The following is a 119204-nucleotide window of genomic DNA, read 5'->3' on the forward strand; positions in this document are numbered from 1 at the left end:
TCAATCTATGTATCTTAATATTTGGGGGGAAATGTAATGTGTAAATAGGGGGAAAAGAAAGACCAAATAGAATAATCTTTCTCACACAAAGATTCACACAGGAAGGGGAGGGGAAGAAAACTCCTATAAGAAGGAGAGGAAGAGAGTTTTTACTTAAACCTTACTCTCAGGGAAATCAACTCTGAGAGGGAAGAACATCCAGATCCATTGGGATCTTGAATTCTATCTTACCCAACAAGGGTAGGGAGAAGGGAAAACCAAGGGGGGGAGGGAGGGAGGGAACATAAAAAAGGGAGGGAAGAAGAGGGGGTTGGGGGAGGGGAAAAAAGGGAGGGGCTAGAAAGGGAAATATATGAAGGGAGGGGACAAGGGGGACTGACTTAAAGTAAATCACTGGATTAAAAAGTTAGAGCTGAAGAAGAAAGGTTAGAATTAGGGAAGGACATCAAAATGCCAGGGAGTCCACAAGTGACAATCATAACTTTGAACGTGAATGAGATGAACTCACCCATAAAACATAGACGAATAGCAGAATGGATTAGAATCCAAAACCCTACCATATATTGTCTTCAAGAAACTCATATGAGGTGGGTAGATACCCACAAGGTCAGAATTAAAGGATGGAGTAAGACCTTCTGGGCCTCAACTGACAGAAAGAAGGCAGGAGTTGCAATCATGATATCTGATAAAGCCAAAGCAAAAATAGACCTGATTAAAAGGGATAGGGAAGGTAATTACATTCTATTAAAAGGGACTTTAGATAATGAGGAAATATCACTAATCAACATATATGCACCAAATAATATAGCACCCAAATTTCTAATGGAGAAACTAGGAGAATTGAAGGAAGAAATAGACAGTAAAACCATATTAGTGGGAGACTTAAATCAACCATTATCAAATTTAGATAAATCAAATCAAAAAATAAATAAGAAAGAGGTAAAAGAAGTGAATGAAATCTTAGAAAAATTAGAATTAATAGACATATGGAGAAAAATAAATAGGGACAAAAAGGAATACACCTTCTCAGCACCACATGGCACATTCACAAAGATTACACATACATTAAGTCACAGAAACATGGCATACAAATGCAGAAAAGCAGAAATAATAAATGCAGCCTTTTCAGATCACAAGGCAATAAAAACAATGATCAGTAATGGTATGTGGAAAACCAAATCCAAAACTAATTGGAAATTAAACAATATGATACTCCAAAATCATTTAATTAGAGAAGAAATCATAGAAACAATTAATAATTTCATCGAGGAAAATGACAACAGTGAGACATCCTTTCAAACCTTTTGGGATGCAGCCAAAGCAGTAATCAGAGGTAAATTCATATCCCTGAGTGCATATATTAACAAACTAGGGAGAGCAGAGATCAATCAATTGGAAATGCAAATAAAAAAACTCAAAAGTGATCAAATTAAAAACCCCCAGCAGAAAACCAAACTAGAAATCCTAAAAATTAAGGGAGAAATTAATAAAATCGAAAGTGATAGAACTATTGATTTAATAAATAAGACAAGAAGTTGGTACTTTGAAAAAACAAACAAAATAGACAAAGTACTGGTCAATCTAATTAAAAAAGGAAAGAAGAAAAGCAAATTAACAGCATCAAAGATGAAAAAGGGGACATCACCTCCGATGAAGAGGAAATTAAGGCAATCATTAGAAAATACTTTGCCCAATTATATGGCAATAAATACACCAATTTAGGTGATATGGATGAATATATACAAAAATACAAACTGCCTAGACTAACAGAAGAAGAAATAGAATTCTTAAATAATCCCATATCAGAAAATGAAATCCAACAGGCCATCAAAGAACTTCTAAGAAAAAATCTCCAGGGCCCGACGGATTCACAACTGAATTCTATCAAACATTCAGAGAACAGTTAATCCCAATACTATACAAACTATTTGACATAATAAGCAAAGAGGGAGTTCTACCAAACTCCTTTTATGACACAAACATGGTACTGATTCCAAAACCAGGCAGGTCAAAAACAGAGAAAGAAAACTATAGGCCAATCTCCCTAATGAATATAGATGCAAAAATCTTAAATAGGATACTAGCAAAAAGACTCCAGCAAGTGATCAGAAGGGTCATCCAACATGATCAAGTAGGATTTATACCAGGGATGCAGGGCTGGTTCAATATTAGGAAAACCATCCACACAATTGACCACATCAACAAGCAAACCAGCAAGAACCACATGATTATCTCAATAGACACAGAAAAAGCCTTTGATAAAATACAACATCCATTCCTATTAAAAACACTAGAAAGCATAGGAATAGAAGGATCGTTCCTAAAAATAATAAACAGTATATATCTAAAACCGTCAGCTAATATCATCTGCAATGGGGATAAACTAGATGCATTCCCAATAAGATCAGGAGTGAAACAAGGATGCCCATTATCACCTCTACTATTTGACATTGTACTAGAAACACTAGCAGTAGCAATTAGAGAAGAAAAAGAAATTGAAGGCATCAAAATAGGCAAGGAGGAGACCAAGTTATCACTCTTTGCAGATGACATGATGGTCTACTTAAAGAATCCTAGAGATTCAACCAAAAAGCTAATTGAAATAATCAACAACTTTAACTAAGTTGCAGGATACAAATTAACCCGATAAGTTATCAGCATTTCTATATATCTCCAACACATCTCAGCAGCAAAAACTAGAAAGAGAAATCCCATTCAAAATCACCTTAGACAAAATAAAATACCTAGGAATCTATCTCCCGAGACAAACACAGGAACTATATGAACATAACTACAAAACACTCTCCACACAACTAAAACTAGACTTGAGCAATTGGAAAAACATTAACTGCTCATGGATAGGATGAGCCAATATAATAAAAATGACCATCCTACCCAAACTTATTTATCTATTTAGTGCCATACCCATTGAACTCCCAAAAAATTTCTTTACTGATTTAGAAAAAACCATAATAAAGTTCATTTGGAGTAACAAAGGATCAAGGATATCCAGGTAAATAATGAAAAAAAAAACACAAATGAGGGGGGCCTTGCAGTCCCAGACCTCAAACTATATTACAAAGCAGCAGTCATCAAAACAATTTGGTACTGGCTAAGAGACAGAAAGGAGGATCAGTGGAATAGACTGGGGACAAGTGACCTCAGCAAGACAGTATACGATAAACCCAAAGATCCCAGCTTTTGGGACAAAAATCCACTATTCAATAAAAACTGCTGGGAAAATTGGAAGACAGTGTGGGAGAGATTAGGAATTGATCAACACCTCACACCCTACACCAAGATAAATTCAAAATGGGTGAATGACTTAAACATAAAGAAGGAAACCATAAGTAAATTGGGTAAACACAGAATAGTATACATGTCAGATCTTTGGCAGGGGAAAGACTTTAAAACCAAGCAAGACATAGAAAGAATCACAAAATGTAAAATAAATAATTTCGACTACATCAAATTAAAAGTTTTTGTACAAACAAAACCAATGTAACTAAAATCAGAAGGGAAACAACAAATTGGGAAAAAAATCTTCATAGAAACCTCTGACAAAGGTTTAATTACTCAAATTTATAAAGAGCTAAATCAATTGTACAAAACATCAAGCCATTCTCCAATTGATAAATGGGCAAGGGACATGAATAGGCAGTTTTCAGATAAAGAAATCAAAACTATTAATAAGCACATGAAGAAGTGTTCTAAATCTCTTATAATCAGAGAGATGCAAATCAAAACAACTCTGAGGTATCATCTCACACCCAGCAGATTGGCTAACATGACAGCAGAGGAAAGCAGTGAATGCTGGAGGTGATGTGGCAAAGTAGGGACATTAATTCATTGCTGGTGGAGTTGTGAACTGATCCAACCATTCTGGAGGGCAATTTGGAACTATGCCTAAAGGGCAATAAAAGAAAGTCTACCCTTTGATCCAGCCATAGCACTGCTGGGTTTGTACCCCCAAAGAGATAATGGGGAAAAAGACTTGTACAAGAATATTCATAGCTGCACTCTTTGTGGTGGCCAAAAATTGGAAAATGAGGGGATGCCCATCAATTGGGGAATGGCTGAACAAATTATGGTATATGTTGGTGATGTAATACTATTGTGCTCAAAGGAATAATAAAGTGGAGGAATTCCATGGAGAGTGGAATGACCTCCAGGAAGTGATGCAGAGCGAGAGGAGCAGAACCAGGAGAACATTGTACACAGAGACTAATACACTGTGGTATAATTGAACGTAATGGACTTCTCCATTAGTGGTGGTGTAATGTCCCTGAACAATCTGCAGGGATCTAGGAGAAAAACACTATCCATAAGCAGAGGATAAACTGTGGGAGTAAAAACACTGAGGAAACGCAACTGCCTGAGTACAGCGGTTGAGGGGACATGACAGAGGAGAGACTCTAAATGAATACTCTAATGCAAATACTAACAACATGGCAATGGGTTTGAATCAAGAACACATGTGATACCCAGTGGAATCACGTGTTGGCTATGGGGGGTGGGGAGGAGGAAAAGAAAATGATCTTTGTCTTTAATGAATAATGCTTGGAAATGATCAAATAAAATATTATTTTAAAAAAAGAAATTATATTTTCTGACCCTCTCCCTCAAATAATACCAGAAAACTATGGAGATGTACTTTGTGGTTACAAGAGAAGTGGACACAAGAATCAAGAGACAATATAAAGAAACTGTTAGTGGAAAATATTTACAGTAGCACTTTTTGTTTTATAGTAGCAAGAAACTGGAAACAAAACTGGTGCTTATTGACTGGGGAAGAGTTAAAGAAATTGTGGCTCATGAGTGGAATGGAATATTGGTGTGCTGTAAGATATGATAAATATAATTGATACCGAGAAGCATGGTAAGACTTACATGAATTTGATGCAAAGTGAAGTAAGCAGAACCAGAAAAACTATATGCATAATGGCCACAATCAATCAACCAATAAAATTTTTAAGCACCTACCATGTGATAGGTACTGTGCTAGGCATTGGGGATTATTAAAAAAAAAAGTAAAAGATAATCTCCACCCTCAGGAAGCTCAAAATCGAATGGGGGAGAAATATAAACAAATATATACAAATATGCTATGTTCAAGATAAATAGGAAATAATTGAAAGGGAAAACACTAGAAAACAAGCTGGTGGGCAACTAGGTGGCTCAGTGGATAGAGTTAGGTCTGGACCCAGAAGAACTTGGGTTCAAATCTAGCCTCATACATTTCCTAGCTATGTGACCCTGGGCAAGTCAATTCATTCCAATTGCCTAGCCCTTAGTTCTCTTCTGCCTTGGAACTGATACTTAGATTCAATTCTAAGACAGAAGGTAAGACCTTTAAAAAAAAGAGTAATTGGGAAAGGCTTCTTGTAAAAGATGGAATTTAGTTAGGATAACAATACAAATGGAAACAACAAAACCACAGAACAATCAAAACTGAATGTTGTAAAATTAGAAAGAACAATCATAACCCCAAAGATGAGATGAGAAGACATCTCTCTCTATTATTTTATAGGAATTGGGTTTTACAGGGGTAGAACATTGCAGAAGACATCAGTTTTTTATTTGCTGAATAGTTTCACTGAATGGTTTTTCTCTTCTTTTTTCTTCTAAAAAAATCTTTGTAATGAAGGATGACTCTCTGGAAGGAGGAGAGGGACATATAGGAAAATTTAGGTGATGTAAAAACAAAAGATGAATAGATATCTATTTTTTTTAAAAAAGAGAGAGATTGTCTTTGGATCTCTGTGTTTGTTCTGAACAATTCCAAGCAATCAGAGTCCAGGCTCAGTTTGGGGTCAAACTAGAGGTCACTGTCCCCTGGCTAGACTATATCTGGAATATCACACCTAATTCTGGTCTGATCTTGCTGAAGCTTTTTAGGGGTCACATTTTAGGAAAACCGTTGACCATGTTTGTTGTTGTTGTTGTTGCTGTTGCCGCTGCTGTTGTTGTTAGAGTAGATGGGGGTTAACCTTGGAGTTCCAAGCATCTGAACTCAAGACCTGACCTTGACACAGATGAGCTGTGTAACCATAGGCAAGCCCTTTAACTTCTCAATGCCTTATGCAACCTCTTAAATGACAAATTACAAAAGAATTGCCAATATATATATATAGATGACTGAATTTTCACATTAGTAACTGCCCATGGGGATGAGGACAGAGATCCATGTCAAAAGAAAAGTCATCATCCTCATTACTTGTTGCTGGTGTCAACATTTGGATCCTAAAATATGTCCATGATCTCATCAGTGTGGGGTTTCTTGAGTATAGGACCACCAATCATACTTTGCACATCCATTTTACAAGGAGATCCATCCCTTTTCCAGCTAAGTGGTGTATTGTACTGGAAGGAACAGTGAACTTGAAATCAAGAGATTTGGTTTCAAATTTATATGCCTTTTGGGCAAGTTATTCACCTATCTAAACCTCATATTATAATAGTAATAGTAGTAGTCTCTCAGTAATCGAGGATGACGATTATCTTTGTGCGATTTCATCTATGATAGATGAGTGTGCACAAAGACACTTGTGCGTGAAGGAGATTTAAGTGGAAAAGTTGATGCACAGAGACAGTCCCACTCTCTCGGCCTTGGAAGCCTGGGTCCAGTGGCACGAAAAGTCGTTACACCTGGAGACTTCCTCAGCTGCATTGGATGGCCGCGTTGTCTTTTGTGCTCCAAAACGCCCTAAGCACTCCACAGTGCTTTGCTGCGTCGCCATCTCAGCCGTTGAACCTTCTTGTTGGTTTCTTCCACCTGGGGTGTATGGGGTGTTCAGGAAGGGGTAGTATCTCTGGTATGGGGGGCTTGTCGTGCCCTTCTAGGGCAGCTCTCCAGCCTCTGACCCCCACCTGACACCCAGCTCTCACTTGTGGCTCCCAGTAGCTGCTAGCATGTGGTAGCGGCCACCTGGGCAATGGCTCGACAGGCTGGCTAAACCTTGTGAGGGTAGCCATCAGGTCGTCGACCCCTGGTGAACCAGGGCTTTGCTCACCCAGCATGTAAAGACTGCTTCGGCAGAACAGGTGGAAGAAACCAACAAGAAGGTTCATCTTTATAATATTGCTGTTATTACATACAATGATTTCCTGGTTCTGCTCACTTCACTCTGCATCAGTTCATATAAGTCTTCCTGTTTTTTTTCTAACTTTCCCTCTTATGATTTCTTATACTACAATACTGCCTTACCACAATTATATGCCACACCTTGATCATCCATTGCCCCAAATGATGGGCATTTCCAATTCTTTGCCACCACAAAGAGCTACTATAAATTTTTTTATACATATGGGGTCCTTTTCCTTTTTCTTTTATCTCTTTGGGATATAGGCCTAGTAGTGGTATTGCTGGGTCAAAAAGTACCAGTTTTATAGCCCTCTGGGCATTGCTCCAAACTGTTCTCCGGAATGGTTAGATCAGTTAATCAACAATTTCCTAATCTGTAAAATGCCATTTGCACTCTCTCCTGCTCAGGGATATTGGGATGATATTGTGTTAGCCTCCCAGGCTCCCTCTGCTTCAGCTACTTTTAGCTCTTCACCTGCCTAGAATGGAAATAAGGAGATCTTGGTGGGATAAAATAGGTGGAGCCCTCTGTGCTGTCCATGGTTCTGGTGCACTCCTTTCGCAGCTCTCAGAGTCTCCCGGGCTCTCATTCTGACTCAAATCTTGACTCTGTGTTCAGGGCAGATTAAATGGATCCACTGAAAGAAGCAAGATCTCCTGATGGTGTAAATGGGAGAGAGATTCAGAAAAGAAGCACGTGGTGGATGGATTCCTGGGTTAGAAATGCTTGCGAATGCAGCAATACAATCATCCAGGTCAGACTTGTGAGAAAGAATGCTATTCACGTTGGGAGAAAGAACTATGAAGGCCAGAAGGATCCTCCTCTCACTACAACCTCAGACTCAAAGCTCCCCAAGGGCAGGGCCTGTGTCTTCCCCTTCTGACCCAGGGCTCCTTGAGGGCAGAAAGAGGACAAGATTTTGCTGGTGGGGAGGACAATGTTAAGTTATAGGCAAGCCTACAGCTAGATTTTAAGCCCCCCAAAATCCTAGAGGCTTTGAGGAAGGGAGAAAGAGGAAGGAAATAAGGGAGATAGACTGGGAACACCAGTGGGGATGAGCGGAAACCTAAATTGTAAATGAGCTACTTCTAGCTTCTCCATGTGTGTTTAATGCTAACCAGGCAGACAAATGGCATTTGGGCTGTGCTCCTGCAAACATAATCTGAACAAAGAAGCCCAATGGCAAATAATTACGCAATTTCAAATCCATTTGGAGGTGATTTGTTAAACAGGACTGAGTCAGAGTAAACCCTGGGGAGTGGTGCATTTGAGAGGGCCCCCTTCCTTTGCTGCTTCTCTTCCTCTGCCCTGGAAGGAGGAGGGAGGCCAGGAAGGCCTGTACCCCAGGAGGGTAAACCAGATTATTCAATTCAATAGGCCTTTTTCAGCCCATCCAGTTGAATATCATCTCCTGTATACCTAGTCTTGCCTCCCCTGTGAGGGAAACAGGAGATAGAAAAGACAGAATGAAAAATTAGGAAAATTGAGAAGGGAGAGGAGAGTTAGAGGTAGGTTTCTACTTGATTTTATAGGAAAAATTCCATAAAATGGAATAATTGGTGAGTTTCCCATGACTAAAGGTATCCAAGTAGAGATGGATGACTGCTTATTAAGGACAGGGTAGAAGGAGGTTCTGCTTTAAGACAGTTTCAGTTAGGTGACCTTTCATTTCTGAGATTTTATGATTTTACAGGAGTTAATAGACTCGAAGACAAGAATTGTAGAATTCCTGAGCCCTTAAGTCTGAGAATATAAACTTTTCACACAGAGCATGAAATGTTAGAGGTGGAAGAGACTTAAAAACCTCAGCACAGAATAATTCTGAGGATAGAGACTATCAGGGCTTGAACAGACTTGACTACAGGACACAGAATGTTAGAATGAATGGATGAAAATGTGTTTATTAAGCACTTACTATGATTCAGGCACCTGCAAATACAAATAAGCAAGATAATCCCTGTCTTCAAGGAGTTTCCATCTAATAGGGGAAAGCAATATATAAAAGGAATTGAGTTGTGGGGTGGAGTTGGGGAGGAGAGATTAGGTGGTATGGTTTAAAAAATGGCCCAGAGACCTGCTTCTAGAGAAAAAGAATGAAAACTTCGTATCAGGACCCAGTGTCCAAAATCTGGTGAGAGGGCAACTAGTAGAATAACCAGGGTCCAGGTAGCAGGGTTTAAAAATAACTAGGAAGTTACATGGAGGCTCTCAAAACATATAAATCCAAAAGCCAGAAGTAGAAGTTGACTTATAATCTCAATGGCAGAGCTGGAAGAGATCTTGGACCTCCTGAGTCATTTTCACTGTCTTTTTACTTCTCTATGAATGTGTCAGGCTCTCTGTTTGCAGAGCACCTAGCAGGACTCCAAGCTGCTACAAGAAGCTCCCTAAAAATCTCTTGTTAGATTAGTAGACTCTTAAGGGAGGTCAAGGGGTCAAGACCATAATTTCTTATTCTCCTTGGACTTTTTAAACATTCTTGGGATCTTCTGGGTGTTACAGGTGGCTTAGAACTATGACTGAAAGAAATTAAGAAAGGAAGAATTGAGCCAGCTAGGTGACAAAGTGGATACAGTGCTAGGTCTAGAGTTAGGAAGATCTGAGTTCAAACCTAGCCTCAGACATTTTCTAGCTGTGTAACCTTGGGCAAGTCACTTAACTCTGCCTCTGTCTCCTCATCTGTAAAATGAGCTGGAGAAGGAAATAGCAAACCATGCTAGTAATCTTTGTCAAGAAAACCCCAAACAGGGTCATTAAGAATCAGACATGACAACAACAGTAACAAAATGGGGAATAACATTAGCACCTAACTCCCAGGGTAATTATGAGGACCAAATGAAATAATATTTATAAAACATTTTGTAAGCCATAAAACATTATGTAAGTGTTGACTTATTAATTTTTACAGTGGACCACCCAGTTCTTATACTGACTAGTGTAGCTTTTAAGAGGCCAGGATCTTATCCACACCATGATGAAGCAGAGAAGAGAACCTCAGAGGTTGTTCAGTTCAACCTATGCCTGAACAAGAATGGCAAATGGTCGTCCAGCCTTTGTATGAAGACTTCAGGCAAGGAGGAGCCCTCCCTGACTCCCCAGGCAGATCATTTATTTTGAAGAGTTATAATTGTGATTACATTTTTCTTGATCTCAGACCCAGATTTGCAATTTTGAACTTATACCATTATTTTTAGTTCTGCACTCTGGTGATAAACAGAATATAATTTTTCTTCCTTATAAGTGGTCTTCAAATACTTGAAGTCAGCTATCAAGTGCTTCTATGTCGTTTTGTTTCTTTTTCATATTTTTTAAATGCTTACTTTATGTCTTAGTACCAATTCAAAGCCAGATGGGCAAGGGCTAAGCAATTGGAGTTAAGTGCCTTGCCCAGGGTCACACAGCTGGGAAGTGTTTAAGGGTGAATTTGAACCCAGATCGTGTCAACTCTAGGCCTATCAAGTGCTCTTCTAAGTCATTGTCAAAATATTCACAAGTATTCTTTGGGCCTAGCTATTCAATCTCTCCTAACTTTACTATCACCTGGCCTATCACTTTTGTTCACAAGAATAACACGGGAGATTTTGTCAAATGTTTTCCTAAAATCTACGTAAGAAATCTCTATAGCATTCCCTTGATCTATTTGTTTACTAATTTTATTAGTAAACATATATATATATATATGTTTAAACATATATATGTTAGTAAACATATATATGTTATAAACATATATATAGTAAACATATATATATAATTAAATATAATTATAATTATATTACTAATTTACTAATCTTATCAAAATAGAAAATGAGGTTAATCTGATATATCTTATTCAATCAATCAGAAAACATCTATTAAGTGACTATTATATATCAGCCACTGTACTACAGGCTGAAAAAACAAAGATAAAGAAAGGCCTTCTTGAAAGAAGCTTTCGTTCTTAATGAAGGAAGCCTTATTGGCTATTTGTGATGTTGCCTTTTCATTAATCATTTCTTTAATAGGAAGTTCTTGATCATTTTGTCAAGCATCAAAGTCAATGTCCCTGGGAAAACAGCTATAACTAGACATTTGAATTCAAACTAGAGGTCTGAGATATGGTATGAGAAACTTGTGAAGGGAGGAACTACTTCTGTCCTCCACTATCTCATGAAGTCGGTCCCAGCTCATGTTCATTGTTTTCTTGACACTAGCTACCCATCTCATACTTTGCAGCCCCCCTTTCCTTTTGCCTTCAGTCTTTCCCAGCACCAGGGACTTTGCCAGTGAGTTCTATCTTCTCATTATGTGGCCCACGTATTTAAGCTTCAGCTTTAGTATTTGACCTTCCAGTGGATAGTCTGAATTATGTTAGAGGGAAACTACTTATAAATCTTAAAGGGTATAGAAATAGGAGCTATTGATATTATGTCAATTCATGTTATTACTTCAAATTCTCCTGTAATTAGACATCTCTTGCTAAATGCTCCAACCTGTTTGGGTTTGTCAAAGGAATACAGCATCCCCACAGGCTGGGTATGGGTTGGCAGCAAGAGGAATGAAAAGAGAGTCCTAAAGAACCTTCTGGGATTGTGGGTAAAATAATTGAGTTCATAATTGACTTGGAGAGTTCACAGAATCCTTCTGGACCCAAGATCATCTCCTAGAGGACTCATCCCTTTCAGCTTCAGTCACTTATCCTGCTCTCCTTCCCCACCCCTGTGATGATGAGTGAGTGTCACTCACCATGAGATCCTGACAGCTCTAGACATGCCCCCCTTTATAACCCTATTGTTCTTGCTGTTGAGTCATTTCAATCATGTCTGACTTCATGATTCCAGTTGGGGTTTTCTTGGCAAAGATACTGGAATGGTTTGCTATTTCCTGCTCCAGTTAATTTTACAGATGAGGAAACTGAGTCAAATTGGGTGAAATCACTTGTCCAGGGTCATGCAGCTAGTAACTTGCCTGAGGTCACAGAGCTAGTAAGTACCTGAGGTCTTCCTGATTCCAAGCCTGGCATTCTATCCACTGAGCCATCTAGCTGCTTCATTTCCCAACCATCTTCTATCTTCTTACAAGCCATATTGCCACTATTCATTTACCCTGTTCAATACTTCCCTATTTCTCCCAACTCTCCCCAGCCTTTCAAGCTTTGGAACCAAAATTCCATCAATACTGTACTACCATTGCTACTGAAGTAGATGTGTCAGTCTACTCCCCGTGTTTCCACTTAGCTTTTCTGCAATGTAAATAAACCTGGTCACTACTCATATATGTATTGTCTCTCCCTATTAGAATATTAACCCCTTGAGACCATTGGCTGTCTTTGCTTGGATCGCTGAAGAGGCAACACTTAGCACACACACACACACACACAAAATAGAATAAATGGTTTGTTTTTTTTCCCTCCTATTTCTTAATCTACAACTGTAAGACTCCTTAAATATCATTTTAGTTTAGTAGTTCCCAAGGAGTGGTCCAAAGACTCCAAAGCTAACTAATCTGTTTTCATCTCTAATATGGTAAATATTGATTGATAGAACCCATGTAAACAAAAGCTTTTTACAGGAGAGTGGCCCTTAATAATTTTTAAGAATGTAAAAGGATCCTGAGACCAAAAATGTGAGAACCAGTCATCTAATCTCCTAATTTTAGAGATGAGGAAACTGAAGCCAGAGTGTGAAACAGATTGACCCAAGAATATACAAGTGCTAAGTGGCAGAGGAAAATGGGGAAGGGTATAAGTAAGCCCCTCTGAGTAAGGCTTGAAAGTCCTATTTCTTCCCAAAGTCTTCTGGCCATCTCCTTTGAGATCTCAGTCATGGTGTTCTCCTCTCCTACCTCCATCCCCTCCTCCATCGTGCATTAGCACAATTGCTAAGAATGACCCTTGCCTATGTCTGGGCTGGGCCCACCTGCAAAAATTCATTAGCAAGCTCCTTGAGATGCTTGTGCTAACATATTTCTGCCAACAAGCAGCTGGCAACATCATTCTGGCTTCCCATCTCTTTTGTGCTGAATCCTACCCATCCTTCAAAATGCCTGAACAAGTCCCAGATCTTCTGGGAAGCTTTTCTTGACAGTCCCAAGTCCAAAAGAATCTTTCTCCTCTAAGCAACTATACATTGTGTGTACCACAAAACTCTATCATTTGGGCACCTAGAGTACAGAATGTCATACCTGGAAGAAGCCATAGGACAGAGAACATGGAATGTCAGTCCTGGTCAGGATGGAGTTTTGGGGAAACCCTAGAAAAGAGAACATAAGCTGTGAAAGCTGAAGGTGACCTTAGAACATGGAATGTGGACTATCAGAACTGGGGAAAGACTTAGAACGGAGATCAAAGGATATCAGAATTAGAAGGAACCTAAGAACATAGAACACAGAACATTAGAGCTGAGAGAGATCTTAGGAAAGAGGGACATTCATTCATTCATTCATTCATTCATTCATTCATTCATTCATTCATTCATATAATTCATAAGGCTCAGAGTCTGATTTGCATCCACTTTTCTTATCTTCCTAAATAAGGTATTGATGTAGAACAGGAGAGAATGTCAGAGGTCATCTATTCTAACTCCTTTATTTTACAGATCAGCAACAAGAGGACCAGAGAACAGATAATACAGATTGTGAAAGCTGGGACAGACCTTAGAATACAGAACACAGGATCCGAGAGCTGCAAAGCATCTTAGAACAGAGAGCATAGAGGCAAGTAGGTACCCAGTGATAGAGAGAAAGGCCTGGAGATGGAAATTCTGGCCTCAGACACTTCCTAGCGGGGTGACCCTGGGCAAGTCACTTAATACCAATTGCCTCATCCTTATTGCTCTTCTGCCTTGGAACCAATATTTAGTATCAATTCTAAGACAAAAGGCAAAGGTTTAAAAAAGAGAAAAAACCTGAAAGCCAGAGGGTCCTTTAGGAAATAAAATGTCAAATGTTAAGAGGAAGAAAACTCTTAGAGCATGGAACAGAATTCAAGGTGAAAAGAACTTTAGAGATCAGTTGGTTCTAATCTCAGTTTATTTTTTTAACTGAAAATTTTTATTTTATTTAATTAATTAATTTAGAATATTTTCCCATGGTTATATGATTCATGTTCTTGTCTTCCCCTCCTCCCTCAACCCCCCCCCCCAACAATTCCTCTGGGTTTTACATGTGTCATTGATCCAGACCTATTTCCATATTATTGATGTTTGCCCTAGTGTGATCATTTAGAGTCTCTATCCCCAATCATATCCTCATCAAACCATGTGATCAGCCAGTTGTTTTTCTTCTGTGTTTCTACTCCCACAGTTCTTCCTCTGAATGTGGATGGAGTTCTAATTTCATTTTATAAATGAGGAAATTAATGCCTAGAAAGGTTATGCATTGGGGCAGAATAAAGGTCTTCCCACCATGTCAGGGTTGCTTCTTTCCCTTGACCATTTGAAAGAGAGACTTGGGGGTTCTTAAACAAAGTATTGAGATAATCAAAGTCGAATTTTGGGACCATCACTCGAGAGTAGAGCGTTGATCACACACTGGTGACTAGAGGGAAAAGCATGAAGGATTGAATTATAGATTGTGGGAGAAGAGGGCTCCCTTCCTTGAACATTTCCCATGTGTTTTCAAAGGCATGGAAGGATGTAATTCAGGAGGAAGAGGACTGGTTTTAGAGTCAGAGAACTTGAGTTCAAAAATGTGTTCTGCCATTTATTAGTTCCCTTCTTCATCTGTGCTTCATTTGCTCATCTTTCTATTGAAGGAATTGGACTCTATGTCCTCTGACATTCCTTCCAGTTCTAATTCTAGAGCCTTCTGTATGAAGTTACAACAGAGTCTGGCAGGAAGACTGAGGACAGATCACCCCAGAGATCCTTAAGGTCTTAAATATTTGAATGAGGGGATGAATGCCCCAAGTCTTCCTGACCTAGAAGTCCCATCTCGAGCCACTATGCCTGACTCCCTAGAGACCCTTAATTAATACATTTGTGTTAATTGACCTGAAAGGAGTTCCTTGAGGAGTAACAATTTAGGGGCTATCATTGCCCCCCCACACACACTTCTTCGGGTTTTTTTTAATCCTGCCCTTTACGATTTCCATGCTTACATTTCCTCCTCTCAGCAGCCCTGCTGCTCCCTTTTCCAAAGCACTTGACAGTTTTCATATCATAGTGGTTTCCTGAAAACATTCTTGTGGGGGAAGACAGGACACGGATTATTATCCTGATTTTTCAGATAGAAAAACTGAGGGCCAGACTTAGAACTAGAAGGGACATTGGAAATCATCTGGTACAACTCTTCCACTTTGCAGAAGAGAAAATTGAGGCTCAGAGAGGCAAGTGATTGCCATCTAGCTAATAAATGGCAGGGCCAGGCAGAACTGTCTGGGATGCTGTTGGAGAGTGGGAGTGGAGAGGGTGTCTGTTGAGCAGGGATTAGATAGATGCCTATGGCTCCATCCTGCAGTGAAAAGAGCATAGTTTTGAAACCTTCCAGTCAGGGGACCTAGACCTATAGCTCACCTCTGACCCTCAATAGTTGTGTCCTTAAATAAACCATTTCATTTCTCTGGGCCTCAGTTTACTTATTTATAAAATGGGTAAGAATCCTTGGATTGCCTATCTTTACTGGAAGACAAGCACTTACCTTTATTGTGGAAAAAAGGACTTTGTAAACTTTAAAAGCTAGGTGTCCAGCTAACCCTGGAGTCAGATTCTTCTTCCTGAGTTCAAATCTGGCTTCAGACACTTGATAGCTGTGTGACCCTGGGGAAGTCATTTAACCCCAATTGCCTAGCTCCTGCTGCTCTTCTGCTTCAAAACTGATTTTTATTATTGATTCTAAGAAAGAAGGTAAGTATTTAAAAAATAATTTCTTTCAGAGGGTTTAAGGGAATTGCCTAGAGTCACACAGCCTCGTTAGTGGTAGAGCAGGGACTAGGGATTTTAGACTAGAGGGAAAGAACAAACCTGGCAAACTGAAGGGCAGTTAAAAAAAACAAACTCTTGACAAATTGGGGTTGGTGTCCTGACTCTTACGAATTTGCTGTATGATCTGGGCTAAGCCACTTCCCTTCTTAGCTTCAGTTTCCCTACCTATAAAATGGAGATAATGACATATCATTAAGTTATTCTTGTCTCTGAGCCTTAGTTTCCTTATCTGTCAAATGGGAATAATAGTCCCTGTATTATCTGCCTCCCAGGGCTCTTGAGATAATGTTTATAAAGTGTTTTACTGCTCTATAAATGGCAACAAATGTCAAGGTGAGGGTTGCAACCTCGATCCCCTGACATAAACAGAAGCCTCCTAACCACAAAGGGGGAGCCCACAGCTCAGGGAGGGAGGTCCACCTTGAAGGCAAAGTGAGACAAAGAACACTGAAGAGAGCTAGCTGCTTTTTTCTCACACCCACCAGCTCTCTGCAGCCAGCCAGCCAGCTAGCTGAAAGCAGAAGTGAGAGGCTGGGAACTGTGGGCTGCTAAACTTGGGTTACCATAATAATAGCAGCAGCTGACATTTATATGGTGTTTTACTATTTCTTTACATTTATTAACTCAGTAGATCTTTATAACATTATTGTGAAGTGGGTATTGCAAATATTATTACACACACACAAATTTGCGGAGAAGGAAACTGAGGCTCAGAGATATTCAGTGATTTGCCCAAAATCATCCAGGTAATAAGTGCTTTAACTAGGAATTGAACCCAGGCTGCCCTATTCCTAGTATTATTAATTCTCCTTTTAAATGCCACCCAGGTGGTAAAAATGGAATTTAGTGAGATTTTGTGACATGCCCATCTAGTTATCTAGCTATTGCCAGGCAGAAATAAGATTTGAATACAGATCCTTTGTGTCTGAGTAAAACAATAGGAAGGGGAGCGGATGGAGTGCCAGGTCTGGATCCAGGAAGTCTTCTCCTCCTGGGTTCAGGTCTGGCCTCAGACACCAACTGTGGGCAAGTCCCTTAACCCTGTTCATCTTGGTTATTCATCTGTAAAATGAGCTGGAGAAAGAAATGGCAAAGAATTCCAGTATCTTTGCCAAGAAACCCCCAAATGTAGTCGCAAGGAATTGGGCATGACTAAAACAATTGAACAACAAAGATAATGGGAAACAAGTCTATCTTGGGGCTAGCCTCGTGCATTAGAAAAACCAGCCACCACTTGCCAAGTGTGATTTCAGGGGATTGGGGAAGACCTCAACTGCTATCACCTGGCATTTGCCTCTTCCACCTGTTGCAATGTTGAAACCCCAGGATTATAGAGTCAATCCTTTCATTATAGTTTGTACCACTGAAGAAGCAATAAGGTGGCTGAGTAGATAGAGTCCTGGGTTAGGAGTCAGGAAGATCTAAGTTCAAATCTGACCTCTGACACTCATTAACTGTGTGACCCTGGACAAGTCACTTAACTTACGTTTGCCTTTATCACCTGGAGAAGGAAATGACCAACTGCTCCAGTATCTTTGCCAAGAAAAGCACACGCAGACTCATGAATTGTTGGACACAACTGAATAACAACAATTCTTTAAAGTATAAATCCTCCTATGCAAGTGAGGAGTGGGATGGAGGCAATACCCTTATGGGTCATTAATACCTTCAAATGGATTGACCTGTGGTGGTAGCCACAGTGCCAAGTGTGTGAGTCCTGTCTCTAGGTTCAAATACAACCTCTTAACTACCCTTCATCAATTTATGTCCCTGGACACATCATTTAACTATTTTAAGCCTCAGGTAACACCCTAGGATTTATCTCCTAAGTCATAGCCCTACAGGAGTTCCCACACACTAGAGATCATAGATTCATCAACTGTTTATTCACATTTGACAGAGAGGGGAAATGGCCTCATTGTCCATTATTGATTTAGAGTCGGATCCCAGATATTCTGAGGCAGCCTTGGGTAATGATAGAGTTAGTGGCTTTGAGCCATGAAGACCTGGATTTGAATCCTGTCTCATATTTTTACTGTATGACCCTGGACATGTCACTTAACCTTTGACCCTCCTCAGTTCCCTCATCTATAAAATAAAGACAATAGCACCTGCCTCCCAGGATTTTTATAAGGATCAAATGAAATAACATAAGCAAAACACTTTGAAAACCTAAAAGTAGGGGGCAACTGGATGGCTCAGTGGATTGAGTCAGGACTAGGGACGGGAGGTCTTGGGTTCAAAAATAAACTCAGGCACTTGCTGGCTGTGTGACCCCTTACCTAGCCCTTGCCACTCTTCTACCTTGGAACCAATGCATAGAATTGGCTCTAAGATAGAAGGTAAAGGTAAAAAGGAAGGAAGGAAGGAAGGAAGGAAGGAAGGAAGGAAGGAAGGAAGGAAGGAAGGAAGGAAGGAAGGAAGGAAGGAAGGAAGGAAGGAAGGGAGAAAGAAAATTAAAAAATGCCATATAAATATAATTGATGATGATAAAGGTGATGGCACTTACCACTACACCATACTGCTGTTCCAATTTCTCTTGCCTCCCTACTTCTCTAGAGGGAGTAAGTAAATAGGCATATGATGAGCCAGTGAAAAGAGCTCCAGTCTAGCTGTCAGCAGATCTGGGGTTAAGTCTTAGCTGGACCACTGACTTGCTGGATGACCTTAAGGCCAGTCCTGTCCCATCTCTGGGCCTCAGTGTCCTCCTCTGTAAAACACAGGGGTTGGACCTGATGTTCTCTGAAGTCTTTGCCAGCTATTGACAATCTGTTCTCTGTCTCTGTCCAGCTTGCTCTCCTCCCCAGCCAGTCCTTCCTGGCTCCAGGCCCTTACCAATCTATCTTGTAATGTGGACAATAAAATTACAGAGGGGCTCCCCAGGGCTGCAAGGAGTGAAAGGCATTGGATTCAATCTGATCAGAGGGAGCATTAGCCAAAGCCTTGTCAGAATACAATTTTCTAATCAAGGCTCTTTCCTTTTACTGGTGAAGACTCAAGACTTTAGGTTAAAGAGATCCAGTCTTCTGCTATCTTTCATCTCTCCACTCATTGTGCCGCTCCCTCCTGGCTGTTCATAGGGAAAAATAAGTAAGATCTGTGTTGCCTGGTGGGGCTTATATTGTGGTCCTACCAAGGTGAAGGGATGACAGTGACCAGGGCCAGCTAACCAGAAGCTGTGGCCAAAATTCGATCAGGCAGTGAGGAGGAGGAGCCAAGATATCTGGCTGTCTCAGTCAGTCAACTAATATTTATTAAGCATTAAACAATGTGCCAGATACTGTGCTAACCACTGGGAATACAAATACCAGTAGAAACAAGGTGGTCTTTACCCTCAAAAAACTTACATTCTAATGGAATAAGCCAAAGGGCAGGGTAGGAGGTGGGAGAAAGAAAGAATAGCATTTATTTTTTTTTTAAGAATAACATTTATTAAAGCAACTACAATGTGCCACACTCTGTGCTAAGTGATTTACAAATATTTCACTTGAATGGGTGGGAGGGACAGTAAAGGTACTCTGAGGCAGCCAGAAGAGGAATGGGGCAAGACAAGCCTAGGTGGTGCCCTCCTTTAAAGGAGTTTCTATAAGCAGCCTTCCAATCAGAGAGAGAGACACCAGAGACCCAGAGAACAGGTTCCCAGGATAGGAATCGCACCAGAATAAGAAGATTTCAGAGGCAATCTATTCCAACACTTATTTGAGGGGAATCTCTTCAGCAAATCTGAAAAATTGGTTATTCATCATCGTCTTGAAAACTTTCAGTGATGGGGAGATCACTACCTTTCTCATTCAATTTTTGTATATCTCTAATCATTATGTCATTTTTCTCTATTCCATCCTGAAATGTGCCTCTCAGTAATTTCCATCTAAACCTAGTTAGCTTCCTGCTGACAGTTGTGCTGGGTCTTAAAGGATACATTTTATATTCTCCCACAATCCTTGTCCCATGGAGTACAACAGGTTCCTTGTGGTCAGCAGACTGGGGCTCAGCAAGAGGGACCATGGTCAGAAATCAGTAACGGAATCCAGTGTGAGATCATTTGGGGTCCTTAGAATGGGGGAGGGTTCTCAATTCTCACAATGGATTGCATGTTCTGAGATTCCTTCCAGTGTCCAAGATTGGGAATTCTGGATTGGAAAGCAGGGGGAATTCTTGGGAAGGCAACTGGTCTGGCCTAGGGGGATTGAAGGATGGCTCACTTGAGCAAGAGGCACTAAAGAAGCTTTCGCTCTCCATCCTTGTTCCCTTGGCCGCTCCATCTGTCCCTTTCTCCATCCCGGAATCCCAGTCCCTTCCTTCCCGGGGCAGGAGTCCTGCCCACGCAGTACCTGCCAGAAGGAGGCCCCACCCGCTCCCTGGTCATTGGCTGGAGTCCCCAACTTCGATACTCCACTGGTCGTCGGTGCTGTTCGTCAGGCGAGCCCCCCTGTGGGCCCTCTTATCCTGAGAAGCTGGGGCGGGGAGTGAGAGTGGAGAAGCCTTAAAGCTGCCCTCGTCCCCGGCGGTCTCACTTCTGCCTCCCCTGGCCAGAGGCACGGCCCAGGGAGAAGGCGGGGACGCCCGAAGCAACCCTCAGCCATTTGGTTCAACCGTCTACGACTACTCGACTTAGCCTCACTCCGCGGTCAAGTTGGGCAGAGAGGGGCAGGGGCTCCCGGCCCCATGGAGGCTACCCTCAAGTGCCTGTGGGTCTGCGCCCTCTTCGGTACCGGGGTAAGTGAGCGACGCCTGCGGTCCTCGGGATTCCACCTTCCCGCTGTGGGGCTTCCGCAGAGTCCCTACTCTTGGCCGCCTCACCCCTCTCCACGGCTTCCCTCGGGCTCGTTCCCTAGGTCGGTCTCCTCACTCTTTCTTCGTGGGGCTTCCTCTTTGTCCTCCCCATCTGCCGTCGCACCCCAGCTCCCCTCCCAATGTCGACCCCTACTCCTCCCTGTGGGGTTTCCCTTGTGCCCCCCCCCCCCCTGCCATTTATCTGCCGCTCCACCCCGTAGGTCTTCCTTCTGGTCGTTCTCTCCCTCCCCCTTCTCTGAACCTGCTCTCTTCTTCTCCACTGTTTCTGCCCCTCTCCCCGAAGGCTCGCAGATGCCCCCTCATTCACCTGCCATTCCTCTAGTTCCCCCTCACCCTTCCTCTAACCTCCTCACTTCCCCCTTTACCCATTAGGTTTCCTACCTGTGCCTTTCCCCCTTAATCCCTCCCTAAACCTCCTACATAACACATAAACCCCCTCTGTCCCCTTTGAGCACCTCTCACCTGCAAGGTCCCCATCAGTATCCCCCGTGTCTTTCCACAAGTATCTTCAGCCTCTTCACTTCGTGAAGACTTAGATCCTTTCTCCACCACCCCTTCCTCACAGAGACCCACACCCACATTTCCCTATTATTCCCCAAGAACTAACCAATGCCATAGATTGGAGGAGGCGGCTGGATAGTGTTTTCCTCTCATTCCCTAAGGATGTCCTAAGGACTTGACTGAAAGACACTAGCACAATTTAAATGGAGAGTTTATCTGTGTTGGAAATCTGTCTGGGCTGGCGGTCTGGATAGGACAGAAGAGGACAGAGCTGGGCTGTACTAGGTTGAGTAGAGTTCTGCAGGCTGAGGAGGTCTGGATTGAACGTTAGCCTGGAAGAGGCTTTGAAATGTCAGACTGTACCCTGAGTGGTATGTTATTGGGAAGATATTACAGTGACTTTTTCCAAATTTGTGATAAGATAATCAGAAGCCAGTGATCCCAGCTAGGCTCAAGATATGTTCTTCCAATTCCCTTTCATCCCCAAATGCCAGAAGTTGTCTCCCTCACTTCCAGAGGGCTGTGTCTCCCTGTCTCTAGGCTTCCCTGGCTCCCCCCCCCCCCCACCCAGGTAGGCTTTCTCTTTATTCTAATTTGGTCAAGTAAAAGTTCATCTCTTTACAGATTTTCCATGCTCTGTACCCATTCAAATCACAGGTTTAGAATTGAAAGGGGAGGGGGGGCAGCTGAGTGGCAGCTGAGTGGCTCAGTGGATTGAGAGTCAGGCCTAGAGACTGGAGGTCCTAGGTTCAAATCTGGCCTCAGACACTTCCCAGCTGTGTGACCCTGGGCAAGTCACTTGACCCCCATTGCCTAGCCCTTACCACTCTTTTGCCTTGGAACCAATGCACAGTACACAGTATTGACTCCAAGCCAGAAGGTGAGGGTTTAAAAAAAAAAAAGAATTGAAAGGGATCTTTAGAGATGACTTTTCAGAGGTGAAACTAAGATTCAGAGGTTAACTTGCCCAAAGTCAAAGAAAAGATGTGCCAGTATTTAAATCCTTCCCAACCCCCCATCCAAGTGTTTTTTTCCTGGGGCTATATGTCAGTATTTGAGGGGAAGTGGGGAATGTGGAGAGATGAAGCACCAATGAGAGCCTTTATTGGCTCCCACCTTGCTCTCCCAGCTCCCTTCTATCTCAGTATCTCATGGAGTGGGTTGGGGACCAGGCAGGGAGAGCCCTGTAGTTCCTATGGAAGAATAAACCATGTTTGAAAATGCTGACTGTTGCTCTTCCCATCAACCCCGTTCCCAGAAGGTTAGGCTAGCTGATCTACTCTAACTCTAAACTTGGTAAGTTTGTTGTACCGGTGGGGATCAGGTGGGGCAGAGGGAACTGGGGGGCTTAACTTAGACCCTTCTGTCAAGGTAAAGATCCATGCAAGTTTAAGGAAGCTTTGTCATATAGCAAATAAAACATCACTGAGGACTTAGTAAGAAGAAATCAAGGCAACCTGGCCTTTCTGCCTACTTCCATGCGTGCTCCCTCCCCCAGTCCTTGGAAGCGGGTTCATTGAATTTAGAGTTGGTAGACAATGTAGTCCAACTCTTTCACCTCTTGGAAGAAGAAACTGAGGTTTTTAGAAAAGAGAAGTGATTCATCCAAGGTCACTCCAGTAGTAACAGAGTCTCAATTCAAACTTGACTTGGTTCTTATTGCAAGGCACTTACTACTATACTAATAACCAAGCCATTGTCTACCTAAAGTTTCCCTTTTTTTAATTTCTCTCTCTTCAGCATAGACTCTAATCCTCGGAAGTCTGGTGGAGACTAGTAGAAGGAACACACTGTACTTCAGGTTCTTAGATGCAAAGATATGGGTTCAAGACCTAGATTTCATCAGTACCAGCTGGGTGCCCCTGTGTACTGTGCCCCACTTCTGAGGCTCCATTTCCTGATCTATAGAAACCTTGTACTATGTCCTTGTAGGGAGGAAAACATTTTTGTCATTGATAATGAAGATGATAACATTGCTAAGATTCAGAGTAAGGGAGCTTTTGAGTCTCTAAGCTTAGTCAGACTTCAAACAATGGGGCAGTAGACTTTGGGGAAGCTAAGGGGATTAGTGGAATCAGAAAGAAAGGAAGGAAGGTGGAGAGAAAATTTAAAGCATCTGGAGAAATCTTGACCCTCCAGAAAGGTATACTAACATGAAGGCAGATTAGGGAAGAGGGGAAAGCTAAAAAGCATTTCTAAAGAACCTTCTATGTTCCAGATACTGTACTAGGTCCTTTACAAATACATCATTTGGGGGAAGATAGATGGCTCTGTGGATAGAGAGCCAGGTCCTGGGTTCAAATGAGATCTCAGATGCTTCCTAGCTTTGTGCCCCTGGGCAAGTCACTTAACCCCAATTGCCTAGCCTTTACTTTTCTTCTGCCTTGGAACTGATACTTGTATCAATTCTAAAACAACAAGTAAGAATTATAAAAAAAGAAAAAGTAAATTTGAAAAACCCCAAATATATCATTTGATCCATAAAATACCCCTACAAAGTGGGTGCTGTCATAGGAATATGGGACCATCTAAACTTGGGTCTTTTAAAAATGATTGTGTCATGGATTCTCTGGTAAAGTCTATGGACCTCTTCTCAGAATCATTTTTTAAAATTTATGAAATAAATATGATTACAAAGAAAACCAATTATTTTGAAATATAGATTTCAAAATATTTAAAAAACAAGTTGACCCCAAGTTTGTTGCTATTTAATCATTTCAATCTCATACAACAGTTTGTAAATCCTTTTGGGATTTTCTTGGTTAAGAACTGCAGTGGTTTGCTATTTTCCTCTCAAGCTTATTTTACAGATGAGGAAACAGAGGCAAAAGGAGTTTAAGTGACTTGCCCAGCTAGTAAGTATCTATAGCCAGTTTTTGAACATAGATCTTCCCAACTACTGGCCAGTGCTCTGTCCATTGCATCACCCAGCTGTCCCAACCCCAAGTTAAGAATCCCTACCATGTTCCAGTCCCATCGTTTTATAGATGGAGAAATTGAGACCCAGAGAAGAGGACAAGTGACTTGCTCAATGTTATGTAAGTAGTAGATGGCAGAGATGGGATTTGAACCAAGGTTCACTATTTGTAAATCTGAGGTGGGATGTGTGTGTGTGTAGTTTTAGGAAACTTGGGCCAGCAGTTAAGAAAACAAACATTCCTGTTCTCATGGGCCTGTGGCTTTCCCTCTTTAACTGAAACTGGCAACTTGCCAGGTGGAGCCAATGCCTCTTGGAGGGTGATCTCAATTGGCCCTGATCCTGTTGGGTTGGCAATGCATGGGAGGCGGGGTCATGGGGCGTTTGTGTGTGTTCCCCATGATTGAGGGTAGACAGTTTTATAAAGGACGGTGGTTCATGGGCAGGAGTCCTCTGGGCAGCTCTTGATTTTCTTGTGGTGAGTGTTGACAATCCAGGTTGTACCTTGTTTATAGAATGTATGCCCGGAAGAGACTCTAGCATGCATAGAATCTGACCCTGTAACTTTACAGTGAAGATCAGAACAAAAAAAAAATTGCTCTGATTTCCACAGGTAGTAAGTCATAGAACTAGAATACTGGAGTCAGGAAGACTCATGTTTGGCCTCAGACATTTACTTAGCTGGGTGACCCTAGGCAAGTTGTTTAACACTGTTTGCCTTAGTTCCTCATTTGTGAAAATGAGCAGGAAAAGAAAATGGCAAGCCACTTCAACATCTTTGCCAAGAAAATTGAACAACAAAAATGCCAGAATTTGAGTCTTCCAACTTCAAATCTAGTTACCATGACTGCAAAAACTCCTAAACTCAAGACCCTCCCTTCCCCACCATGAATTTTGGGGGCAGATTGATGTTGAAAGAAGGTTGAAATGGGGGCAGCTAGGTGGCTCAGTAGATAGAGAGCCAGGTCTGAAGATTAGAAGTCCTGGCTTCAAATCTGGCTTCAAACACTTATTAGCTGTGTTACCCTGGGCAAGTCACTTAACCCCCATTGTCTGGCCCTTACCAATCTTCTGCCTTAAAACCAATTGGTTTTCTAATTCTAAGACAGAAGGTAAGGGTTTTCAAAAAAGAAAGAAAGGTTGAAATCTAGAGCTCCATTGAGGATTTGGAACAACATGGATTCAATGTCTCCCTAAATTTCTTGAGAGTAGGGATTGTCATTCTTTGTGATTGGTATTTCCAGAGCCTCTTGTTTGATTGAAGTTATATTCCCTTTGTCTCTACCAATTTGCTCTCCACCACCTCCTCTTTCAGGGGCTCCCAAAAAGTCAAGAGCCAGCTATAGCCAATGGCAAAAACATACCATAAAGTGACTGAGTGAAATGGGATGAGATCCACTTCCCTAGGGATCTAGTGGCTCTCCATATTGTTCTCCCTGGTTTCAGACCCCACATCTTTGGACCCCAGGTCAGCCCTCTTTAAGGCATGAGACACACAGGACAAAGACCTATGGCTCCCATTGAGGGGGTTTGGAGATTGGCAAACTTTCTCTAGTTTCACCCAGTTATCCTCTCACTTCCAAGGAAGAGATAAGAAAGGCTCTTCTCCAAGGCTCTAGAAGAGAAGGAACCCATTTGGTTCCTGAAAAGGATTTTCTTTCTCTCCTTTCTAGCACTTTATGCATTAGGGAAGCAGTCCACCAAAAAAAGAAGGCATCCTGGGTCAAAGGGCCCAGATTGAAATCCTGACTCTATTCATTACCCCAGATAACCTTGGATAAGTAACTTTAAACCTATGGACCTCAGTTTCTCCAGCTGTAAAATAAGAGAGTTGAGCTAGAGAGCCTCAGAAATATCTTCCAGCTCAATAGTGTGTCCTCTCCGGTTCTAGCTGGGTCAAGATCCCTTCCTATCTGTATGATTTGGTAAGTGGGGGACAGTAGAGGGAGGTATTGATGGCTTAACTCAAGATTTAGCCCAGCCTCTAAGGTTCTACATTCCTCTTTCCTGGAATGCCTTGCCTCCTGCTTTCTACCGCTCCCATTTTCCCCCACCCCTCAAGTGTCAGCTTTTCCAGAAAATGTTCCCCAATGATCATCCATCCAATCATTTCTTTCTTTATTCGAGGCTCCTAGAACGTCAGAGCTAGGAGGGACCCAGGAGATCATTTAGTCCTTTTATAGATGAGGCTTAAGATTCTCTCAGGAAAGACTTGAAGTGGTTCATCTGAAAATGAGCGAGGCACACCAGTTGACCAGGAGACTTAGATGACCCTTATGTCTCGATGGCCCAGGAAAGTCAGTGGGTGGCAGAAATGGGCATTTCCTTCTCTTACTCCCTCTGTTTCCTCAGCCCAGCCCTTATAAGGCAAAACCCGCCCTCTCCCAGATTCTTTCAGGTGCCAATCAGCAAAGTCATAAAGTGCCAGATGCAAAGTTCGGTCTGGGGGCAAGGGCTGGCCTTGCCCGACTGTTTACAGCCCCATGACCTTAGTAAGAAAGGGGAAGGCTTCAGAGCAGGGAAGGTGGGGCAGGGGGCAGAAAGGGGAAGAAAATAGCCAGCCTGATTCTAGAGGAAGTTTTGCTTAAATGCATGAGGTTGGGCAAGCTCCGATTTTTCCATTAACTGTCTCCACTCTGGATCTTCCCAATACTTTGTCTGCCTACCTGACCCATTTTTACCTAACAAAGGACCCAAGAGTTTTCAGTCAGATCAAGAAGGTTTTTCTACCATATTCATTTGTTTAGGCTATGAGGCTATGAGAAGAATTCAATTCAGCAAACAACAAATTTAATATTTAACAGATTTAACAATTTATTTGCTTAAATTTAATTTGTTTCCATTTCAGTTTTTGTTCAAATTTATTTAATTTTTTTAAAATTCACCTATGAAAATCAACAATATGGAAACATGCTTTATGCTACAATACATGAACAACCCAGACAGAACCACCTACCAGGTCCAGGAATGGGCAGGGAAGAAGGGAGGGAGACAACTCAAATCATAGTACTTCAGGAAACTTATGTGAAAATCAAATGTATTTGTTATCAAAGTAATATAAATAAATACAATTGATTCTTTTTTATTATTAAAATGTTATTTATATTTTGTTTTATTTTTATTTAAATTTAAACTTTTATTTAACAGATTTAAGATCCTTTATCATATAAGGCCCTGGGCTCAGGCCTGAGTAGAATGCAGAATCTATTTTTAAGAAACTTATGCTTTATGATAGCCCGTAAATAACCTATATCATATTGCCTGCCACCTTGGTAGGGGGAAAGGATGGGAAGGAGGGATTCAACATGGTTCACAAAATGTTGGAAAGCTATTCTTTAAAATTGTATCTATGTGTAATCTGGGAGGAAAAAAAGAAACAAGCTGTAATACAGGGTTCAGGATGCAGAGAAGCCATGTACATAAATAGTTGCTACAAGGGAGAGTGAGATACAGTAAGTACAGAAGAAAAATCCAGGCAAGCAGCTCTGAGAAATATAAGAGAGAAATTACTTCTAGCTTGATAGTTATATCTAGGAAGGCTTCTTGGAGGAAGAAGCAACTGAGTTCTGCCTTCAAGGAAGGGAGAGATTTGAATACCTGGAGAAAGGGGATTGGGGAAGGGTTAGGGTTAACCCTACCTCTGATTCTAAGTTCAATAGGGCAAGGGTGGGAAAGAACCCGATTCAAGCACAAGAAAGAATCAACAAAGGGATAGGGATGGGGGAGCACAAGATGAGAGCAAGAATTGGAAAACAGCCCACTTTGGCTGAAACTTAAAAGATTACTGGAAGAATAATAGTTTGAGACAAGACTGACTGATAGGTTGAAGCCAAATTAGTGAGGGCTTTGAATGCCAGGATCAGGAGTTTTAGACTTTATCAACAGGCTTTTGTAGACACAGAAGATCTTTGAGCCAAGGAGTGATGGTCTCAGAGTAGTTTATTAAGAAGATTCCTTGGGTAATTTGTACAGAATGGATGGGAGAAAGGAGGAACTGGAGAGGGGAGGATCAATTGGGACAGTAGTAATTTAGACAAGAAAAAAGATGGTGGTCTAAACCAGGGAATAGCCACAGAGTCCACAGTCTAGCTGGGGACACAAGATGAATGATGGATGAAATGGTTAGATATAATCCACTCCTCTGTATGAACAAGTGCTAGCTTGAGTGGCAAGAGCTCAGGGTTGCAAGAGATCCCTTTAGGCTGGGGCATTCCCAGAAGGCTTCTGAGAAGAGGCAGTATTTTAGATGAAGCCTGAATGAGCCAGATGAGATTTGAACTGGCAAAGTGGAGAGAGAAAGCCTAATGGGGACCTGAGCAGAAGGGGTTGGTAATTAATGCAGGCATGGGAGACTCTTGCTTTATATGGACAGAAATAAATATCAAAGCCTTTTCTCATCTATTCTGTCACTGAATCCTTGGAACATCCCTGTCAAGTGGAGGGGAACATGACCTAGTATTGATACTGTGTACCTCTTAAGTGCAGGGCTCTGTGGGGATACAAAGAGCACTAGGGAAGAGTCCCTTCCCCTGAGAAGTCCTCTGGGTGGGAGGGAGGTGAGTGTCCTCTGATTGGGTATATATGTGTGTGTGTGTGTGTGTGTGTGTGTGTGTGTGTGTGTGTATTTTAGGACTATTCCTGTGATTTCATTGATATTAGGAAACTCCCAGTGAAGAAATTCTTACTAACTAATACACAGTATTGATTCTAAGACCGAAGGCAAGGGTTTTTAAAAAAGTGCTTGAAGTAGTTAAAGGAAAAGCTAGAAAGATCATTTGGGATTCAGACCATAAAAGGTCTTGGATGCCAGACCAAGGAGTTTCTATTTTTTTTTTTTCTGAAGGGCAGCTAGGTGACATAATGAGCAAAAAAAAAAATACTAGGAATCAGGAAAGTTTGCCATTTCCTTCTCCAGCACATTTTACAGTTGAGGAAACTGAGGCAAACAGGATTTAAGTGACTTGCCCAAGTTCACACAGCTAGGAAGTGTCTGAGGCTAGATTTGAACTCATAAAGATAAGTTGTCTGCCTAAAGCCATTGCTCTATCCACCGAGCCACCTAACTATAGTAGCTCGTGTAGGTTGTTACAATCTAGGATAGTGAAATAAAGAAAAAAAGAATTAATAGACATTGCAAAGATGATAAGACTTGGTAACCACCTACATATGGGGCACCAAGAGGAGGGCATGATCAAAAATGATTATAAAGTTTCCACTCTGGCTAACTGGTGGAATGATTGCACCATTAACAAGAGACAGGGAAGTTAGAATGGGGGTAGAGGAACAGAATATAAACTCCATCTAGGCTGGAAAAATTTTTGGAAAGCTGATTGTTAAACATTTACTAGCACACCACTGAGTCTAGAACATGTTGAATTCGAGGTATGAATTCCTCCCTCTAGAGCAGGGCTATGTCTTTCTCCTCACCCTTAATGTGGAGTCTAACAAATTAAGCAAAAAACAACGTGCCCTGTTTTTGAGGGGCAGTGAGGGCAGAAGTGGGGAGGAGGAGAAATGAGGTCTAGGAGAAGGATGGATTTGATTCAGAGCAACCCTGGGCAACCCCAGACTGGTTTGGAGAAAGTATGGTGCTATCAGGTGCCTGGCTCTCAGGGACAGGAGGGACATGATTCATATCCAGGAGCCTGCCCTTCCTCAGAAAGAATTCACTTCTGGGTGGTGCTCCAAATCCTGCTCCCAGCAGTACCTCCTAAACATTGACAAGCTGCCAGCCTATGGTGATGCCAGCTCTACTGGTGGAAGGGAGCCTAAAAGAGGGGTTTCTCCTCGCCCATGAGGTGCGGACAACTGCCTCCTGTCAGCCCCCAGCTCCATTCTCCTTGACTGCCCAGTGGCATGAAGAATAGCTCACATTTCAATGAAACTTGAAGCTTTCCAAAGTCAGCGGTATATTTTACAGTTGAGGAAGCTGAAGCAAGGAGAGAAAATAATAAAAATGGTCAACATTTATTTAGTGCCTCCTATGTCCCAGGCGCTGTGTTAAACACTTTGCAAATATGATCTCATTTGACCTTCACAGCAGCCCTCTGAGGTGGTGCAATCATTATCCCCATTTTACAGATGTGGAAACTGAGGCAAAAGGAAGTTAAGTTGCATGTCCAGAATCCAACAGCTACTAAGTGCTTTGAAGGGAGATGTAAACTCAGATCTTCCTGACTCTGGGCCCAGAATTTGACCCACTGTGCCAACTCAGCTAAGGAGAAAAGGCAGAAAGTGGCAGAAATGGGAGTCGAACTCCAGTCTTCTGACTTCCTATCCAGGGCTTTTGTCACTACAGGATTCTGCCTTCTCCAAAATGAGCAAGAGGAGCTGAGCCTTAACTGAAATAGGAAGGATGAAGTTTAGTGCTATGAGCAGAGATCGGTGAGAGGCTCAACCAGACGGTGTTTTCCATTAGTTATTTGCAGAAAGAAGCCTCCCTCCAGACAGCCAGCAGCGCTGGGGCTGCTTCGGTGTGACTGGCACCAAGAGCTACTATTGCAAGGCAATGAAGCCCGATTATCTGCTTGGCCCCTTGGAGTGGGCATATAAGAGAGTCATCAGTGGCTGCTGGGGGAAACTGATCTACTTTACCAGCAAGTGACCTCAAGAGACTAGGCTGTGGGACCGAGATTGCTGTCATCCCATTCTCCCTCCTCTAAGAAAGTCCCTCCTGTCCCACCCAATACTTAAAAGACCCCTTAGAATAGATACTGAATCCAGATAGATTTTTTCCTCATTCAGACAAGTTGAGGAACGAAGATGGATTCCCTTGTATTTCTCTCGTCTTTCTGAACCCTGCCTGGTCTGGTCCTGCGCTAGACATGGTTCAGAAGGAAGCCTGACTGGGGCAGCCTGTTAGATCCTCCTTCTCCTGCCCTCTCCATCCCCAAACCTGTCAAACTGGTACATAAAAGAGGAGGTTGGACTACTGTATTCTGTATCAAATCCTCGAATCCTCCCTTGAATCTCACAATCCCAGAATAGAAACTTTAAAATAGAATGCAAGCTGGAATATGAAAATTCTAGAAAGGAATCTGAGCTAGAATTTGGGATCCCTGGTGGAGGGCATGTGTCCGTGGAAAGAACACACAACTAGGAATTAGACAACCTCGGCGTTCACCCTACTTGGCTCACTCTCTATATGAACCTGAGCAAGTCATTTGCATCCCTTTGGACATCAGTTTCTTCCTCTGTAAAAATGATGATGGGGCAGAGTGAGATGATCTCTTAGGTCTCTCAGGCTATAAAACCAAGAACTAGACTACGAACAGAATTTTAACAGAACAGACATCTAGGAGGAGATCCCAGAATTGGGTTTGAGACTTGGAACTGCTTCTCTGCCACAAATCCAGGGTTAAGGAAGACATTAAGAGGCATAGGATTTTTAGAAGTGGGATGATCCTAGAGACAATTTAATCCAAACATAGCATTTTACAGATATGAAAACTGATGTCCAGAGTAGTTAAAGTACCTACCCAAGGTCACACAGGTATTAAGAGGCAGTACCAGAATCTTAACCTGGGTCCTCTGATTCCAAATCTAGGGATTTTCCCACTGAATCAAAACGTCTCTCTGCCAAATCAAGTCAGTCTTAGAAGAGACCTTGCAACCCTCTAGTTCAATGATTCTTAACCTGTGAGCTATGAACCCTCAGGCAACTATTAATCTATGTTGCAGAGGCTGCAGTATTTTTTTTTTCATTCAGTGGATAAGTACAACTATTTCTTGGGAGATCACCAAAAATTTTTTTATATTAAAAAAAGTTTTCATATTAAAAAAACCAAATCAACTGAGGACTATCAATCTAGTCAAAATCTCTCATTTTCCAGATAAGAAAACCAAGGTCCAGAGGGGGAAGGGTTCTCCTAGAGACTCATAAGGAATCTATGGTAGGGCTGAGACTGGAACTCAGGTCTCTAGACTCCCTAACCAGAATACTTCTTGCCTCTGGAAGGATAGAAGGGGAAGGGTTCTTATGGGACCTGAAGAGTGTCCAGGGGAGATGTTCAGGATGGAGAGGCAATTGATTGTAGATCAGATCAAATGGGGCTTATTTGAAAAAGAAATTTTGGGGGTGAGGAACAGGCAACGATTGCCTTGCAACATTTTGAAGGACTATTATATGGAAAAAGAGGGATTGGACGTGTTCTTCTTGGCCTCAGAGGCCATTAGACTGTGAGCTCCTTGAGAGCAGGGAGTATTTTTTTTTTGCTTCTTTTTGTATCCCCAGTGCTTAACACAGTGGGTTAAGTATACCCATAGTAGGTGTATATACTGACACATAGTAGGTGCATAACAAATGTTTATTGATTGATTAATTTAAGCTCTGTATAAAGAAACTTAATAATTAAAACTAACCCAAAGTGGAATGGACTACCCAGAGAGGAATTCAGTCTCATTCAAAAAAAGTCTTCACGGATTGTCTGGATCTTGTAGACAGAATATACAGATGTTGAGACATTGTCAGAATAAATGGCTTGAGATCATGGCAAGTTCTGACATCTTTGATTCTAAATCTCTCTCTAGAGCACTCTCTCACCTATCTCATCCCTATACTGCCTTGAGAACTTCTCATTGTTTTTTGACGGCAGAGGAGCAGGGTAGTAGATTCCTGTTTTAGGGAGCTTCTAATCTATGGAGAGAAAAGGGTGCTGAGGGGGATAAGAACAAGACATACAGAGCCATCAAAGAGCAAAGAGACTCTGTGTTATGGGAACTCTGTGATGGTCAAAATGGTCCAGGGCATATCATTTCCATGAAATTGCTTTGGTGATAAATCTTTAATTTCCCCCTATTGCCCCTGAAAACAAAAGACAGACTCTAAACCCCTCCATAATCTAGGTCCCACAAATCTTTGAAAGTTACTTTTTTTTTAATCTTAATTTACTCTATGAATGAACCAATCAAAAGAGTTCTAGCTATTCCTCGAACCTGACATTCTGTGCCTTTGAAAAGCCAGGATGTGCCCCATGCTTGGAATGTGGTTTTTTGTTTGTTTGTTTGTTTGTTTGTTTGTTTGTTTGTTTGTTTTCCTCACCTCACTTCTGCCCTTAGAATCCCCAGCTACTTTCAGGGATCAGCTCAGGTGCTACCCTTCCATAAAACCTTTCCTGATGTCTCTTCCTTGGGTCTCTATAGGGGTCTATCACATAGGAGCAACTTACAAATGTTCATTGGATTAAATTGTTGGTGACTTTCCAGAGATGACAGGTTTTTTCAAGATGGGCTGCAGGGAGAAAGTCCTGACACCTTCCATATGTTGGCTTTATCCAAATTTAGCACTCAATCCAGATCCTGGTTGCTATATTACCTACCAGCCCCCAAGACATTCTCCTTCTTTTCTTAAAAAATTCACTGTTCAGCTCACAGTCTCTCTCTCTCTCCACACCAATTTCTGCCCTTAAACTAGGCAATTTCAACACAGATATGGATGCTCCCTCAAATACTCTAATCTCCCAGTTCCTCAGTCTGCTCAAGTCTCATGATCTACTCTTCCACTTCAGTTACACACAAGGATGGTCATACCCTTTCTCTTGCTATTGCCCACAGAATATGAACAAGAATTCAGAAATTCTTTTTGCAGATCACAATCTCCTATTGGTTCACCTCTCCCTATGCCTTACTCCTTCTGACCCTCTTATTCTCCCTTATAATGACCTCCAGTCCCTCAGATCAGCACCCCTCCTCTGGCTTGACTCTTCTTCCTTCCTCATCACTGACTGTTAGGGTACCAGTTCCCCTGTCGTGTATCTTCTATCCATGAATCCCCTGATCCCTTGTTTAATTATCCTACACAACTTGCCAAACACCTACCTGGGATTACTCTAGCCATCTGCTTCCATCATTCCCTTCTATGTGCTGGAGGAAATATAGTGTCTGATTTCAACTGGGCACTCACTTCAGAGACCATCTATAATGGATTCTTTATGCTACTCAACAGAACAGTTCTGACTTTCTTCTCTCCTTAAGAATCCCACAGCACTTTCTGCCCCCCACACTCACCTGGTCTCATAATTTAACCAGAGAATTGGTGCCATTTACTATGACCTCTCTCTTCGTCCTTTCTCCTCATCTCCCAATCCCTCAACCTCATCTGGTTTGTTCTTGTATCTGATGAAGATTGTCCTTGATCCCCTCTCTTCTCTTCGTGACCAGCAGATTGCTCCAGCTCTCATCTCCTATCTCACTCATCTTCAGTTTCTTTTATTCTCTGCTGCTTATCGCTTCCTTCCCTGATGCCTATAAGCACACCCAAGTCTTCCTCATTCTTAACAAATCTTCACTAGTTCCTACTCTTCCCCACTAGTTCTATTTCTCTTCTCATTCTCAGCCAAACTCCTAGAAAAATTTGTCTGTACTTGGTGCCTCCACTCCCTTCTCACTCTTTTCTAAACCGCCTTCAATTTGCTTCTGATCTCATCTTTTGACAGGAGGCAGAGGATGTGGTTGTCTGGGAAAGAACCCAGTGAGAGAACATTGCATGCAGGGAAGAAGCTGGGGGCAAAGGGACCAGAGAGGAGAAGCAACACTTCATTCCCCACCTGTTAGGGACCTTGAATGGGACAGAGCTCTAATAGCTACCCTAGTTAAGGCTCTGCCTCCACCACCCTTGGTCAAGCTGCCAGTGGACTTTAACTCTCTTCTTGACATCCCCAGATGGATCAAAGGGAAAACAAGTTCCCCCAGGCACTTTCCTGGCCTGGGGCTCTGTAGAAACAGAAGGTGCCCAATAGGTTCAGCTCTGTATTTTCCTTTCAGTTTGGTGACTAATTCAATTAAGACCTCAAGGCCAGTGCAGACTTGGGCTTGTGATAAATTTGACCTCTGCCTTAGAAATGCTGAGCAGTTCCTTTCTGAGGACTTTGTGTCCTCTCTCCAGGGCTCTGTGAGGGACTCCATCTTTTCCAGATATTTTCTGAGACTGCCAGCAGTGAGAAGAACCCTTGGACTAGGAGCTGAGGGTCAGGTTCCTATCCTTGTCCCACCCTGGCCTTTCTGTGTGACCTTTGGCAAACCTCTTCTTTTCTTAATGTCCTCATCTGTAAAATGGGACCATCAAGACATGTCCTGACTGATGAGAGATTAATGTGAAGGTTATTTGAAAAATTTAGCATTGGCATACAAGGACTTGAACACTAAAGATCCATGATTTCATCAGTGTGGACCCTCTCTCTTCCTGTACCCCTTCTGCATCTCATCTTCCATGAACCCCAAATAATATTCCAAGTCTCTTGAACCCGCTGTTTGGTCCCCTGGGTTCAAAGAATGGGCTCTACCCCAATTTGGAATCACTTTCTGCCACAGCCTCCATAATTAGCTGCTCATCATTCAGTCAGTCAAAAAGCTTTTTGTTAAACATGGTGTTTCAGGAACTGGGCTGAGCACACAAAGGCATGCATGTTTCTTATTCTTGAGATAGCCTTCTAAAGGGCAAGACAAGATGCAAATAACTATGTATATAGAAGCTATATGCAGTGTTAATGGAAGAGAAGTAATCTAAGAGAGAAGGCACTACTAGCTGGGACTAGGAAAGCCACCTGTAGAAGATCTTAAAGGAAGAGCATTTTGGGTATGGAGATGGCAGGGAGATGGAGATGAAGGGTTATGTGGATGGAATGGCGAGTAGACCAGCACTGATAGATCTTAGAATATATGTAGGGTAAAGTGGAAGAAAAGTGGGATAAATAAAAAGCAACTAGGTGGTTCGGTGGATAGAACACCAAGTTTAGAATCAGGAAGACTCATCTTCCTAAATTTGGATCCAGTCTCAGAAATTTTCTAACTGTGTGACCCTGGGCAAGTCCCTTAACCTGATTTGTCTCAGTTTCCTCATCTATAAAATGGGCTGCAGAAGGAAATAATAAACTACTCCAGTATCTTTGCCAAGAAAACCCCCAATGGACTCATAGAGGGTCAGAAATGATTGAAGTCCCATCCTGAAAAAAGACTTGAAAAACCAGCAGGTTTTCTATTTGATCCAGCCGGTAATAGGAAGCCACTGGAATTTACTGATTATGGAAGCACATAATCATATTTGCATGTTAGGAAAATCACTTTGGCAACTGAATTGAGGATAAATTGGAGTGGGGAGAGACTTGAGTCCCAAGATGACTGGTTGGTGTGAGGGGATAGCCTGCACCAAGGTGGTAGCTATGCAGGTAAAGAGAAGGCAAACACATACAAAATATATTGAAAATATAGAAAAGACGAGGCTTTGACAATAGATTGGATATAAAAGGTGAGTGCAAAAGAGGAGGCTGGTGGAGAATGTAGGTGACTGGGATGATAGTGGTGCCCTTAACATGAAGAGGAAATTCAGAAAGAGGAGAGGGAAGATCATGAGGTCTGACCATGAGAGGAAGATCATGGGGTCATAATGAGTTTGGGGTGCCTGTGTTTGAAAGGTCCAATAGGCAGTTAGTAATAGGAGGCTGGAGGTCAAGAGAGAGGTTAGATCTAGAAAAATAATTCAGAGAATCATCTGCATAGAGATGATAAGTGAACTCATGATGAAATCATCTAATGAGATAGTCATAGAGGGAGAGGAGGAGGGCCCAGGCAAAGCTGTGAGCAATATCCACTGTTAGTAGACATGACCTTGAAGATCCAGCAAAGGAAACTGAAAAGGGATGAATGGAAGAGAGCAAGGAGAGAGCAACGTCATGAAAATCCAAAGAGAAAAGAGTATCCAGAAGTCAAGGACTGCCAAGAGGTCAAGAAGGATGAAGGCGGAGAAAGGCTAGATTTGTAAAGCTGGCATCGGATTCCTGTCACTTTTCAATCCTGCCTCCATCACTGAACCTCGAAGGAAACTAAGAATTCTAAGAAACAAAGATGAGGAGGGATAGTATTCTAAGGATGGAGGCAAGCCTGTCTTCAAAGGCCTGGAGGTAGCACATGGGAGAAATTGGGAACAAGAAAGACAGTTTGCATGGAACAGAGGATGGTGAAAAGAGCAATAATTATTCCTGCACAAAAGTTGGGTTATCTGAGCTTGAAGAAACCTTTGAAACCATCTAGTTCAATCCCTTCATTTTAAAGATAAAAAGATTGCTACTCACAGAGGTTAAAGGACTTGCCCAAGGTCACCAAGGCAGTAAAATCAGAAAAAGAATTTGAACCTATGTCCTTTGATTCCACAGCCAATAAATATTCTTTTTACTGTACCATCCTGGCAGTTTTATATAAATTGAACATTTGTGATCAGTTCCTTTCCTCCCTATAGTTGTCATAGAAGCACACTCAGGCTGAAGTGGGCAGAAGATTTATTAATTTAATTAATTAAATTAAGTATTACTTTTAATGGAAATCTCTCTGTCCTTCCTTCCTCCCCCTCCCCCTTATTGACAGGTAGTGATTTGTCCTGTAAAACCCCTACCTCCTCCCAGAGAAGACTGCCTAGAAAGAACCTGTAGAACAGCCTTGGTCTATATCTGTGGAATGAGACGCGCCATTTTGGATGAGACCAGTATGGGAATTGTTTTGCTAGGCTTGTGCATATTTATTGTCAAAGTTCCAGTGGAAGATGGGGGAGAAAATGCTTTTGCTTGTTAACTGCAGGAAGATTTCATTTAGAACAGCCTTGGGTAAAGGCGACAATCATTGCTTTGGTGCCAAGATGTGCAGGCCCCTGCGTTTCTGTTCGGGGGGAAGATACAAAATGTATCTTGTACGATGGAATCCCTGCCTTTATGGAACTTATAGTCGAATAGATAATACAAGGCTTGAACCAGGGGCTGATAGTCAAATTCTTCCATCACACAAACTTTCTTAAAGCGAATATCCTTTCCTTCCTTCTCCCTCATGTATAGACAACTGGGTGGTACCATGGGTATAATGTTGGCTTTGGAGTCAGAAAGACCAGGGTACAAATCCTCAACTCTTCAGACTGTGTGTGACCCTGGGCAAGTCACTTAACTTCCTTCTACCCCAATTTCCCCATCTGGAAAGAGAGGTTAATAATAGTTTCTACCTCACAGAGTTGTTGTGAGGGGATGACATACAAACAAATTGCTATATAAATGCTAGTTGACATGATAATAATAGCTAGTACTTGGTTAAATGACTTGCTCAAAACTGTCCTAGGCAGAATTTGAACTTGGGTCTTCTTAATTCCTAGTCTAATCCTCTGGCCACCGGGCCACCTACCTGCCTCATTAGCCTCTCTTTGGAAAGTTTGAATCCTGCATTGGGCAGGCTGTGCATTTAGAGTTGGCAGGAGCCTTGGAGAGTGTCTCCCTCGGCCACTTGGATGAAGCCTTTCTCAGAATGTTTCCCAGCACCTTCGGTAAAATACGCAGGATTACAAAGGAAGCCAAACTAAGGGGGAGACGCCCTCATTTTTTCCCATCCAAGTTCACAGAACCTCTGAAGTCTCTCCCCGACCCCTCAGTCAAACCACCGGTCTAGAACGTTCTCATTTGATAGATGAGGAAACTGAGGCTCGGAAGAAAGGGGCAGAGCTGGGCCCACGTTCTCTGCCTCCAAGGAGCGGGCGTTTATGGGGAAGCCAGGAAGGGGAACACGCCGTCCTTTTTGACCCGAGGGCATCCTGGCTTTAGTTCCTGTGGGGCGGAAGAGAAAGCAAACAGAGGCACTGAGCAGAGCCCCGGGCATCGCAGCTGCCACGGATCTCAGGGTGGGGTTGGTTGCTTTAGGGAGGGAAGGTATGGGGAGGAGGAATAACACGGTAATAAAGCCATCCAGACCGGGCTCTGCTCATCTCTGGGCAGGGCTGGAAACAGGGCCCACGTCAGGCAGGTGGGGAAACCAAGGCCCAGGGAAGGCACTCTGGATCTAGGTCAAGGTTACGACACAGATCAGAGACCAGGTCAGGGCTCTGTCTACGAGACTGTGTGAAGGGAACCATAGGGAAGGGAAGGGTCAGTCAGACACAGGGCTTGAGGATGCTCCATGGAATTGGCAGAGGTTTTAGTTTCTGCTTCAGAGGGGGCCTTGGAGACCTAGTTTAACCCCTTCATTTGACAGATAAAGAAAGTGAGGCCCAAAGAGGGCAAATGGCACCCAGCTTATAAACTGGGGAGCAGAGATTTGAATACAGGTTCTCTGAATCAAAATTCAGTGTTCTTTCTACTAACCAAAAGGACTTTCTGTCTCTCTCATTCTCTCTCTCTGTCTCTCTCCCTCCCTCTCTCTCTCTCTCTCTCCTCTCTCTCTCTTTCTCCCTATCTCCTGCTCTCTCTCTCTCTCTCTCTCTCTCTCTCTCTCTCTCTCTCTCTCTCTCTCTCTCTCTCTCCCTCCTTCTCTCTCTCCTTCTCCCTATCTCCTTCTCTCTCTCCCTCTCTCTCTCCCTCTCTCTATCTCTCTCTCTCCCTCCTTCTCTCTCTCTTTCTCCCTATCTCCTTCTCTCTCTCTCTGTCTCCCTCCCTCCCTCTCTCCCCCTATCTCTCATTCTCTCTCTCCCTCTCTCTTTTTCTCTCTCTCTCTCCCTCTCTCTCTCCCTCTCTCTATCTCTCTCTCTCCCTCCTTCTGTCTCTCTTTCTTCCTATCTTTCTCTCTCTCTCTCCCTCCCTCTCTCCCTCTCCCTCTCTCTCTCTCTATCTCTCTCTCTCCCTCCTTCTCTCTCTCTTTCTCCCTATCTCCTTCTCTCTCTCTGTCTCCCTCCCTCCCTCTCTCCCTCTCTCTCCCTCTCTCTCTCTCTCTCCCTTTCTCTCCCCCCTCTCATTCTCTCTCTCCCCCTCTCTTTTTCTCTCTCTCTTTCCCTCTCCTTTCCTGCCTCCCTCTCTTTCTTCCCTCCTCTTTCTCTCTTTCTTTCCCTTTCTCCCTCCTCCCTCCTTCTACTGTTTCTTCTCTGCTCTCTCTCTTCTTTCTCCCTTTCCCTCTCTCTTCTCTCTTCCCTCCCCCATGCCTCCACCTGAAATTCCATCTCAGCTATGAGAAGCCAAGAAAACGGTTGGGCCTGATCCCCTATCTCATCTATATTCATCATGACAGCTCCCATTTCCATATGGTTCCCCTGAACCCTTCCCTCACATAGCCCTGTGAGACAGCTAATGTATTATACCCATTTTACAGTCCAGGAAGCTGAGGCCCAGAAAGAGGAAGGTTATAAATCAGGTGGTAAGGACAGGACTTCTGTGACCAAACCCTATGCTCTCTCCAGGGCACCCCACTACCTCCAATGTCCCATCGTGACCCTGGTCTCCATGTATCTCAGTCCCTCCTTCCTATATCTCCTGTGGGGTTTGTTTGTTTTTTTAAATTATGTCACTGCTCCTCTCCTCCCCACTCTCTCCACCTCTGATGGCTTGAATGAGCCTTATTTCTCTTGAATTATTTCTCTTGTACCAACAAGAGGTTATTGGGTCCATTTCTGGGCCCCTGTAAAACCATCTTTAACATTAGCAGGTGACCCTATTTTAAAGAATTCCCAAAGAATCCCTTGCATTCCTGTGTTGTGTGACCCGTAGAAGCCAGGACTTCCTTCTGTCTCCCCTAAACTCACCCTGCTGCAATTTCAGCTCTTTGGTCATTAAAGGTGATTGCCAAATCAAGGTAGCCCAGAGCCTGTTTGACTCGTGCTGTGATATAGTGGAAGGAATCTTGGACTTGGAATCAGGAGGCTCAGGTTCAAATCCTAGCTCTCTCACTTATTTGCTACATGGACAAGTTGTTCAGCCTCGGTTTTCCTCATCTGTAATATGGGGATAAAAAACCCTTGCACTGACTCCCTCACAGGATCCTTAGAGGTCCTACAAGATTATCAGCATTGATTATTATTCCTGGAAGACAGAACCTGAGGTTCAGGACCAGCTCTTCTTTCTTCTGCTGTTACCTCCAGGTACTCCCTTCCCTAGCTTGGGTCTCCCCCTGAAAATAAAAAAGGAAGAGGGGAGGTAGGAAAGTGGGAAGAGACTTGATCACCCTCAAGCCAGCAATGACTCCCCCTTTTGTTTCTGTGGTCACCTCCCCAGCCCCTAAAGAGTAGAGTAAGAGACTTCTTACTGAGCCCCCCAGACACTGCCCAACAGGAGGGTGAAAAATACTCAGAAGGGACCAATAAGTTTTACCTAACTGTCAGAGGGGAAGGGAATGGGCATTTATTGAGTGCCTACTGTGTGCCAGGCACTATGCACAAATATTTTTACAATATTAAAAATTTTATATTTATAAATTTTCTTAAAATTGCAGAAACATTCACATTTATGAATATGATCTCAGTTGGTCCATCTTGTTTTGTGTCCATGACACAAAGGAGGTTAAGAATCATTAGTCTCTAAGATGTCTTCTAGCTCTAAATCTCAGGCTTCTCCTTTTCCTGTCATTGCCACTTTAGTCTAAGCAGAGTTTTGACTTGGCTTTTTTTTCTGTTGCCACTGTCTTTCTAGGTTTCTGATCTGTGCTTCTTCACATACTACTAGATAAGCTTCCTTTAGAGTGGGTCTGGTCATAAAAGCATGGCTTAGTAGTAGATAACCAGCTCAAAGCCAAAAAGATCTGAGTTCAAGTTCTGCCTCTGATCTACATTGGCTAGGTGACCCTGAACAAACCGTTTACCTATTTAGTGGTCCAGACAACCCTCTGAGATTCCAAATTGCTGACCTGCTTTAGGAAAGAAAGGGTTTTTTCACCCAGGAGGTCCTTGTACTAATGAAGGCATAAGTCTACTCCTTCTCTTTATCCTAGTGGTGGCGCTTCTCTCTTCGGAAACCCTCTAAGGCTCTCTATTGACTACTGAATAAAGTTTAAACTTCTCTACCAGACACTCAGGGGCAATTAGGGTGCCATGATGCACAGAATCAAGGTCTAGAATCAGGAATAGTCACCTTTGTGAGTTCATACCTGGCCTTACTATCTGGATGACCCTGGGTAAGTCACGTACCCCTGTCTGCCTTGGTTTCCTCATCTGTAAAATGAGCTAGAGGAGGAAATGGCAAACCACTCCAGTTCTTTGCCAAGAAAACCCCAAATAAGGTCATGAAGAGGTCTGAAACAACTGAACACAATAAACCTGGCACTCAAGACCCTTTGTTTTACTCTTTCAAGTCTTTATCTCTTATCCATCCCATTATTCATTCTCTGCTTCAGTCACACTGGACAGCTCAGTCCCAGAATACACAGGACCTCCGTCTTCCTACTTGGTACAGCCAGAATTCTTCCTCTTCCTCTCTTCCCCATTAAATTCCCACTAGGCATTTTTAAAGTTCAACTGAAAGGTTGCCTTCTCCCAGAAGTGTTTTCCTGAGCCTCCTCTTTCCTCAGCCTTTGCCCCTCTCCGATGCATCTATCAGAAAATATTGCGCAGTCTGTTTTTTTGTGTTGGCGTAATAAATGTTTGCGGTGTTGAATTTTAAAAGGGGCCTCCTTTCTGCTGGGACTATCCAGACAAAGGGACACTGCCTTTTCCTTCTTGTAAAACCCAGTGCCCAGAGTCTACGTTTCTGGCTGTTATCACCACTGACTTCTCCCCTCCCTGATGTTACCATCTCTAAGATACCAAAAACCCTGCTTCAGGGGGTTGGGAGGGGTAGGAAAAAAAGAGCCTTACTGCTTGTTTTTCAAACAGTCTTGGAGGAAGGGGTCACAGGGAAAGGGAAGCACAGAGTGAGAAATTGGTTCTCTAAAATCAGTGTGATCAAACTCAGCTAGACGTGGGAGCCCTCAAACGGTACATGAGGATCTCTGAGCATTGCGAACGGATTTCAAATGTAATATTATTTAGGTTTTAGTGTATTTTTATTTTGTGAAATATTTCCCAATTACATTTTAATCTAGTTATGGTGGCACCATCCTGAGGGTGTGCTGTGTGAGAGTCACAGGTAACTCAGGGAGTATTTGACACCTCTGCTCTAAAATCATGGCCTGAAGTGTGTGTGACCTTAGGCAAGTCATTTGTTTCCCTTCTCCGGGACTCAGTTTTTCCTTCTGTAAAATGAGTGGGATGGATGATCTCTGAGGTCCCTTCTGTTCTTTTGTCATTTAAGTAAGCACTTTGTAAACCCTGAAACCCAATAGAAATGTGAGTTGTTGTTATTATTATTATTATTATTTTGTTGTCATTGTTATTACTATTCTCAGAGATTTTGGCTGATATAGCAGAAAGTGCTGAATCTAAAATCAAGAGGCCTGGGTGCAGGCACTGGCTTCTCCAGCATCTCTCTGTGTCACATATACTGGGTAAACCTCTTGCCTGATCTGGGCCTCAGTGTCTCCATCTGTCAAATGGGGAGAAGAGTCTTCCATCCCAGGGTTGTTAGTATCCTGTGAGAAAACACAAGCTGATAGACATGTGTGATGTCACTGTCACTTTTATAATTACCTGAGGGATCAGATTGTAGTCATTTCTCCCACACTGTGTAAACCCAGAGGCGTGGGGATAATGAGGATGTTTAGAATAAAGAAATCCTGAAGAGGAAGTCCAAAGTCCAGGCCTAAATTCCTTCCGATAAAAGCTACAGAAAAAAACTGCCTCTGCTCCTTCTCTGATCAACAAGCCATTGACCTGTTAGCCCGGCCAATGGCGGAGGGGGCCTGGGAAGTGGAGCCTCTGGTGACGGTCAGGAGAGGAGGAGACTAGGGACCAGTTATTTCACCGCCCCGAAATGACCGTCAGTTCTCTTAAGTGATTAAGCAATGGGGTCTTGGCCTCAACAGATATGCAAAGCTGGCTTATCCCAGTCTGCCCTTACTCTGGCTTCCATCCTCCAAGTGGCACCACCATTTCCCTCTAAGGGAAGAGCTTGTTCTCTTTCCTCTTGACTCCCTAACCTGGGTCTCAGGAAAGGATCTGTTAAACCCATTCATTAATGCTGAGGGGATGATGACTGAAAATGGAGAATGCTGGGCTTCTTTGGGGTACTGAGCCTGATGGGGGACCAATGACCTAATCCCACCAGTGGGCAAAGATGGAATCTTGGCATGAGAAGGTGAGGATTTTGGTCCCTGATTATCTCAGGGCAGAGTCTTGTCTTCCCTGTTGGACCAGGGGTTCTGTGGGTCCTCGAGGTGCTGGCCCAGCCTGTTTCTCTTGGAGATTGGGGCAGAGAACCCAGAACCAGTGATGGCAATCTGAAGGGCACAAAGTATGGGTCATCCCTATGACTTTATGGCAGCAAGAAGTACCACATCCTGACCTGTCTGTCATTTGAAAAGGATGTAGGATGGGAATACAAGGTTACTGCAGAGGGAAATGTAGATAGACACAGCCTAGAGGCAGATAATGAGAGTTTCCAGGAGGCTGTTGGAAACTGGAGAGCCCTGAATGCAACTCTTTGGCGAACGTCCTTTCCTACTGAAGCAGAAGAGATAATAGTTTCTCTTATTCCAGGAGGAACCTGAGAGATTGTGTCCTTTATCATCTCCCCCTCCCCTTTCAGGCAGACCTAAGCTTTCCCTTCTATAGGGTGAGAGAGTCCTCAAGACAGATCTTTGGGCACAAGAGTGGATGGGTACCTCGATGGCCCCTATTCGACTCAAACTTACCCACAAGGTATAGTAGGGATGATGAATAGCAGCGCTAGGAAGGATGTTCAAGTACAGAACATCAAAGTCCTAAGTTCAGAGGCCAGGTGCTCTATACTTATCATTTTATAGCTGAGAAAATGGAGCCCCTAAGAGGGTAGAGGACTTCCCCAAAGTCACATAGAACCTCTTCCCACTGTACCAATACCATACACTATACCTTCCTTCTTCACAATGATTTCTTCTACCTTTGTAGCAATACAGGATAAATCTATTTCTACTTCCACAGAGCCCCTTCCTGCCCTGTCCTCAGCTTCAGAGCTTCTCTCCCAGTTAAATATTCCTAGTTCCTTCCACTCTTTCTCATATAACATAGTTAAAAGCCACCTCCCCATCTCTGAACAGACTCCCTTTATCAATGTGGCACCCAGAATCTGAGCATCCTGTGATTTGAGTGAGGGAAAAAGACTACAGGGCAATCACCTTTACTGCTCTGGACTCTTATTTTTATTTATTCAAAAATGTTACTGATGTCTTTTTATTTTTTTATACCACAGTGGTTTCCTGATATTGTTGTTGAGTTGTTTTAGTCATGTCTAACTCTTTGTGACCCCATTTGGGCCATTTCTTGGCACAGATACTGGGGTGGTTTGCCATTTCCTTCTCCAGATCATTTTACAGATAAGAAACTAAGACAGAGTTAAGTGACTTACTCAGAGTCACACAGCTAGTAAGGGTGTGGGGCCAGATTTGAACTCAGGAAATTGAGTTTTTCTGATTCCCAGCATAAGCTCTATCCACTGTGCCCCCTAGATTCCAGATATCACTTCACTCCTAACAGAACCCTCTATTAGAGCTATATGAAACACCAGTCCTTAATAAAAAATAGTAATATTTACTTGAATAAGAGAAGGCAGACAGATAGAGAGAAGGAAACCTATTCTAAACTAGCCAAGTGGGCACTCTCCACATGGCTCTCTCCACCACTGTTCTTTCACCAGGTGCCTGAGTGAATAGAGAGAGCTGGAACTTCCTCTTTTATTCCTTCTCTTTTACCCTGGATCAATAATCTGATCCTTTCTGGTTCAGGTGCCTAGATTACTTCCCCCTGACTCATGCTGAAGTACACTCATGTGACATAGTGCATGCAGTATCAGGACACAGGTAGGATCCCAGTATGTGATCCTGGGAGGGGGGTTCCCTTCACACAATTCCCCTTTGATTCTTTGGGAGACCAGTATGTTAAAATATCCTCATTTGGGGTTTCTAGAATATTAACATGTCAGGTCTCCCCAATGGATCATTCCACATATGTAGTTTATTACCTCTAAAGTTTCTCTTACTAGAGGTGTATAATGTATAAAAATAAAATAAAGTGCAAAATATTGCACTTTACATAAAGGGAGTTACAACAATTTGGGGATCAGAGGGAAGGAAAAGAAAGAGGAGAAAGAGAACAAAAAAAATATTGATGCATTGACAAAAAGCCAATTAGTAGGCACACCCCTTTGACATAAAAGTTTACATTCAGAATAAATGATATGTTCAGCCCCCTTCAGTTCAGTTCATTATATCCCAAAGTCCACTCTGGGTCTTTTGATGTATTATGTGTTTTCTGTAGGCATCCTTATAACATCTTCTCCAGAAGATCCACTTTCTTGATTCAGAGAATTGGTGATTTTCTTTTCCTAAAATTATTTTAAAAGATTTTAAACTTTGGAATTGAGGATAATTATACAATCCCGCTTAGGAGAGTATTGACCAGCACTAGAATCACCCCAGGATACATGGCTGAGTTATGGGGTATATGAATAAATTCTCAAAAGAAAATCAACTACCCCCCCCAAAAAAACTAAATAGAAGAGAAAAAAATAAATTCTGTATTAATATATATGTGTGCATAAAATTACGAGCAAAAGAATAAAACCATAACAGGTCCTTGAATCACCAGCAAGGCCCAATTAAAGTGACTTATGTCCTACAAGCCTGCAGGACAATTGCAGCAATATTGTACTTACCCATCGGCAGCCAGAACTATGGAAAATTGCCATACTAGAATAGAGAAGGGGACAAGAGTCTGAAGCAAAAGGGAAGTATGATTCCCTGGTCTGATTTTACCTTCAATCTCAGGGAATGGAGAACCAAAATAAAACCAAACAGAGGTACTTGTAGGAATCTGGCACGGGGAAGTCCAATGTCTGAATTTGTCAAATGGTCACTTCCTCTATTCTCAAAATAAGCCCTCTGTCTTGGCACGGATCTTCATCAATCCCACAGGGATTTTGTGTCTTTGTACTATATAGTGGCTCTTTTGTGATCCCTTCTTCTAAAATCAGACACAATTATTAGTTAAAGTCCCATAATACTTAACAACCAACGGTAGGTTTCTATAATCTTAAACTTTGGGTATGCATTGCACTTTGTTCTTCAGAATCTTACCTTTCCTGGATGGGCTCTCAATGTTGCGCTCTCTCTCTCTCTCTCTCTCTCTCTCTCTCTCTCTCTCTCTCTCTCTCTCTCTCTCTCTCTCTCTCTCTCTCTCTCTCTCTCTCTCTCTCTCTCTCTCTCTCTCTCTCTCTCTCTCTCTCTCTCTCTCTCTCTCTCTCTCTCTCTCCCTCTCTCTCTCTCTCTCTCTCTCTCTCCTTCCTGTCTCCAGTGTCAACTTCTCTCAAAAGCAGACTCCAGTGTGTCTCTGTCTAGGTTTCAAGCTAAAGTTTGGGCTAATAGATATTGTAAACTTATCCTTCAAAATCAAAAACATTAATACTGATTTCATGTACTCAAGTACAACAACAACAATAAAGAAGAAAGTAATTATTGTAAATATAAAAAAAAATTTAAAAATCAGGAATTCATAGTTTGCATTCCATGTGACCATGGGTCAGCTAGAGGCACAACACAAAGGTTTCTCACTCAAAAGTGATCCCTATTTCCTTTCCAACTTGGCCATGATCCACAGTGTGAGTGTACATAATTTTTTCACCAGGTAAAAGCTTGTTATAAATAGTAGTACAACAGCTAATGCAGATTTTAAGATGTGCCACAATCCCCAGAGTTATGAGCCTATTTGATGACAATTGCAAGCAAACCAGTTCCCTGCAGCCATTAAAGATTCCACCAGTATCATTAGGAGACACATGAGTCTGTATATCCATTTGTTTTGTATTTTGCTTTTCGAATCCTGTTTCTATATGTGTGGAATGGAAATAATCTTCACATTAATATTATTGTCCTCAAGCAAGCCACTTTACTTTCTGAGCTTCAGGTTTTTTTAATCTGTAAAATGGGGATAATAAAATGGTGAGGATCAATTGAAATGATCTATGTAAATCAGTTATCATTTCTGCATTAGGCAGGAGCTTGAACCAGATTACTTTGAAGTTTCCTTCTAATTCTCAGCTGCTCTGAACTTCTGATCTCACTGAATTTTCATAATAGGTACTTGAGATAAGGGGAGATGCTAAATTTCCAAGGTTGAGGGGGGGCACAGTAAATAGAACACTGGGCTTGGAATCAGGAAGACTCATCTTCATGAATGACTCAGACATATACTAGGCTGGGTGACCTTGGAAAAATCACAATTCTATTTGCCTCAGTTTCCGCACTTGTAAAATGAGATGGAGAAGAAAATGGCAGACCACTCCAGTATTTGTTCCAAGAAAACCCCAAAAGGAGTCATAAAGAGTCAAACACAACCAAAAAAATAACCAAACAACAACAAAGAAGTGAAATGGAGGAGGAGGAGGAGGAGGAGGAGGAGGAAGAGATCAAGGAATTCTACTCTTGTTTGACAGACGAGGAAGTTGAGGCCTCAAGAGTTAGAGCCATCCAACAGGGTTACCCCACCACCCCAGTCCCAGGCAGCTTTCCATGTCCTAATGGACCTCACTTTGTTCTTCAGAATCTTATCTTTCCTGGATGGATTCTCAATGTTACTCCCTCCCTCCCTCTCTCCCTTTCTCTCTCCCTTTCTCTCTCTCTCTCTCTCTCTCTCTCTCTCTCTCTCTCTCTCTCTCTCTCTCTCACTCTCGCTCTCGCTCTCGCTCTTCTTCCTGTCTCTAGTGTCAACTTTCCTCAAGAGCAGACTCCAGTGTGTCTGTCTAGGTCTCAAGCTAAAGTTTGGAGTGAAAGGGAGTAAATAAGACCCTATTGAGGGTAGGAATGTGAGGGGATGACAGAAAGAAGACCTCTTGGAAGGAAACATAGACCTTGTTCCATTACATTATAGAACAGAGGGAAAGGAGAAATCTTTGGGAATCACAGGCTCCTAGCATGTTAGAACTGGGCATTATCGATCACTTAGTCCAACCCCTTCATTCAATATCTGAGGAAACTGAGGTTTGGAGGGTTTAAATAAGACATACCCAAAGACATGTGCTCTTGCCAGCAAATCATCTTCCTCATCTTCTAGAAGGGGAAGTAACTTAATCTAGGGCAAAAAATTGGCAAATGTCAAAATCTAGGCTTCAATCTAGATACTTGGATGTGAAGACCACTGTTCTTTTCACTGTCCACACTGATAGGAGAGGATTCAGGGTCATCAATTAAGAAACTATTGTTGTAATCTGGTGCAGGGATGAGGAAATGCTACAGAGAGGCCCAAGAAATTAGGTAGATGTGAAGTCTGGGGAACTGAATTTTCATTGGTCTATTCCTATGTAAAGTGAAGAAGTTGGACCAGATATCCTCGAATATCCCTTCTATTAAAAAATAATAAGAGCTAGAATATATGTTGTACTTAGAGGTTTACAAAATGCTTTCTATGTGTAATTGCATAACTAAATATATGCGATATGAGGAGTAGTAGAGGTGATGTGTGCTGAATGTCTAAAGAGCTGAGGAAGGAGACTTAACCTATGCAGAACAGGACTGTGTGGAGATGTTGGGAAAAGGATCCCTTAATAGGAGATTTAGTTTTTGTTCCATTATGATGAAGAAGCCAGGAAACAAGGTGGTGAGAAACCTAAGAACATAGATGTAGACTGGAAGGTACTTCAGAGGCCATGTAATGCAATTCTACATTTTACACATGAGGAACCTGAGGCCCAGAGTGACTTGTCAAAGGTCACTCAGGTAATAAGTACCAGAGGTGAGTCCTGAACCCAAATCTTTTGACAGTAGAGTTTTCCAATGAGATAAGTACTTCTCTAGCTTCAAAGGGCACAGAATTGTGTCCATGAGTGCTTGGGGGGAAAAGTATGAAACTATTTACCTGAAGCAAGTTAGAAGAAGGCTGGGTTGGGGGGATGGAATGGGGTCAGAGCCACTGTGCTTTGGGTATGGTGGCCAAGAAGGAGACTATCTGCCCTGGGACATCTGGAAATTTCTGTACTGCTAAAAAACTGGCTGATTCTGGGGAAGTGGGAATGGGAGGAGCAGGAGGTAGGACTTATCCCATATTGAGGATATAGAGAGGGTAAGGAAAGACCCAAGGGATGTGGTAGGAGGAATGTACCCTAGGATAGTGCTAAACTTCTGTGCCTTTGGGTAAAATGCCAGCTGTCCCATTCTAATGACAGCCAGTCCACAGCCCTGATCCATCTGGGTTAGAGAAAGAAAATCTTAGGTCATGGATGATAGTAGTTAGAGCTAGAAAAGACCTGCCAGGCCATCATTTTACAAAGGGGGAAACTGAGGCTCAGAGAATGTCCATGGTCATGAAGTCCCATGAACTGAGACTCTACATCAGTAGTCATCAGATTCCAGAGCCATCTCTCTTTTTACTCCACTCTAGCTTCCTCATTACTGGCTGGCTAATGAACTACCCATACCTGAAACAGTATAGAGAATATCCCTTTTATTTACTGGCTCATCTATGATATGGCATGGCATAGAATGGTGGAGTATGACATGGTATGGTATGGTAGAGATTGGTATGGATATGGTGTGATGTGGTGCGATGCAATGAGCATTGATGGGAGGGTGTGATGGTATATCCGAAGGGCTAGTCTTTCAACTTGGCAGAGATGGGCTTTCAAGGGTGGGGATGGAGGACCCCTGATAGGAGGAAGCCGATCCCTGTCCTTAGGGAGTGAGACATACCCAGGAGACAGATACAACACTGAGAAAAGAGAAACAGGATCAGAGTCAAGACACTCCCTGCATTTCTTCTCAAATTAACCCAGTTGTCAGCAGCTATTGATTGAGGATGCTCTGCCTCTAGCATCTCCTCTCACCAAGCCATCTTTCACAAAGTTGCCCATTTGCTGAAACTCTGAGAGTTAGCTGATTTTGAAACATTCAGAAGTCTTGCCTCATACTTTACTGAGAAAACGGAGACCATCTGTGATGAGCTGACCCCACCTCCCCCAGCTCTACGCCTCAGATTTCCTCTTTTCTCATTTCCTCTAATCTCAGGGGAAGAAAGAATCTTTCTCCTAACCAAGGCCAGTCCCTCTACCTCCATTTGTCCTTAATCCCATCGCCTCCAAGGCCATCCTTTGTCTTTTACTAATCTTCAGTTTGCCCATCTACCGGCTCATTCTTTTCTTCCTTACAAACATCCCCAGACCCAGCCATGACCTCAAGCTATCATCCTATGTTTCTCCTTCCTTTTATAGACAAACTTCTAGAAAAAGTTGTTAATAATCATTGCTTCTACGTCCACACATATATGTACACACTTCTCAGCCCCTCAAACTCTGACTTCCGACCTCTCTACTTGACTACAACTCATCTCTTTTAGGTTACTAAAGATCTCTTCACAGCTAAATCCAATGGCCATTTCTCAGTCCTCATCCTCTTTGCCTTCTTTGTCACATTTGATTCTATCCCTACTGGACATTCTCTCCTTCCTGAGGTTTTGGATTTTTTTTTTAACCCTTACCTTCTGTCTTAGAATCAATACTACGTATTGGTTCTAAGGCAGAAGAGAGGTAAGGGCTGGGCAATAGGGGTTAAGTGACTTGCCCAGGATCACACAGCTAGGAAGTGTCCAGGGTCAGATTTGAACTCAGGAACATCTCCACATCCAGCTTTCAGTCCACTGAACCTCCTAGCTGCCTCCTCCCTGAGTTTTAATGGCGCCATTTCTGTCTAGTTCTCATGAATGTTCCTTCTTAGTCTCCTTTGTTCCATCATATCACCCAGGCCCTGCTTGCTATTTGGGTATGTTCCTTGGGTGTATACACCAGGGCTGTCCTGACCCTTCTTTTCTCTCTGCAATCTCTCGATGACCTCATGGATCTCAGTAGGTTCATTTATCATCACTTTGCGGATGATTTCCAGATCCATGTGTCCCATCTTGATCTCTCTCTTGAGTATCAGTTCTGTGTTGCCATCTGGCCGTTGGGCATTTCATCCTCCCAAGACGTCCTTAGAAGCATCTCCAATTTAACATGTCCAAGAATTCCTTAGCTTTTCCCCTAAACCCTTTCTTTCTCCTTTTTACTGTTTATAGCAAGGGCACAACAGTCTTTCTAGACACTCAGGTTCAGAGAACTCCTCAATCTTCCTTTTCTGCCATGACCAGTTGATTGCCCAGGCTTACTGATTCTACCTCAGTTATATATCTCATAATTCCCCTTCTCTCCATTTGCATCATTGCCACCCTAGTTCAGGCACTTATCACCGCTTGTCTAAACTATTAATATAGCCTCATAATTGGTATCTCTGAATCCAGCCTTTCTCCTCTCCATCATCCCCATAGCTGCCCAACTGACATTCCTAAAGTGACCGTGTCACTCCCTGCTCAAGAAGCTTCAAAGGCTCCCTATTACCTCTAGAATAAATTTCAAATTTCTCTATTTGAAAGTTAAAAACCCTTCAAATCCTGGATCCAACCTCTCTTTCCAGGATGATTACATGTTATTCCTCTTTCATGAACTTTACATTCCAGGCTTATTTGCTTTTCCCATGCCTTTGCACAGGTTATCCTCCATACCTGAAATATTTTCCATCTTCACCTCTAACTTTTAAAATCCTTCCCTACTTTCAAGGTTTAGCACAGTACCCTCTCAGAAATGAGATCTTTTCTGACTGGAGTTCCTTCCCCAGTTATTAGTGCTTTCCTTAGACTTTTACATTATTGTTTAATTGTTTCAGTCATGTCTGACTCTTTGTGACCCCATTTGGGGTTTTCTTGGAAAAAATACTGGAGCGGTTTGCCATTTCCTTCTCCAGCTCATTTTACAGATGAGGAAACTGAGACAAACAGGGTCAAGTAACTTGTTCAGGGTCACACAGCTAGTAAATGTCCCAGGCCAGATTTGAACTCAGATCTTCCTGACTCCAGACCCTGTGCTCTATCCACTGCACCATCTAGCTGGATTATTGAAATTATTTTGTACATATTTCATAATTATTTATCTAAATATAAGTATTTACACCTCAGCAGATTGTCAAGCACTATTTTTTGCATCTCTAGGGTCTAGCCCTGTGCCTGTCACATAGTAGGACTTATAAATGCTTATCAAATGAAAGAAAGGATTTCCTAGGAATAATACTGGGAGTGAAGACCCATTTCCTGATTTAACTGAGTTAGTGAATTATGTAAGTCTGAGCTCCAACTTTACCAACTGTGGAGAAATGAAGCCCAGTGCTGCAAGGATTCCTTATACCCTCCCCAGGGATTGCCACCTACCCATTATAGAACGCAGAGGCCCTGGAAACAGCAAGCTATTCCTATAAATTTGCCAGCTGTGCCAGACACCAAGGAAACTGAAGGTGGCTGCCCAGTGGATTTCAAAGTCCTCCCGACCTCAGTGAAAAGTGTTTGTGTGTTTTTAAAGAGACAATAAAGGCCTAGGAAGAAGGCAGGGAGGGACAATAATTATTATTAGTTTATATTACATATAAAAATAGATGAGTCAATAATCAAAACGGTATTTATTGGGCAATTCCTAGTAATAATTACTCTCGCTGCTAAAGAGCTTCATCCTTTACAAAGCGCTGTCCTCACATCAACTCCAGGAGGCAGATAGTGGGAGCGAGCATATTCTCCCCATTTTGCAGGGGAGCCTCCCAAATCAGAAGTGACTGGCTCCTGGTCTCAAAGTTAGTAAGAAGGAGAGAATTCTAGACGTCTGGCTCTGAGACCAGCCCCTTCTCTAGTCATGTGCCAGCTACTTTAAAGTCCAGAGGAGATATCAGAATTGAGGGCTCCATCTGTGACGAGGCTCAGAGATAAAAGCTTAGTTGATAATTGAACCTTCAAGCTTTTGAACTATCCTCCTTTGTAAATTCCTGATAAAGAATGAGGGGAGCTAAGTGGCCCAATGGGTAGAACATTGGACTTGGAATTAGGAAGACTCATTTTCCTCTGTTCAAATCGGGCCTCAGATAGTAGCTATGTGACCCTGAGCAAGTCACTTAACACTGTTTGCCTCAGTTTCCTCATTTGCAAAACAAGCTGGAGAAGGAAATGTCAAACCACTCCAACATCTCTGCCAAGAAAATGCCAAAGGAGTCAAGAAGAGTGACTAAAACAACTGTGCAGCAACAATAAAGAATGATGTCAAGGTGAGATGTGCTACTGTCAGATATAAGCATCTCTGTACAAATCCCAGGAAAATCCAAGACAATATAGAATTCAAAATCCACTGCTGCATTACAATTAGTCAAAAAGCATTAATTGAGCAACTATTATATGCCAGGAATTTTTTTTTCTGTCAGCCTGTTAGCTTCTCTAAGTATAGAATCATAAGAATGTCAGATCATCGACTTTAACCTCCTCATTTTACAGATGGGAAAACTGAGGCCAAGAGAGGCCAAGGTACTTGCCAAAGGTCACATAGCAAGTTAGTGGCAAAACTGGGACTACAAACCAGGTCTCAGAATTATGCCTATTATCCCTCACACCCACTGGAACCCCTCAAACCTTGGATTGAGGAAGGAGAGGGCACTGGTTTTGTCCCCGGACGCTGGGGGCTTGGGGAAGTGTTGCTAGGTGATGGCCCCTTCTTTACTGGGGCTCTCTGGACCACTAACCTGTATATCACTTTCTGTGTCACAGGTAGCCGGCTTCCTGCCAGATGAATGTGTCATCAAACGGTCCATAGAGCAGGAGCGGGAAAAGTGCTTGCAATATGACCGAATGGAAAATGAGATTGAAGGTGAGAGGCTGTCTCCTTCCCCAACCAGTCCTTCTTGAGTAGGGGAACAGGAGGAGTGGGAGTGGGCACTGGGGAGGGAATAGAGCCACTGTGAAGGAAGCCCTTGCCCGCAGGGGCCCCCCAGGCTAAGGGGGAGACAGAGTCCAGGGATGTCCCCATGTTTCTGGGGAAACAAGAAGACCACAGTCGGCTTTGCTTGTGCATGCAATGTGATGTGCTATAAGCTGGGACCCAGAACATCTGTTTTCCATGGCTGCCTCCACCAGAACCTTTATCATTCCCGAGCCAGGGTCTTCCCCAGATACCTGTGCACCTGTTACCAGTTTGGGGGGACACCCCAGGGCTCACAGTAGCAGCTGTGGATATCAGAAGAGTCGGGCTCTTGGGGAACAGTAAGCAGAATGGGGCCATTGTTGAGGGTTTTAGAAAAAGGAAACGCCTTGGATATCTCAGGCAGGGATATTGGCTTCCCCTAATACTCTTTGAGGCAATGACTGCCATTGAGACTGAATCTCAGGAAAAGAGACAGGAATGTAAGAGCTAGCTGTGTGTCAGCCTTTCCTGGGTGATGGTGGTTGGTAGTGGGAGAGGACCGAGAGAGACTAGGCTGACTTGTGTGTGGGTACTGGAAGTCTAGGTGCCAAGGGGGGATATGAACCACGGGCACAGTTTCCTCCATGGCACAGAAAGGGAAACTGAGGCAGAATCTGAACTGCAACCTGGATCTCGTAACATCCAGCCCAAGGCTCTTTTCACTTCCTCACAAAGCATTTAAGAGAACCATCATTTCGCCTCCCACTCTGGAGTGTTATACGCCATCTCCTGCCCCCCACCCTTGCCCTAACCCCTAACCAAGAGTTGGCTGATTAGCTGGAACAGTCAGTTCGATTATCTCCACTAATTAACTGAGCAGAATTAAAATCACATCTCATCATGGGGTTGAGTAGATGCAGCCAGATGTTAGTAGATGATTTAGTTAGGTCAGTGAAGGGGAAGGGATAGAGTGAGATTTGGAGTGGAGAAGGGACAGTCAGCTCTGCTTGCCAGGTACTGGGGGACACTGGAGATCTCATGTTTGGAAGCTGGGTTGACTTAGGGAAACGGAGTGTTAGGGACTGAAGAGGCATAAGATTTGTGTCCTAAGGGCTTGATGTGATAGGGATGGGACAGCCAGGTGGCACAGCCAGTGGATAGAGTGCCAGGGCTGGAGTCTGGAAGACTCATCTTGCCGAGTTCCACACTGATCTCAGACACTAGCTGTGTAACTGTTTTGCCTCAGTTTTCTCATCTGTAAAAGGAGCTGGAGAAGGAAATGGCAACTCACTCCAGTATCTTTGCCAGGAAGACTCTGAATGGGGTCCCAAAGAGTCAGATTTGACTGAAAAATAGCTAACAATAAATGATAGGGATGTGTAAAAGGGGGTGTTAGAAGAAGCCTTGATCATCAGGGAGGCATAGGAGTGTTCTTTGAGGACACAACTGCCTTCCAAGTACTAAGCTTTTACAGCTAGGTCCCCATTAGTGGGAATGATGAATCCCCTGAAGTGGCTGCCTGTACTCAAATTAGTACTATTTGAAATTCTAATTATATCAATTTCGGTAATTGATTCCAGTCCAATGGAAATGTGTGCTGGGAATTCAAATAATCCAACTATTTCGGGGCTTACCACCCTGGACTACATTTAGGAGGAACAGGGAGAGAATGATTGGTTCCTACCCTCTAGGGGTTTATAGTCTGGGTTGGACAGAAAAGTAGATCTGAGCCCTGCCTTTGGGTATTTTTGTTGGAAGGAAAGAAAGGAGCAGTTAGATTAAGGCAAGGCAGTTTAAAACGAAGGGCTGTAGGGATAGTTCTTATTTCAAGGGCTCAGGTCAGAAGAGAATGGTATGGGGGGTGAGGGGTGCGATCGGATAACTGGAGGAGTTAAGGCTTAAACCAAGCCTTAAAGAAAGATAATAATAGCTGGATTTGATAAATATCATTTCATTTTATCTTCATAATAGAGCTGGAGGTATGTGCTATGATGATCCTCTTTTTACATAAAAGAAAAATAAGGCACTTAGAGGTCAAGTAACATATAGCAAAGTGAGCATCTGATGCTGGATTTGAACTCAGTTTTTCTTGACTCCTGGTCCAGTGCCCTATCCATTTCACCACCTTGCTGCTTCTAAAAGGCAGGGGGAGATTTTTTTTTACTTTTTAATTTTATTTAATTGATTAATTAAGAAAAATTTTCCATGGTTCCATGATTCATGTTCTTTCCCTCCCCTCCTCCCACCCCCTCCCAGAGCCAACTGGCAATTCCACTGGGTTTTACATGGGTCATTGATCAAGACCTATTTCCATCTTGTTGATGTTTGCACTAGGATGATCACTTAGTCTACATCCCCAATCATATCCCCATTGACCCATGTGAGCAAGCAGTTGTTTTTCTTCTGTGTTTCTGCTCCCACAATTCTTTCAAAGAATCAAATCAATCAAATTCTTTCAAATTCTTTCAATTCTTGAAAGGCAGAGGGGAAGAATAGTCCCTAGGTTGAAAGTAATCTTGTAGGGAGATAAAGTGGAATGAATGAATCTTAATAGAACTGTTTCTAGAGAGTTACCTGAGAGCAGACAGATATGTGTCTTTCTTTCCTAAATCCCTTCCTACCCCAGGACCTGCTCTCTCTCTTTGAGAGGCACAAGGTCAGACATTGCACAACCTCCTAGGGCTGCCAATCCCTGGATCTCTCTCTCATGAGAGAGAGAGAGACACTGTGCAACAGTGGAAAGAATCTTAGACTTGGAGGCAAGCAATCTGGGTTCAAGACTCAGTCCTCTAATTTACGTGTTAATGACATTGGGCAAGCCTCTGGCCCCCATCTTTCTCAAATGTAAATCTGGGATGAGAATTCTGGCATTTCACCTCTCTGAGGAGTGTTGTGAATAAAGCACATTCTTAACAGAAAAGTGGGAAGTGTCAGAAGAGTCTTTCTGGTAGCAGACCTCTGGGCATCTTGCTTTGGTTTCCTCATCCTTTCCCTCTTGAGAATGGAAAAGGACTTCTGGACTTTCCTTCTGTTTTGTTTTGTTTTTTTAATATTGGGGGCAGCATGTGTTTTCCCAAGTAACTGTTCATTGTCTCTCTGTGGGTGGACTCTGGCTGTCTTTTGGTGTTTCTTTTCTCTTTTCTCAGTCAGTCTTTCTTATGTCTAACTACCCACAGCCCCAGGGTTTCTTCATCTGTCCAGGGGAAGTTACCTCCCTGAGGTTGATACAACTATTATATAACCATCTCTTTCAGAGAGCTGCTGCTGCTTCCATCGTCTCCAAGTCATTTTTCTTTTCTTTTGAGGCCAGCTGGGAGATTATGTAACTAACTCTTTTACACTCACAGGCGCGCGCACACGCATTTTCCTTACCTCTTCCTTTTCTTCTTTCTAATTCTTTTTCTCTCTTTCGCTTCCTTTCCCTCCTCTCCAATTCTTCCTTCTTTCATTTCCCTCTCTCATTTTCCCCTCTTTCCTTACTTCTCTCTCCCTTTTCATTTCATTTCTCTCCCACTTTCCCTTTTCTCTTCCTTCCCCTACTTTCCCCCCTCCCTTCTCCTTCCCCTACTCCCCTCTTTTCCCTTTTCTTCCCTTCCCTCTCCACTAGATATGGACTCAAGAGAAACCTGTGATAGACTCCCACCACTAAGTAGCTTGGTCACTCAGGTTCCTCATATTTCAGACCTCGGGAACTGGAAAGATGATGATACCACTTAAAAAAATGGAGCTCTGGAGAGAGATCAGAGCTGCAGATATAAGTGGGGAAATCATCTGCAAAGAGGTGAAAACTCAAGAATGAATGAGGTTGTTGACTTTTCTCTTTTCCTCACTACCAATATCTAAATGATTGTAAAGTCTTGTCATCCTTCCTTTTTGTTATACCTTACATTCTTCCACTCTTTACTATCACCCTGGATCAGGCTCTCATCCCCTCCCAATTGAACTGTTCCAATGACTTCTTGAATGGTCTTCCCGTCTCTAGTTTTTCCTTTCCTTATTCCATCCTCCACACCACTTTCTAAGTCACTGCTATGACTTCTTTACTGAAGAAACTTCAGGGGCTACCCATTGTCTACTGTGAAATAAATTCTTTATTCCTGTGTTCAAGATCCTGCACAATGTGGCTCCAGTCTATCTATTTGTTTTTATCCCAATCCATTCCCCATCACAAATTCCATATTTCAGCCACACTAGAACTATCCATCCCTCATCTTTATCTTTATCATCCCTCATCACCAGGCCTTTGCTTTCACAGTCTCCTAGACCCAAGACAGACTTTCCATGCCCTCTTTAAGGTCCAGCTTAAGGGCCACTTCTGCTATGAAGCCCTCTTTAATTTCCTCTCTTCAAATGTCTCTTAGAGAGTTGCCTGAATCTCTCCCTTGTATAAGAGTTTATTTGTATGCATGTCTTCCCCCCTATTTAGTTGTAGGCTCCTTAAAAGCAGTATCTGTGTCATTCTTTATCTCGATGGATCTGTCTGTGTACTCCCTTGGGTCTGAGTATCTCATGTATATCTATGTGTGTGTGTGTGTACAAATAGGTATATATTTCTGTGTTCCTAGAGATACTCACATACATGTGCATATATACATGTGTGTGCACATGCATGTATATATAACCTTGGGTAATTAAGTGGCACAGTGGATGGAGTGCTGGACTTGGAATAAGGAAGACTTCTTCTTCTGAGTCAAACGTGGCTTCGCTTACTAGACCCTGGAAAAGTCATTTAACCTTGTTTGCCTCAGTTTACTCCTCTGTAAAGTAAACTGGAGAAGGAAATGGCAAACCACTAGTATCTTTGCCAAGAAAAGCCCAAATGGGTTCACAAAGAATCAGGCATGATCAAAACAATTGAACAACAACAACAATCTGGTTATCTATATATTTGCTAAATATGTAGTATATATATATATATATATACATATATATATATATATATATATATATATATATATATAGTTAAGATTAAAATTTTTGGGTTTAAGCTGTGGCGGGTAAAAATTAGTTTCTCTGTCAAGGAGTATAATATTTTATGAGGTTTATTTAAGATTAAGAGTTTAAGAAAATACAAGTAAGAAAGCACGGGTCTAGGTGGGCCGAGAAGCCCATTCAACCTCACCTACATCATGAGACCCCTCTGCTTGCAAGTGGAAACGGGAAAGAGAGTTCAGTAGGCTTTTACAACCAGTTAAATAGAACTTTTGATCCTGCCCAGGTGAGGATCTCAGTGAGATTACAAAGCATCCTGGGAAGTGTCCAAGGACTTCTGGGGATTGGAGTCCCGGGTTCAAGTCTCCATTTTTACAATATGTACACACATATACTAAATATATACATCTATAGATTTATTAATACACATGCACACATATGTATATATCCATACACATACCCCACCGACGTCCTATATATTATAGGCATTTAATGGAATTTTTCATTGAATGGAGGACCTGAGCCAGAGCCCCTTGGATCTTCCCTCTTTTTGAGAGTTCCTTCCTAAAGCTTCTGCCTCAGTAAGGAGCTTCCTACGGCCACAATTCCCGACACAAAGAAAACCTCTTTTCTGCCATCACGTCGAAGGCTTGGGCAGTCCTAGGGAGAGACCAAAAATAAAAAGGCAGCCGGCCGTAGTTGGAATTGTGGAGTCCGAGGATCTGGGTTCAAGCGCTGGCTCCAACCCTTGTAGATGAGGCTGGACAAATCCTCGAAGCCCCTGCATCCTGCGTTCTGGGATCTCTCCCGGCTTTGACGTTCCGTGACTCTCGGCGGATCCCCGTGTCACGACAATCCCGATATGCTTTGGATGGGCAGAAAGGCCAGGGAGACTGGCCTCTTTGGACAAGCCGGGGGCACAGAAGCCTGGCAGGGGGTGGATTCCAGAAAGCCAGAATCAGCTCGTGCGAAGCTTGCCTTCCGCGTCTTGCACCCTCGTCTCTCTGCTGTCCCAGAGGTCGGGTACCTGCAGTGCCCGGAGGCAGGCAGGTCCGCCTCCCTGGTGACACCCTCCCCTCATGATGTAATCCTTGGCATTTCTCTGCATTTTCCTGCTCCCACGCCCTGCCACAAACCCTCCTTAGTAACCCTCGGTCCAGGGCGGTGCACACAAGTGTCTGCTGGGCTTTGTGCCTCTGTGTGAGCGTGCCAGTGGACGTGGTAGGAGGCTTATGGTCAGGAGCTGGATCATTAGAGCCTACCAGTGTGTTTGAGTTTGTGCATCAAACATGGCAGGAAAGAAAAAGATCAGTGACTTCACAGTGACCTGTGTCGGGTTGGAGCCCAGCACACAGCCCTGCCCAGCCCTGCCCAGGCTGGCCCAGAGGTACCCAAAACCACCCTGCTTAGCCCTAAGGGGCCTTTAACTGACACTGGATCCGGCTTCCCTCTAATGACAGCTGTTAATGGAAATCCCCCTCAGGCAGGTGGCCTTGTTCCAGGGGATCCAATTACCTGGACTTGAGAACCTGGGCTCCTGCCAGTCACTCACTTTCACCCAGAACTCTCCACAGGCCCCAGAGAAGCACCAGGGACTCTGCCCCTGGGCCACGTTACCCTCCCCTACCAAGAATCACAAAGACTCTGAGAGATTGCATTTCTGCTCCACCCACCTACCCCCTCTCCTCCTGTTACCGACAAGGAAATTGAGGTGCAGAGAAGGGAAATGACTTGTTTGGGGTTACATGGCCAGGGAACTGCAGAGCAGGGAGACTCAGCCAGGGACTCTTTTCACTGCCCTGTATGTCAGGAATGGAAAAGTGATCTGGGAATGGGAAAAGCATTGAATTTGGGATGAAGAAGTCAAATTCCAGTGGGTAGATGGCCAGGCCTAGAGACAGGAGGTCCTGGGTTCAAACCTGCCCTCAAACACTTCCTAACTGTGTGACCCTGGGCAAGTCACTTAGCCCCCATTGTCTAGCCCTTACTGCTCTTCTGCCTTAGAACCAATACACAGTATAGATTCTAAGACAGATAGTAAAAGGGAAGGAAGGAAGGAGGGAAAGAAAGAAAGAAGGAAGGAAGAAAGGAAGGAGGGAAGGAAGGAAGGAAGGAAGGAAGGAAGGAAGGAAGGAAGGAAGGAAGGAAGGAAAGAAGGAGAAGAAAGGAAAGAAGTTCCAAATTCTCAGTCTGATACAATAATAATAAAAGGATTCCTATAGTACTTTAAGATTTATAAAGCACTTTGCAAATATAATCTCATTTTTTCCTTCTAGAACCCAGGGAAGTAGGAGCTATTATTATTCCCAATTTATAGATGATAAAACTGAGGCAGACAAAGGTTAACTGATTTATCCAGGGTCACATAGCTAGTAAGAGGTCCAATTTGAACTCCGATCTCCTGACTCTAGGAATTCCATCCACCTAGTTGCCTACTTTCCAACTATATGTGGAACTTTGGGTAAGCCACTTAATACCTCTGAGACTTCACTTCCTCTTCTTAAAATGGGGTTAAAAATTCATAAAATAGAACTAATATTACCGATTTCATAGGGTTGTGAGAAAAGCACTTTTTTTGGGTTTGTTTTTGAATCCTCACCTTCCAATCTTAGAATCAATACTGTATATTGGTTCTAAGGCAGAAGAGCATTAAGAGCTAGGCAATGGGGGTTAAGTGACTTCCCCAGGGTCACCCAACTAATGAGAGTTTGAGGCCAGATTTGAACTCAAGAAGCATCTTCTTGACTTTAGGCCCCTCACTCTATCCACTGTACTACCTAGCTGCCTTATCTTATTGTATGGACTATTCTTGGAAAGTGAACCCCGCCTTTCCATCTTGCCTTTGAGTTCTTAGATTAGATTTGAAGGCTTCTGAGGTTCCTTCCAACACAAAGATTCTATCTAAGAATGATGGGCTGAAGATATAGACATATGTATGTGTGAATGTATATGTTTAGATTTATTTAAGTACATATCTATATATACATATATTTTTATAACATACATATATATGTGTGTATATATTCTAATACTTCTTAGATGTCTGATCCTAGGCAAGTCTCTTTTTCCTCCCTGGGTTGTCCTCTGGAAAATGAGAATGATAATACTACCAGTTCTCTCCCCTTAAAATGCCACAGAAATAAGAGCTCCTATTATTTGTGTCTTTTGCCCATCTGTTTATACCTGTCTAAGAAGCCAAGCTCTGGAAGAAAGTTAGCTGAGAACTCTCAAGGGAGGAGCATTTCAAAGACTTAATCACAGCTTCCAAATCCTGCTTTCTGCATCTTTCTTTCTCTCTGAAGAAAGCTTGAGTGTTTCTTCTTTTGCCTACAGGATCAAGCCAATAGTCCTCAAGGCTGACATCCAAAGACCCATTCTCCTCCCCAGCCTCCCAAGTCTAATCCTGCACTTGGTTTCCAGTTTTCCCTCACTCCTTGCCTCTCTACAGGACCTCTTTAGTCTTTACTGTCCTTGCATATGCATTGCCTGCTAATGTTTCTGGATCTCTGTTAATGTGTCTCTTGGCTTGCTTTCTCTTTTTCTTTTCTCCCAAATCTTAGTCATTCTTTGAGGACCAGCTAAAACTGAGATGCAGCTTTAGCAGAAAGCAAAGGGCTACAAAAGGTGGTGTTCACTCAAGCTATATTGTTATCTCTATTGAAATGACAATCCATCGGTCCCAGGGTTACATGAGCCTCTAATCTCTCTTGTCAATCATTTCTCAGTCCATATTAAAGTGCTTTTCATTCCCATATTTAATCATCATTCCAAAGTCTATAGTATTGTGCATTTCCTTATTAATAATAAAATTTCAACATATCTCTAAACTAAATAACCAAGCTCAGAGCCCACATCCCAGTTCATCAAAAATTACTTTTTTAATAAACGGATGAAACTCCCTTTTCCAATAGTAGTTCCTCATATCTCTATATTAAATCCTTTAATCTAGAATTCAAGGAATATTAAAAGTACTAAGTCAATAATGCATCACCAATGAACTCAATAATAAACATAAGCATAGATACTTTTTAAAAAATATTTTACTTTTGATAAAGATCAAAGCCCGAATCACCTCAAAGCTTCACTGTAACTGAAAATGATGTCTCTTCACTATTGAAAACTCACAGACCCACATCATTTAGTTCTTTCAGAATAAAAAACTCTTTCTGAGAATCTTCTTCAACCTTTTGGTAACACAAAGGGTACAATGGTTTCATAAAGTAAGATGATATCTCCATCTGACTTCTTCCGTTTATCTCTCCCCATGACAGGAACACAATTTTTTCAGCTTCTCAAATTGTTATTCTTAATATTCTCTGCAGGAACACTTCTTAAAATTCTCTTTATGTCTCTTCACAAAATAATAGTTAAGATAGTTCTAATGAATAAAAGAGAGCAGAGTGCAGGACCTGGAGTCAGGAAGATTCTTCCCGAGTTCAATCCTGGACTCAGAACTTACTAGCAGTGTGATCCTGGGCAAGTCACTTACTTAACCATGTTTCCCTCCATTTCCTCATCTATAAGATGAACCAGAGAAAGAAATAGCAAACTACTCCAATATCTTTGTTAAGAAAACTCCAAATGGGGTCAGAAAAAGTAGGACATGACTGAAATGACTCAACAAGTGAGATAGTTTCTTTTCTCACATTTTTTATGTCTTCTTTATACTTTATCTCTTAGCTATTTAGACACTTTATCTCCTTAGATCACAATTGAACTTTCACATGATCTCCTTCCATAGAGAGGGCCATTTCATAGAATGACTATTGTGACTGCAATTCTTAACATCTTAAGGAAACATTAACAGTCTCTATTTTGAGGGTTCTTAACTTTTGTTTGTTGGTGATAGGGCGCCTATGTCAATCAGTAAAAGCTATGAACCTTTTTTCAGAATAATGTTTTTTAAGTCATTGAAGAAAATGTTCAATTTAAATTAGTGAAAGTAAGGATGCATTTTTTTCTCATCCAAATTCACAGCTTTGCCCCCCATAAAACTCATCCTTATCTTGTTGGAGGTCTGTAGACTTCAGGTTAAGAATCCATGTGCCATAACTGTCTAAGAGGCTTTTCAAAGAGAAGGAAAGAGAAAGATCAAAGGAGAGACAGTACTCCTGTTTAAATGGCAAGAAGAGACAACTACGACTAGACTCTTGTTTTGTTTTTCCTACGTAGTAAAATGATGCTTGTACCAAAAAAAAATGATAGAGATTTAAAAGCTAAGTTGGGAGATAATGAGAAAGCCCTGACTGCCCTTCCTGAATCCAAGTGAGCTGATCCAAACAAGGTTATTCCAGTACACAGAAAGAATTGCCTGATAGAATTGCTGAGCTGATGCTGTCAGAAGGTGACCCTTGAAAGTGAAGAATAGAGGAGATACTTCAGCGCTGGAGAAGGATTTTTAAAAACTGTTGGGAGATAGGAAGATAGTATGGTGTGAAAATTAAGCCAATGAACTTGATTTTGGGTTACTAACAAAATTCTAGGAAATAATAACGGGAAATGAAAAGGGAATTATGGTCACTGAGACCAAGCATGACTCCAAGAATAGACCAGGACAGAGCAACCTCATTTCCCTTTCTGACTACTAAATTAAGAGTATGGTATAGATATAGTTTTTGTAAAATTTCAACAAAGCATTTGACAAATGCTCTTATGTTTTTCTTGTGGACAAAATGGAGAAGCTGGTTGAAAGACTAGATTCAAAGGATAGTTATTAATGCTTTGCTTTGTGCTACAGTCCTGGCTTCAACCACCAGAGAGCCACATCCAAGTCTTCAACTACCCATGAGTCCATGACCTCATCTATAAATGCTATCAAATTAGATAATATTTCTAAAAATCACCTAATACAGTGCCTGGCACATAGTAGGTGCTCAATAAATGCTTGTCACCCTCCCCCCTCCCAAAGAAGATAGTAGAAAAAGAAATTCCTCTTCTCACCTCCTATGAATAGAATCAGATTGATAGCAGAATGAGAAGGTCAGGGCTAGCATAAGAAGGGGATAAAGGAGTGGCAATCTGGCATCACAGGCCAAAGTTCTTCCATGACTTCTCCCCACATCGGACTCCAGGGACAATTAATGAAGTTAAGTGACTCCAGGGCTTATTGGGAAACCTTCCTCATTGGCTCTAAATTGAGCACGTGTGTGTGTATGTGTGTGTGTTACCCAAAAGAAATATTTATCCATGAAGTGGAAAGAAGATCGGATTCATAATGAATTCACTTGGATCACACAGTCCAAAATTTGGAAGGTCCATCTAGACCAGACATAGGTAAACTATAGTCCCAGGGCCCTGTTTCTGAATGGCCTGTAAGTTAAGAATAGTTTTTACATTTTTAATAAAGTTTTATTGTACTAAAAACATAAAAACCATAGGGGAAACTATAGAAATATGTTGCGAGACAAAGTCAGGATCCAAAAAGTCCTCAGCAAACTAGAATGTTGGATTAAATAGGGAAAAGATAAAATTTAATAGAAATAAGTGTATGATTCTATACTTTGGCTTTAAAAAATCAATTGCACAAAGATAGGATGGGAGAGATGTGGTAAGCATCGGTTCACATGAAAAAGATATAAGGGGAAAAAAAGACATAAGGAGTTTAGTGGATAATAGCAAGATAGAGCAGCCAAAGATATTAGCATGCTCATAAGCTAGAGAAGCATAGTATCCAGAACAAGGAAAGTGGAAGTCCCTCTGAGTTCTGGCCTGATGAGGATATGGATGGAATGTTTTGATCAGTGCCGGGCGCCATATTTTAGAAATAACACTGATATATCCCAGAGTGACCAAGATGAGGGGACCAGAATGATGAAAGGCCTCAAAGTTGTGCCATACAAAGATTGCTCAAAGAAATGAGGGGTGTTCAATCCAAAGAAGAGAAGACTAAGGACAACATGGTGGCTGTCTGTATTTAAAGGTATGGCATGTAGAAGAGGGACTTGACTTGTTCTGTTTTGTCCCAGAGGATAAAATTAATAGCATGCAGTGAGGCCAATATAGGCATAATATAAAGGGAAATCTCTTCATAATTAGAGCTGTACAAAGTGGAATGAACTCTCTTGAGAGATAATGGAGGTCTGGATAATCACTCATTGGGGATATTATAAAGAGTATTATTCTTCAGTAACATATTAGACTGGATGGTCCCTGAGGTCCCTTGCAACTAACTCTGAGGTTTTGTGACTCATAGAATCACAGAATATCAGAACTGGAAGGACCCTTTAAGGCCATCTTGATCAACCATATCAATTATAAAATGAGGGAATTTTTTAAGGGGAGAAAATCAGGTCCAGAAAAGGGGTGGCCAAGGTTCCACAGCTTGTTAGGGGTAGAGCCAGAACAAGGAAATTGATCTGGTTTCCAGGGCAGATACTGGAGAAATTTCTACCCTGTGGACTCATCTTCCTGATTGTTGATTCCTCGATCTAGACTGGCATCTCAGAAAGAACCCCAGTCATGCTCACTTCAGCTAATTGTCACTCTCTGGACTCTACCTCTTTAATCATCTTCCCTATGTTCCAGGACCTTTTCCTACCCTTACTTTCTAGATCTGTTATGGTGGGAAAATCAGTTAGCCTCTATTTGCTTTAGCTTCATTCCTCAACTGTAAAATAATAATAATAATAATACTTACCTCTCAAGGTTGTTGTGATAAAATAAGATATCTGTAAAGCACTTAGCATAGTTCATAGTTAATAGTATGCACTTAGTGTTTCCTTCCTTCCTTTTCCTTCTTTTCTTCCTTCCTTCCTTCTTTCCTTTCTTTCTTTTTCTCTTTCCTTCTTCCTTCTTCCTTCTTCCTTCCTTCCTTCCTTCCTTCCTTCCTTCCTTCCTTCCTTCCTTCCTTCCTTCCTTCCTTCCTTCCTTCTCTCCTTCCTTCTCTAAAGATCCCTGACTGATGGGAGGCCACAGATTTACAGACAAAAATAAATCATAGATCCAAGCTCAGTGAGGACTCTTCAAGCCAATCCATATTTTCCTTGTTTTTTTTTCCCTTGCTTTCTTCAGAGGAAGAAATGAAAAAAATACTTCCACCATTCTGATGCAGGTCCTCATCACCTCACACCTGGACTGTTGTAATAACTTTCTGGCAGGTCTGCCTGCCTCAAGTCTCTTCCCACTCTAATTCATCCTCCATTCTACTACCAAAGTGATTTTCTTTAAGTGCAGGTCTAACCAGGTCATCTTATTCAGTAAACTCCACTGACTTATTACTGCCTTCAGGATCAAATAAAAAGCATTCATAACCTAGCCCCTTCTTATCTTTCCAGTCTTCTTATACTTTCTTCCCCAACATATTCTCTTTGATCCAATGACACTAGTCTCTTGGGTGTTACGTGAACAAGAGCTCTAGTCATTTTCTTTGGCTGTTCCCCATGCCTGGAATGCTCTCTCTCATCTATGCCCATTACCTTCCCTGGCTTCCTTTAAGTCACAACTAAAATCCCATCTTCTATAAGAAACCTCTCCCAAACCAACTTAATCTTTGTGCCTTCTCTCTTGTAACTACTTCCTACATATCCTGGGTATAGCTTGTTTGTACATATTTGCTTGTTGGTTGTCTTCCCCATTAAATTGTGAGCATCTTACCTCTTTTTGGATCTCCAGACTTAGCACAGTGCCTGGGACTTAGGAGACACTACATATTGATGATTGATTATTTGTCAATAATACTGATTATCTAGATCCCAGCTCTGACACTCACTAGCTATGATCCTGGGCCTCAATTCCTTCATGTTTAAAATGAGGATAATAATCCATACATAGCAAAGTTGTGGAGAAAGCAAGTTGTAAACTAAATGTTTCTGTGAGATGTTATTAGCAGAGCTTGTGGTAACAGGATCAGAGCAGAGGCAAAAAGGCAGAGAGGTTGGAAGAGGGGCTGGAGGGAATGAGAGGAAGGAGGGGAGGAATCATAAGGTCATTCATTTAAAGGGAAGGAATTTTAATGAGCATCCAATATTTCTCAAACTTTCAAGTCTCAGAACCCCATTACACTCTTAGAAACTCTTGAGGTCTCCTTGAGGAGCTTTTGTTTATATAGGCTATATCTATTGATATTTACTGTATTAGAAATAGAAACATCTTAATGTTATTATGAAAATAGCTTTGACTTTGCAGATGCCCTAAAAGAGTCTCAGGGTATCCAAGGAATCACTGGACTTCAGTGAGAACCATTGATCAAGACTAGTCCTTGTCCTCCATTCCCTTGTTTCAGAGATAAGAAAAGCAAGGCCCCAAGAAAGGCTACCCTCATTATCTTTGTCTTCAAACAGACTGGTCCAAAGTGACACAACTAATAAATAACAGATCTGGGATTTGTGCCCTGATAACATCAGCGACATGTCTAACGTGTTCTTGCCTTTTCCCTTCTAGGATGCAAATACATGTGGGACAATATCACATGCTGGCCACCATCTGCCTGGGGCCAGGTGGTCATCCTGCCCTGTCCTTTGATCTTTGCATACATGTTTCCAAACCATGGTAAGTGGCTTCAGGTTAAGGATCTGGTCCAAGGACGGGGAGGAGGCAGTATTCGGGGTGGTCTGTATGCAGAACTCTTCCTTGACTGAAGCAGGAAATTGTGTGCTTTAATCCAAGTTCTCAACCTGTCATCAATACTTTTCTGTGATCCCTATGTATTCAGCCTTGTGGAAGGGAGAGTTGGAGCAGACTGGCTCTGAAGGTGCTGCCCTCCAGGACTTTACAGTCTGATGAAGAAATTGAAAAGGGCATTTGGAGACCATACAATCTGGGAGAGATAAAGAAAGAGCAGGCATAGACCTGCCTTCAAGGGGTTTGCGGTGGCTGGTGGGGGACTAAGAGAGGGAGAAGGTGGGTAGAAAGAGAGACAGAATTGGGCCCCACTTTTGAGAGCTCTCCATCTGAGGAAAGAAAGAGGAGAGGGTCAAGAAAAAAATAGAGGAGAGGCAGCCCTGGACCCTGTCCTGGGGGATCTCTAAGTCTAACAAGGAGAGAAAGAGGGAGGACAGCTTGAGACTCTACCCTCAGGAACCTCATGGCCTGAAGAAAAACAGAGGAAGAATAGACCTACATTCTGACCTCAGGGAGCTTATAATCTTTTTGAGGAGATAAAAATTATATATATATATATACATATATATATATATATATTGGGGTGAGGAGAACACTAACAATGTTGGGGAGGTTAGAGAAGAGAAAGGTGCAAGGATCATGAACTGAGTGAGCCTTGAAAGGTGGTAAGAACCTCAAGGGATGAAGTTGAGAAGGGGAAGCATTCCAGGCATGGTGTATAGCCTGTACATCAAATATAAGGCAGAAGAAGGAACATTAAAAGGCCAGTAGGTCAATTTGGCTGGAAATTGGGGGGGGGTGACAATATATAGAAGGGGGAAAGAAAGAAAGTTTGAAAAGATTGTGAAGGGCATTACATACCAAACCAAATGGTATGCATTTTATTGGGAAATCCAGTGAAGCTTCTTGAGTGTGTAAGAGACTGATGCTTTAGGAAGATCATTTTTGTAGCTAAGAGAATGATTAGATTAGAAAGAGAAAGACTGGAGGCAGAAATGCCAACCAGGAGACTTTTGCAATGGTCCAGGAAGAGATGGCTGTGTAAATGGACACACATGACTAGATCTGAGAGAGAGCTGTGCTGAGCCTCTCTCCTTTAGACAATGGGCTATATGAGGACCTGGCCCTCCCAAAGTTGGGACACATCTTTCTTCTCCATCAGCTTTGTATTTATTCCCCCAGCAGATGCTCATACTCGGGCATCCATACTCTTACCCAGATACTTTTTTATTATTTTTAAAAGTGCATACTGGTATGGCTAACACACATATATAGGTTGGGAATGGGATCAAGGCTCCAATGGGGTTAAGATTTGGTCTCAGGCTAATTTAGGGGTTTTTCATGGATTGTAATAAGTCCATAATGGAAAATCTGAATAAGGTGAAAAGAAGTCCCTAAATATCAGGTGCCAAGGAGTTAAGTTAGACAATAAACATAGCCCACAAGGGAAAGCTAGATCAAAGGTTTCCCAGGAAAAGGCACCTCTCTCTTTCACTGGAAAGGTGATGGAATATGAGAATTCATATGCAGGTATAGTTCTTATCAGTTGCTCAACTAACTAAAGATAGCTCACTGAGTTGGAGAGAGAGAGAGAGAGAGAGAGAGAGAGAGAGAGAGAGAGAGAGAGAGAGAGAGAGAGAGAGAGAGAGAGAGAGAGAATATGTGTAAATGTAGGTGGTGATATATTTGGAAATGGCTGATAAAGTCATTGGCCTAACTTTTTTTAAAAGGCTTTCTAGGTCACTGATAATAGGCCTAAAGGACAAATAGGGGATTCAACTGGAGTTAGAGGGAAGTTTGATCTTGCCCTCTAGACATTAACTGAGAATGCTGTCTCATGATCTCACTGAATTTCTGTGGCTAAGCTACTGTATGGCATATTCAGGATAAGGGATCAATCTGTCTAAATGATATAATGTACTTGGAAGCTATAAAGAGTGTCCAGAGAAGATAAGTAAATGAATACATTGTTGGTGGAGTTGTAAAGTGATACGATCATTTTGGAAAGAAAATTTGGAACTGTACAAATAGAGCAATTAAAATCTCTATACATTTTGAACCAGAAACTCCGTTATTGGGCTTCTAACCCCAAGGAGGTCATCAATAAGGGGGGGGGGGGGGCAGAGATCTCCTTACTTGCTTACAGTGGTACTTTTTGTGATAGTGAAAGATTGAAACCAAAGCAAGTGCCCATCAATTGAGGAATGACAAATAGCAGTACAGTCATCCTATATTGCAGTTCACTTATCACAGAGTCACTGGATTAAAAAAAAAAATCTAATGCTGTATTGTGGAGTTTTCACTATATTGCGTGGGATTTTGCGGGGGGGATACCATAATGTACACAATGGAAATGTAGTATTCTACTACCACTTGTGCAAGTTTGTCAACATGAGATTGATCATGGCATACTATTGGCTGATGGAATGGAATGAAAGGAGACTAACCACAGTGCTGTTCTGTATCCTGAGTGCTGATTGGCTCAATGACTGCACTTGGTGGATTTTTACCTATTGTTGAGGGAGGGGAGGATCACTGGAAGGTAACTCCTGCAATAGGTGAGGGATCACTGTAATAGGTATAAAGGAATATTACTATGCTGTAAGAAATAATGTGTGTGATAAATACAAAACATGGAAAGACCTACATGAACTAAAGCAGAATAAAGTAAGCAGAGTCAATAAAACAATACATATAGTAACTGCAATATAAATGGAAAGAACGATGGTATAACATACTATGTCTCTCTTCCTCCCTTCCTCTCTCCTTCTGTCTCTCTCCTCTTTCTTTCTCTGTCTCTCCCTTTCTTTCTCTCTCTCCCTATCTTTCTCTCTCTCTCTTTCTCTGTTTCTCCCTCTCTCTGTCCCTCTATCTGTCTATCTGTCTGTCTCTCTTTCTCTCTCACACACACACATTTGTAAGTTTCTTGAGAGTGAGATTACATCTATTTTGATCCTTAGAGCCAAACATGGGGCTTTGTACCCAGTAGGCCCCCAATAAACATCTATTAAATTAAGTTCAGTTGTGTCAGATATCAACTCCATTGCTTTACTATTTATCCTATCTGTGATCCTGAACAAACCTCCCTCCTTTCTCTGAGCCTTAGTGTCCTCTTCTGTAAAATGAGAGAGTTCAACAAAGTGACCCCCTAGATCTCTTCCAGTCATAGAAGTTGGAGCTGTAAGCAGGGGTGTGTGCTCTTGAAGGTTTTAGGAGCCAGGTCTGAGAGTTAGGGAGAGGGAAATGTACTCATGATATATTTTGAAAGAGAAGAGGGGAATGAAGATTTTTTTTATCTGATAGTAAGGATTAAAATCCTGGCTCCTGCCTAATAAGCTAGTCTGAATTCTCTGAGCTGGGGCTAAATAGTAAATGTGCCTCTCTAGATTTGTTAGTGGGATTCCCATGGTGACAGCGATTATGCCCAGATCCTCAAGAGTGTTTTCCATTTTGGTTGGTCAGACAATTACTGAATTCAGACCAAATGGACCTACATTGGGTTTGGCACTCAGAGTGAATATTCTGACTTTGGTTTCCATCCACAGATTCCATCTACGAAATACCCTCTCCTACTGCTGCTATACTGCATAGGTCTGTGACCTCTCCTGAACTCTGAGCCATCAAGGCACAATTTATAACTTGGCCATTTGGGCAATTTTTAATTCCCATTTTACACATGAAAAAAAACTGAGACTTAGAGGTGAAGTGACTTGTCCTAAGTTACACAGCTTATAAGAATCAGGGATAGTTTATATATTACTGTCAAAATGTCAAAAAGCAAAACAAAACTCAGCCTGAAGGCCTGAAATACTTCAGAGTGCACTGAACCAGATTAACAGGAAAAGTTAACATTAACATGAAAGTGAAAATAAAGATGTCACCTTTTCCTCCATCCCAATTCACAGATCCTCAGAAATCTATTCATGCATCCCTCACCCTCCACCCCACCCCAGGGGCAAGGGACAGAGGGGTCCTTAAGAGCTTCTGTACAAAGGAAGAAACTGAGACCCAAGGAAGAAAACTATTTTCTTAAAGTTACAAAGACTTTAAGTAGTAGAATTTGGGATTTGAATCCACGCCCTGTGACTGGAACACCAGTGTTCTTGGAAGCTGAAGGAGCTAAGAGAGGACTAAAAATGTCCAAGTAATGACGTGGGAAATGGAGGAATTTGGGGGCAGATTTCCCAAATGAGGTGAGAGGGAATGAAAGTTGGGAGTTCCATAAGCAGGGCTAGCCAAACCTGTCCTAAGTGCGGCTGTGGTTCCTTTGATTAGATCAGAAGCCTCAGCCCTGAAGAGTCCTTCCTTCTCTTGCTTCTGTTTCCATTGGTGTGTTTTCCTTGTTTCTTTGTTTCCCACCAAAACTCACCTTAGGTTTAGAGAGGAGGGAGGGAAGGGGCATGTGCCCTTCAGGCTTCTGTTACTGAATGGAAGGAGTTAGGGTTAGAGTTCCAAGTCCTTGAGGGGAGAGGCTGAGAAGTGCTTGTTGTCTGGTCTGAGGGCACAGGATGGCTCTAAAGCCTGGGAGAACCCAGGAACAAGGATAATTGGGATAGTTAGGGATCCTTAACATCAACAGTCTGAATAAACAATCCCAGCAGGTCTGTCCGTGTTACAATAACAGCAATAACATTGTTGCTACTAATGCTTTCATCCTACCGTGGTTTGCTGTTTACAACACTTGCCTTTGAACATCCCTGAGAGACAAAGTAGGGCAACGTTTAATGATCAAGGCTTGGTTCTTCTCCCCCTGCTAGACTGGGAACTCCATAAAAGCAGGACCCAGATTACATCTAATTTAAAATGTAAATCTCTCCACCACAGGTGCTTAAATGCTTGTCTGGTGATGACTGTAGAATAAAATAGAAACTTGTGCTCCTGGCATTCACCCAAAGCCCTCCACCATCTTGCTTCCAAACTAATCTGATCATATTTTGTTGTCCTTCATGCCTCTTTATTCTATTCAAATAGAATGACTCTCTGTGACCTGGAATCCCACCACCCCTATATCTACCTGTTGAAAAATCCTTTTCTTCCTCTAAAGGCCAGCTCTTGTGGTATATTGAGAAAAAAAAAAGCAGTGATTTAGGAGGAAGAAGATCTGGGTTCAAATTCCATCTCTGATGTTTACCATCTATGTGACCTTAGATAGGCAAACAAGCAAGATAACTTGACCAAGATCACACAGTAATGGTCTGAGGTTGAATTTGAACTCTGATCTTCCTGATTCTGGGCTGAAAGCTATCCACTGAGCTGTCTAGTTGCCCATTGTTTAATTAAAATGGTTTAGGTCTTAAACTGTAGTGATTAAAATAGTGGAAGATATAAATTGTGATAGATATAAGAGAGGGTGAGTAAATTTGACCGCAGAAAATATGTTTCACTACAGTGTCTTGGTTTTTAAATCAAATATAAGGTGGTCACCAGGGAAATATTCCCAATTATTCAAATACCCAAGTCAACTGGGTTTTATAGAGATTTTTAATTAATAATATAATAAGGAATTAGAGAAAGAGAGAAAGAGTAGGAAAGGAATAATTATGAAGGACCTCAAGCCAATATGGCCTAGACCTGAGTCTTAAGAGAGAGAATCAGTCAGTCTTTTAACACTCACCACAAGGTCTGCCTAAACAAGGATTCTAGTGACACCAGGCCAGCTCCATCTCAGCTGACTTCACCAGAGAGCCTTCCAGCCAGAGACTGTTCCAAAAGGCCCCTCTCCAGAGCCTCCAGAGGGACAGAGTCCCCTTAGAGGAGCTCCAGGGAGACCTCCTTAGAGATTGTCCTCCAAGAGCTTCCCTTCTCCAGAGCCTCTCTCAAGAGATTCTTCCCAAGCGGTCCTCATCAGAGATCCTCCAAAAGGATATCCTCAAGAGATTCTGCTTTTTCTTATATAGGGGTTTTTCTCCCATGTCACTTCCCCTAAGTCCCTACATCTACCAATCACTGTAGACGCTTTCCAAAGGACTGCCCATCTAAATTCCTGCTAAGTCGACCAATCTCCTTAGTAAGTCTGAATCAGAAAAAATGCTGCTGTGTTGACCAATCTCCTCAGTAAGTCTGAACCAGTGAAAACACAGCTGAATCAACTAATCTTATTAAGACAAAACTTGCCCAATCCTTTTAGGTACCTAGCATCTCATTGTATCAATTCTAAAAACAGGCCTGGCTCAAAGAACTCCTTGCCCCACCATAAGCATGGATCCAAGTACTTTCTTTTGTTTAGCAAGGAGTTTTCTCTCCTAAAGCAGTCTTAAGTACAGGTGGAGTAGAGGTCCTCCCATTTCTGATCCTGGCGAGTTCTCACATCAGAATGGGGAATGTTTCTCAGTAAGGAATTTGTTCCAATTAAGAATTCCCCGATGGGGAAATTTTTAACATTCACAAGTCTGAGAGATTTATACCATAAAGATAGCTAATACATGATATGATGATATATGACATATGATATATCATATTAGATTATACCACACCATTATACCATGATAATTATATCATATCACATCATGTCATATATTTTATCACCCCAAATTATGTTATATATGCTAGGTATGAATGGATTGTGATGTGAATTGTTAAAGGACGGACCCAAAGCAATGAGACCGTCACTGGAGTATTATATATAATAAAAGTCTCTGTGGTAAAATGGAAAGAGGGCCAGCCTTGGAGTCAGAAAGACCTGACTCTGACTCATACATACATGGGCTTTGGAACCAGATGGATGGCTTTCAGTGCCTCTGAGACCTTTCTGAGACTGTACATTTGCCTGTCTCATTCCTCTTAAGAAACATCCATGTTGGGAGTTCCCACACCTAGCTATAACTACAATTTTAGGGGGAGAAAGACAGAGAGAGAAAGGCAGACAGAGAGAGAGATGGAGGCAGAGTTGGAGACAGAGAGAGATAGTAGATAGATGTTAAATAATAGATAAATGGCTCATAGTTCTCTCTCTCTCTCTCTTTCTCTCTCTCTCTCTCTCTCTCTCTCTCTCACACACACACACACACACACACACACACACACACACCCTTCATCATTCTCTTCACTCATTCCTTGGGGCCAATCTTTCAAATTTCTTTAGACCTTGTTTTCTTTCCTAACCTGGGTTCCTCTTAGGACACATAAGAGAAAGAAGGCTGTATTTAAATGCAAAGGACTACCTAGATCCAAATCCTGCCTTTACCACTTACTAACAGTGTGACTTTGGGTGTCATTTCACTTCTCTCTCAAATTGGGAGGAGTTCAGTCTAGATGATCTCCAAAGTCCCTTCTACCTTTAAATCCTAAGCTTCTCTGATTAGAAAGAGAAGAAGCATTTATATAAAATTCACCATGTGTCAGGTACTTGTTAAGCATTTTACAAATATTATCCCATTTAATCTCATAAAAGCCTGGAAGGTAGGTTCTGTATTTATCTCTATTTTACAATTGAGGGAACTGAGGCACATGGAGGTTAAGTGACTTGCCCAGGAGCACACAGCTAGTAAGTGATTAATGATGGATTTGAACTCAGGTCTTCCTGACTCCAAATATAACTAGGTTCCACTGTGCCAGGCTTGCTCTCTACTAAACAAGCATCTCAATTTCATCTCATCCAATTAGTCCTTTGTTGTACTTAACCTATCCTCTCCCTCAGAGAGGCTCATGGTTCATTACATTAAATGGTAATTTAATGATCCCTTGAAAAAAAGAATACAGATTGAGCCCCAGGGCTTGATGGAAATTAATCGTGGCCTGACTGATCAATAAATCAACAAACATTTATTAAGGCTTGATATGTGCCAGGCACTAACCATGCTAAACCATAGAGACATAAAGAAAAGGGCAAAAACACAGTCCCTGCTCTCAAAAAGCTAACATTCTAGTTAGGGAAACACCATGTAAACAAATAGATGTAGATGGATATTTTTGTTTTTTCTAAACTTAACAAACATCAAATAAAATGTATTATTTCCTTTTTATAAAGTAAAACAGAAAGAAAATCGTATATGCAGTCCTGATAACTTCCAAAACTGACCAGGTTCATGCTTCCTTCTGGCTTTTCATCTGCTCTTTTCTGTGTGATTTAAAAAGAAATTCTTAAGGGATTCTCTGTTCTTTTCTTTTTTGGCAACATTTCACTCACATTTCTCCCTCCTATCTACTTCTGTTAGAAAGAAAAAAGAAAACTCCCAATAACATGTATGCAGAGTAAAGCAACCCCAGTCCCCATTCTGGCTATGTCTCCTATGTTTCATTCTGTGCCCTGAATGCATCTTCCCCTGGTCCAGAGTTGGGGTTTCATCTGTCGTGGTTAGTCATTGCAATGATCGGAGCTTCTAAGTCTTTCAAGGTGGTTTTTCTTTTCAATGTAGTTATTAGTGTGGTTTCTGCATGTAATTGTGGAGGGATGCAATAAAATATTACTGGGAAGAAAACAACATAATTATTATTGCATGCATGCAAGATACATGTAGAGAGAAGGTAGCAGAAGGATTTCAGAAGCAAATGCTCTTCTCGGGTCACATAAAGATGAGTGCGGTTTCATCATGGATCTCAGAGCAGTGTAAAATAAGTATTCAAAAAGAGAGTTATTACATGTTTAATATGATGGATGTGGCCAGTGATGGGCAGTGAGAGAAGCGGGACCCTCATGTTCTGAAACTTTATATTTTTCACAAGTTAGCATTAGTTAAACATAAATTGCAAAATCTGTATTACTAATCCTTGTACTGTACTGTTTTGTATTTATCTTAGTTTTGTACTGTTGTGCATTATTAATTACCTATGCTGGTCTTGTATTGTTCTGTATTTACATTAAATTCTGTACTGTTGGTCATTATTAAACCTATAGTGGTCTTAGACTATACTGTACCATCCCTCATGTTCCAGAAGGGTAGTGAGACTTCTCCTATGCTGACAAATGATGGCAAGTAGGACAATGGAGAGAACATGGGACATGTGCTCTGAGGGCTCCGGCAGTCCAGGGGAACCCCCCCTAAACCTTCACGTGCCCCTTTCCCCTTTTTGTTATCCTCAAATTCACCTATGATGTGTCAGACCCCAAAATACACCTCGACCTGGATTTGTACCCTCCTCCTTTATGCCTGTTTTCCAGGGTTTTCTGTCTGTAACATCCCAGAATGCCAAGGGGTGGGCTATTCTGGGAAAAGGTAGATTTCCCTGGAATGGAAAGTGACAAGCCTCTAGACCCTCAATAAATATGCAAACCCTGATGGGGGGATAGCATTTCATTGGTCCCAAGGCTATTCCATCAGCTATTGGGCTATTCTACCAGTTCCAAGGCTTATTCTATCAGCCCTTAGGTCATTTTATCAGCCCAAGTTATTTTACTATCCTAAACCTCTCCTTCATTAAATAAAATTCTTTCTTATCTCCGGATTGGAGTTTTGAACCTCCCATTCTAGGAATGAGGCCCTGCTACCAACTTTGGAGTGTTTTTCCCACAGCAAATGTATGCTAGTCACTGTGCTAAGCACTGGGTATTCAAATACAAGTAAAATTTAAAAGTTAGTACTCATCTTCAAGAAGTTTCCATTCTAATTGGAGAAGACAGTACACAAAGGGGAGGCTAGAAGCAGGAATGGGTTGGGGGGATGGAGGTACCCAACTTAGGGGCCTGGTTTTGAAGTCTGGAAGCCAGGAACATAGGGAGGAAAGTGAAGGCCAGCTTGGGCTCTTTTACAAAATGGAGGCCCTAGGGGGATCTCACAAATATTCCAGGCTGAGAAGATTACAGAGATGGTTCTATAGTCCAGGGCAAGAAAACTCCAGGAGTGGATAAAAGTTCAAGGGCTGGAAACAGAATGAAGGACAGCCTGGGCTCTTCCACACAGTGGAAACTGGATTGCCTTACACATTCTCAGGCTGATGCTAGCTTACTAAGAGTGGTAGAAGCATGGCACTGAGCTATGTCTGTAGAAAGAAGGAGTTTGGGTTGTTTGGAGCCTCATTTGTGATCCGTGGCCCCTCTCTGCTTGAGGAGGGGATGGGGCTTACTGTAGTACACGATGCACATCCAGGCAGCACTCAACTTTTGGGTGCTATGCCCCTGTGTTGCTGGTGGCTGTTGCCCATACCTTTAGCATCCAGGATTAAGACTAACATTGGGATAGCTGAGGCCATAATACAAGTAGCAGCCACTGTGACCTGAACCATTGTTGTTGCTGCTGTGAACAAGCTAGGTGATAGCAACTTGAGATGGAAATCTCAAGGGATAGTGACCCAAGAGGCTATACCCTGAGGGTGGATTTCCCTACATTTGGGTGCTATCTCATGGGGCATCCCAAGTTCAAAGTCCCAGAGTTTGGGCACCAGCTTCCTAGAGGAAGATTCCTGCAATAGCATGCTTCTTAAGGAAAGGAAAGAATTGCATTGGTGGCCCCTTGAGACAGAGGATCTGCAGCCAGGTCTTCCAGAGGGCAAAGAGGTCTAGGGCTTGCCAATCTTCCTCCAAATTGCTATGAGCTACTAGGACAATTCAGGTCCATGGTGAAAGGGAAAAATTGCTGAGATGCCCCCAAAGTGTGTTAACCTCCCAAGGAGTCTGTCCCCTGTTTTTTCCTGTTTGTATTTCATGCATTTTCTATGAGAGGAAATAAAGGCTGTACTTTACCTAATATGTATGCATTTAGTGCACTAAGATTTGCTTACCCATCTCTAAAGAACCGTTTATGTCTAGTTTTGAACCTATTTAGATATTTACCAAGAGAATTCCAGTGGGCACAAAGAGCCCTGCTGAATAAGGCTCCCAGGACCTAAGCTGGTGGTTGTGAATCCAGAATAACTGGGTAGGAAAATGGGGTGGGGAACCTGATCCATAAGGTTGAACTTGTTCTGGAGCCAGGGTTAGGACTTTCATTGCCTGAGGAAGTTTAACTCATGCTTTGGGCTAACAACAAGCTGTTATCCCAGAGAGGAAGGGACATATTCCAAGCTTCTCTCCCACAATCCTCAGAATGCTTCTGTTTGGATTTAGAAACATTGTAAAGAAAGCTGCTCTGTCCTGGATCAGATGGCTTGGCCAGGGCCAGGGAGGAGTGTGCCAAGCAGACCAGATAGGTCTTTCCAGATAGGGAGGGGTCGTGTTTATGGGAGTAGCCACAGGCCAGTCCTCTGGACACTTTAGACTCCCGCCTGAACCACCAGGAACAGGTTGGGCCAGCTCAGGGGCCCTGGTCCTACATGACCCTTCTCTCCCTCTTTCTACTCAGGTGGTAATGTGTCCAGAAACTGCACCAGCGAAGGATGGACAGACATGGCCCCAGCTCCCTACCCTATTGCCTGTGGCCTTGATATCAACTCAACAGCAGAAGAGGAGGTGGGTTGCCCCCCCCCCATCAAAATATATTCTCCATCCTCCAGGAGACTTTGGAGTCACATCTGTTTCCTTATCTTATCCCCTAGCCCCAGAGAACAAGAGATCAATCTCAGGAAATCTGGGCTCTAAAATGCACCCAACTCTATTCTATGAGGTAGTTTCATTGGACTCACTGAGCTTCAGATTTCTCATCTATAAAGCTAGGATAATAATACCTCTACTGTCAACTGCATGGGGTTATTGAGAGGATCAGAAGAGATAATACATGTAAAGCCTTTTGTAAACCTTAAAATGCTTTGTAAATATCAATTCTCTTCTCTCTTCTCTCTGTTTCAAAGATAGAGGAAATTGAATTCCAAAGAAAGTAAATGACTTGCCAATGATCACACAGGAACAGCTAGGTGGCAAGCAGATAGAGTCCCAGGCCTGAAGTCAAGAAGACTTGAGTTCAAATTCGGTCTCAGACATTTGCCATGTGTGATCCTGAGCAAGTCACTTAACCCTGTTCACTTCAGTTTCCTCATCTGTAAAATAAGCTGGAAAAGAAAATGGCAAACTACTCTACTATCTTTGCCAAGAAAACCCCAAAAAGTTGAACACAACTGAAATGACTCCAACAACAACAAATGATCACATAATTTGTAAGTGTCCCAGAAGCAGAATCCAAACGCACGTCCCTCCTGACTCCAAGCCCAATATGTTTTCTACTATAATTTGTTGCCTCTATGGAACAATTCAAGATTCTTTTAGGAGACCGGGCTTTAATTAACGTTCTGCCACTAATTTGAGTTACCATGGTTGAATCTCTTCTCCTAGAGTTTCCCATCCCTAAAGAAAGGGTGTTGGGTTCATAACCTGGGGTCCATGTACTGGTTTTAAAAAGTTTTGATAACTGGATTTCAAAATAGTCATCCTTTGTTATTCTGTGGATTTTATTTAATGCATTTTAAAACATTGTTTTGAGAAGTCCATAGACTTCACCAGACTATCAGAACAATATGCCACTCAAAAAGGGATAAACCCCCCTGAACCAGATGATCTCAAAATGCCCCTTCCTGCTCTGACATTCTATGTTCTAAGGGTCCTTTGCACTCTGGCATTTTAGATTTCTAAGATTCCAAAATTCCCTTCATTATTCTAATATCCTCCTTGATGACTTTCCCAGAGAAAGAATGACCCAAATCATTGGTATTTAGTATGGCCTACCCTGGAACAGGCTGAATTACTGGACAGATAAAACCCAAATACCATCAGTTTGGGTATACCTGGTGTACCTCAAAGTTATAGTGCATACTGGGGTTCTGTTCCAAGCCAAGGCTAATCTCTTTCTCTCTCCTCCTCCCAGTTTAGCCATCTAAACCCTCAGGCAGTTCCCACATGCTAGCAATCAGGAAACTGGCAAAGGGGGTTCATAGAATTTAGAGCTAGAAGGGACCTCAGAGATCATCTAATCCCCTCCCTTCATTTGGGGAGTCTTTCCCCAAATAGGGAAAGAAACTTGCCTTAAGTGATAGAGCAAGTAAGTGTCATAAATTGGGAATTGAGCATTGGTCCTCAAACCATAAGTCCAGTCCTCTTTGCCACACCACACTGTTTCCCAGAGGTTAGCTCTACCCGGATGAAGGGCCAAAAACAACAAAGCAAGCAAAGATCCTAGCCAGAGGGACAGCCTCGGCCAACCACCATCCTTTGTCAATGGAAGAAGAAATGAACTCCTTTTGTGGCCCTAGAGGGAAAAACTGGAACTAATAGGGAGTTCCAAAGTATTGAATTTCAGCTCCATATAAAGGATAACTGTCTACCACTTTGTGCTGTCCCAACATGGAGAAGGCTCCCTTGTTAAGCAGCTTCCTACTACTGGAAATGCTTGAGCAGAGCAGTTTGATGACCACTGGCCAAGGATATGGTAGAAAGGGATTATGCTTCAGGAACAGGTTGTACCGGATGCCCTCTGAGGTCACTTCCAGTTCTCACTGTTCTTTAATATACTTTCCAGGTCTGATGAATGACACAATAAAATCTAGCAATGAAGCATTGTGGAGTTGAAAGGGACCCCAGAGGCTAACTTGAGCCCTCCTCTATATCCTTCCCAACAAGAAGTCATCCAGCCCTTTGTTCGAAGAAGACCTTTGTTGTGGGGGAACTTTCTAACTCCTGGAGCTGCCCATTCCATTTGCTCCAGTTTTTAGAAAGTTTTTCCTGACTTCAAGACCAAGTTGGCCACTTTGCAACTTCTACCCCATCCTTCCTGGCTCTGCATTCAAAGTCAAGCCAACTTGCCCAGAACAGAGGGAGAGATACTGCCTTGAGCCTCTTCCTTCCCAGAGTCCCCCATCTACCCCCAGAGTCGTGATTCCAGGCACTTACCACTCCCTTCTTCCCAGTGTCCAATGACTAAGATGGTAACTTATGATGGCCAGTGTTTAACAATGAATCTTGTACTCGTTAAAAATTTCCATCAAAAATAGTTCATACATCAAACCCTCTGCACAGTGTTAAAGTGGAAGTGGTAGGAGTAGATTAAATGACCTCTAAAGTCTTCTCTAGGTCTAAAAATATGAAGTCAAGAGTCCTAAACAAGCTGAGTTCAGGAGCTTTCCAGGGGCTGGATTTTTACTAATCAGCATTTGAAACCAGGATGATGGGTATAAGCCATTTAAAAAAATAGTCTATAACCTGTAGAGCAAAGCTAGATGCCAGATGATTTTTGGTTAGTGGCTAAAGGATCAGCTATCTTCCACCATGTTTACCTCCCACTCCCTGACAAGAAGAGACACTTTTGCCTTTTTTTTGTAGCTTTTCACCTTACCACACTCAATCCAGATTCATGGCCTAATTAACCTTTTTTTGTTAGGGGTGTGTAAGAGCAGGAAGGAGTGGAGGAATCAGGACAGAGGAAGGGCAGCTAGGTGGCACAGTAAATAGAATTGACTTTTTGTGAGTTCAAATCTGGACACAGACATTTACTAGATATGTGGCCCTAGGCAAGTCAGTTAATCCTCTTTGCCTTGGTTTCTTCATCTGTAAAATGATCTGGAGAAGGAAATGCCAAACCACTCCAGTATCTGTGCCAAGAAAACCCGTAAATGGTGTCACAGAGTCAGACATGACTGAAAAATGACTGAACAACAACAGGAGAAAGGAGGATGTTTAGTTATTCCCTCTTTCTTTTATCCCCCCCCCCCTTTACACTAAAAAGGGTGAATAGCTGACATCTCTTCCCTGAACAAAATGGTCAAGTGCTTCTGAAAGCTTGGGTCATAGATAACACTAACCAGAAGTCCTGTTTCAGTAGGACTTTGTAGCCTTACAAATCATTCTCCTCACAACAACTTTGTGAAGTAGACAAGGACCAGTAGTGTCTGTATTCCACATACACATTTGTTAAGTATCTGTTATATAGAGACCCCTAGAGAAGGTGCAGTGTTTCCATACGATAAGCATCCTAGCTTCAAGGAGGAGGTCTACGTGATCATTTGTCAGTCCAAAGAGGGTTTGGAGGAAGGAGCCTTCCATTGGGAAGTGGCTCCCAGAGGCTTAAAAACCAGTACATGTCCGGCGTTTCACTCTTAAGTCCTGGACCATGTCATTGGGAGAGTAGTTCCAGGCCTGGATTCAGGCAATATTCAGATGCAGGCTGACTGTGGATGGAACTTTGGCCACATACATCATTTCAAATAGGCAATCATCAAAAAAAAAAATTACAGATGCATAGAACTTCAAAGCTGGAAATCAAACCTTAGAAATATCTGGTCTGACCACCTCAGATGAGGAAAGATGCCTCGGTAGGGAGAGATTCACCCAAGATCGTGCAGCTCAGGTCATGCTGTATCAGGGTCAGGATTAGAGCCCTGGTCTCTCAGTTCTCTTCTGCTAATTGTTGGTGGGCTGAGGCAGCTTAGTATGGTGTATGATGGGGCTTGGGAAGGGATAAAGCTGGGCTTAATCTTCTGCCATTCCCAAAGGCCACTTTTTAATTAATGTATCTTTCTTTCCTTCCCACTCCCCATTGTACCTAAAGACATTTTTCTATGGCACTGTGAAGACTGGGTACACTATTGGCCACAGCCTCTCCCTCATCGCACTCACCATAGCCATGGTCATCCTGTGTATGTTCAGGTGAGGCTGGGGTCTGGGGGTGGTATGGGAGAAGGAGTGCTATCTCCAGGACCAGTTTGGGGATATGCAGGGGGGACCCAGTCCATTCACCTAATCCTCTAATTATTCTTCCTACCAGGAGCTGAAACCCTCGTATTTTCCCCCAATGTAGTTCTCAGGATGGTGGACCTTAGATGAAGCCACTAGTGCCCTCTTTCCTCTTTGGGTGCAACCTGGCTCTTTGTAACCCTTAATTCTGGGCAGAGACTCTCTGTCCATGGGCTAACTACCCTCCTTGTCGACCTATAGAAATCTAAGGGAGGGGTTAATTGTGAGAGCAAGCTGAAAATGAGGCTCTGCAAACAGTGACACTCTCCATTCCTTGTTGGGCTCTACAAATAATCATGGGCTATGTGAGCAGCTATGGGCTTTATAAAGAGCTCCAGCTTGCAAACAGGGCTAGCCCAGCAAACAATAAAGTGGCCCTTCAGAAAGGGACAGACTTTATAAATCCTCCGAGGCTTTGCAAATACTGGACTTTGCAAACAATAAGTATAACCATTCTGAGGGTGTATCCACAGGACAAAGGTTGCAAAGATCTTAAAAGGACTAGGAATAGAGAGCCTGGTATATAGCCAAAGGGTAAGAGAATTTCATCAAGTCTCTTCATTTTTGGGGGGCACCCAGAGGGCACAGTGCATAAAGCATTAGACCCGGAGTCAGGAATTCAAATCCAATCTCAGATACTTACTGACTGTATAACCCTGAGCAAGTCACTTAACCTCTCTTGCCCTCAGTTTCCCTCTCTGTGAAATGGGGATAATGATAGCATCTAAGTCACAGGTTAGACCTAAGAAGGCAGAGATTTTCAGAGTCAAACAAGATAATCTTTACACTATCCACATCCAGAGAAAGAACTGTGGGAGTAGAAATGCAGAAGAAAAACATAGGATTGATCAAATGGGTCGACAGGGATATGATTGGGGATGTGCACTCTAAATGATCACACTACTGCAAATAGTATGGAAATAGATTTCGAACAATGATACATATAAAACCCAGTGGAATTGCTCTTTGGCTCCAGGAGAGGGGAGGGAGTAGGGGAGGGAAAGGGAGGAAGGTTACATGAGTCATGTAACCAGGGAAAAATAGTCATAATTAATTGATTAATTAAATGATTTCTTAAAAACCAAGATAATCTTTGAAAAGACCTTTGCACACCTTAAAGTGCCATATAAATGCTAGCTAATGCTATTATTATGGGTAAGGACATTGAGACTCAAAATGGGGGAAGGGCTGCAAAGACAACACAGCTAAGTTAATTGTCAGAGGCTTGAATTTGAACTCAGATCCTCTGACTCCACTAAATGGAGTGCTCTTTCTCTCATGACCATGTTGGCTTTTACCCAGAGCCAGCCTCATGGACAACCTCATGTGAATGAATTTGTTCTACTTGGCTCCAGAAAGAACTAGGACCAACAGGGAAAGCAACAGGCATGCAGATTTGGACTCAGTGTATGGAAAACTTTCATGGCAATTAGAGCTGTCCAGAAATGGCCTGGGATATCTCAGGAAGATAGGAGGTCTTCAAGCAGTGACTGTTTGATCACTTGGTGGGGTATCTGTAGGGGAGAGTGCTGCCCAAGGTCAGAGCTGTCTTGACTCTACGTTAGTGGCCTTTCCATCTCTCTACCCCCTTGTTATCAGACTTGAACTGCAATCCATTTAGAAAAGCAGATGCCCAGAATGCCTCTGGCTTGGGAGAGGTCAGTAGAGGGCCTTGGTCAGTACTGTGCTCTGGAGGTGGTGAGAAGCCAACCAGGATGCCCCTCAGGAGCCATGACAGGTAGGAAGGGTGAACTAAACTATCTGTGCCCTTCTGCTGCCCACAGAAAGTTGCACTGCACCCGGAATTACATCCACATGCACCTGTTTACATCTTTCATCCTTCGGGCAATTGCTGTCTTCATCAAAGACATTGTCCTCTACCACGACTTTGATTATGACCACTGCTCCAGCAGGGTAAGGGGCTGACAGAATTCCCAGGGGGAATTTCTGAATTCAAGACTGGTGCGCTCTGGGTACCCTTCATCTCCAACATCCATTCTTCCCTTTCTGCCTATCTTTCAGGCTCTGCTCTCTCGCTCTTTCCCTTCATCTCCACATTTTTGTCTGTGTTCTTGGTTCTCTCTTTGTCTCTCTGTTATCTCTGTATCTGTCTCTCTCCCCTTTTCTCTCTTCATATTTCTGCTCCTCCTTAACTCTAGTTTTCCTCCTTTCATGTCTTTCTGCCTTTCCCACTCCATCTCTTACTTTGTCCTTTACTTTGTCTCAGCTCTATCTTGTGCCCCTCCTTCAGTCTTTCGCTCTCTTCTGTCTTCTTAGCTCCATCTTCACTCTCCCCCACCTTATCCCTTCCTCTCCTTTTGTTTTTATCTGTCTGCTCATATCTCCTATCTCTCTCTCTCTTTCTCTTTTTCCCTCCTGCTCTATTCTGTCTTTTTCTGTCTCATTGTCTCTGTTCCCAGTGTCCATGTGTCTCTGTTGTCTCTTTCCCTGTATCTCTTTGTTCTGTCTCTTTCTCTCTGTTCTCTCTCTGTCTCTCCTGTTTTCTCTGTTTTCTCTCTTTCCTCTCTGTCTCCTTTTCCCTGTTCCTGTGATCTCCCTCCCTTTCTTTCTGTCTCTATCTCAGTCCATATTCAGTTTGATTCAATAAAAATTAAAAAAAAAAACATTAAATAGTGTCTTCCCTTGGAGTTCTTATTCTTCCAGGGAAGTGGACACAGACATCTAAGTACAAAATTTGTGCAGAGCCATCTTGATGGCCAGGGTAAGAGGGGTGGGATAGTACTAACAACTCGGGTCATGGGAAAGGCCCCAAGTTAGAGGAGACACTTGAGCCCAACCTTGAAGGGCACTAGGGGTTCCAAGAGACTGAGGTGAAGAGAGAGGGCTTTCTAGGCATGGGAGAAGCCAGTGCACACACTCAATGTAATAGACAGAGAACTGAGAGAAAATAGTGAATGAGGAGAGCATTTTGTAAAATAAATCAGAAAAGTTAGCTTTGAGACAGATTTAGCAAAACTTTGAATTCCAAGAGAGGTTTGTCTCTGTCTGTCTATCTCTCTACCTCTGTCTCTGCCTCTCTTTCAATCACTGTCTCACAAACACTCTTTATGCCATATATCACACAAATATCTGCACAGCATACAGGCACGCCACCAATCCATAGGCTCGACAGGCCTGTCCTCATGATGTACCACGTTGGTGTGACTATAGGCTACCACTAATATAGGCCTTGCCTCTAGAGTGAGATTTAGTTTAAAAGGAAAGCATCTTTGAAAAATGGGAGTCATTGTCCACTTCACAGGGCTGACCTGAAGAAAGTTCTGTGTTAATCTTAAATGCAAGAGAAATAGGAGCAGATGAGCCCCAGATCTTTTCTCTTTGGCTTTTGGAATGTATTTGGGGATTTGCATCCATTTTTTACAGCTCAGCAGAAAAAATAAAATAACTAATTAAAGGTGTTCCCTGATTGTGGTCCTCCTTACTCTCCTTCCTACATCAGCTACACACACACTCTCACTCACTCACATCCCCTCCCCCTCTAGCTCTCCATCTCTCTTTGTCTCCTTTTCCCTCTTCCCCCTCCTCCTTTCTTCCCTCCCTCCTTCTCCCTATCTTCCTTTCTCTCCACCTCTCATTTCCTCCTTCCTTCTCCACTTCTCTCTCTCTCCCCCTTATGCCTTCCTCATGAAATTGAACCCCTGGCCTTTAATGACTTTCCCCATGTCTTGCAGGTGGGCTGCAAGGCTGCCATAGTGTTCTTCCAATACTGCATTATGGCCAACTTCTTCTGGCTGCTGGTGGAGGGCCTCTACCTCCATACCCTGCTCGCCATCTCTTTCTTCTCTAAACGGAAATACTTCTGGTGGTACATCCTCATTGGCTGGGGTATGTAAGGACCTCAGGTGGGATGGGATGGAGTGCTATAAGATGGGGGTACTCCCTGCAAAAATCCAGGGCACTGGGTTGAAGAGAGGGACAGGAAGCAACCTCCTATGGTTCCAGAGCCTGGGAATGCTGAGGCATGACCTCAACAGGTAAGAGTTGGCCTAGGAAGGATCCTATTCTGCTGCTACCTACACCAAAGGTATGGAAGACTTCTGTCTTTAAAATCACTGATATCAAATTAAAAAGTTCCCTGGACTTGGGTACTAATATTTCCCCTCAAGAGACATTCCCTATAATAAACGGAAGGACATAGGATTTGTAATGCTTAGCATAGAGCCTGGCACAAAGTGGGAGCTTAATTAATGTTTGTTCCCTTCTCTTCTCCCCTCCTCAAACCTATCTTATAGTCAAAAAAGTTACCATGTTCATGTCACTGTTTGCTGAGCCTGTTGATGTTGGGGGAGGTGTGGATGGCAAAATCATGGCACACGTTGTAGAACCTAACTTGCAAGGCATCTCTAACCTTACAGTTAGCCTGCTACCTGATTTGTGGACCTAGATTGGGTCCTGCCAGGATGGTGTGGTTATAGGATGGGGAAGCTGAATAAAGCTCGATGCAAGTGCAGACATCTGAGCTTGAGGTCTGCTGCCTCATTTCTGTGGGATGCAGGGCTTTGGGTGACCTGGGCAGCTCTGTCCTAGGATGTCTACAAAGATGGGAGCCTCAGGCTTCCCTTTACCTACTCCTTGCTCTGTCACCCACTTGCTTGTTCTGGCTGTTTCTCCTCCTTTTCTCATTGTCTTTGTCTTTCTGTGGTCTGTCTCTACTGTTTTCTTTGCCTCTCTCTCTTTATATCTGCCTGTCCATTTCTCTTCTCTTCCTCCCCCTTAGCTCTGTCTGTATCTTTTCTCCATTTCCCCCAGGGCTTTGCCTCAGGGACCTGTTCTAGATTGAGGCCAAGGGCCCTAAAAGGACTAAGGAGAAGCCTAGAGGCATGAGAGAAGAGTATCTAGAAGGGATAGTCAGGCTTCAGGATATTCACCTGCAGAGCACTGATGACTGTTAGAGCCTGCTTGGCCCAAGGTGGACCCTAGGGATACCCTCCTACTCTTCTCTAAATTAGGCTAGTTGTGTGTGTGGGGGGGAGACTGTTCTGGGACTCAGGGGATAAATTAACTCTCAGTGTCCCTCTCTCATTTCTCTCTCTAATCTTTCCCTTTCTTATCTCTTCTTCCTCCTCTTCTCTCTCTCTTTCTCTCTCTCTCTCTCTCTCTCTCTCTCTCTCTCTCTCTCTCTCTCTCTCTCTCTCTCTCTCTCTCTCTCTCTCTCTCTCTCTCTCTCTCTCATCCCCAGGGGTTCCTGCCTTGTTCATCACTGCATGGGCACTGACCAGATACTATTTCAGCAATTATGGGTGAGTACACATTTCACTCATTCATTGATTCTCTTCTTCCCTTCCTTGAAAAGAACACTTTCCTGCCCATACCAGCTCAGAAAATGGATGATTCCTCCATTTGCCTTGGCCTGGGTCTTTTGCTTAGTCTAGAATATCCTTTAAGTAATGGACTTACCTGGATCCCTTACCTGAATCTCCAGATCCCCTAACTCTCTGATAAACAAGAACTGGGTCCCTGAACTAGCCTGGAAATAATTCTGTCACACTGGAGGCTGAGTGATGTAGTAGAAAAAGCCCAGAACTGAGGAGCCCAATGGAACAATCCCACTCCTGCCACGGATTCCCTCTGTGACCTTGGGCACATTCCTTCCCCTCCCTGGACATCAGTCTTCTTTTCTTTCAAATGAGGCTCGACTAGGTAACTTCTAAGTTCCCAGACCACTCTAAAGGGCTATGATGCTGTCTCTGAGCTTCTTCCTGTCTAGTAGTAACTAGAAGAGATAATGTGATTTAGTTAGAAAGCACTCTTTCACTTGGAGTTAGGAGTTGGGGATTCAAACAGCAGATCTGGTAACATTCACCACATGGTCTTAGACTAGTTGACTCTTCTCTCTGAACTTGTTTCCCCATTTGTGAAATGAGGATACTAATACTAATTCTAAGTCATATAATTGTTGTGAGTTAACTTTGTAAACTTCAAAGCATTCTAGAAGCCAGAGCTATGGATGTCTATGTTATAACTAGAGGATCTCTAAGACTTCTTCTAATCTCAGTGTTCTGTGGTTCTAAGAAGCAAATAGACCTAAGAAAAATCTGTCACCAAGCACTAATACTTTACTGGGAAAGAGTATGTCATTGATGTTGAGAGTAGGGTCCTAGGGAAAGAAGAATTTTGAGGACAAGTAGCAATTTTCCTCCCTTAGACCTACAAGAATAGCTAGTGTGAATTTCAAACCCATTTTATAGATGGAGAAGCCTCACAACCAAAAATAATTTGCCAGTGGTTACATACCTAGGAAGTATTAGGTCCAAGAGTTCAACTTAGACTCCTAACTCCAAATCATCAGCTTTTCCTTCTCTACCACATTACGTCCCACCACTGAGAGTGAGGAGAAGATGAGCCCTGAGCACTACTTGGGGCTAGGACAAGCCACTTTTCTGAGATTTTATTTTATTTTTACCTCGCAACTTTTTTTACTTTATTTTTATTTTTTCTGGGTTATACATGATTATCCCACAAAACATATTTCCATGTCATTCATTTTTGTAAGTGAATAATCTTATAAAACCAAAACCCCAAATCATATATCCAAATAAAAACAAGTGATAAATCATACACTTTCATCTGAATTCCTGCTCCAATGGGGGTTTTTTTTTCCTCTGGAGGTGGATAGCATTCTTTTTCATAAGTCCTTCAGAATTGTTGTGGATCATTATATTGCTGAGAGTAGCAAAGTCTTATCACATTTGGTTGTTCCACAATATTTCAGTTACTATATATAATCTTCTCCTGGTTCTGCTTATTATCACTCTGCATCAGTTCATATAGGTCTTTCCAGTTCTTTCTGAAATCATTCTGTTCATCATTCCTTATGGCATTCCATCACCATCATATACCACAATTTATTCATCCCTTTAGTTTCCATTTTTTTGTCACCACAAAAAGTAGGTATAAATATTTTTGTACAAACAGGTCCTTTCCCATTTTAAAAAAATCTCTTTTGGGACAACTGTTTGATCATATGGTTTGATGGTGATATGATTAGGAATGTAGACTCTAAATGATTACCCTAATGCAAATATTAGTAATATGGAAATAGGTCTTGATCAATGACACATGTAAAACCTAGTGGAAATGCTTATTGGTGGTGGGAGGAGGGGAGGGAAAGAACATGAATCATGTAGGAAAAATATTCTTAATTAATTAATTAGACTTAATTAAAAAAAAGAAAAATCTCTTTGAGATATAGACCTAGTATTACTGGATCAAAAGATATGCATTTTTTATAGCCCTTTGGACATAATTTCAAATTGCCCTCCAGAATTGTTGCTCATTTCACAACTCCACCATCAATGCATTAGTGTCCCAATTTTGTCATATTCTCTCCAACAAGCCACTTTTATGAAGGGAGGGTCATAGGATGATTTTATTTCATCAAGTCTTCAGCCTCCTCTGGATTCCCTTTCCCACTTTGCAGGTGCTGGGATATCATTGACCCCCCATACTGGTGGATCATCAAGGCACCCATTTTGACCTCTATATTGGTAAGACTGCAAGCCTTTCCTAGACCAGCTGAGAGCTCCCCGATCCCTAAGGGGACTGGGGTTCCTAAGGATTCAAAAGCCAAAATAATATCACTTAAAACAACATGCCCCATTTCCATAGCTCTTGAAGGTCTGCAGAATGATTTATTTACAACTACTTAGTGAGAGAGGTGATGCATGAAGTGTCCCCATTTCACAGATGAAGAAAGTACCTTGCCCCTGGGCCATACAACTAATAAACTACCGAGCCTGTATTTTACTTGTTCCTGGATCTTCCGATTCCCAGGTCCAAGGTTCTTTCCCATTCTGTCAGGCTATATCAATCCTCAGTGATCAAAGCTCTATCATTTCCCTATTAAGGAAGGGAGAAGGACTCTCTGTTAGCCCAAAGCTCCCAAAGGTGTGCTCCATCTCTTTGGAATGGGCTAGGTTAAGTGGAACAATAACTAGCCCTGTGGGGCCCCAAACAAATATGGCTACATAATAACCCCCATTCCCTTTTATCCTCTTGGCTGACTCTGGCCCTACAGGTGAACTTCATCTTCTTCATTTGCATCATCCGAATTCTGGTACAGAAGCTACAACCCCCAGACATGGGGAGAAATGAGAACAGCCAATATTCGTGAGTGTGGTAATACCCTTCCCCTGCCCATAGCCACAGTAAGAGCCATCCACAGTTCTGATGGCCAAACCCCTCAATTTCATATTCCATATACCCTCCCAAACCTGAAGGTGAGAGGGAAGAATGTGTAGTCTCCTTCCCAGGTCATCTGCTCAGTAGAAAGTATATAATGATCTGGCTAGAGAGAGTTTATTAATCATTTCTGGGAGGGCAAAGGTTTGAACCAAGTGGAAATCTTCTTTGAATGAATCTGGGATTCTGAATTCTACTTTGATTCAAGATTTTTGTTCTGTGATTCAAAATTCAACTCTAGAATGCCGTCCTGTGATTTTAGGATTCTGGTCTATGGTTCTGGGGTTCCATTCTATGATTTTCAGATTTTGAGGCTATGATTCAGTTTTCTGAGTTTCAGGTTCTGTTCTTATTCTAGTATTCCATTCTTCAATTTTATGAAATGTGTGCAGACAAGTCTCAGATGTGTATTCCAATTATGTCTAATTTTTTTTAAAAACCAACTTAGTTTGGGGCTAGAGGAATGGGCATCTCTTCTTTGAAACTGTGACCCTGGTGAAACTAGATGGTATAATGGGTCCACACACCCAAGTCATACATCCTGCCTCCCTGTAATTCCATTATTCAATGAAGTCTGTCAGTGAGCTCAAGAAATTGTTAACCATTTAATACAGTCTCCAACAGACCTACCTATGTGGAATGGGATCAAAGTCTTATCAGAATGAGAAAAGCTGGAGGGGGGATAACCATGGATGGGGAAGGTCTAGATACCTGAACAAGGAACTATTATAAAACATTTAAGATAATGAATACTGCCCTCTGCCCATCACTGATGGGTATTGATGAGAGAAGCTTGGTCACCCAAACCAGAGCAGAAAAGTAAGAGCTATGATCTCTGCTTCAGTCCTAATTCCTCCATCCCTTAACTGGCCTGGCTGCAAATTTGGCTACATTTGCATTGAGCCTTCCTGGGACAGTAGTAGGTGATAATAATAAGAACTAACATTTATTCAGATCTTGCCACATATCCAGGCACTATGCCAAGCACTTTAGAAATATTACTCATTTAATCTTCACAACAACACTGGGAAGAGGGTGCTGTCATTATTCCCATTTTACAGAGATGGAAACTCCTCCTCTGTGAAATGAATGTATTGGGGTACCTAACCCTTAAGAGCCTTTCCAGCTTGAAATCATAAGACTCTATGCTTTTAGGGGTAACTAGGTGGCTCAGTGGATAGAGCCAAGTTTGGAGTCAGGAGGACCAGGGTTTTAATCTGATCTCAGACATTTCCTTACTGCATGACCCAGAGCAATTAATCTCATTTTCCTAACCTTGACCTTCTGTTTTAGAGTTGTTACTAAGACAGAAAGTAAGGGTTTAAAAAAAATCTTGTGACTTTATTCTGAAAACAGTAGGGAATCATGGAAGGTTCTTGAGGAGTAAAGATGCCTAATCAGACACGTATATATACATTAGCATACTCTTCTGTTGTATCTCTACCTCTAGGAGACTGGCCAAATCAACACTGCTGCTGATCCCACTCTTTGGGGCGCACTATATCATGTTTGCCTTCTTCCCAGACAACTTCAAGAAAGAAGTGAAGCTGGTCTTTGAGCTTGTTTTGGGCTCTTTCCAGGTACAAAAGTGGGGTCAAGGGTGGGGGCTCAGGCTGGGTCCAAGGGCCAAGGTTGGGCCAGGGCTGAGGATGGGATGAGTGGGAAAAGACGCAGCTGATAGATGACTTCCATGGATGTGGGCTCAAGGCCAGAGTTTAATTCGGTGTAACTACTGCAGCCTGAATAATTAATTCAAGCGTACAATTTGGAAAGGGTTGGAGCTGGCCCTCTGCTCCAGCCTTTGGCCAGAACTGTAGAATATAGAAAGACGTATGGGGGGAGAGGATGGGAACATGTGGACACTAGTTTTCTGCTTTCCACCTGGAGAAGAGGACTTTGACAGGGAAGTTGACCCTAAAACAAAGAAGGGAGTCAGGTAGAGCTGCACACCTAGGCAACAAGACCCTCCATCCATGGATGAGGGGACTAGAACCTGAACTCACCAAGACACAGACAAACAACTAAAGAGGATAGAGAGAAATGGAGAGATTGGGATGAAAGGAGATGAAGGGAGATCGCAGCTGGTGAGAGGCAGAGAATTTAGGAATGTGGGGTCAACAGAAGGAAATGGGGAGTTGAAGGGAAGGGCAAAATGGAAAGGCATAAAGCAAGAGAGAGGTGGAGGAATATGGGTCAAAGGAAAGAAGTAGAGAATGGAGGGAAATACAAGTTAATGGATATTGAGGTAAAAGGAAGGAAGGATGTCGATGGGGAATCAAAGGACCTGGAAGACTCCGAAGAAAGCATTGCTTCAGGGATGAAAAAAATGGGAGCTGGAGATCAAGAGGGATGGGGAAAGTGGAAATGGTAAAAAGAAATGGGAGATGGATCAAATAAGATATTTGTAAAACATTTGGCACATAATGGGTACTTCATAAATGCTTATTCCTTTCCCTTTCCCTTTCATTTCTGATGAGTAGGAGTCCAATGGACTGGCTACTTCTGGAAAGAAGTCTCATCTCAACTCCCTCCTTTCTGCTAGCCTCTAAATCCCAACTGTCTTCATCTTCTCTACCCTCACATTCCAAGACTCCCAGCCCCTTAGCTGGTTGATATAGTTCCCTCTCTGTTACTCCTTAGATCATCTCAGGTCTCAGACTGGCCCCTGCATGCCCCCCTTCCTTACTATCCTGTGAGCTAAGAGTGAGACATGTGATGTCCTAGACCCAATCTGGTTCTCAGAGCCTGTTTTCCTTTTTTCCACCAGGGCTTTGTGGTGGCCGTCCTCTACTGCTTCCTCAATGGGGAGGTAAGATGATGGGAGATTCTGTGGCATGGGAGTAAGGATAGGCAGCCTTCCCTGTGCCCTGCTGCAGGGTTCAGAAAGTCTAGACTGGAGTAAAATGTGTGTACAATTAAATGAGGGCATGTAAAACTGTGTAAAAACGAGTGTGTTATAAGGTAAATATATATAAACTGGGACTATATAAATTGGGTTTCTTCATTAAATTCATGACTTTGCTTTTAATACCCTTACCTTCTGTCTTGGAATCCCATGCTGTGTATCGGTTTCCAGGCAGAAGAGCAGTAAGGGCTAGGCAATGGAAATTAAGTGACTTGCCCAGAGTCACTCAGCTAGGAAATATCTGAGTTCAGAACCTCCCATCTCTGGGCCTGGCTCTCAATCTACTGAGCCACCTACCTGCCCCCAGTTCATGACTTTTCTAAGACACGTCACTGTTCTTAATGGGTCCTTAGTGAGTTGGAACTCTGCACAATTTACTTTTAGTATTTCTACCTCTGTTTTCCTCCCATTCATTTAATTCATTAAAATATTCCCAGCCTCCTTGCCCAGTAATTAGTGATTTGTAAGAGTAGTTATGTGGCACAGTAGATAGAGTGCCACATCTGGAGTCAGGAAGACTCATCTTTGTGAATCCAAATCTGGCCTCATACATTTACTGGCTGGGTGACTCTGGGCAAGTCACATAACTTTTTGACTTCAGTTGCTTCATCTGTGAAAATGAGCTGGGGAAAGAAATGGCAACCAGTCCAGTATCTCTGCCAAGAAAACCCCAAATAGAGTCACAAAGAGTCAGACATTACTGAAAAACAAATAATTCTGCAAACATTGATTAGATACCAAGTGTGGGCAGAGACCCATGTTAAACACTTGGGGGAAGGAGTAGCCCCTAGATACTCAAGCCCCTGACCTCAGGAAGCTTACAGTTCAATAAAACAATGAAATAGTTACACAGCACTAAGGGATCCCCATATCTAAAGTGGACTCTTCCTTGAAAGGGTAACTTCTTATGAGCAGAATTCATTCTTTCCCTGGAGGCTGGAATCAGTCTCATCTCTTCAGAAGTGAGCAGGGTGTACACCATAGGATCTTCGTGAATAACAGCATGAATAAAACCAAAGGTCTAGACAATCTGCAAACTAAGTAACTTGTCCGAGAGAATTGAGCAGACCAAGATAAGGACATGAAAACAAGATTGGTCAAAGGCTTGGAAAGGCCACATCTTTCTAAGGGCAGTAGGCTTTGAATGAGGTCCTTTGTCCCAAGCTGCCTCTTTCTTAGTAGTTCCCTACCCCCCTTGGATCAATATCTATTTTATTTAAAGCTCTACTTTGCTCTCCCTGCCCTACCACCCCATCAATATTAGCCTCTGTAGAACTAGAGTCCCCACTGGTTCTTGGTTACCCCATCAGCAGCTGAGTTTTTTCCATCACAGTATTTATGCCTTATTCTCTCTCTCTCTCTCTCTCTCTCTCTCTCCCTCTCTCTCTCTCTCTCTCTCTCTCTCTCTCTCTCTCTCTCTCTCTCTCTCTCTCTCTCTCTCTCCTCTCTGTTTCTCTCTTCTTCCTTACCTCCCTCTCCCCCTCCCTTCTCTTTTTCTCTCTCCTCTTCTCTTCTCCACTCTCCTCTCTCTCCCCTTTCTCCCCTTTGTTTCTCTCTTCTTCCTTCCATCCCTATTTCCCTCCCTCCTTCCCTCCCCCTCTCTCACCTCTTCTCTTCTCCTCTCTGTTTCTCTCTTCCTCCTTACCTCCCTCTCCCTCTCCCCTCTTTCTCTCTCCTCTTCTCCTCTCTTCTCTCTCCCCCTCCTCCTCCTTCCCTCTCTCCCTCCCTCCCTCCTTCTTCTCTTTTTCGTCTCCCTCCCTCTCTCTCCCTCCCTCTCTCTCTCTCTCTCTCTCTCTCTCTCTCTCTCTCTCTCTCTCTCTCTCTCTCTCTCTCTCTCTCTCTCTCTCTCTCTCTTTCTCCACCCCACTCCCTCCATCTCTCTCTTCCTCTTCTTTCAACCTCTCCACTAGGTCCAGGCAGAGATCAAACGTAAGTGGAGGCGGTGGCACCTGGAACAATTCTTGGGCTCTGACCTCAAGTACCATCACCCATCCGTGGGCAGCAACGGCACCAACTTCAGCACCCAGATCTCCATGCTGACACGGACTAGCCCCAAGGACCGACGCTCCTCCAGTTTTCAGGCTGACTTCTCACTAGTCTGACCAGGGCGCCTCTCCCCCAGGGTCCCTAACCCTATTCTAGATATAGGAGTATTCGTCACAGCAAGGGACAGGCAAAAGGCACCCAAGATGAGAAGACTGTAAGCTGGAGGATGGCCTGCCTTGGACAAGATGCCTCCTACATTCTTCCTGCTCTGTTAGGATCCCGTGATTGGTTTCCAGAAGTATAGCTGCTAGTCCAGCCTGGAAGCTCCAACGCTCTCGGAGTTCCCCAAGCTTACCTGGGTGCTACCCCAGACGCTATCCCTATTGGGCCCCTCCAACCCAGGGCGCTGCCACAGCTCAGCAGTCATGAGGCCAGGGAGAGGGAGACGGGAGAAGGGCTCGAGGCTCTGTCTGAGGAGCTCACCACCTCCTCTCCAGCTGGTCCTGGAGGAAACAGCTGAGGAGAACCCCTGGGCTCTGCAGGGAGGGAGCCACTTCCTTCCTTTCTCACCTGGTCTAGCAAACTGCCCTTTGGCAGATGGAGCCCAGGCAAAGGCAGGAGTCTGCCCACGTACGTGTGGGAAGGAGATCCTCTACTCTGCGTGGCAGATCAAGGGGGAGAAGAGGTCAACCCGAGTCCTTTCTGTGACCGAGGCCTGGGAGGCCTGGATGCCCTCCCCACAGATTGGAGCGCTCTGCTGGGCTCCTCCGGCTTCATGCAGCTCAGACAAGAGGGAGGGATCGTGGAAGGTGGTGAACAGGCAAGGCGGGTCACGACGTGGGGGGAAGGAGAAAGAGGCCTGGACTCAACGTTGGCTTGAATCCCAAGCGCTACATTGTGTAACTCTGAACCCGTCGTCCCTTTTCTAGGCCTCAACGTCTTCATCTGTAAATGGGTTAATACTACTTGTCACCTACCTCGCAGGGCTGTTGTAAGAAGCAAGTGAAATGATGTATGTGCAGCTCTTACTGGCCAAAAAGTGCTGCAAGTTTAAGCTATGGTGTGATGGTCAGCCCCTTCCTTGCAGGCCTCTTCCTCGTAGGGACAGGACAGACGGAAGGGTTACAGGGCCTTCCTGCAGGGTTTGCTAGAATGTGAACTCCAAGAGGCTCCTCTCCTGCCCATCCCAATGCCTAACGGTCCGTCACTGGAGCACTGCAGTCTATAACACCTTCTCCCACTCCCAGCCTGCCTGTGAGGGTTCAAGCATCTTGCCCGGAGCGCCTCTGATCATAGCCTTTCCCCTTGGAGGGGAGAACCTCTGATAACCTCTAGAAGACGCAAGGACGTCATGGCCCATCAAAGATAACCTGAGACATCCATTTCTCTCCTCCGTGGGATGTGGTGGCTGCACCATGCCCACCCCCGGCCTCACCCCTGGGCCTCTCTGGGACTAACAAGGAAGTGCCGCTTCTCTAGAAGGGGACCCCAGACCCAATGGACTAGGAAACGAGACTGGAATTCTAGTCCAACGCTGGTGCTCGCCTCCCACTCATCCTTGGATAAATCCCTTCCACTCCCAGGACTCTGCTGTGGTCAGGTGACATCATGTGTGGAAAGCACTTTGAAAACCATAACATGTTATACACAAATGCAAAGGATTGTAATCTGGTTATCCTTATCATGCCCCAAATCCTCTGCATGGCGGGGGTAGCCAAGAGCAGGTATCGGGAGGAGTCCATCAGTCAGTAAAGATTTATTAAGTTTCTGCTATGTCTGGGGTTACAAAAAGAGGCAAAAGGCAATGCCCTCCAGGAGCCCACAGCCTAATGACAGGGATAAGACACAGACAGCTGTGTACAAACAGGATATGTACAGGATAAATGGGAAGCAATGGACAGAGAAGTCAGTTCATGGTTCCAGGCAGTGAAAAATAGCCAAGATGTGCAAAGAGGTAGAAGGCTCTTGGACTTGACTTGGAAAAAGAGATTAGTCCTAACTGTGTACTACCATGGTCTGCTGCTTGCTCCAGCATTCAGGGCCTGGGCCTCTGGCCCATTCTCCAACCTCCTCAAGAAACACCTACACTCCTGGCTGCACCATGGCCGGTGGGAGGGGGAAATCAGGGCTTGTGACTTCCTAGAGAGGAGAGAAGGAAAGCCAACATGGGGAGGAAGATCAGGGAGGGAGCTGACTCTCAGAACTTGCCACCTTGGCCCAGGTAACTATCAGTACCATCTCACTGACTGAATCAAACCAAGGAGAATAACACTAAACCACACCTATCACCCAGAAGTCGTCAACATAACTTGGGGATGGATTTGCTTATGCCACTAATGTTGTCAATCATTTTCTCAAAGCCCAGGGTTTAATGGCTTTGGATTTTTAGAAGATTAGAATTCATGCCCCAGACTGGCCACATACAACCAGTAAGACTGGCCAAGTTCCTTCCCCTACTTCGGTCTTCATCTTGTGAGGGATCTTGACTTAGGTAAGAATTCTCCTGACCTTAAACCCCAGACCCCAAACACACCCCCTCCAGGAGGGGACTTGGCGAATATCCTTTTGGATCAAGCCAAAGTACTAGCCTTCCCAGAGTAGAGTTCTCCTAGAACTTCCCAGGTGCTGCACTGAAGAATAAGTGTTAGCATTTCAAAGATCTCCTTCCTTCCTTGGAAGAGCGTGAACTGTCACATCAAAGAAACCAGTAATTAAGCAAAGTATTTTAGGTGCTAACTTTAAATAAAACCAAAATTTGCTGCCAAGATTGGCTACATATAAATGAAGGGCTGCCACTGGGAATCCAGGCTAACCCCAAGGATTTGGATCTAGGGACCAATCAACAAGCATTGATTACACATCTACTATGTGCTAGAGAGACAAGCCAGGGAAACAGTTCCTAAGTCCTTGCTATCTAGCAGCTAGCTTACCTCTATTGAGAGAAACAAACCTGTATGTATTTAAGATATGTTCAAAAGGGAAGGTGATGGTAGGGGGAGGAATCACCAGGGAGGGGACATGAAAAGTTTCACATAGAATACAGACTTGGGGCTGGGCATTGGAGATATGGACACGTAGGAAAAAAGGAAAATTGAGGTAGGATGTGAGGGCCCTCAGCTGAAAGTGCAAACTGAGGCAAAGAGGGACCAGGGATGGGAGAAGTAATCAGGCAGGGTCTAGTAGCCAAGCATTGGGGTCCCAGCCATATGGAGAAAAGGGATCATGCATAGAAAATCCAGGTCCATGGCCATACTCTCATGGAGCTCACAGTCTTAAAAAGGGCACACACACGCATACATACACACACACACACACACACAGAGATAATTACAACAATACAATGTATTAGAGAAGCGTACATAAAACAATCCAATACAGAAAGTCATTACAATTGGGAGGATTAGGGAAGACTTCCTGGAAAGAGGGATGGTTTTTTATCTGGGTTGTAAATGATAGGAAAAAGAAACTCAAAGAAGTTGAAAAAGAATGTGTGAGCCTGTGTACATAGGAAAAGGCAGAGTGAGCATCAGAGATGCCATCCTAGTCTGGCTAGAGCATCGAATGCTTGTGGAGGGGGGGAGGGGGATTAAAAGGAAATAAATCTGGAAAAGCTAGCTGACCCCAGGCAGAGGAGTCTGAGCTCTTTTTGGTAGGCAATAGGAAATCATTGGAAATTTTCAAGGAAAGGAGTAGCATGAGCTGATATACCTATAAAGAAGACCAGTCTGTGAGAAACAAGTTACCTATGAATTCAGTACCATGGCTAGAGCAGCACTGCCTCCATGTAAAGTCAGGCAGAGGGGAGATCTGGATTCAATGGGGTTAGGGGTGAAGAGGGAATGGGAATATACAGGTTTCAGATCAATGGACAAATAACTTTCCAATAGAGTTATCCAACTAAGGAAAGAGTTAACTCTGGGAATTATGTGCTTCCCATCACTGGAGGTATTTGACCCATAACAGAAGGAGTACAGGACAACACATCACAGATGCTGTACAACCGATCCTGGAACACTCACAGAACAATAAAGGAAGATTGTGGTCCAGAGGGACAGTGGTTAGTTCCAACAGTGGGCAGGGTAACTTGAGCCAAGTTCCTTCCAGCTGTGAGTTTTTCAGGCAGTGAGGTATCACAGTGGATAGAGTATTGGACCCTGGAGTCAGGAAAACCTGAGTTCAAATCCAGGATAAAATGAATATTTGTAAAGTGCTTTGCAAAACTTAAAGTTGCTATTTAAATGCTAGCTATTATTATTATTATTCCTTCATGGACCCTGATGTTCATCTTTCCCAGTTGGACCACTAGACTGAAAGGAACAATTAAAGAATCTGATGTCTCCCCAAAGACTACTGGAAGGATAGCTCAGGAGGACTTGTCCCAGGACCAAACCACATAAACCAACCATTCTCTGGGGTGTAAGATAGGAGTCAGAGAAGTCTAAACAATCAGTATGGTTTTATTGAGTATTGCTCTGTGCTAGAGTAAGAAGAGGGAGAAGGATGAAGAGTAAGTAAACCAAAGTCTTGCTCTTGGTCAAAGTCAACAAGAATTTATTAAGTACCTTCTCTGTGCCAAGGACCCTAATTCCTGATGGGGATACAAAGAAAAGCCAAAAACAGTCCCTGCCCCGCAAGGAGCCACCATTCCGAATGGAGGAGCCAACATGAGTAGTCATCTGAGAGGAGAGGCATTGACCATATAAGGGAATTGATAAAGTTGTCAAATGCAGAACATGAGGTGGAAGTAAGGAGGCAGAGGAGCATTCCTGGTATGGGGACAGCACAGAGGTACCAAGATGGCAGCAGAAGAGGGGGGGCATCATGTTTGAGGACCTACAGAAGGGAGGGTGTGACGTCAGTCAGTGCCAAAGGTAGGAAGGGATCATGCTCTAACTGGGAAGAAGATTTAGAGCTAGAATGAATATGAGAACAGAGAATGTCAGAGCTGGGAGAAACCTTAGAAAAAGAGAACAGAGAATGTCAGAGCTGGGAAGGACCTGAGAACAGAGATTGTCAGAGCTGGGAGGGACTTTAGAACAGAGAACAGAGAAAATGTCAGAGCTGGAACAATTTTAGAGATCTTGTAATCTGATCCCCCTTATTTTATAGCAACTGAGCCCCAGAAGAAAAAAAACAGAAGATTTTTGTTCAGAGTCATATAGCTTGTAAGTGGCAGAGCCAAGATTAGAATGTTGGTCCTCTGACTATATCTTAGCTCTTTCCATTCTATGGAACCATAAGCAGAAAAACAGACCCTCTGCCCAGCCTTGGCCTACCCTCTCTGCTGCCTTCTTTCTCTAAGGGGTAAGTCATGCAGACACAGAAAACTAGGTCAAGAAGATGGGAGATGAATTCTCTAGAAAATAATGACTCTACAGGGGAGGAGAGGGAGGAAAGGAGGATGCATTGTCCTTGGGAATAACATGCATCTACAGGAAGAACAACAAAAGCATTATAAAATGCCCTCATTTCACCAAAAGACTAAGCCCTGAGACAGCACTGGCTGGCTACTGCATAGTGTGATGTGGGACCCAACTCCCAGCCTTACCCAAAATGACTTCTCCCTAACCACCAACAGCAGTTTCTCCATCAGCACTCAAAATTATAGGATTTAGAGTCAGAAGACCTTAAAGGTCATCTAGTCCAACAGGTTCACTTTATTGATGAAGAAACCAAGCAAGGTCAGAGAGATTAAAGGACTTGCCCAAGGACACACAGCAAAGCAGGGATCCAACCTAAATGGAAGACATTGTTGTGAGTGATCACAAATCTTAGAAGTGGAAGGGATCTTAGAGCATAAAACAGAGAATAGGACAGCAGGAAAGAACCTTATCAGACAGAATTTTGGAGCTGAGAGAGGCATTAGAGACCATCTAGTCAAAACTCCTCATTTTTGGGATGGAAATTTGGAGGCCAGGAAGACCTCCAAAATGGAGGTCATGCCTGAGATCACATAACTAATAAGTGTCAAAGGCAGACTTGAATGTAAATTCCCTGATTCCCAGTTCAGGGCTCTTTCTACTGCTTAGTACCTTTCCTGAGAGCAGACCTGGAGAGGAAGGAGGGAGAAGAGAGAAAGCATGAGCTTGGAATATTGACATCAAGGGACAAGGCATGGTGGAGAGGGAGCCATAGTGCTGATGGTCTACTTTCGGAGTGCATGGCATCACTACTGCCACTCGATTTATAATGCTATGTTTAAGTATTTATTTCAGTGCTTCAGCAAGATTCATGATTTCATCATTAGCTCAAATCCCAGTCTATCCATAGTTTGAGATGATGATCACTGAATCCTAGTGCTGGGATACTTGGCTCCCCCTCTACATTTCCTCTGAGTAACTGGTGTATGGAGTTTCACAGTGGTTAGGTATTTCAGAGGACATCTAGCCACCCCCATCTGATCAGGAATCTCCTCTGCAAGTGGTCATTCGGTGCCCAATGAAACACTTCCACCACCCTTTCCTAAAACTGCCCATTCCCTTCTGATAACACCCACTGTAGGAAAATTTTTTCTTTACATCAACTTGGAATATGACTCCCTGGAACTTTTACCCACTGCTTCTAGGTCTGCCCACTGGGACCAAGCCAAACAAGCACATCATGACTTCTTTCCCCATTGTAGTTTCAACATGTCTTGAGTTAGCATAAGAAATTAAGTGGGAAGAGGCAGCTAAGTGGCTCAGTGGATTGAGAGCCAGACTTAGAAATGGGAGATCCTGGGTTCAAATCTGACCTCATACACTTCCTAGCTGTGTGACCCTGGACAAGTCACTTAACCCCCATTGCCTAACCCTTACTGCTTTTCTGTCTTGGAACCAATCAATACCCAGTACTGATTCTAAGACTGAAAGTAAGGGTTAAAAAAAAAAGGAATGGGAATTGGGGGGAGTTTTGCAGAAGCCACAGATGACATATAAAGGCTTAGCAGATGACACAGAAAATGTTTTGAAATTCAGAAATGCATAAAATATATATGTATCCTATCACCACATTTTATCTTTTAATACCATCAATCTACCCATTTTCTTTTTTAAAGATAAAATAAGTAAAAAGTTGAAGGTTGCAAAAAGAATGCAAAATTCAACAGATGACACTCAAATGGTAGAAATATAGAAGTATGTTAAAAAGTTTTGTGACTTGTAAATGCATAAAACATATGTACTATTATGTATAGTATTACCTGTACAGTATATATTTTATTGTTTAATAGCATAAATTTCCTTGAAATTAAATTTGTAATAAAAAAACTGTGGTTCTATACACTGGTTTGGGGGTGCTAAATATGTCTACAGCAATTTCTTGCTTGACATCTTGCAGCAATTTAAAAAATTGTATTCAGATCTTCCAGATCTCAGGGCCCCCCAATGTGGAAGAGAGCCCTGGATACTCCCTCCTCCATATGAGAGTCCTTCAAATTCTTGAAGATGGCTTCCATATCCCTCTTAGCCCAGTCTTCTTTCCTTCAGACTGTTCTTGATAGTATGGCCTCCAATCTCCCCACTATGCTAGTTACTGTGAATTTATTCCATCTGTCAGCATTTTTCTTAAAACACCTCTAAGGAGTTAAATCAGCCCAAGAGTGGAGTGGGCTGCCTCAGGAAGGAGTGAGCTCTCCATCATTAGACATCTTCACGCGGATTCCTGATGAGTACTCACCGAGGATGCTGTCAGAGGTATTCTCAAGTATGGTTCCCTTCTAGCTCTGAGGTTCTGTGACTCATCATAACTTTCCTTTCACATTCCTTTAATTATACGTTCTTGATAATATGAAAGGAAGTCCCAAAATACATAAACTACCTGGGCATCCATCTACCAAAGGCACAATCAAGGCATGCATAAATAGAATCACAAAACATTCTTTAAAGAAATAAAGAATGCTGGGCAGCTCAGAGTATAGAGAGCCAGACCTGGGAATAGATGAGAGGTCTTGGGTTCAAATCTGACTTCAGAGACTTCCCATCTGTGTGACCCTGGGTAAGTCTCTTAGCCCCAGTTGCCTAACCCTTACTGCTCTTCTGCATTGGAACTGATACTTGGTATTGATTCTAAGATGGATGGTAAGGGTTTTTAACAAAGTAATAAAGAATGACTTAAATAATTGGAGACCTATTCAGTGCTCATGGCTAGTGCAACTCAATATAATAAAAATGATGATTTGTATTAATTTATAGGTTTAGTGTTAAACTAATCAACTACCAAAGGTATTTCTTAGAGTCAGGCAAAACAATAACAAATTATTTAGAGGAATAAAAGGCCTAGAATCTCAAGGAGAATAATGGGGGTCGGGGAAGGGAGGAAGGAAGAAGGAATAGCCATTGCATGTCTCAAATTCTCCATCAGTCATTAATCATCAAAACTATTTAGGGGCAGCTAGGTAGCACAGTGGATAGAGTATCATGCCTGGTGTAGGGAGATTGTGGGTTCAAATCTGGCCTAAGACACTTCTTAACTGTATGACTCTGGGCAAGTCACTTAGCCCCAGTTGCCTAGCTCTTGATACTCTTCTGCAGAAGGTAAAGGTTTTTTTTTTTAAAGACTATTTCTTACAGGTTAAAAAAATAGAAAAGCAGATTAGTGAAACACACTAGACGAAGAAGAATCAGACATAATAGAACTAAAAAAATACAGAGTCCAATAAATCTTAGCACATAAATTACCTCCCCCATTTAACATGAACTGCTGAGAAAAACTGGAAAGCCATCTGGCAGAAATTAGGTTTAAAGCAGTATCTTAAACCCTACAGCACAAAAACTTAAAAATGGATAAGTAACAAATATTAAAATTAAAATAGAAGAGAAAAAGATACTTTCAGTATTATTAAGAAGTGTGAATTCTTAACCCAATGAGGCATAGAGTTGATTATATGAAATTGAAAAGCTAATGCATGAATGAAGTTCATCTAACAAAGAAAATAAGAGAAGCATTCTACTGGGAAAAAATATTTGAAGATAATTGTCATATCCCTCCTACCCCAGCCTCCTTTTTCCAGATTGTTCCTGATAACATGGTCAAACATCTCTGATAACAATATGATCTTAAATATACATTTAGATAATTACTAGAAATATATCAAACCAAAAGCCAATAGAGAAGTGGTCAAAGGACAGAAATAAACAAAAAAAGAATTGTAAACTATTAATAATCATATAACAATCATGCCACATAATCAAGAATCTCCAAATCATTAATAATAATACAAAGCAAAATAAGCCTAAGGATTTACATTATATCCAGGAAACTTATGAAGGTGACAAAAATGAACAGTCAATGTTGGAAGAATTGTGGAAAGAGTGGCTCACTAATACACTTGCCTTTTAAACCCTTACCTTCCAGCTTAGAATCAATAGAGTGTATTGATTGGTTCCAAGAAAGAAGAGCCATAAGGGCTAGGCAATGGGGCTTAAGTGACTTGCCCAGGATCATACATCTAGGAAGTGTCTAAGGCCATATTTGAACCTGGGACCTCCCATCTCTCAGCCTGGCTCTCAATCCACTGAGCCACCTTTGCTACTTCCCACTGATACCTGTTAGTAGAGTAATTGAAACTTTTTAGGTTCCTGACCCTATTGCGGGGTCAGAGAGATAATGCTCCAGGTTTGTCCCTGGTCCACACTTAACCTCAGGGAACACAACAGGAGACTCCAGGTTACCCTGGCTCACCTCAGTCCACACACTGTGCTGGGCTGCAAATTTTCTGGCTAGCCCTCTTTTCTAATATCCCGGGGCTTCAGGCTACCTCTATGTAGAGTATAGATCTGGGTTGAAAAAATGTACTTACTATCTTTCTCCTTGTATCTCCTCAGCATTACTCCATCTGATGCTAATTTTTTTCTTTCTTGCTGGAATAATTGCATGAGAGCTTGCAACTGTTTTGCCATTCATTCCGCCATCTTGGGTGATGCTTTCTCCTCTTTTTCTCTTGCTATACTCCTTCCCTTAAAAATTTCATAAGTTCCATGATCGTTTCTATACTCCCACATATAATATATAAGAATCATCTGTCTAAAATATATACATGTAATATATTTCTAATCCTAATCCTTCCGCTGACCATCAATATCCCATATCTGCAATACATCCACCTGGACATCCTGCCAGTAAAGGATTGGGGTAACAACACTCTTACATGACCCCTGGCCCCTGAGAGGAATATTTGAGCTTAAAAGAGGACACTGGTCAGAGGAAGAGTCTGCAGTTGTTCTCTCTGCTAAAGCTTGGCCTGATGTTGCCCTGGAGTGTCCCCAACACTTCTCTCTCCCCTTCACCATGTCCCCATCTGTGCCACATTTTACACCTGGACAAGAGAGATGGGACATCTTGGCATGTCGCCTCTGAAAGGCTGCCAACCTTTGTTCTAGGTCTGTTTGACTCGTTAACATTAGAAAGTTAAAGGGGATTTCAGAAGGTTGCAGGAGGCAGCAAGTCTTTTAGTAGTTAGGGTGCCTCAGTAACTTAAGTTGATTGAAAATCCCTTTGAGCCAGTTTGCATTGCTGAGGGTTTTCAGTATCCTGTTGAGAGGCATCAAGGTTTTTTATTTTAAACCCTTACCTTCTGCCTTGGAATGGATAGTGAATTCCAAGGCAGACGAGCAGTAACGGTGGGACAATTGGGTTCTTTTTTTAATTTAAATTTGTTTGTTAGTTACACTAAAATACCCAGTTCACTCCTTTTTCTCCCCTTTCCCATTAAAGAAGACAACATCTGACAAAAAGATATATGTAATATATATATATATATATATATATATATATATATATATATATATATATATAACTATGTCATTTCTATTTATCAGTTCTTTTTCTGGAGGTGGCCATACATACAAGTCATTCTTCAAACAATATTTCTGTTGCTGTATGTAATGTTCTCTTGGTTCTGCTCATTTTCACTCTTCATAATCTCAAGTAGGTCTTTCCAGATTTTTCCAAAACTAACCCGTTCACCATTTCTCAATTGGGATTAAGTGACTTGCCCAGGGTCACACAGCTAGAAGTGTCTAAGACCAGATTTGAAGGTCTGGCTCTCTAAACCACTGTCACCTAGCTGCTCCAAGAGGAATCACTCTTTAAACATTCTAGAAGCAGTCACTGCTCTCAACACTGGTTTCTTGCCCAAATATTCCAATGGTTAGAGTCAATTCCAGGAATGAGGAAAAGTTTTTGCAAACATCCATTCATTCGTCTGTCTCTTCTGGGGTTGGCAGGGAAGGTGGGTAATAACAAAAAACCCAACAACACAGGCACTTCTGAGAATCTGGCAGAGAAAGCTGGACAGCTAAGACTTGGTTAACCCAGAGCCCAGGCACAGACTGAGCCTAGATGTAGAGTGGCATCTCACCGGTCCCAGAATGGAATCCCAACTCCACCAGTTGTTTCACAAATATAAGCCATTGGTTATAAGTGAATTGAAGGCTAGAGAACACCTGGGCTCAGTGTTGTCCATGCCCACTACTGGAATAATAATGGAAGCAAATTGCACTACGTGGTACTGATTGGGGTAAGTAGAGTGATGATGACAACAATGACGATGACAATCAACAATAATAATGAACACTTTAATGTTTTCAAAATGCTTGGGATATATTATTCCATTTGATAATCACAACCATGTTGGGAAGTAGATGTTCTCATCCCCAATCTCCAGATGAAGAAACTGAGGCTAAGAATGAGTGAATAAAGGAATGAAAAAGCATTCACTAATCGCTTTCTGTGTTCCAAGGACTGAGGATACAAAAAATTAGCCACTCCCTGTCCTCAAAAAGCTTATATTCTCATTAAGACAGAGAACACATTATAAGAGGTCAGCTGTAGGGGGAATGGAAAATTCTGAAGCCCTACATGAAGCAGCATGTAGATGGCAAGGGCTAGGGGATCGTTAGGACAGATGAGAATACCTCCGGATGTGGAGGGCATAAAATTATTAGAAACCAATGGTCCTCCATCTCACTGGAAAGCTGAGGGTTGGTGACTCTAAGCTCATCCAAAAGCCATGTTGCTCTTCCCTGGAAGTAGTCTGGAAAACCCTTGGTGTGTTCAGGAAAGGAAAGAGAAATTGTATTAGCAGGGGACTTTGGAGGAGGGAACCAAAATTCAGCTAATTGGGGAATCAATATAAGGTGACATTTCATTACTTCCTCCCCTTCCCCCAAGTTGAGCTGTTGACCAATGAAGTCAGTGTGACTAGCCTAAAAGGGTAGGTAAGATTTTCCCTCAGCCTCCTTTTTTGAAATGATGTTTGAATTTCCCCTCCTAATACATTTGAATCTGATTGAAATTTCTATTAAAATCAAGATGTCTATTTTATTTAGGTAATAAAAGATTGAAGGGTAAACAGGTCAGGGGGGAAAGGAGATCCCTAGGTATTTTCCCTATGCAGATCTTGAGGGTTTGAACCAGGGATTCTTCTTTAGAAGTAAGCTCTGGGTTCCCCTAAGGGAAAAAGAGAATCCTTATCCTAAAGATTTGCCACCAGTTGAGAGATAAGGTAAAAGGATTGAGAGATTTTGTGTATCTTCACCGCCAAAGGTAGTTCTCCCTCCCAGCTCCAAGGAGCCCAAGACAAGAAGAACTCTTGGGTTTTCTCCCAACTGCCTTTTTGAGACTGGCTGGAAATTCCATACCATCCCCTGATATCCTCTGGGATTCCATCTGCTCTTCTTCTGAGACATTTCTTCAAAATTCAATGTTTTTAATTGCTTCTGGTCATTCCCTCATACACAAAATCAAAGAGGAAAGGTACCCCAGATGTCAAAGTCATCAGTTCTCAGCCAGGCAGCCCTGGGTCCTTGGAGGGGAAGGGTCTTTTGGTCTTTATATATATATATATATAATATATTGTATATATATATTATATATATATATATATATATATATACACATCACAAGGACATCCCAAAGGATTGCATAACATAGCCTGGACAAGAAGCATCCTTCATCCATTTGGCTTTTTCTTTGGTCATAAGTCTAGCTAAATTCTGAAGTCACTGTGAATCTCACTTAGGAGGCTCCGCAGTGTTTCAAGGATTGATATTCTGGACTGTAGACTCAATCATTTTGGAGTACTTGGCCACTTAGATGGAACCCATCTTCCATGTTGGACATGACTTGGCCAGGGTCATACCACTAGTAATTGTATGAGACAGGACTTGGTTTTTATCCACAGTAATGACTTTAGTGAGTTCCCTGGTGCCATTTTTGGCTAATCTAGCCTAGGCAAGGTGAGCCAATGGATAGCAATGCCTTCCTTATAAGGTTATTTATGAAGAAAGAGGGGAGAGCAGGAAGGTGGCGTAAACACCAGCAAATCCATTCCCACTCTTGTTTCTATAAACAGAACTCTGGGGCCCTATTTAAAGAGAGATTAACCAGGACCTGGGAAAATGAACATGCTCTTATCTCCTGGGGGAACTGGAGGCAGCTGGTGGTCATTAACTGTTCCCTAGTCTGTCTGGTTATTAATAGAGAGGAGTCAATGGCCCTGGAGACACCGAATCACACAGGAAGATGGGGCTAAGGAAGCTAACCTCAGAGATTGTGAAGGGTGTGTGTGTGTGTGTGTGTGTGTGTGTGTGTGTGTGTGTGTGTGTGTGTGTGTATCCAAGTATGCCATGCCTGGGGAGGGGACCCCAGAAAGCCATGTTATCCATCCATTCCTTTGCCTCAAAGAGTTTGACTGTGACTTTACATACATGATTGGCTGTAAAGGTGATCTAGTCCTTATGAGATGAGAAAACAGGTCCAGGGATGCTAAGTGACATGCCCTAGATCCAACAGGTAGGAAGGTAGAATCAGTCATTAGAGGTAGGATTTGAACCTAGATCTTGTCATTCCAAAATCACTGCTATTTCTAGCAAACTGAAGAGTACTTCCTCTTGTGTTTGCCTCGAATCTCCTGATGATCGACCGAGACAGAAGAACAACGAGCAGATTCAAGCATTCAGTCCTGTCTACATTCTGTAGTTGACAATAGCCACTTGTTTACCTGTAAGGTTCTGGAATTGTGGGATTTAGTACTAGAAGGAGCAAATCAAACCCAACTCCCTCATTCTACAAATGGGGAGATGGAGACCCAGAAAGGGCAAGGGACTTGCCCAAGATCACACAGGCTTTCCATGAATTCAACACCAAATCTTTACTGAACTCCCTGGGAAGTCCTGGGCTAGGCTAAGAGGAAGTATCAGGGAAAGACACACAGAGGGAAGAGACTTGCTCACTGCCCAACCAGGAGACAATATGGACAAATGGAACAATGAGAGAATAATGCAGGACAGACTGACCTTATGGCTAGAGGTTCGGTTCCAACACCTTCATTTTACAGACAGGGAAACTGAGAACCTGGAGAAGGCAATGATAGGCTGATTAGATGCCTCTGAAGCTCCTTTCATCCCTAGGATCCTGCAGTTCTACAGGCCAGGAGAGTCAGAGAAGGCTTCCTGGAGGAGGTGGGATGAAAGCAGGGCTTTGATGGTTGGGCAAGATTTAGATGGAGGAAGGGAGAGGGGAAAGGCATTCAGGGGAAAAGTGATGGTGACAATAATAAGGAACATTTATAAAGTAATTTTTATAAAGAAACACACAGCAAACTGTTCCCAAGGTAGAGGAGAGGAAGTCTCCCTATTCAATAGAGTGAATAAATCACAACCCAAGATCAGAAGTGTGAGGCTCCACACTCCACAAAATATTCTGATATTTTAATATTAATATATCATATATAAATGTAGTTAATATACTTATTTTAATATATTAAATATATTTTAAATTAAGATATATGAAGCATGGCTTATAGTAAATGGCAAATAAAGAGCTATGCAGTTGAAACTGGAGGAAAGAACTTTAGATTTCAAATTATAAGACTTGGGTTCAAATCTTAGCTCTTCTGCTTACTACCTATGTGACCTTAGGCAAGTCACTTAACTCCTCTTTCTTCATCTGTAAATTGAGGCCTCTGTTTTCTTTTCTGTAAAATGAGAGAACTCAATTAGTCTCTAAAGTCTCTTCCAACCCTAAACATTCGATCCTATAACCTAAGTTCAAATCTTCTCCCTGTTACTTGATAGCTGTATGGCCTCGGGCAAATTGCTCCCCTTTTCCAGAGGGATGGATAATAATAAAATCACCCCCATTTCCCACTTGGATGCTCAAAGAAGTCTTTCCTCCTTGTCTATGAGGCAGGGAATGCAACTATTATTATTCTCATTTTACAATGAAGAAAACTGAGGCTCAGAAAGTTTCTGTGACTTACTGAGAGGCTAGATTGATCTCGAAGGTCCCTTCCCCTTCTAAAAAGGCAGTGAAGAGGGACAGATGGGTGGCTCAGTGGATTGAGAGCCAGGCCCAAAGACAGGAGGTCCTGCATTCAAACCTGCCCTCAGACACTTCCTTGCTGTGTGACCCTGGGCAAGTCACTTAACCCCCCATTGCCTACCCCTTACTGCTCTTCTGCCTTGGAAATAATACTTCATATTGATTCTAAGATGGAAGGTGAGGGTTTAAAAAATAAATAAATAAAAGGTAGTGAAGTAGCAAAGCAGATAAAGGGCTGGGGCTCTGGTCAGAAAGATTTAAATTTAAATTCTACCTCATACACTTACTAGCTCTGTGACCCTGGGCCAGTCCCTTAACCTCACTTCCTTATCTGTAAAATGGGGAAGAGCATAGCACCTTGTCTCACAGAGTAGCTGTAAGGATCAAATGAGTTAAGGTATGAAAAGTGCTTTACAAACTTTAACATGTTAAACAAACACGTGAGATCATGATTTCCCAGCCCAGAGCTCTTTGCCGCTTGGGCTCCACTTCCTCTGCTGGTCCCCTCCCCTTCTCGGGTTCCCAGGACTCCCCACCTTCATGGATGTCTTTGATCCTGCCTAGACCAATGACCAGCAGGTTTCAGGCCACTCCTGGCACCTTTTCTGGGCTCCAAACTCCAAACTCAGCTATGGCATTCCAGGTAAAGGCCAGACTTTGCCCCTAGACAGAGATAAAAGGAAGAACTCTATGTGGGTGAAGCATGAGGATCCATCGCTGGAATCTGGGCGTCACGGACTGAAAGCCTGTTTCTTCAGGGTACCAGTTCCTCCCTTGGGCCTGAGCCAGGAGACCTTTGCCTTCCCTTTTTTCCTTTTTATGAATCTTATTCAATTGCAAGAAATTGACCAGCATGCCAAGGCCCAGGGTCTTCTGTGCTCTCGAGACCCAAAGATCTGCCAACCCCAAGATTTCACCCGCTTCCCATTGACTCCTCCTGCCTCTGTCTCCCACCCTGGGGCCCCTTTCTCTCCTCTGGGTCTTCCCCCTGACATAGTGGGCAAGATGCACATTTTTTAAAGACTTCTTTGCAAGAGGAAAGAAAACATGCAAATTCAGGCATCATCCACCAGAGGAAGGTCATTAGAGTTGTGGAAGAGTGGAAAGAGGGTTGGACTTGGCAACAGGGACACCTGGGTTCAAACTCCAGCTCTGCCTCTTCCTCAGTCTATGATCTCAGACAAGTGACTTCTGCTCATTCATAAAATGAAGAGGTTGGACTCTTCTCTAAGATCCCTTCCAGTCCCTCAACTGCCCAGAAATGCACACACAGCCTTGGAACAGGATTTTTGTATTGGAGGGAAGACCTTCAAAGAGTCCCCTGGACAGCAAGAAGATTGAATCAATTTATACTTAAAGAAAATTAATTGGGAGCCATTGGGTGGCTCAGTGGATTGAGAGCCAGGGCTAGAGATGGGAGATCCTGGGTTCAAATCTGGCCTCAGACACTTCTCAGCTGTGTGACCCTGGGCAAGTCACTTAACCCCCATTGCCTAGCCCTTACCACTCTTCTACCTTAGAACCAATACACAGTATTGATTCCAAGATGGAAGGTAAGGGTTTAAAAATAAAATAAAATTAGGCTCACATTTTGGCCTGGATCAAAACCAAAGCACAAAAACAGTAGCAGCATCCATGGTAATAATGTATTATCAACTAAAAGCATTGGTCAAGCAAAGCTTTTAAGAGGCAAAACATTCAGAATTTCCAAATAAACTTTTTTAATTAAAAAATATCTTTACGTGGAACTGAAAAAAATTTTAATAAAAAATTTTTTTATCTTTGTGTCATTTTTCTGTCTAGACTGGGGGATCTCTGAAGCCTCCTAGACTTGTAGATCCCCAGGGACCCAAGCATCGGGCTTTATCGCATTGTCATCAAACATTTCTATAAGTGCTTTGAAGGTTTGCAAAGCACTTTACAAATATTACCTCATTTGATCCTCACAATAACAAGGAAAGGTAGGTGCTACTATTGTCATCCCCATTTTACAGGTGGAAAAACTGAGGCAAATTGAAGTGAAATGACTTACTCAGCATCACACAGCTATTAAGTGTTGGTGGAGGGATTTCCTGACTCCAGGGCCAGTTTTCTAGACTAAGCTCTCCAGGAAGCAGCAGCTGGCTGCCTACCTACTGACAACTGTAAATATGTGCCAGTTGATTAATCAAAGGATCATAGATTCATAAATTTAAGGTCGGAAGAGTCCTTAGAAGCCCAAGACCCTTATTCCACGGATCAGGAAACTAAGAATCAGGAGTGTCCCATACCTTGTAGAATCTTAGAGCCTGGGAGGAGCACAGAAAGTATCTGATAACTTCTATATCTGAGGAAGAGTCCCCTCTGTGACATCTTCAAACAAGCTGTCTTTCAGTCTCTACTTGAAAATCTCCTGAGGCAGCCCAGGTCACTGTCATACAACCCTTGGTTTTGGGGAAGGGAAGTGGTCAAGTATGAGAGCCAAAGCTGGTCTTTCTCCCTACGACACCAGCTGCTTCCCAACACGTGAATTAGTGTGAAGAAAGTCTAGAGAAGAGCTCAGGCTGGGGAAGTTTTCTGGAAGAAGCAGATCAACTGGAGCAATTAGGTGGCACAGGGGAAAGAGCACCAGGATGAGAGTCAGAAAGGTCTGGGTTCAAATATGGCCTCAGACACTTCCTAATTGTGTTACCCTAGGCAAGTCACTTAAATCCAGTTTGACTAGGCCTTGTCATTCTTCTGCCTTAGACTCAAAACTGGCTTTAAGACAGAAGGTAGGGGAGGAAAGAAGGAAGGAAGGAAGGAAGGAAGGAAGGAAGGAAGGAAGGAAGGAAGGAAGGAAGGAAGGAAGGAAGGAAGGAAGGAAGGAAGGAACCAAGGAAGCAAGGAAGCAAGGAAGCAAGGAAGGAAGTGAGGAAGCGAGGAAGCGAGGGAGGGAGGGAGGGAGGAAAGGGTCATCTCAAAAAGAGGAAAAGGATTTGAATGGACAGTGTACAGGAAGATATTCTAGATAAGGAACAAGATTTGTAGGATTGCTCCCTAGTTAGAGGAACCCCAATATAGGGCTTTAAGTAATGCCTATATGGTAATAATTTAACTGGTGGGGGGGGTGGACTATAGATTTAGAATAAAAGGGGATCTTAGCAACTTCTGGCTCAATTTTTCCATTTTACAAATGAGGAAACTAAGGCCAATCAAGGTTAGGGTATTATTTCTACAACAACTTGACCAGGGTCATATGGATAGTTAAATAGAAATGCCAGAATTTGAATCCAGGTCTTCAACAAATCTAGTGTTGTTCCTAAGGCAGCTCTGGGTCCTGAAGGATACAAAGATTAGTGAGAAATAATCCCCTTACTCTAGTACTTTAATCACTAGGTAGATGGAAGGGAAACCCATCCGACCCACATAGTCATGGAAAGGGATACAGTGTGGGATATTACAAGGGATGAACAAGGGGTACTGATAGCCAGGTCAGGTAGAATTCACAGGGCAGAGAATCTACCTTGTGAATCTGAGCAGTCAAGGAAGACTTAAAGGAAAAGGCTGGATTTAAGTTAGACCCCAAAGGTTGCTGTGAATGCCATGAAGTAAAGAAAGGGGGGGAAAAAAGAACGGAAGAGAACAAGTATTTATTAAGCATCGACTATGTGCCAGGCACTGTGCTAAGCATTTTGTAATTATTATCTCATTTGATCCTCACAACAATCCTGGGAAGTAGGGATGCTGTGATTATCTCTATTTTATATTTGAGGAAACTGAGGCAGACAGTGGTGCAGTGGCTTGCCCAGTTTCACACAGGTAGTGAATGGCTGAGGCCAGATTTAAACTCAGATCTTCCTGACTCCATCTATAGTTCCTACGTCCCCATCAGTGGGCTTCCCATGCAACAAAGCAGTTATTAAACTATGTTAACTCTTAGTCAAAACATAAACTAAAAAAGCAAAGCAGGAGTAATTATAATATAGCCTTTCCCCCAGCTAGCAGTGGATAGAGTGCTAGGCCTGGAGTCAGGAAGATCAGAATCCAAATCCAGTCCTAGACACTTACCCATGTGCCAAGAGTTCTGGAATGGTGGGCTTCAAAGCCCTCCCTTTCCCTTCAGAAGAATGCACACAAAGGGTCATAGAACAATCCACCCAGAGGCTCGCTAATGAGTATGCTATCAATTCCAGAGTAATGCTGCATTTTTTCAGAAAGGGCAAAGACCCTTAGCTTGGAATTTGCAATATTTTTCCAGTTCTGATCCTTTGGCTCTCATATCAAGGGAGCTTCCATCTTCCAGGCAATAGGTGATAGTACAGAGAGACATAAAGCCATTCTTCCAACAGGCTCTAAGATTTGTTCTTAAACTTGCCTTACTGGCCAAAAGCTGGATCCATCCCATTGCTAGCTCACGGTGATTAACCAAACCATATTCCTGCCAGCCAAGGATAACCAAGTAATGTTCATTTGTCCAATAATCACAAAACAGTCTGGATCTCGGGATTTCCCAGCTATCCATTCCAAAGTTCTCCTTCCAGTATAAGCAAATTAAATATTGGTGAGCAGGACACTGCTGCCATCTTTACCCTGAGTAAGTACAAGGCACATTTGTCTTGGTCCAGGCCCCTTTTAATTAGCCAAAATTCAGAATCTGAAACAGTCATCTCCTATTTTGTATGTAGTTGTCTATGTAATAGACCCAAGATCATTTGGGGCAGAGGGTGGTAGGAGTAGTAAGAACTCACTTCCTGGGAGGCATCAAGCAGAGGTCATATAATCACTTGTTGGAATGCTGTAAATGATTCAACTTCGGGTAGAGTTTGGACATGTGTGCCTCCCAGGTCCCTTCCAACTTTACAGTTCTGTGAGTCTATAGAAGGTGGCCGGTAAATATTTGCTTAAGTGAATTTGACATTCCTGCTGAGACAAATATATGGCATTTAGTAGTGATGTAGACAAAGCCCTTTGCTCGGGTTCAAAAATTCAACAATGCAAGCACAAAGTAGATAGGGATCCTATTTATAGCACATGGCTAGTTAGCAAGCAGTTGATATGCAAAAGAGCCAAGGGTTTTAGTGGACTGAAAGATCAATGAGTCCTCGGAGTGATACAGTGGTCAGAACTTTAAAGTTCACTAAGGCTGTATGAGGTGGCACTACACAGAAGCAAGGGTCAAAACAAAGGATGTCAAAAGATCAACTATTTGGACCTAAAAAGGGCCATAGAGACTTAATTCAACTCCATTGTTTTATAGATGAGAAAAACGAAGGCCTGGACAGGTTACATTTTTTCACTAATTCTCAAGGGCACAATTTCAAGTCCCTTTAATGGTCTTGGTCATCTTCATATAGATTCTAACCCCAGTTCTGTCCTTAACTTACCTATACAACTTTGGAGAATTCACACTTTGTCATAAAAGATCTCAGGTTCAGATTATAGGATCATAGATGAAGAGTTGGCCAGTTCTTCCGATTTCAAATGTAGCATCCTCTCCTCTGAACCACATTTGTGACATCTTTTAAGAGGAAAATTGACAAACTTTACAGAAAGATGTCCAGGATCATTAAAGAGACTTGAGAAGAATCACCTAACAAAGTTAAGAAATTACTGTTCAAAGCCTAGCATCCTCCTCTGTAAAATGAAGAAGTCAGACTCTTTGAGATCAACTAGACAATCTTTACAATCCTCTCCAGTTCTGAATCCTTTGATCCTGCTATTTTCAAATATTTGAACTCTAATAGGGAAGAAGAATTAGACTTTTTTGCCTAGTAGCAATGGGTAGAAGCTATAAAGAGGCAAATTTTAGTTTAAGGAAAAAACTTCCTAATGACTGGAACTATCCCAAAGGGTACTAGACTACCTAGGGAAGTACTGGGTTTCCCATTATGGGAAGTGCTTTCTTCAAGGAGAGACAGGATAATCACTAGCCAGGAATGTTACAGAAGAGATTCTTCTTGCTCTCCGGCACTAAGAATCACACCAACATGGAGGGGAGAATCACCTTTATTTTCTTTTGCTTTCCTTTGTAATCTGTACAATACTTATAGCTATTGGAATTTTTTTTTAACTCTTACCATCTATCTTAGAATCAATACTGTGACCCTTGCCGAGGGTCCCACAGCTAG

The 119204-nt window shown here is 42.6% G+C and overlaps 1 protein-coding gene across 1 annotated transcript; it reads left to right on the forward strand.

The window, feature by feature from the left end:
* Positions 1 to 20030: 20030 nt before the first annotated feature.
* Positions 20031 to 105072, forward strand: VIPR1 (vasoactive intestinal peptide receptor 1). Its single transcript, XM_007499811.3, has 13 exons — positions 20031 to 20698; positions 54571 to 54670; positions 69014 to 69121; positions 80407 to 80513; positions 84535 to 84632; positions 86504 to 86633; positions 88412 to 88565; positions 89920 to 89980; positions 92161 to 92227; positions 92758 to 92849; positions 94372 to 94501; positions 95689 to 95730; positions 97737 to 105072. Exons 1-13 carry the CDS (start codon positions 20648 to 20650, stop codon positions 97926 to 97928), a joined length of 1332 nt encoding a protein of 443 aa, XP_007499873.2. The 5' UTR covers positions 20031 to 20647; the 3' UTR covers positions 97929 to 105072.
* Positions 105073 to 119204: the final 14132 nt, after the last annotated feature.

The sequence above is a fragment of the Monodelphis domestica genome, chromosome 7 (assembly GCF_027887165.1).
Source record: "Monodelphis domestica isolate mMonDom1 chromosome 7, mMonDom1.pri, whole genome shotgun sequence".
In the NCBI taxonomy this organism is placed as follows: Eukaryota; Metazoa; Chordata; class Mammalia; order Didelphimorphia; family Didelphidae; genus Monodelphis; species Monodelphis domestica.

Coding starts and splice junctions, on each gene's coding strand:
- VIPR1 (XM_007499811.3), top strand. CDS start 20,648: ATGGAGGCTACCCTCAAGTGCCTGTGGGTCTGCGCCCTCTTCGGTACC. Junction 54,671..69,013: donor AATGGAAAATGAGATTGAAG/GTGAGAGGCTGT, acceptor TTTCCCTTCTAG/GATGCAAATACATGTGGGAC. Junction 88,566..89,919: donor GTACATCCTCATTGGCTGGG/GTATGTAAGGAC, acceptor TCTCATCCCCAG/GGGTTCCTGCCTTGTTCATC.